The 144,179-nt window shown below is 34.6% G+C and overlaps 7 protein-coding genes across 9 annotated transcripts; 4 read left to right on the forward strand and 3 right to left on the reverse strand.

Annotated features, from left to right (window-relative positions):
* Nucleotides 1-454: 454 nt before the first annotated feature.
* LOC129001407 (diacylglycerol O-acyltransferase 1-like) lies at nucleotides 455-20,088 on the forward strand. The gene is made up of 12 exons (XM_054428663.1): nucleotides 455-766; nucleotides 7,055-7,183; nucleotides 8,018-8,112; nucleotides 8,490-8,542; nucleotides 9,311-9,419; nucleotides 10,192-10,341; nucleotides 11,329-11,485; nucleotides 11,965-12,073; nucleotides 13,524-13,568; nucleotides 14,748-14,926; nucleotides 15,650-15,800; nucleotides 17,063-20,088. The coding sequence occupies exons 1-12, from the start codon at nucleotides 654-656 to the stop codon at nucleotides 17,237-17,239; spliced, it is 1,467 nt and encodes a 488-aa protein (XP_054284638.1). The 5' UTR covers nucleotides 455-653; the 3' UTR covers nucleotides 17,240-20,088.
* A 1,860-nt stretch (nucleotides 20,089-21,948) lies between these two features.
* Nucleotides 21,949-30,893, forward strand: LOC128999928 (vanin-like protein 1). The gene is made up of 7 exons (XM_054426714.1): nucleotides 21,949-22,048; nucleotides 23,738-23,884; nucleotides 24,699-24,821; nucleotides 25,786-25,934; nucleotides 27,421-27,635; nucleotides 28,074-28,265; nucleotides 29,223-30,893. Exons 1-7 carry the CDS (start codon nucleotides 21,995-21,997, stop codon nucleotides 30,074-30,076), a joined length of 1,734 nt encoding a protein of 577 aa, XP_054282689.1. The 5' UTR covers nucleotides 21,949-21,994; the 3' UTR covers nucleotides 30,077-30,893.
* A 3,296-nt stretch (nucleotides 30,894-34,189) lies between these two features.
* LOC129001331 (endoplasmic reticulum-Golgi intermediate compartment protein 2-like) lies at nucleotides 34,190-50,316 on the reverse strand. The gene is made up of 8 exons (XM_054428598.1): nucleotides 50,259-50,316; nucleotides 48,940-49,065; nucleotides 47,902-48,057; nucleotides 47,029-47,245; nucleotides 44,355-44,605; nucleotides 43,760-43,882; nucleotides 42,533-42,670; nucleotides 34,190-34,625 (listed from the first exon to the last, which is right to left on the reverse strand). The coding sequence occupies exons 2-8, from the start codon at nucleotides 49,043-49,045 to the stop codon at nucleotides 34,435-34,437; spliced, it is 1,182 nt and encodes a 393-aa protein (XP_054284573.1). The 5' UTR covers nucleotides 49,046-49,065; nucleotides 50,259-50,316; the 3' UTR covers nucleotides 34,190-34,434.
* Nucleotides 50,317-52,259: 1,943 nt separating this feature from the next.
* LOC128999901 (glycerol kinase-like) lies at nucleotides 52,260-66,654 on the forward strand. The gene is made up of 11 exons (XM_054426659.1): nucleotides 52,260-52,508; nucleotides 54,009-54,388; nucleotides 54,747-54,964; nucleotides 55,704-55,813; nucleotides 59,926-60,028; nucleotides 60,756-60,866; nucleotides 61,554-61,810; nucleotides 62,487-62,692; nucleotides 63,484-63,621; nucleotides 64,050-64,148; nucleotides 66,042-66,654. Exons 2-11 carry the CDS (start codon nucleotides 54,058-54,060, stop codon nucleotides 66,134-66,136), a joined length of 1,668 nt encoding a protein of 555 aa, XP_054282634.1. The 5' UTR covers nucleotides 52,260-52,508; nucleotides 54,009-54,057; the 3' UTR covers nucleotides 66,137-66,654.
* A 1,019-nt stretch (nucleotides 66,655-67,673) lies between these two features.
* On the reverse strand, nucleotides 67,674-74,179 carry LOC129000675 (uncharacterized). Its single transcript, XM_054427637.1, has 5 exons — nucleotides 73,857-74,179; nucleotides 72,688-72,834; nucleotides 70,692-70,938; nucleotides 69,444-69,716; nucleotides 67,674-67,736 (listed from the first exon to the last, which is right to left on the reverse strand). The coding sequence occupies exons 1-5, from the start codon at nucleotides 74,129-74,131 to the stop codon at nucleotides 67,674-67,676; spliced, it is 1,005 nt and encodes a 334-aa protein (XP_054283612.1). The 5' UTR covers nucleotides 74,132-74,179.
* Nucleotides 74,180-78,385: 4,206 nt separating this feature from the next.
* Nucleotides 78,386-80,908, forward strand: LOC129001545 (uncharacterized). Its single transcript, XM_054428873.1, has 4 exons — nucleotides 78,386-78,538; nucleotides 79,250-79,311; nucleotides 79,629-79,739; nucleotides 80,052-80,908. Exons 1-4 carry the CDS (start codon nucleotides 78,424-78,426, stop codon nucleotides 80,751-80,753), a joined length of 990 nt encoding a protein of 329 aa, XP_054284848.1. The 5' UTR covers nucleotides 78,386-78,423; the 3' UTR covers nucleotides 80,754-80,908.
* A 1,000-nt stretch (nucleotides 80,909-81,908) lies between these two features.
* Nucleotides 81,909-105,994, reverse strand: LOC129001569 (zinc finger CCCH domain-containing protein 13-like). Of its 3 annotated transcripts, none has more exons than XM_054428906.1 (20): nucleotides 105,888-105,994; nucleotides 97,917-98,178; nucleotides 97,517-97,586; nucleotides 96,893-96,997; nucleotides 96,158-96,268; nucleotides 95,111-95,301; nucleotides 94,719-94,921; nucleotides 93,916-94,120; nucleotides 92,181-92,269; nucleotides 90,964-91,848; nucleotides 90,231-90,366; nucleotides 89,800-89,916; nucleotides 89,161-89,343; nucleotides 88,284-88,363; nucleotides 87,999-88,165; nucleotides 86,743-86,828; nucleotides 86,477-86,583; nucleotides 84,377-84,574; nucleotides 82,980-83,130; nucleotides 81,909-82,230 (listed from the first exon to the last, which is right to left on the reverse strand). In XM_054428906.1, exons 2-20 carry the CDS (start codon nucleotides 98,156-98,158, stop codon nucleotides 82,155-82,157), a joined length of 3,402 nt encoding a protein of 1,133 aa, XP_054284881.1. In that variant the 5' UTR covers nucleotides 98,159-98,178; nucleotides 105,888-105,994; the 3' UTR covers nucleotides 81,909-82,154. The 3 variants fall into 3 exon arrangements, with proteins under 3 accessions (XP_054284881.1, XP_054284880.1, XP_054284884.1); XM_054428905.1 differs by having other exon boundaries at nucleotides 81,911-82,230; nucleotides 88,284-88,366; XM_054428909.1 differs by having other exon boundaries at nucleotides 81,917-82,230; nucleotides 88,284-88,366; nucleotides 90,231-90,354.
* Between the last annotated feature and the right edge of the window lie 38,185 nt (nucleotides 105,995-144,179).

The following is a 144,179-nucleotide window of genomic DNA, read 5'->3' on the forward strand; positions in this document are numbered from 1 at the left end:
TATAACCTACTTAAACTATAAATAAAAACAATCCATCAAACAATCTAAAAACAATATAAAAATAATCAATCTTCTCTGTGGTGATACAATGTAAAAACAATCAATAATAGCGATCTTTAATAACAATCTATAAAAATAATCTATAAAACAATCTACCTTAGTTGTGAGGAGGAAATGCAAATCAAAGAGTGTTCTAAAACCTTTATTTATAGGACAGCACCATGAGTCAATCTGAGTCAATGCTGTACATACTGACACTGTACTATCTATATATTTTCAAGGCTGAAGAATGGATTTAGCCGCGATGAGTATTTGTCATCAATGTTTTTTATACATTCAATGTAGTATGCCTTATATACCAGTGGGATATTTCATAACCTGGTCATTTTGGTTTGGCTAAAAATTCAAATTGTGACACTGGCAGCCTGGTGATAAGTGTCAAAAGACCAAAGGTCTAATGATAAACAGAAGTCAAGCATGTTCAAACCTATTATTATTTTACAAGGGCAAAGTGTTTCATGTTTTCTCCTTTGATTTTGATTAAAAACCCCCCTTTTAAAATTAATTCTGTGGTTCGCCTTTCCGAAGGCATCCCTTCATTACTAAAACGGCTAAACTTCTAGTTTTGAAGTACTTATCTAGGTTAGCTTAAAATGACTTCTAGTGAAACTCCAAATTATGTTAGGAGGAGGGCTAAAAGTGTAACAAGGGCAGAAGAAATCAAAAGTTTTGAAGCTAAAAAAAGGAAGTCTCAACCAGATAAACCGTAAGTACTTTATGATTACTTAACAGCAAGAATAATCGTGAGTTACCTAACCTTGTTACAGGATTAGGCCTGTCTCAATATTTTTAATTTAGCCTAGGCCTACTTAGATTTGTCTGGTCCAACAATTTTTAAGTGTGCTAATTTTAACCTTAACCTCAGGCAAATTGCACATTTTGCAAAAACATTTTCACATTTATTACTTTTGCAATCTTAAGCCTAGGATATCTACCTATTCTCACACATCAGAAAAATTTGTAATGGATTTCAACACTTTCAACTTCTTGAGTTCCCCATATAACTTACGCTCTAAGTTAAAGTTGAGCTCTGTAGACAGTATATATAAACACATAATTTTACAACTTCTAAGATAGGCCTAGGGCCTAACCTTTACTTTTAAAATATAATTTAACTTACAACCACAAAGTGGTCCTAGGCCTAACTTGTTTGTAGCCTAACTTAAATTCATTTTTTACAAATTCTCCAAGATAATCACATTTAAGGTAGGCAAGAGACTGACAAATTCCAAATGAGTTTATTCATAAACCTTTTTTTCATTGCATGGCAAATATAAGTTAGGGTGGAGTGGGGTAAGTGTGACAGCGGGGTAAGTGTCATAGCCGGCCATCTTGTTTTTGGGAATGGTTGAAAAAAATTGGTTTTGTCATAGAAATGATGTTTGACATATAAGGTATCTAGTTAGGCCTACATAGTTTTTTATCAATTTAGTAACTAAGTACTGTATGTTGATTTTATCGGTTTTTATAAGTCCGACATTTTAGGTCAAAATCGAAGTTTGTTCGGAAATTTTGTTCAATTTGTAGTTATTTTAAATTTTGACCAATTTATATCAAACTCAGATTTTTAAAGAGCCTAAAAGCTAAACTTCTAGAAAAAAAATATTTAAAACGTGTACAAATTTATCATCTATACTTATTTAATACGCAAGGAGGATTTATGTGACAATTACTCCTCCGAAACTACTGAACCGATTGTCATGTTTTTGGTGTCATTGGAAAGAGCGTAGCGTGAAGTTGTGCAGGAAACTTTCTTTTTAGGGAAATAATGAGAGAGTGAGGCCCTGGAGCCCTTTAAAGTTTCGTATTTCTCCATAAGATTAACATTGGAAACAAAAATTGTTATGAAACTCCAGCTGTTGTCAGAAATCAAAAGTGAGAAAAAGAGCATAGGTTAGGGTAATCCTAAACAGTCAATAAGTTTGCTAATATAGTATTATAACAGTTTGCTACTAATATTTACTTAGCAATTGCTCGAATTCGAGCAACAGGGACACTAGTTAAATTTAAAACCACATGTCACACTTACCCCGGAAATTTTCAATGGCTGGGGCAAGTGTGACACTGACACCCGGGGCAAGTGTGATCTGATGTAATCTGATGTTAATCTGTGTGATCTGATGCAAGTTTTTACAAATTTCCGCAGATTTGTACGTCTTTATTTCATTTGTAAATATCTCAAAAAGTAAGAATGATAGGGACTTAAATCAAAATGTTCCTGAAAGAGCACTAACTGGGTATTTATCACAATTACCCCATTTACCATTAAAAGAGATACAGGATTTTATAGAGGCCGCTATCACACTTGCCCCGACCCCATGGGGCAAGTGTGACAGTTGGCAGGCATTTTTTGTAAGTAAAAAAATAGTGAAAGCATAAGTTTATCACATTGGTTTTTTTTTACCAATAAATATATTTCCAAAGTTTAAAAGTGTTAAAAATTTCAAGTTTCTAGCTTTAGAAATAACCGAGAAAAAAATTGTAAAGATGAACTTTATGATTATTAGGTCACACTTACCCCACTTCACCCTACTAGTAAATGCCCTAGTTCCCTACCACCTCCCTGCATGCTCACCAGTGAGTCATTATGACCATTCATTGAGATGCTAACTCAGCCAATGTCGTAATCTTTTTAAATGTTGTACTTACCAGGTTGAATAATCCAACATTAGTCTTTTGACAGTAGGCCTAATGTGTAGGCTTACCTCAGTAAGTACATAAATAAGGTTAGGCTACTGACCTGTCGTCTATCAATACTTTAGTTTCCAGTGGATAGGTACTAACTTATCTATATATAATTAATACGCCAACACAAAATTTGTCATTTGAACTCCTCCGCCATTTCTTAACCGATTGTAAACTATAGAAACATAGACAATTCATATAACCCCACCAAGTAGAAGAGGTATAAGTTAAGATGATGTTTTCTTAAAAATTTATTTATCATAATTAGCCTATATAATGAAGAACACCTACAAGATGAAGATGCCTACAAACGATGAACGAGGATGTTAGCCAAAGCGCTACCATTTTCAGTCGGAAACATAGATTAACTTTAAACTTATGTGATAATTGCAGAGGAAACCCCTCTAAGGCTAAATAAAACTGGTACCACGGGTATGATAGGTAGATGTTCTATACTATAGTATAGGTACCGTAGATTATAGTAAACCAAATTTTCTCAAAACGTGTCCTCTCTTATTGCAAATGCAAAGCACGAGTATTTAAATACAATAAGCATTGTATACCAACCCCGTACGAAGTACGGGTACTCAGCTAGTGTTTTGATAAAAGTCAAGTGATTTTAGAAGAATATGATGACATCCAAGAAACTTTTACTAAAACTTACATTGAAGGATTCAAATATTATTCACAGTTATGGGGGACCATTTGAACAACATCAGGCCTTTAAACTCTGCATTTTCTCACGTTAATTTTATTACAACAACTAACCAAAATAATGCCAATTGAAGCAAATCAAATTTTGACCGACAGCTTATGCAGGAAATCAGGCAGGCTTAAATAATGTGAACAAATTTTATTGCTATTAAAAAAATGCTGAAATTTTTAAGCATACTGGTGATACTGGTGAATAATGGTGGTACAGTACCATTCAGGATACATTATCAATGATGAATATTATATTTTACGTTATGGACGAATAATGTATGTTACTAATGCGGCTATGAGTAGGACACTTTGTAGAATAGGCCTACTTAAAAAAAACAAAATCAGCTTTTGAAAAATGATAAAATATTTACAAGAAATGTTGATTATTGAACTGGTATGGAAATTGTGAGTACTTCCATTAGTTAAATAATCTTTGAGTTGACACTTTTAAACTCATCGGAAATTATGACTGTTATTTTTTTTATTAACTCCTGTAATACTTTGCAATTGCTCAAATTCAAGCAACATGTACACTAGTTTGAATGATTTCAATAGGAGCAACAGGGATCTCCATGTGGCTTAATAAATTTGATAATTCAAACAAAATGTTGTGGTTAAAACCTAGCACTTTCTTGAATAACACAAATTTAGTGGCTTGGGCTGGCACTCCAGTGCGCTACCTACTGACTACTGACCAATAGGGCCGTGTTTGTTTAGAATCTATGTGGCTCTCGGTGGCTAGGAACAGTTCTATTTTCTTTCTTGGGTGGCTGGATGTTAGTGGGCTTGGAAATAATTGTTATAACTTTAATTTCTCCTGTGAGCAGAGACATCATGAATTTATCTTTTGTGGTTGCAGAGACTTCTTTGTCGTTTCCCGCAATCGCGGCATACTTGAGTTTTGATCGAGTTACTTTAATCTTTGCAGATGTTTTCAGCAATCACGAGAATAAATACTTTTCTCAAAAATCAATTTCCTTACAGGTTATCGGCGAAATTCATTTTTTAAGAATAAAATCCTTTGAGGACCTCTCATAGGCCGAGGTCCCCCGGCAACTGCCGTCTTTGCCGTTATGGATATATGTCCCTGGACACCACTCTATCTGTTGGTGGTAAAATTAGTGGCGTCAGCTCGAATGACAAGCCATTTAACTTCTTAAATAAAAGTAGCAATTATTTGAGATTTACACATTACACCTTCCATGTTTTTCTCAATCCTGGGAGCCTCAAAGCGACACCACTTTTATTACATCTATATGGACCAGCTGTCGCTCATCTCTGTAAAAAGATCATAGTTGTGTGAGCCAGTCACAGAATGTGCCAGTATCTAAAATTCTACTTTCTACCTTATTTTTTGTTCTGACAAATTTTAAGGGGCATAGCCTAACATTTGCTATAGGCCTAGCTCTCAATAAATTGTTTCATCAATTAGACTTGGTAAAACAGTTTGTGTAGGCTTATTTGACAGAAATTCGTAAGTTAGCTCAACACAATCTGTCGGTGGCTCACACCAACTGCGACGATTTTGATTAAAAACAGGTGTAAACTTTAACACTGGGATAAAAATGTCCAGTTGTATCATTAGTAAAAAAAATGTATTTTACATTATCTTTTGTTGTCTGATGAACTATCGGAATTGATATAATTACTTTTTTATGACTGTAAATAAAATATGTAGGCTAATGAATTGATTTTCTAACTTTACCTACTTATTGTTATAGGAGGCTATTATTTAAATGACAAAGTTTTTATGATTATGGGTGATTTGTTTTTTCCATATACCTATCTCGATTCTCCTTACTTATACAGTTTACCGATTTTGTCTAGACCTACTATATTTTATTGGTGATCAAACAATAAATATCAATAATGGATACTATGTTGATATTTTACAACTAACAATAGGCTATAGAGAATTTAACGAAAATGTCATACACTAATAAATTTAACATAGGCTTCATTAGTTAATTTAATTTAATTGTACTTGATAGATCCATGGGCAAATTACGATTGGTATTAATTTTAAGTAACCAATAGGCCAACTGTACAAGTTCTAGTATTCAGATACCCTTGTAACATTACAATATAACAGTAACACCAAAAATCTATAATCAGTTCTTAAGCTTATTTAAAAATACTGGTTTAAAAAAATGTATACTTGAGTAAGCCACTTTAATAACAAGGCTAACGATTTTCTTTTGTGCACAATTTTAACCCAGTCGGTTTAATAGTTTTTGTTTACGAAACAAAAACACAAGACCGATACACACAGAAACCACCTCCTCTTTATAATATAAGATGAAGCAGTTTCTCAGTGAAGGTTGATGAAGGTAAACTCGTTAGCAAATCTAGGTCAAACCATACTTTCCCTCCCAAGGCCATCTGGTTAGTTTGGATTTCATGTATAAACTAAAGATGGTCGATCAGAGTCTAAACTATTGCTGTATACTGGGTGACAAAAACATGTGTGCCAGCAATGCGTATACTTTACAAGAACGTGTCAAAGATAAATTTTAAATTCATTTTGACAAGTTTTCAAAACATAAGTGAAAAAAAAATCACTTTGAGGAATCTAAAATTTTTTTCTTCTAAATATTATAATCTTGTTGCTCCCTGACAACAATTTTGTAATTTTGTTGTTTGGCTGGTTCCCTTGTTTAAGTAGACAATTAACTTAACTTTTTGAACTCTTGGAGTCTTGTGATATAAGGAGTCACAGGTCAGAGAGAGATAAGAAATTTCCAGCATTGATACCAGTGATAGTTGTTGTCCTCAAGGGATATTGACTATTGTTGTGTGAAGTACTGACTGTTCAAATAATACTTTTGGTAATTTTAAACACTTCATTAATGGAATAATTTCGGTCAACTTCCATCTAAAAATATAATGTTTTCTATGTTTTACTGTCCAGTAGACTAAAATGCAGTTTAATTCCAGCCATTTAAAGTGTTATTGTGTCTTTTGTTAAAAAAAATCCTGACTCAATAGTTTGAATTCTAAACACAAATAACGTAAGCCGGCAAAGAGTACCTACTTAGCTTTACTGCACTATGAGAGAAATGTGTATTTTCAACAGATTAAAAACCTGTAATCGATAAAACTGTGGAAGCGAGTGATCATTTACCCGTAACTTTTTCCATTTCCTTGACTCACTTTTAAGATGTTTGATATCACAATTAAGTTTGATATCTTACCAAAAACTCAAATTATTATTTAAATACATTCATTAGATAAATCAGTTAACAAATTTTACCACCCAAATAACATATTAAACCAAAATGGACTCAGAGCCTACGAGACTCCCTAAATTTTTGGATTTGCCGGGGATTGAACCATTCAGCCCTAGGGACACAGACCACTGGGCTAGCAACACACGTGAAACAAATCTCAAATTATGTCTATGTTTGTATGTTAGATAAAAAAAGTGCCTCTCGTTATTATTATTTAAGTTACTGCATTTTTATATATCAACCGAACAGATCATTAAAACCTCTGACATTTTCTTGTATTTCTGAATTATTTTGTGCAATCAAATTAAAATAGTAGGCTATATGACAAACAATAAATGCACTTTATATTGAATAACGTATGATGAATGTTGCAGATGTCACAAGCCGAGAGATTCGCTGTTCACCTGGTCGTCGGGGTTCAGCAACTTCACAGGGTTCGTCAACTGGGGATTCCTCCTGCTGTTTATGGGAGGAGTCCGCCTGCTGTTGGAGAATCTAATCAAGTAATTGCTTTTCAATTGTCCTTTAAGTGTATCCGATGGAACACATCTAAGAGTGTGATGTGTTTGACAACTAACATCATTTTGGATCACTTCAAGGAGAAACAAATTTAACTCAACCTAAAACATTAGGCTAAGCTCATTTCAGTTTGCTGTTATCCGTTTTATATTTTTAAGTGTGCCAATTTTTTACATCTTGCGGAAATTTGATTGTAGTGTCATATTGATCGGCAAAAAATTTGTCTGCTTAGTGGCGCTGTCTAACATAAGAGTACTATTTTCTTGAAAAATTTAATTAGTTCTATCCATATTCTTGACTATCCAAATTGCTGCAGTCCAAAATTATCCATATAGTTGGAGCTCAACTGTACTAGAATAAATCCATTGTGCGGATTTTAAGTGAAATATCTATTCTATACATCCATAATATATGTTTTTGTATACATTAAAATAGGTAATATAAATTGTCAAGTACAGTATATATGTCATAATAAATTTTTTAGTGAAATGAAGATTTTTTTGTCATTTTAAATCTATTTGACTATTTTTGGTGCAGTTTGAAAAACTCGTTTTGATGTAGCCTACCTCAAACTGTTTTGTTACATGGCGAAGCAAATAAGGCGTATTTTAATCAAATGCAGATGGGTCCTCTTCTAAACTAACTATCAAAAAGAAATTTACTTCACTCAGGATTGAACCAGCACCCTTTAGATTGTAAGGCAAGCACTGTAACCACTCAGCTACCCTGCAATTTTCAGATGTGATATATTAGTAACTGTTGGAGTAGGTAATTTACACGTCTGTCGTACAAAAATGTTTAAATATACTTGGGTTCAGGTATGGCATCAGAGTTGACCCTGAGCAATGGTTCATCGTGCTTACTGGCCGTCAGGAGGGCGGCCCCGAACACCCTTCCATCATCCTTATCATTTGTAAGTAATAATTCTCCCAGCATTTTGTTGAATTAGTTACACCAATTTAAGTTTTAAATAATTTGTCAATCTGGTGTGTTTGTCAAACTGATTTATGCTTGAATAATTTCACAATCTGGTATCGATACTATTTTATTATTAAATAAACTTCTACTGTGTAAAATGTTTGTGTTTTTACCTATTACGGATTTATTCCACAAACAAATATCTGCACCATTTTATCTCCCTTAAGGGGCATGTTAATAGATTCATGACAAATTTCCACTGTGTCAAATTTCCATACATTTTATTTTATAGTAATAGATTTTAACTACCATTAAAGTTTTACAGCTAATTTCTTACTCTTGTAGGCATAAAACACATATCTTTATTTTCAGATTCCGTTGTGCCTGTTATTCTGTGCCTTTTAATTGAAAAGGGTTTGGCATCGGTAAGTAAACTAGCCTAATAACAAAACTAGTTAAACTAGAATTTAGTTGATGAACATTTGAACTACTGATGAAGGTAATGAAACCTATTTTGTCATGAAAGAAGTGCAGAGGCTACAAAATGGATTGTTATTCAAATACCAATCCAAGAGGAAACCCGAGAAATACATGGTTTGGAAGCAAACCCTTCTTTAGTTAATTTTCATACCTAACTCTTGAGATTCTCTTATTATCAATAATTATCATTACTAATCACAGTATGTACTACAAAGTATTTTCAAGGGAGAATCTTCAATACGACTATTGCTTAGACCTTTCCTTATATGAATATATTTCTTTATTGCTTTTCTGTATTCATACAGTATTATACTACTTGTTATTTACCTGTTTTACCACCAAACAGAATTTTAATGTAAACTATATGTATGCTTATGCTACAACTTGTATTTAGCAATAAGTAGAAGCATAGACAAGAAGAATTCAATATAGACCGTCAGCTGTGCTGTGGTTACCATAGGTTCTGGAGCACATCGCTTGGAATGCCTTGTAGTTACGGCGTACACGCTACATAACTACACGGCTTTCCCAGCGGTGTGCTCCAGAACCTATGGTAACCGCAGCACGGGTGACAATCTTATTTAATTCTTTTTGTCTATGGTAGAAGCAAATGCATGTTTTGCTTTTAGACCTCTCAATTCTGGAGAAAATGTGGTTTAGACTTTGTTTGCTCTTATCAATGTGTTTGTTTACATTTTTTATTTGATGCGCAGGAGGTGATTGCCGCAACCCCAGGTCTCATCGCTCATGTCATCAACCTAGCTGCTCTGGTACTCCTGCCTATGGTGGTCATCCATGTCAATGCTGGAGGCTTCAGTTTAGGTCAGTTCTGTGTTTAGAAGTACATTTGCATCCACAGTTTTACTGTGTTTGTAATGTATAGTAAATCTGACTACAATATCAGAACCTTTAATGTTTTTTTTTGTTTTTTTTTTCATTAAAGCAATTTTCTGTGTTTGTAGGTCTAATTATCTAAGTAAATGGTTTTGTTATGCTCCACAAGAAATAATAAATATTTTAAATTTTTTTAGATTAGTAAGTAGTGTTTGGAGTGATATTTACTGTATAGTGTATATATGTATCTTTTAAGATTTTAGCATCTCAAATACGGTATCAGTGGAAGATGGAAAGGTTTGAGCCCTGGTGCGCCCACACAAGTTTGAGAGCTTTTGACTGCGTTCCCTTAAAATAATTCAAAATACTATTGGACTAGGTACAAAAAAATTATTTTGGTTTGGTAAAAAGCTAAAAATTTATAAAACTGTATACTGTAAAGAAAGTTAGTAAACCCTACACAAGTTTCTACTGGAAAAATAAAATGTTAAAGAGTTCCTGACAGCTTTAATGATACTAGACAAAACCTTCAAACCCCCTTTCCTGTAAATGGTCAAACAGCTGTTGTGAGGTTAGGTACCTGCAAGGTAGACTTTAACATTGCCACCCTCCTTTCGGATAGTCTGCGACAGGTTTAATCAGTGAAAATGTTTATTCACCTGCTTATGCCATTGGATAGCCACTACAGCAATCAAGGATTACTTTATGCGGGTGTTCAAACTGATTTACATATAGTATGTAATTCACCGTCAATTTCTAGTGGGGGCGACAACAGTGTGTTCTCTATACTCCATCTTGTTCCTGAAGCTGTGGTCGTACGTACAAGTCAACCTGTGGTGTCGTCACACACTTCACTCCTCCGGCAAGTCTCAGCTGAGGAGGCAGAGTCTCTCCGCCAGGAGTAACCTTAGTGAGTACCTAAGAATTTTGTAAATTGCTGTAAAAGGGGCGTTTGGTCGCAGAACTAATAGACTTGTCTACTCATTGTTTTCTGGTTTTGATTTAAAGGTGTACAATCTGATCTTAGTTTGCCACTTAGGACTGTTGCACAAGTATGAGTCATTGCTGTCTCAAGTCAAATAACATCCGGTTACACATGGGATAAGATAACACCATTCACACCCAGACCCTGCTTTAAGGAAAGGTGAAAGGTGCAGTTAGCACACCTTGTGGGTGATAAATACAAAAAGATTAAAAGTTTATCAATTTTACTACAATTACTGTACAATAATTTAAAAATATGAATGGGAGAGTATAAATTACATTGATATTTTTGTTGGTTATTATTGTTGGGATACTAGTTTTTTGGTAGTAAGGGGCCCCACTTTGAATGTTTGAACTGGGCCCCGCACCACCCAAGGCTAGCTCAGTTCACACCCATATTATACACCTCAGTTGTACAGTAATAGATAAATTACTGGTTATTGTCACTTTTATAGTAGCATGGTAATAAAACAGTTGACAAATCATATAACGTATTGTCAGAAAGATGTATTTGCATTGCAACATTAGGAAACTAAAATAGTATGGTAAGTAAATTCTCAAAATTATGAAGATTTTAATAAGCCTACCCCTGCCGCAGAAAATCTGCAGAATAAGCAAATTTCTATTTGCCTGATTTGATTTTCACTTAAATCTATTTAAATAAAATAAGTTTTAATGAGTTTCAAAATAGTTTAGAGAGAAATTTGGAAATTTTATGTTTTGAGGGCACAAAATGGGAAAACCTAATTTGATGCCATAAAACCTCGTTTCCATGGATCATGCTGCAACGATCATGCTGGTTTGCGAACTTGTTCAAATAAACATAGGTTTACACATATTCATGATCAATGTTCAATGTATGTATTAGTAATCAAAGTTTTATCTTATAACAGATGTTCTTTGTTCTTGACAGATGCATATAATCACAACAATGACGAAGAAGACTTGGGAAGCATAAGTTTAGTCGAGTACCCAAATAATCTCAACTTGAAGGATCTTTTCTACTTCATTGCAGCACCCACGTTGTGCTATGAACTGAATTTCCCCAGAACAGACAGGATTAGAAAAAGGTAGGCCTATATAAATTATAAAAATATTTCAAAACACAAGTTTCTGTATGCAATTAAAACAAAAAAAAGCTAAATGAGTAAAATTCTAACTCTTTCATTTTTATGTAGAAGATTACGAACGCATTAACCTTAAACAATAATAAGTAACATTTTCCGTTTTAAACGATTACTAACATTGCATGGAAAGAATCACAGAATATCACACACATTTTAAATGTATATAGCCTACACAATGCTATGAGTTAACTCATTGTTACTAGCTAAATTTACTAGACTTTTATATTCAATTTTGAAAGTGTTTGCAAACCTCTGTATAATTTAATACCAATATTTTTAGCTCCTGGACTATCCCCAACATAACTCATTGTTCTCTGTGTTTATTTGTGTAATAGCACTACGGTAGTGTTTATTGGGGTTAGCTAGTAAGTCATTTGTTAGTTTAAAATCCAAGACAGTTTCTGATGTGATATGATGTGCAGATTTCTGCTCAAGAGACTGTTTGAAGTGGTGATGTTGTGCCAAGTGATGCTGTCGCTGTTCCAGCAATGGATCGTACCTTCTGTTAAACACTCTCTCATTCCGTTTTCTGTAAGTTGATCCCTTAGTTGAATGGGTTTGTTAAATTAAATACCCAAACTATTTACTTTTTATTTCAGAGCATGGTTTTTATTCGTTTAGTTTACTCTCATTGTATGGTAAACATTATTACACATTATAACAAATTGTTACTTTTAAACTACACTTCATAGTTACCGGTACATGATTAGCATTTTATGTTTTGACGCTTTTATACAAATAGGGTGTTTTTAACAGAATGCCAGGATTTTAAATGGTCGTTGCTCAGGGACAATCCAAGGGTAATGAAATTATTTAAACGTCAAATTAAAGGGAAAAAAACAAAGTTTTTTGTTTTTTTTTCTCACTCTTTGAGACAGTTTGGAATAATTTGATAAAATTCAGATTTTCATCAATCTTGTATGAGCGTAAAACTGGCAAAGTCAATACGCTTTGGGCGATCGGCGGGTTTATCTGATGTCTTAACTGAATCTTTTAGGCACAAAGACTCTTTCTTTTACAGATGACATCATTAAGTGACCAATTTAGGTTTGTTCAACTGAAGACTTTGTTGGGCAATCAATTTTTTCGGGCTTCTGATACAGAATTGTCGGATTTCTTCGACTATGTCATCGCTTGTTTCTAGCCGGCGAGTTGAATATCTTTTCAAAAGACTACGGTGCCACAAAACTCATTTAACCAGCTTCAAGTTTCTCTATCATCAAGTAGATTTAAATTTAGTTTAATTTAGCAATGGATATAAACTTTGCGAACCACAGATTACAATCTGTGCCTTCTGTTGCGCCGTAAACGTCGTACTCGCGAGTCGCGACTGGCATCAAGCATAAGAGTCACAATAGCAACCTACCACCACGCACCTGTTTTGCACATGCCAAGGTCAAAATTTCTTCCCTTGCTACACAGGAAACAAAACTTGGTTATTTTAGCTTCAATTTTATGTAGGCCTATAAAACGTTTAATTACCTTGACTAGTACAATGCTAGTACCCAAGCAATTATCATTTAAAATCCCGGCATTCTTTTAAAAACACCCTGTATATAAAAACTAGCTGTTACCCGCGGGCCGTTTGACTTCATAAGCATTAATAAAACTATTGATTGCAATACCGGTTTGGGTGGCATTTCGAGTGGCTTTTCATGGTTACTTCAAAGAACATCATTGGACTTAAAAAGCTGTCAGGGCAGAGTCCTAGGAGAGTATTATAAAAGATCACTATCACCATTAACCTGTGGTTATATTGGTCAGTCATTCAGTGAGGGCTTTGCATTTTATAGGTATAGAGAAGATTTATAATAATGGCAATAAATTTACATGAGTGACGCTTGTCATCAGTACCAATTGGATGAACTGGTTCTTATGTTATTGCTATGTAGTCTGAGATATTTCACACAAGGTTTTTATTTAGTTATGCAATAATGTAAAATAATATCTTCAAGTTAACAATAAATTTATTTGTCCACAGAATATGGATGTTGCCAAGGCCACCGAAAGACTTCTGAAACTTGCGGTAAGACTATAGTGTGTGTCTTCTAAGCTAGAGCCATTTTTTACGATTTAAAAGGGAATGGTACAAACCTTAAAAAAAGTTAACAAATGCATATAATAAACGATTAATTTTATAAAACTGTATCCGAGGTATGGACAGTTTTTCTAATTAGAATTTTACTCTAAAAATCGGATGGATCTAAACTCTAAAGTTCTTGTACCAATACAAGGACAGTAAATCTTTGCCCAAGAGACATATCTTGGTTCTAGATTATAGATAAACTTTCAGTTTAAGAGTCCTTGTAGGCTAGCGGGCAGCCATCTTGGATAATTTCAAACAGCCGCTGAAGGGTTATTTATTGACCAAAAAATTTTTTTCAAACACCAAAGTAATCATAATTTAAATATCTAGTATACTATTAGATTAGAAATGTTCTTTGTAGTTTTGAATTGTTCTCCAAGGGAGTCCATGGAAGCTAGCGGCCATCTTGGATTTGCCCACCATAAGAGCAATGTTAATTTCAAACAGCCGCTGAAGAGTTATTTATCATCTAAAAATATTTTTTCAAACACCAGAGTGATTGTAATTTAAATATCTAGTATACTGTGGGATTAGAAATTTTCTTTGTAGTTTTAATTGTTTAACGAGTTAGAACATCTAGGCTCCAAGGACTTCTAATGTGGGTTTCAAATACCTAAAGCTGAAAGCTATGTGAATGGTGAATGGTGGGATTTAAACCTAAATCACCTGAACAAAAGGTCTGTGCTTTAGACCAGTCACTCCTAATGTGAATTGAATATCACACAACTGCAAGGTTAATTTTTGATATTGCTTTTTAAGTTTTTTTTTTTTTAGCTGGCACTAATATAATTTTGTTTTACAATAATGCAAAAAATTATCAAACAAAACTTAAGGTACTCCTATAACTTTTTCAAATCCGCCAATGTAACATCTAGAGGAGCGAGCTGGTCTAGTGGTGGTAGAGGGTCGTGGGGCTTCGGTGCCCGAGGTCCCGGGTTCAAATCCCGCCAATCACCAATGGATTTTATCCATCTGATAATGCCCCAACCCTATAGGACTAACCTAAAAAGGAAAAAAAAAAAAAAAAAAAAAAAAAAAAAACAGTTCCGGGCTAGAGCTAGCGTCCTAGGATGTAAAGGTGGGACATGAAAAAATTTAACATCTAAAAATTGTTTGCAGATACCCAACCATCTCCTGTGGCTAATATTCTTCTACCTAATGTTCCACTCATTTCTAAACCTGGTAGGCGAGGTTTTACATTTTGCCGACCGCAACTTCTACAGTGACTGGTGGAACGCTAATAACATCGATGTGTTCTGGAGAAGCTGGAACACTCCAGTTCATCTTTGGGCCGTCAGGTTTGTTATTTGGTTCAAGAAGTATGTTGTTGATTTAATAACTTGTCATTTTATCTTGAGTCTTTGTTTTAGGTTGTAAATGGCAGAAACGATAACACTAAGATAATTTTAATTTACAGCAAATTAGTGTATAGGCAATTTCAAGAGGTTGTTTTTTTCATCTACTTAAATTGTGCCATTAAGGAAAAGCAAGTCCATGTATTTGTGACAAAGTGGGCTTCCTTAATATGATTATAGCACACAAAGTAGCTAATTGATTCATTCACTTACTTTTGCTGCACTCATTTTCTTTTGCTGCACTTATTATTTTGCCACACTCCAGTATTCCAACCAAACAACACACAACAGTGTACTTTAATGGGGCATGTAATATGTGTACGGTTGAAAATAAGTTGGCAACACTTAAAAATACTACAACTATGTTCAGTTGGTGCAGTTTTTCCCATTTCGTTCAAGCTTGGATTCAAACCTAACCTAAAAATGTGTTATATAGTGTTTGAAAGATTAATTATTTATATGATTTATAGTAACTGTAGGAAAAATATAATGTGTAACACGAGCACAAAGATATACCTCAAGAAACTTTCCACACTTGCCTGCGGCACGTGCGTAAACATTTCCCTCATGTGCAGCACACTAGTTACACAAATTTGATCAATTTGCTTATTTTTATTGCTATGAATTCAGTAATTCACCACATGTTATTATATGTTACATTTGCAGACATTTGTATCTTCCTATGGTCGGCCTGGGATACAGCAAGAACATTGCCAGCATCATGGTGTTTTTTACAAGTGCTTTCTTCCATGAATACTTGGTCAGCGTACCTTTGAGGACTTTCAAAATCTGGGCCTTTCTAGGAATGATGGCACAGGTAGGATGTAATAGAGTTTAGTAGTCTACAATTAATTCTGAGTTAGAACACATTTTAAAGATGGGATGTAGGTACCAAATAATGACTGAAATGTTTAGATTTAGTTTTAGCTTGGGCAGTAAAAAAACTATTGAATACAGTACAATTCCTTGATCTAACTACTAAATTAGATTTTATAAATAAAACTATATTTGTAATTTACATTGAGACTGTGGCAGTTAAAGTATTTATGTTATCTATGTTGATTTGAAATGAAAACACAAATAAATTAAATTTTGATTCTGTGTGAATACAAATAGTAATCATACCCTAAAAAGTAAAATCAAAATCGTAGTATGAGTTTTGTCAAGAAATGAGAATCTCCTTTAAAATTAAACTCATTGAAATTAATTTAAACAAAAGAACATGGAGTGGTATCAGGAAATCTTGGTTTTACATGATCAATGGTTTTGAACCTGTTCATTATACAGTTTAATACTACTATTGGAGCTTCTTGATCACTCTATATAAAAGTTACGGTGGTAACTTAGTTAGTTATATAGGTAAAGTATTGCTTTTTGTCAACATTTTTGAGTTTGAGGGGTGGATATCCAATTTCCATCCTCCTAACCCAAAAGCGTGGTCCGATTTTTATGAAATATTGTATGTGGATACTAACCTAAGGTATCTCCATGGTAACTCCAAGAGCTTTTTTAGTTTAGATTTTTTCCACAATAAACATCAAATGAAAGGAAAATTTAATTTTTACAAAAACGGCCGGGAAAGTTTTGATTAAAATATAGTAGGCTATGTTAATCCTTTTAACTCTTAACAAAACGGTACAACTCCCATTGCAGTAAAAATTACGCCCCGAAAGCTATTGTAAATATTGTGATTTTCCCTATGAATAATATCATAGTTACTCACACCGCTTACCCATGATAAAGGTTGTTGTCAAGCTTATGGGAGAAAGTATGTGTCAGATTGCTTTTTACGTATATTTAATACTAAGACGAGACCAATCGTTCCATAGAGGTGGGAAGTGGCTAGAAACGTAGTGGATGAAGTCAAAATCACAATGTTGGTCTTCTGAGACCCTAGCTAACCCCCTACCCTAGCTAACTTAGCTGCAACTATAGCTTGACTTATGAACACCCTTTATATTTATATTTTACAAAAGTGATTCAGAGACTATAAATGGTACAACTAGTTCGCTTTACACTTTGACTTCCTGTACATCTGCAAGTTGAGCTTTGAGTTTACATTTAGATCTGCAATTTCAGATTCCACTGTCCATTATATGTCGCAAGATAGAAGTGAAGTATGGAGCCAGGTGGGGAAATATCATCGTATGGTCGTCTCTCATCGTAGGACAGCCGCTCTGCATCATGATGTACTACCACGACTATGTCATTACCCACTTCGGCAAAGCTCTCTTGGAGTCTTACGCAAAACTGTAATGTGAAACGGCTCACTTGTGTCAGCAATAAAACGGAAACCGTCTAACAGACCTGCGTTGGAAATAAGTTGTCAACACTCAAAGGTTTGAAAATGTCACGAAGGTAAGCGATAAGGGAAGAAGTGTTGGCATATTTTTTTTTTGTCTGTTGGCCGGTTTATCTTAGTTGCGATTAGATACACTATTTAGTTACCTGATTTAGTGCAATTTATGCAACGGTGTAGTTTTAATATATTAAAGTTTTGTAACGGTTTTGAAATTCCAGCCGCATCATTGGCTATCAACTCAAGACTGAAGACACATTCCAATATATATAAATATGTTTATGTATCCACAGAACGTAGTTTAGTGAGTTTTCAGCAATAAGTACGTTTTACGTGATGAAATCTTGCCATTGCTGGAAATTCAGGCTTTAAAATCTGTGATTTTCTCTTAGGATTCATGATCAAAAGTAGACATTCCTTTTGTGTACATTTTCCTCAACTCTTACATTCTATCACTTTTGTATGACATTTTTCATTTTAGAGTTTTTTTAGGTGTTAGTTTTAGATAAGGAAAGCAATTATGGAAACTGTAACTTATCATTCCAATAATGTACAAAGTTGTTGATGATTTATACTTTTATATATTTTGCACCTTTACATATTTTAGTGTACCTCATATATTGGTGTTTTTACCACATTTCTTATTTTAAATGTTAAGTGCCAAAGACCTAATGGATGTATATCAAAACGTCACTAGATCAAAAATCTCATATTTTTGTCATTTTGTAGATTGTTAATATTTTATAAAAGATATTTATATTCTTGTTAAAACATATTGTATGGTCACATATTTATATTTATTGTTAATATATTCAGACTGTAAATCAAAATAGTTGTGCTATGAATTTATTTTTTACCTAGTTGGGCAATCTCTTGCTTGGATTAGAAGAACTATATATTACCTGATCAAGCTATTTTTAAAACATATAAATTGGCTTTGATGTTTCGATCTTCAGTCGATTAATATAATAGCTTAATAAAGTTACACTACCGAGGGACCGAGCCGTGGCTCGGTTTAGTTTATTTGGATTGTAAAAGGAGTATAAAGGAAACTCACGTTTTATTTACAACTAATTTTGGCTTTTATTATTTAAGTTTCAGCGGAATTCATATTATTAAGATGGACATTTTAACCTGGCAATCCACAACACATTAATTTATTTTACAATCGGCGGTAAAAATCAATCGTTCATACTAGCCTCTACTTGCATAAACATTGTTTTAAAGTTTGTTTAAATTAAAACAGCTGACTGAAAATTGTTATTTACATTCGAATTTACGGTACATAAAATAAATGCAATATTTTAAAATATTTATTTCACTGTTAAACTAAAGTTTCCTAACAAAATTGCCTTAGTACTTGGGGTATTACGTTTTGGGAGGAAAGAGTCAAGTAAAATAATCAGTATTTGATTGGAACTATTTCCCCTATATATTGAGTAATCTTCAGTGTAATCTTTGCTCAATAGTTACAACTAATGTTTTCCCTTTGTACTGTATTTTGTTATTAGCTAGTATACTGTGGATAGCTTGTTATAAACAGATGTGACAAGTCTTATGTTTACTTTTTCCTTGTTATTTTGTTCAATCGACATAGTTACTTGGCAACCCTCAAGGCCAATGTTATATTTTTAAATTTTCAAATGAGTTGTGTAGCGAAATACAAATTTCCCCCAGGTAGTGGCTGTCACCAATAACGTTTTAGGGCCATAAGTCCCTGCTTCCAAAAATTGAGTTAAAATTCTTCTGCTGGATTTTGAGATATTACAGATAGAAAGACAGACAGACGAATATACATACCAATAAGCGTCTTCAATTATGTTCAATATTTGATCAAATAAATTCAATATTTTGTGGAGTGCTTTAATATTTATGAGATAATTATTTAAATCTATGAAAATTCAGTTTGATTGCTGTATAATTGCTCATTCAGTGTGTTCCAACCCAAATACGTATTTATTTATATTTATTAGTATAAGTTATAGATAACCTGAAAACTAATTTTTTAAATTTTTGGATTCAATTTGGTAAAAATGTGCATATCATACATTATTCTAAATATTAATTTATTTTTTTATCGTAAATATTATTATTGTCGGGACCACGTAAGTTTGCAGTTGGTGGCAGCCAATCACGAGACGAGGCTAGTGCAACATTGCCACATCGCCCAATGACAACACTAATTAATATATACAAAGCAATATTTTCAAATCAGCTGGTATTATTAGATTTGGCAACACCGCTCCGTTCTCATTGGTTCATTCAAAACCATATGGTAAATAGGCTCCTCCCTCAACTGCAAACTTATGTGGTCCCGACTCTACTGATTTACCAAATACTGAATTAATATAAAGGAAAATGATAATGGAAAAAATAAAATTATTCTAACTATTAATTTATTTTTTTATCGTACTTTTGACAAAAAAACTGAAACCTTGATGTTTTAGTGCAAGATGCTTTCATTCAGTTAAAAAACACTACAAGAAATAATAACTCAACTGTTGGGTCAAGTAAATTATATTTTGTAAATGAGAATCAAAATAGTGATATTATTTATGAAAGTAACATAGGCCAAAAACATTATTTTTTAGATTATTTCTAGAATGAAGCAATCAATCAATCCCAATAATTTCATGCCATAGTAGTAAAATGTGGCATTGAAATCCTTAACTACCTATCATTGATTAGAAATAGGTATGATTTTTGTTGTAGGTTTGATCTAAGTGCTAACTATAAGTCTGATATTTTGTACATGGATGAGGTTATACATTAAATAGTGTGTGTTTATACTTGAATAAACATAACATTGTTGATTTACAAAATATGTATTTCATTCTGCCTTTTCCCAGAATTTTATCTCTTTTCAGAACTTGGAAGATAGGAAGGTATAGAGGGTTTTACATAATATAAAAGGATCATCTTTCAATCCCATTTAAATTTCCAATAATGACACATATCCACGCACAAGCTTTGCATTTTGTGAGTAGACTTCTCATCCTATTTTATATTTTGTAATTTGTTTTGATTTGTATTTTATTACCTTTGCCACTTATTTATGTGCTAATTTACACTGCGTTATGTTTGTTATTTTATTTTAGGGTGAATATCACCAAAAACATTTTTATCTTTGGATGTATTACCAGAATATAGATACATCCAAGAATATAAGAGTAATTGTTAACAAAGACATTGTCCTATATAGACGTAACCATTGAACAGTTTTAAAGAAATACTTCATTTTGTTTGAGTTAAGCCTCCGAATCACTGATCAATACATGTACTGGTGAAATCAGGTAATTTCACCAGTACACGTAAAGAAATATTTAAAATATCAACTAATTCAAGTGTTGCCAGGTAAAAACTACCCATGTTTATTTGTTACCAAGGTATCCAATACATTAAGCTGATCCATGAAAATTATGAATCCATAAGAGAGTATCTTAAGCTCTGCTCCTGCTTCGACAGAAAGTACACAACAATCGTACTTTTTCACTGTGATATACAACAGTTTCTGAATATAATAAACTCTTCAAATTAAAAGTTAAGAAGATATATGTATGGCATTCAAAAATGTTTCTTAATTTCCTAAAAGTACCACTAAGTTTATAGTAACAGTTTGGGGAGATGATATTTTATTTTACAACAAGTTAGTGAAACTCTGAAGAGAAGCATTTGACAGAATGCCAGATGAAAAATCACCAAATTGTTTGATCTATTACTGTATCAACTAGTCTGTGAAAGCACGGATATTATTTTTGCAATTTTATTTATAATCTGTTCAGCTTATAAGCCAATTCGTTGTAAATGTTTCCTGAATCGCCCATGACCAGTTATCAGTTCAACAGTTAATTTAATTCTTTGTCTGTCTAGTCTCAAGAGGTCAGAGGCAACCTTTTTGGAAGGCCTAAACAGAGTCCTAAAAAGAGGAACGTCGACCCAGCGTTTGCGATGCTTTTCCTTGGCCCATGACACAATCGCAGAACATGCGCTGTTTCGTGAGATGCCACAGATGGGTTGGGCCTATCACAGTTGTTGCAGAGGCAGTGTTTGCCAATCTATCTGCAGCTTCATTACCTTTTATGCCTGAGTGTCCTGGCACCCAGCAAAGCGTAAGATCATTTCTCCTACCCAACTCAGATACAGAAGCAAGACAGTCCCACACGAGCCTAGAGTTGAATTCGTAAGAGTTTGACTATCAGTGTAGATATTGATTGTTTTGTCTCTGATCTTTTTGTTAAGATGTTCACGAGCACTCCACCAAGATGGCAGTGACCTCCGCTTGAAAAACAGTTGGGTACACCTCCATGGGAAGACAAATGCCAGTGCCTTCATTTATCCAATGCACACCTGCTCCAGTGTCCCCACCTGCTCCAGTGCTCCAGTGGGGGCACTGGAGCAGGTGTGCATTGGATAAATGAAGGCACCGGCATTTGTCTTCCCATGTGAGTGTACCCAACTGTTTTTCAAGCGGAGGTCACTGCCATCTTGGTTTGTGCTCATGAACATCTTAACAAAGACTACTTACGTGGTGTAGGGGTTACCGTGATCAAGTATACTATATATTAGTTTTAATAATAGAAAATGAGATATTCTCATCTGAAAAACAAGAACTTTGACCTCCTGTTGATATTTGTGGTGAAACTGTGATTTTGAGTCAAAGCTAGATAAGACTTGTAGATAACAACACAAGTCAGAAGTCCCAGTCTGTTATCATGCTGTCAAGCTACTTTACATTGTTTGGATTAGCTCTGATAACCATATTTCAGGTATGTAAAACCGCTTAAAGTTAATTTTTTATTTATTATTTTGGTAACTGTGATGAATAAGTATTTTTAAATCAATTGAACTTATGATAGATAATTGTTGCAACATTTTTTCATTTTTACACAGTGTAAGTGTATACATGTTGAAAGTGTTGTAAGACATATTTATTTTATTCCTATACAGCACCAATACATGTATCGGTGTAATGTAATGTCCAAGAAGTTATTTCATTGATTTAAAACTGTTCGTTTTCATTTTTCTTGTGGCAAACAGGAATTTTTGTTCCAAGTCATGGCTAAGAAATTGATTTAAAAAATATTATAGCCTACTATATAAAACATGAATGAATTCATATTTAGTAAATGTTTAGAGTCAATTTCAAAGATAATGTACTATTTTTGGGCTTTCAAATTAATGGTGTTGATGTTTGTACAAGTTTTCTGTAAACAATAATGAAGGTTCATTATCTCAACACTGGTAGTTCTTATTTGTGTAGGGATTAAAAGATGTCTTAGCTGTGTCCCCTCTTAGATAAGTCATTAACAAACCTTAACCATGTAATAATTATGTGTAAATAAAAATTTTTGCTTGTCACTCTTAAAATGTATTTATGTCCAAATAGTATATGTTTGAAAAACAATTAAATATCTATGCTAGTATGTTTCAAATTATGAGAAAAACATTTGTTTCACCTTTGTTCAAAAGAAAAATGCTTTCCCATTAAGCTCAAACAAATCTGAAAAGAAACTTAAGAAATTCAAATTTGTAATCCAAAAGTGCCAATAAAGTAAACAAAATGCAATGAGTTGTGTGTTAAATGATAAATGTTGTAAAACTGTGTATAACAAATTACAGTGTATTTGAATGTGTATTTGAGTTTAAAAAATACAACTTATTATCATAAACTTATTATAACTTATTGCCATAAGCTAAGAGGTTTGGGAACTAACAATTGTATTGGTATAGTTTATTATTACTTTTAAAATTATAAATTTTAGGATTTATTGGGTGCCTATCAATCATCTGCACTTAATTATAAATTTTTCAATCAGTAAATCTCAATGACAAAAGGACATATATATGACTGGTTATTTTTTATATGTAGATTTGGCTCAAAGTTAAAATATCTATTTGTGACTCCTCTTAGTATAAATATCTATCCGATTGGTGATTAAATTGGAAATTAGTCACCATTCAATATAACAACGTCTTCACCTAGGAATAAATATTCTCAAATATCTTATTGATGATTTCTTAGCACCATGGCTAGATTGGAGACAAATCCATCATTGAGTCTTATCTGTACAGCAAACCATGCATAACATTTTAATGACTGCATTTGACTTAATTACTTAATGGGATGATAGTCAACTGCCTAGTCCTATTCTTTTATTTATTTCCTGATCTCTTTTTCTATCCATCAAACAACCTTTAAGAAAAAAGGAAAATGCAGAGAAGATTGTGCACACAAAAATTTAAGCCGGTGAGCCATGGACGTAATTAATAAAAATATTAGTAAAATTGAAATTCAATCCATGAAAATGAGAAGATAATAGAAAACAGAGACAAAATCAGAAACATAACTATATGTTTATATATTGTTGAAACTACAAATAGGGAATGTCAAACAGAAACATTTTGAGAGTGTTAATTAACATTACTTTTAGTTGATGTTTATGTAATTTTTATAGGATACTTGCAGTGCAAAAGATACATACAGTGCAGTGGTTGTGGAATATTCTCCATCTCAAGACCCATCAATAGACCCAAGCACCAACATCCTCCTTAATGTTATGAACTATGGCCACATCACCAACATCGCTAATGAAAACTTCTTGGTAACACTATTTTTTAAAGTCAGGGACACAATAATGTTTAGCCTTTATGTATATTTGAAAATTATTCTTCTCATAACTTTTGATTTATCCACATGCTGCTTGTAAGTTGGTAAATGTTGTTTTAAGTCAATAAATACTACCAAAAGCCCTCTAAACTAATGAATTCAACATGTTGCAGGACACATAATCTAGGTAAATTTTCCCATTGTATCGACAATTGTTATTAAAATTATGTGTTTACTGTTGTTTGCATTAAATCCAGAAAATGTAAACATCATTAATTAATTTTCAATTGTTGATTCAAATATACAAATAAAAGATTCAATCTTGCTAAGATTAGATTTAAATTTTCACATATATTTAACTTAACTATGTAACTATGTTTTATTTTAACTATGTAACAGTAAAAATGCTTGAAAAATGAAAATATTGGTCTTCAAACAAAAATTTTTATTGTATTGCACAGGTAACTAAAGATTTTTTCTTGTAAAAAATAAAGGAAAAGGGAAACATTTTTATTGCTGTGAAAATTTGTTTGCAGGGTATGGTTTCCACATCAGTATAAACTCATTCATGTTTCGTTTCAATGTACTCTACTTTTTACAAAAGATGGACAATCAACATGGACCTATTTTCTAGGTAATTTGCCAATTTTCTGCTCAGGAGGGTGTGATTAAATATACCAAAGAAATCATCTTTTGTATATTTCATAAGATGTTGTGGTCTCAATTCCAACTCATTATTGTAGGTAATCCAAAATGCTCTAATTGATTGTTTTTTTCACCACTCAATGTGTTTATAACTTATGTTACAGCCAGATATTATTGTGTTCCCGGAGATTGGTTTAAAAGGTTATGGCAACCAAGAACAATACCTGTTTATTCCAGACCCTGATGACAAAGTGAGACCATGTGCTTACAACACTACTTATGAAGCTGTGAGTATACACTCATTTAAATAGGTACACAAAGTATTTTACAATAAATTGATGTTAAATGAATGTTTTAAACAGAATAGTTTGGAATAAAAATATTATTTTTTACAAATTGAAGAACAATGATGAGTATGCAGTTGATGTAAACAAAATTACAAAATGTTTTCATACAGGTTTTTACAGTTTTTCACAACTTTAAACAAAAAGAAATTATTATTGGTCAATTAGAAATTATTCAATTATTACATATGGTAGATTCATGATGGCTATAGTAAAGTGAAATTTAGCCTTTTTTCGGCTGGCCATCTTCAGAAGAGTAATGGATCACTACTATTCATACTAGGGTGTACCGTGTAATACTTTTTAATTTTCATAAAGAAATAGACCTTGCATTTGCCTGTCTACATGAGCCTCTGGCATATGCATGAAACTTACCAGGACAGCAAAGGGGGAGCCGGTGCATTACAATAAGTGAACTGTACTTATAGTTACATTGGCTACACCAGTGCACAAACCCACAACACTACCTTTGGATTTGTAGTTGGTCAAGCTAATACCAACTCAAAGCAGTAGTAATCTAGGAAGAGTGTTCCATTTCTGCTATAAAGATGGCAATCTGCAATGAATCTAAGCACGCCATGTTGATGATGACACGTTCTATCTTGAAGACAACGAAATGTAACATTTGTTTGAGAAAATCTCAATTATTTTACCTTGGAAGCCCAAATGCTGGGGTGTTTTCTTCCCCAAACATCACAACAAAAATTAAACTATTTCTAAATAAATAGATAAATTAAACCTATACATTACCCTGCAAGCCTGCGCAGAAACCCATCCCTCTTGCTCCAAAATCCAGGACGTTAACCACTGGGCTAACAACACACCCCACAGAGATGTTAGAGTTGTATACGTTTAAGAGCCTTGTTTTAGTAACCGAGTTAAAACAGTATTCCCCTTTGTTTTACAGCCATTAGTGCAGCTGTCTTGTATTGCTCGGGCCACGGAGACTTACCTGGTAGTCAACCTGGGAGAGAAATATTTCAACATCTCTCAGCAAAAAAACGTTTACTTCAACACTGACGTTGTGTTTGACTCGACTGGAACAATCATTGTGAGGTAAATGATATTTTATTTATTTACTCTACCCAAACTTTGAGGCAAATTAACTATGTAGCTTAACCGTTTACTCAGTGTAAATTTCTAGTTTTCTCAACTCTTTGATTGTGATATGTTCATAAGTTATTTCATTATTTGTTTTTGAGTTAAAGAGTGACTACAGATTTTGTATTATTAGTGGCAATCCTACTGCAAAGGAATTTTGAAATAACCTGAACTGCCACTCACTGTCGACTCACTATACACAGAGACCATCATTAGTCTGAGTGGCGATCAAAAGACAAGACAGAGAACTTTATGGTATAGTAGTGATTGCAGTGATGAAAATATTTTTAGCCTCAAACCTGTAATATTTGGCTCACTAGATAATAGCTATCCCAAACTCAGAGAAGCTATCACTACAATCCTGAGAAAAGTCAAAAGCTTTTTGATGGTTTGAAACTAGACACAGCTGGACTTGATCGTTATGCTTTAAATAACAGGTTGTGGCTAAAGAAACCAGGATTAGTTTGCTAAAAAAATTAGAAACAGCAGCATGGCTTGGACAGTAAAATCACCACATTGCATGCCTCATTTCATTCTACTCATATCCTCCACTCAGCAAATTCGGGCCATACAGCTCTTGAGCGGGAATGACGTACTTTGCGCTCCTGATACACAAATAGCTATAAAAGTTAATGGAATTAAATATTTATGTCAATATTATTATATTTTGCTAAGTATGTATTGCTAAGTATTGCAAGCTTATTATACTTTGGGGACACTCTGCAAATGTCTCAGATGCCCTGATTCTTAAAAAAAAATTAATTAGAACCATTTGTCAAGCCAGGCCTGGAGATCATAGTAGATGTCTTTTCAAACAATTGAAGATTCCTACAATTATTAACTTGTATATTTATCATGTATTAATATTCACAAAAACAAATCTAAATTCTTTTTTTATTAGACGTGAGGTACACAATCACAATACCAGGAATAAAAACAAACTTGAAATCCCGCAACATAGGTTAACAAAGTTTGGAAATTCTTACATGGTAAATTGTGTTAAATTTTTTAATAAGCTTCCCGATAATGCTCACACCACTCCTCTTAAAGGCTTCAAAACCAAGATGTATCAATGGCTTCTAGACAATCCATTCTTTACTATTAATGAGTTTATGGCCACCAACATAGATAATATATTTTAAGTTTTCAAATTAATGATAAGCATTAACTTTTGTTTGTTTGGATGAGGTTTACCAATTAATTTTATTAATTTAATGTTTATGAAGCTGTTGTTTGGGTACTAGGCTGGAGTTGCAACTTTGGTTTTAATTTAAATATATTTAGATATTATTGATGATTATTATCAATATTGTTGATATTATTTGATGTTATTGACTGTATATATTTATGTTGACCATGCCCATCTCATGTAAAAATGATCAACGGCAATAAATATCTTATGTCTTATGTCTTAACCAATATAAACATATTTTTGTTGTAGGTACAGAAAAATCCATTTGTATGGAGAAACAGGAAAGAGCCCTTCACCAAACAAAGAACTTGCATACTTTGATACAAATTTTGGAGTCAGGTTTGGGATATTCACTTGCTTTGACATAATATTTGAAGACCCTGGAGTTATTTTGGCCAATGAGTTCAACATTACTCATTTCATATTTCCTACGGCTTGGTTTTCTGAGATGCCTTTTCTTACAGGTATGAAATGAATTCACAATTTTTTAATTTTTAACATTTTGTTATTTCTGTTAATTGAATAAAGCTGTTTCGCCTTTTGGGTTTATTGCTGAAAACTTTTACTCATAATTACCTTTGAGCCTCCAAGGCTCATATATTGGTAAAAAAGAGTTACACAGCCAAACTTTAACTTACAACTATAACAAACTATGTAAGGAACTATGCAAAACTGTTTCAAATTGTATTTAACCTGAGAGTCAATATGAGGACTTTTAACTTCAGGCTTTTGTCGACCACAGTACTCTTAGTTCAGCTAACCACAAGCGGTCTGACTGAGTCTTCTTTGTACAAGAAACAAATAGTAAACAACAATCAGTCCTGTACATAAACCAGTTGGACCTAACCTTAAACTTTCTTCAGCTGACCCATACAGACCTATAATCTAGTTGTACCTTCCAGCCATTCAGGAGCAGTTTTACTGGTCATACTCTCAAGACGTGGTGTTACTGGCCTCTGGTTACAATGATCCGTCGGTTGGCAGCTCTGGTACCGGAATCTACCTTGGACGTCGTGGCCCAGTAGCCTACAACATGTCAGAGGCCAGACAAACATTTATGCTACAAGCCGACGTACCTAAGAAACTCCGATCAGGTCAGTTGTATTTTAATGGCTCTAATTTTTCAAACTAAAATTAATGACTAGTCTCAATTTTGACTATCCGATCTTCGGCTATCCCACTTTCTGTGTTTTCCAACCCTCTTTATGGATGATAGATTACCGTAAGATTGCACGGTATATCTGTGTGGTTATACTGTACACTGTTGAGACCACCCCTTTCACCACCTCTTACTGTATAGTAATTGGATTGGCTTAAAACACATGAACTTGATTGTAATTTTCCCTGAATATCTTGCATTACATGCCACCATGTTTCTCGTCCACCCCTCACATATTAGTATCATGCAGTTGATATTAAGGCCAAATGAACGTTAATTGCTTTATGTATTTTACTATAGCAGTAATCGTGATTGTAGTTTGTTCTAGAGGTGATAGCTGCAAAAACTTGTTCAGTTTAGTCATTGACTAAAAGTCAATGGTTTATTTTGTACTTATTACATAACATTTGCATGATTATAAACGTTTGATTAGGAACAGTTTCAATTTGAATAAATATAGTTTAAACATTTTACAGATATTTCAATTACTATCCAACCTTGACGAGGCAAGTTTAGGTAAAAAAAATTAAAACAGTACTCAATTGCACTTTCGTTCTAAAAAACTTTTTGTAAAATTCTCCTACAGTTTTTAGTAGATGATTAAAATTGGTATTAGAATAATATGTCTTTGAGTAAACTATCAACGATCTGGCCTCATTTACAGTCTTAGCATTGAAAGATATTAATTTGGTAATACTGACAATGTGTTTTAAGCGATGAGTAGGGGATGAAAGTGCAGTTGTGCAGCTTAATACATTTCTGACAAAGCAAGTTTATGTCACAGATTATGATCCTAAATTAAAAGTTTAAAGTCTAACTGTGTATATCTTTCATTTTTAGTCCATAATTCTGGAAGTACGAAAATACAAATTTATATTAAAAATGTTTTCAGGACTAGGCACTGAAGAAGGCAAGGAATTATTATCCGAAATATTAATTCTGGATGATGAAATGGAAGAAACCAAGTCAACATTTCAGGATACACCTGAAAACACTAATAAAATAAAACTAAAACTAGAAAAAGCTCTGAAAATGTATACAAACAAAAGTATAATTCCTCCTGAATCACCAATTCACATTATTGATGGGAGGAGTTTCTATGTTGACTTTACAGTTAATGAGAATATCTGCCAAAACAGCTTGTGTTGTGTATTCGACCTAGCTATCAGAGCGGTTTTTAGTAAATCCCACCAAGAAACCACAAGAGGTGATGATTATTCACAGATGTTTTATCGTCTGGCGGTGTTTGATGGGGTGCGAGACTATGATAGAGTTGATTATGGTGGGGTACAAGTTTGTGCGATCATTCCATGTGCCAACTCTGACCACTCCTCTTGTGGTTTAAGGTCAGACGATGTATCAGCCAAGCCTAATATGTTGCTTGGGTTTTACCAAACCGGTTTTGTTTTTCACTCAATTACAATCAGAGGGGATTTTTCAACCAACCACTCCTTTGTGGGCCCAAACATTCTATTGACTGGTCAAGGAGAAAACTTTGGTTCCCTCTTGCCTTCTGAAAGTTTCAAATTCTACGAAGCACATCCCTCAAGAAACGGTACACAAGTAAGATCATTTAAGACTTTGGAACCCATTTCTAATCTCGTGACCGCTAGTTTGTACGGAAGAATTTTCTCAAGGGATGGAGAAACGGATCAAACAGTTCAGTCACGTGCATTCAGTAGTTTGATTTGTTTAACTTCATCACTAATTATTTGTTTTACGTCAGTTGTACTAGTTTGTAACTGATGGCTAAGTTGGTTTTTACCGCTATTCAATTTTTTTGTAAGTTGCTAATTGAATCTAATTTTGAAATAACCGAATTAATTGTTGGATACCTACACATTTAACGAATTTATAGAGTTTTTTTAGACTAGACACTCTTTATGTGTTTATTATGATTATGTGAGAGCAGAAACTATTATATCTTTTAATGTATGTATGTAACTTTTTCTTAAGTCACTACTTTTAGATAAAAAATGTGTTAGAATATAAACACATTGAATATGCAATATATAGCACATAGTAACTAAAACTTTGAATAAACAAACTATTTTCTACGCAAATTGTCTTGTATGATTTATTTTAAAATCATTAGTTTACCTGTTGTTATTATTGGTCTAATGGTTTATTAGTACAGACAAAATAGAAGATACTTAACCTCCAAACCAACATACACATATAGTATAGTATTGAAAAAATGTGGAATTTACCAATTATATAACCTCCTACATAGTTTTAAAGATTTATAAATGTTTGGGTTAAGTTATTTAGATTGATTTTCCTTAAAAGAAATGTGTAGTGAAGTTATCAAAATCCTATATGCAGTAAAACCTCACTAACTCGACACCCGGTTACTCGACAGCTGGTAACTCGACACCCGGTAACTCGACAGTCCTTTTAACTTGACAGTCAACAGCAGACAGTGGGCATGTCTAGCTGGCTTTGCTTACTATTAGGCCTCATGTACGATATGAGCGGAAAGCGGTAACCTGAGCGGCACGTAAGCGGCGGTGGTGGACGATACAAAGCGGCACATTTATAACGCTTATCAAATTTCCCCATTTTTATGAGTCAGTTTAGTCAAAAATAGTAAATTATGCTTATCTGCAAGATTTACAACAATAGTTTGTTGCTATCTGACAATTGTTTGCCTTTAAATAAAAACTTAGTTTTTAATAAAACCTTAACCCTTACTTGGTCCCATACTTTTCTGGTGACTGAAGTGTTTGAAAACTTCTGTGCTGGTCATTCCACAAACATTCCCTGGACTGCATCTCACATATCGACCCGTACCGCATGTTTACTGCTGTTTCCCTGTCATTTTAGGTCAAACTGAAGCATGACTCACCTGAGCGGCGTTTTTGCAAAAATCGGTTTTGACTTGGAAGCTCTTGCCACTCACCGCTTGTATCGTACCCTGGGCCTTTTTGTTGTGTACAACTTTTCAAGTTTTATTTGTTGAATATTCTACATTCCTTCGATGATTGTTTAGTCAATATGTAAAAATACTCATGTTATTAATACATTTATGGGTAATAATTAGTCTGATGTTCTGTATTCATTTATTAAAACTAAAACCCATTAAAAACTTCAATCTTCTAGATAACTCGACAACCCCCAATCTCAACAATCTCTGGGTCCTCAAATTGTTGAGTTGAGGTTTTACTGTACTGACTTAATCCTCCTAATAGTGTCTTCAAAATCTATTTTAGAGGCTGGTCGAGGAATATATAAATTTACAAATAAAAAAATGCTAGGCATTAACATTTTTGCAAATTTTGATTAATTTCGGGTTTTGTGGCTTACGTATTATCATTGTCTATACAGGGTTGGGCAAATGTTTGGATACCCCTAGTTAACTTTTTAATGGGTAACACCTAACACCAGGAAAACTAAACTCCACATACCTTCATAAAAAATAAAACTGAACTTTTTGGACAGTATCCCAATTTTTCCCGGGACCCCAAAATGGGGCATTTTAGGGGTACGGTAGCTCCAAAATTTTAAATGTAAAGCCCCATCGAGTGACACCTCATTTTAAATGTCTTTATTAAAGAAGAATATCAGCGAAAACTAGAGGTCTCTATCTCAACCCAGTACGACATGGCGGTAATTTTAAATTTTCATTAGCCTGAGAGAACCCACTTACTGTAGGTGCAAAAATTATGTAGACTCGAGTTTACGATATCACACCTCCGAAACGGCTTGTTCGATTTTGACGAGATACCTATCAAATTAAAGCAAATATTGTCAAATTTTATATTCCAGCGATTTTTGACATTTTACTTTACTTTATACCGGGTGTTTCAAAATGACTCACCCGGTTTTAACGCTTTATAACTTTTATACTATTAAACTTACCGCTATAAAATACACATCAAACGAAAAAGCAACTCAAAGAGTTTATGCCTACCAAAGACACATTATTTAATAAAATCGATCCAGCAGAACTGTAGATTTAATTGTACAAAGTTAAAAAGTAATCTCCAACTTTTTTTAACACTAGAAATTTGGAGGTTACTTGACGTTTTTGCAAATAACTTTTAAATGGTGAGGAAATCGACCAAAGTGGAAGGTAATATTCCGAAAGAGAATAAAATTTCCTACAATCTACAATTATCCATTTCTTTAAAATACTTAATAAATGTAGCCTAAATTTGCCTTAAAATAAAAAAGTGTGAAATTTAATGTTTGGTAATGACATTTTCCAACTATGTCTATTGTCTACATTGAAGACAGGGATTTTCAATTTTTTTTTCATTTTTAAGCAATTTTTGGTACCTTTCTTGAGTATTTTCAAAAAATGCATAATAGTAGATTGTAGGAAATGTTATTCTCTTTCGGAATATTACCTTCCACTTTGGTCGATTTCCTCACCATTTAAAAGTTATTTGCAAAAACGTCAAGTAACCTACAAATTTCTAGTGTTAAAAAAAGTTGGAGATTACTTTTTTACTTTGTACAATTAAATCTACAGTTCTGCTGGATCGATTTTATTAATTAATGTGTCTTTGGTAGGCATAAACTCTTTGAGTTGCTTTTTCGTTTGATGCGTATTTTATAGCGGTAAGTTTAATAGTATAAAAGTTATAAAGCGTTGAAACCGGGTGAGTCATTTTGAAACACCCCGTATAATTAATATAGCGAAAAGAGTGAAAAAATTGTGGGTTTTTCACCATTGTCGATGAAATCTCAACTTCGGAAAATTATTACCAAATAACTATTTACCGTATGAGCTTCAAATTTTAATGGTAGATATTAGGGTTGTTTATAAACATTTTTGTCAAGTTTCATAATTTTAACATTATTATTATTTATGTTCTTGTAAACTTTGTAAACCCTTCTTAACTTTGTTAACTTGGGCCGAAAATTCCCGTTCAAAGAACCGTTGTAACTATTAATTGTTCGTATGAACAAAAAATATAGTGTGTAAATGATAAAAATTAACAGTGATCTATAATGAGTTTATATTTGTTACATGTTTTTATTCCCGCGCACGGGGGTTGATTTGTCTGAATTTCGCTGCGGAAGGCTCGTTTTCTCCCTGGCGAGGAATGCGGTGTAAATGTAGTAAATGTAGGCATCAATATCCCATATTAACTTTTTAGCGGGTTATACCAGGAAAACTAAACTCTGCGTACCTTCATAAGAAACAAAAATGCACTTTTTGGTCGGTATCACAATTTTGCCCACGACCCCGAAATGGGGTATTTTGGGGGCAGCTCAACAATTTTAAATGTAAAGCCCCATCGAGTGACAACTCATTTTAAAGGCCTTTATTGTAGAAGAATATTTGCGAAAACTAGAGGTCTCTATCTCAACCCAGTACGACATGGCGGTCATTTTAAATTTTCATCAGTCTGAGAGAAACTTTTAATGCGGTTAAATTGTACGATGAATTTTCAAATGACCGCCATGTCGTACTGGGTTGAGATAGAGACCTCTAGTTTTCTCTGATATTCTTCTTTAATAAAGACATTTAAAATGAGGTGTCACTCGATGGGGCTTTACATTTAAAATTTTGGAGCTACCCCCAAAATACCCCATTTTGGGGTCCCGGGGAAAATTGGGATACCGTCCAAAAAGTGCAGTTTTATTTTTTATAAAGGTATGTGGAGTTTAGTTTTCCTGGTGTCACCCATTAAAAAGTTAACTAGGGGTATCCACACATTTGCCCAACTCTGTATGTATACCTACAGTACCTGTAGGTATATATAGTCAATGATATTATCAAGAGAAAAATTATTAAATTAAAAAAAAAATTATATTACTGAAAATTTAAATTTAAAAGGGGGGCTAATAATGAATATGATATACATAATACTTTTTATTTACATAGCTATAAATAATATTCACAGCCAAAGTAGCATTTTAAATAAGTTATAGATTTTATAAAAAAATCTAAGCTGGCATAATATAAAACTGCAGTTTAAATGGTAGGCTAGCCAAAATCAATGTTTAAAAATACTCAAATTATACATACAAGGCATAGTAGATTCACACTTCTTACATATGAAAAATTCTATATACAAAATACACACTGTCTTTTCACTAAATGCATGATTAAGTCCTTAGACCCTTGTTTAAGAGTCAGGTCACGTTTCTCATAAGTCCGCAGATATAACTGTAGACGAAACTTGGTCCTGAGCAGAGGGGGAGGTAATAGGGGTGGGAACCAGTGGTGGAGGGGAGGGCGGAATGTAATTGGTTGATTTCAAACTGGTGTGTGTAGTGGTGGGATACATCATTCTGTTCCACAGTTTCACCATGTGTTGGACTATACTGTTTATGAATCCTGAAACAAAAGTACAATTTTAAAATAAATTACTTACTCCAGCTACAGCAAACCTGCAGATTAAGCGGATTTCCATTTACCTGGTTATATTTTCTCTAAATTATACTCTTAGATTGTCAGATTATATTCCTATTACAATAACATTAGGGTTTAGTGAGTATACTCATAAAAACCCCCCGTAGGTTTGCTGCTTCAGGAAAGTAATTTATTTTTTTAGTAAATTGTAATAGCTTAGTATGAAATAAATCAACTTGCCAAATTTGATTAAAATATATCCATATGCAAGCAAACTACGACAGTTTTTATCCCCCAAAAGAATAACATATGGGAATATAAGTTTACAGTTTATTGGAATTTTCTACATAACTTAAAAGCGCCGACCTATAATGACATTTAAATTTACCAAATTGCTATTTGAGGGTGAAAATGGAAAAACCAATTTTCACACCATAAAACCCTGTTTTCATACTCTGATCATGATGGTTTGCGAACTGGTTCAAGTAAACATAGGTCTACACGTCTATACCAAAATTTTATCAAAATCGTCGGATGATTTTCATTCAATTGCATTCAGTTATATTCAATTTTCATTCATGCCAACATTCAAGTTATCATGCCAACGGACATATAAATGTAAGCCTACAAATAAAGCCTAAATATGAATGGGTAGTATTATTTGCCTCTGAGGACCTCAAAATGAAAAGGTGAAACAGCCCTGAGTCTATTTGCCTATCCAAAACAAATTTTCTACAACCCCAAACAAAGGAAGTTCTTGTTCAGGACCACTAATATTTTTTTTACCACAAGAAATAATCAAACAATCAAAATTAAGTACCGGGAGAGCTCGTATTTAATTAAATACACAAAATAAACCAAACTTAACACAACTACAACTATTCTTGAAAACATTTAGTCCTAACTAACCTGTATGGTAATTTTTCTTTACTCGTCAATTCAAATGATGACTGGGCGGAAACTGGAGTTTTTCCAGCATTGTGACCAAATCCAATCGACTTCTTGTGGCCAAATAACCCATATTAAACAATAAAATAAAAAATCCTCAGACGAAAGAAAACTTTGCTTGTACACACGCTTGTTTTAGAGTATAGGATTGTTTAAACAGCTGACTTTTCAATAAATTGTACAAACATGTTATGAAAACTTGAAAGAGAAGAACTCGTTAGTATTGCAAGACAAGGGTGCATAAGTCCCACATAGCACCGAATATTTATTTGATATCAAATAGCTATCAAATTTTTGACATTTGAATATCAAATTGATATTCACGAACATTCGTTTGATATCAAATAAACGTTCAATTTAGGTTCAAACGTCACTCAATTTTACATCAAATAAATATTCAAATTGAATATAAAATAAATATCAAATTTGACATTCATAAATTTATTGGTAAAATATAATAAAGAGAATATGATTGAATTTACATTCACATTTTAAATATGATGGTGATAAATATTGATATAACATTTTTGACATTCGAATATTAAATTAATATTCGCGAACATTCATTTGATATCAAATAAATGGTCAATTTAGGTTCAACCTCACTTAATTTGACATTAAATAAATATTAAATTGAATATCAAATAAATGTCTCATACATTTATTGGTAAAATATGTTTAGAAGAATTAGGTTGCATTTTTTCACATTTCAAATTTCATGGCGATTAAAATAATATCAGTTCAGACTTCTTTACTGTTCTTACCTTGATTTGACTTATTATTCTGAAGTTATAGGTAGTTTGTTAAAGTTCTTGGGTGACCCAAAAATGTAAATATATATATATATTTCTTATTTGACAAAACATTAACAAAAGTATCACAAAACATATTTGTTTAAAACAAAATTGTATTCAAAGGAAAACATTTTAAAGAAAAAACTTTGTTTGTATGATAAAATAAGTTTAATTAAAAATTATTTAAACACAAATATAAAAAAGATATGTACAATTTACAAAAAAAATTATTCTGGTCTTCTTCATCTCCCAAATGGCCTTCTTGAGTTTTCTATTGTTCCTGTAAAAGAGGTTCAACAGAGTTATTTTCTAAGACAGCTATAGATAAAATATAATATGTTAGACAAGGGGTCTCCAACCCTTTTTCCTCGGTGAGCACTTTTTTGTCTAAAAACGCCACCGATTTAGCGACTAACGTTAATTGTTCGCTACTCTATCGAATCACAACATCATCTACTATCGATGCGATTGTAGTTGTCGTTTGTCACAAGGTAAAGGCTTTTTGTGATACGGACGAAATGAGAGCATTCTATTATAAAATTAAAATGTCGTAACCTAACCAAATTAACCAAACTTGCTGATTGTGAAAAAATTGAATTAAGGTTTACTACGGACAAAATGAGAGCATTCTATTATAAAATTAAACTGTCATAAGCTAACCTAACTTGCTGATAATATAAAAAAATATACAAGATAAAAATTGAATGAAGATTAGATTTAACAAGGTTAGGTTTGCAGCCATGGAGAAGGTAAAAAGTTTTTTTGAGCATACGTCAATAGTATAGGATAAAGTAAATAAGTTTGCCAAATTTTATCAAAATCTATCCATAAAAAAATAAACTACATAGTTTCCTTTTTTAATAATCTAAAATATAGTTCTGTTCATAAAATAAAATTATAAATGCCTCTAATTCTAACAAAAGATGTGCAATTAAGAAGTAATCACATTCTAAGCTAAATCTTTGACAAAAAGTTCAATGATTTTTTAGTGAGAATAGGCTATAAAATTTGACACTTAAAATGTCAGCTAGTTTAAGATTTCAATTTGTAGTTCTGCCAATTAGGATCAATTAAAAATATATATATTTAAATTAATCTGCCGCTACTTGACTACTACTAATATTCCCCTAGGCCTATTGAGAAAAAATTAGCAAGTGAGAGACATTTACTATGTTCCTATTTAAATACGTTAACCTGCCAACTTGGAGACAGGGTATTGTACACAAATTTTGTTGAATGGGGAAGAGACAGTTAATTGCTCTTAATTATGGTATGAGCCGCGAGGTAAATAAATATCCCATGGCTGAGCCTGCATTCATTGACAAAGTTCTCTTTTTACACCTCAAGGAAATCACGGTCAACAATGAAGGGTGTTGCTGGGATTGCAAAAGACAATCACGGCACCGTCGAGACTGCAGTATAATATGCTCGTGAGTCTTGGCGAGATCACGGGAGATGATCACGATATAGCTGAGACCACCTGACCACACGTGTACGCAATCGTGGGAGAATATAATTGGTGTTTGCTATAAAAAATAATAATTTTCAAAAACGTATGCTGGCTTTCTGCTGGCTGGAATAAAACTGCACGAGGGCCGGATGTAGCCCACAGGCTGTAGGTTGGAGATGCCCTTCTTAGGCATTTTTAAGACCTATTTTTTTACTATACCTGTACTTTATAATTAAATTAGTCGATAAGGCATTGAGTTCTTGACAATAAAGAAAAAAGAGATGGATAAAACCGCAGATTAAGTTTTGCTCATTTGCATAGCCTGTCACTGAAAATTCACAATTTGAAAAGAAAACATCACAGTAGTTAGATGTCGGCCTAATCTGTTAATTATAATAAAATTTAAGTTCTATATTAGGTAATTAGATAAGCAATCTTTTCTTTAACCTAAATTATAAATAACACAATAAATTTACCTTGCATCAATCCTAAACTTTGCTGGGCGAAGCCAATTCTTGATTATAGTAGCAACAACATATATTTCCATTACACCACGATCCTAGTGTTCCTGCGTACCGGTTCTGCCTCTGTATAAAAGAGATTAGTATTAGCACTAGAATTTGTATATATTTTAATTTTCCTGATCAACACCCAGGATAGCCTACAACTAGGTACACATATTAAATTGTTAGTGAAATCTATTTTATATTTTGATGGCATTTGCTTCTTTTGAGTAGCCTTGTTAAAGCTAAATCTAAATCTGAAAATTGAAAATTTTGACCTAGGTAGTGGTAAAAGTAATCCTCAGTCACTTGAACGGACAAATATTGGGGTGAGCACTGACTGAAATGAGTGCAACGGTCGGATGTAGTTTGGTGTGTGTATAGGCCTATGTGTGCGTTTAAAAAAATTCAACTAATACAGTTTTCTTTTACACAAGTTAGCACTGCCGGAATATTTATATAGTGTAAATCAAAGACTTCCTATATAAGTGGGTCACAAAAAAGAGAAACTCTCTTAACTGTGTGATGAACCTTAGGCTACGTTATTACCCAATAGGTACCTATCATGAATTAGGTTGTGTTTAGGTGGTAGAGCCTAACTTATCTACAGTTCCTAAGAGAACCTGCGATATATTATCGGACGGTATATATATCTGATTTGATATTAACACGTTCGCTACTGAGCGTCGCATATATGCGACGCCGCGGTCATTGCCACAGACCGAGGTATACATTTGAATCTTACACATAGACCGGCTGTCACTTGGATAACAGTACACACAGACCACGGGCGAAAACCTGTAAAACAGTGATCATTTACATTGTAATACGCTACAATCGTGTTTGTAAATAAATTATTCTTTTTTCTTTGTATTTTTTATAACCTTTTGTAATGTCGCATTTTTGCGACGCCCGGTCTACAGCGAAGACAATAGTGAAAATTATCACAGTTTTCTTAAAATAGACTAAACGTCGCATATATGCGACAGTTCATTTTTTTGTGTTTTAAGGTAAAAGTAAGTAAAAAATAAACAGATTATTCAAGAACAGTTTATAACTGAACAAATATAAAAGCTGCATAGCATAATGCAGCATACATACTGCATACATACATACAGTGATGCAGAAAAGTAAAGACCAGTTTTTCCAACTATTATATTACGTCACCAATCATCATATCCACAGACCAAGCGACGCAGTTGTGCGTCAGACATCTCTGTAGACCACTGCAGGGTATTCAGTGCCTTCAAATAGACCACTACAAAGATATAAGCATTTTAATAACATTAGAACCCCGACGCAAATATGCGTCGGCAGTCTATTTTAATGTGACTAGCCGTCGCATATATGCGACAGCAGTCTATGGGTGGAAACCGGCCGTCGCATATGTGCGTCGCTGGTCCATGTGAATGGAAAATTTCGTACTATTGCAGTAGCGAACGTGTTAATATTGCAAAACCAATTCACCAAATCTGCAAATCATAACTCAATTTGATGTTTACATAATGAAAAAACATAGGGAACGATGTATTGAATCGGATAATTATTGATATATAATGTTATTCATCCGATAATATATCGCAGGTTCTCTGCGGAACTGTACCCGTTATGGCAAAAAAGACATACACAGTCATGGCGAATCAAACAGAAAAATTGAAATAAAAACACCTAAGATTGAAACTTTATTTTAACTTACCGTATTTTAACTTTGAGAAAACCTAATTGAAATATATGTATGTCTACCTATTATTAATGTCTGATTGTAAATAAAAAAAAAAAAAACTTACGCAAGATAGCTGGCTTCAGATGCAGATTGCAAAAGAAAAATTTATTCCTCCTTCCCAGCCTACAGGCTGCTAGACAGCCACTTTGTCACTCGGGAGAATTGGTACCGTAGGCAAATTATTCACTGCTACCAAATAATAACTTCCACCAAAGCTGCAGAGTTATTAACTGAAACAATGGAGAGAAAACTACTTTTAGTTAAATTCATGCATACCTTTCTCTGGCCTAAATATGTATCAAGATTAGTTAGGCCAAAGGTAATCATTGGTTGGTAAAGGAAGCAGACAACAACTAAAATACAAAAGACTAAGAGACAATACAGGGGTAGACTTTCGTATCTGTTGTCAAAAACAACCGAATGAAAATATCGATCGTTATAGCCTATGTTCATTCAGTTGTTTTTGACAACAGATACGGAAGTGTACCCCAATTCAGTTTAAAAGGAAAATGGATTTCAAATAGGCTAGGCTATTTCTTTTATAATAACGGTAAATTGTAACCTGGTTGAGGTAGAATAGGCCTATGTTAGGCCTAGGCTAGCCTAAATTAAGTTAACTTATTCTTGATGGTGAATTAACATAAACTTAAGTTAGTGACTGACGTAAAATATAACCCACATAACTTAGTAATATTTCAAAATTAGCCTAACAAGGTGTTACAACACAGTATGGTATTCCATTTGCCTTGTAAACCAGTAAGTTAGTCCTACTTACTAGCCTATATATTGAACACTATTTTCATCCGGAAGTTGCCCTTTGAAGCTAAATAAACTACTGGTTCAGTAAGAACTAAGCAAGCCGCCTAACTTAGTAGCTTACGCCTAGGCCTAATTAGTATGCAGAAAAATACTTCCTCTAAAAGAGATTGCCTATTTTGATGTTTCAGATTTATCTATTTATACCTAAGTTAAGGCATTAGGAATGATAAGTTGGCCAATTTAATTTGTACAGTAGCTTAACTTAGGTCTAGGTAAGGCCAAGGCCTAAAATTATGTTACTAGGTATAGTGACTTATACTTACATACTCCAAGGATCAAAACGTGAAAAGATGTTCGGTGTAGGTTATGCCAATACCCAGTCACAAAAATAACAACTCTAAACTAACAGTGACACACACTAAACAAAATATCAGCACACTTAAGTTAACTGATTTGAGGTTATGTCTTGTTCTTGAATCTTGATACTCTTGTTGCTTCCATAGTTTATTTTCACTACTTGTGTAGCCTACTCAACAAGTTAGTTGTCATAGGTACATTTTACATAAATCGTGTACTTTCCCTCAAAATGGGCAATTTGTTGGTTAATAAATAAATAAATCCACACCGTGAGTAAACTGGCCACCACTGGTCGCGCGACGAATTTTGTAATTTGTTTTGTATTGTAATGTTAATGTTTTGTTTTGTTTGCTGAGTTAGGTTAGAATTAAGTTGGTGCTTTGTCTTCAGTCTTCCTCTCTTCCTTTCATACGAATGGGCCAAGTCAAGCTCAAACTAGATACTTAACATATTTTTAGAGTTATATTACACTTAAAAAAATTTAAATTTACGTTTGGTTTAATTTACTAGTAAAAATAAAATGATAAAACCAATCGTTAAGAGTTTGACTTTTTTATTAATAAACAAAACTTTTAAAAAAGCTGTGTTTCCTATTCACTCTTCTTGAAATGTGTAGTAAGCCTAGATTCAGAAAAATATCAGATGTTCCAACAACTCCCCCCCACCCCCGCGAAAAGTCAAAATCCATCATCAATTAATTAAAAATTACAGTGTTCAGTGTTCCTTCCTATTATTAATTATTTTGAGATAATTGACCTCCGACCTCCATGTTACAAGTAGGCTGGGGACTAATTCTTTACTCTAAAAAATTTAAAAAGTTAAATCTAAAAATTTTTAAAACTAGTATATTTGGAAATTTTCAAAGAGAAAATCAAATTTTTAACATTAAGAATATTTAGATAATATTCTAAATTTGATGTTAGTTGACTTTGATATTTTGGAGATACAATACATATTCAAAGTTTGACATTGTTTGACTTTGATATTTTGAACATTAAATGAATATCAAATAAATATCAAATTTTTGATTTGACATAGTTTGATATATTGAACGTTTATTTGATATCAAATAAATATTCTGTGCTATGTGGGGTAGGCCTACAAATCATATTATATTTACTTACCCCCCCCCCCCTCTCGTCTTGCAAATATCGAACTAGACTATGAAATATCGGAAAATCATTTGATTACTTTAAACTGCATAGCTTTTTGAAAAGTATTGTTCACTACTCGTTACTGAAGTCCCACTTCAGAACTCAATGGTTAATTCTGCGCTTTGCTTCGCCTTACTATCAAACTACCATCATGGCCTGAAATTGGCCACTCATGGAACTAGAAGTGAAACATATCTGACTCACCAGCCGTGATGAATATTCCTCCTACAGTAGCGCAGAGTCTTACGAGGAACTGGTCCAGAGGCTCCCTCTCCTCCGTGACTAGCACCTTGAGGGCGCTGGTGTCGTACTTGAAGAATATACCAGGAATACCATGGGACCCTGAGGAACAGTGATGTAGTTACAGTTACATAATATAGCCATGGCTTAAACATAACCTCTTAAAACATCACCCTTTTAGATCAGGTGGAGACAATTTGTATTTACGTTTTCATTGAGAAATTAGAAACCATGTTCATATTACCATACTATTGTTGGCTATAGACCATTTTTATGTTTTCATTATTTTTATCTTAAGAGTCCTTGGAGGCTAGTGGCCATCTTAGATAATTAGAAGAGATTATAAATGTTCTTTGTAGTTTTGAATTGTTCTCCAAGGGAGTCCATGGAAGCTAATGGCCATCTTGGATTTGCCCGCCATAAGAGCAATGTTAATTTTGTTAATTTCAAACCGCCACTGAAGCGTTATTTACCATCTCAAAATATTTTTCAAACTCCAGAGTGATTGTAATATAAATATATAGTAAACTGTAAGATTATATATTTTCTTTTTCTTTGTAGTTTTTTAACTGTTTTACGAGTTAGAACGTCTAGGGTCCAAGGTGACTCTTAATAGACGTTCGCTAAATCAACTCGTTTGGAACTTTGCCGTAACGTTATTGTGGAAAATGCTAAAACCATTATTGCGAGTTGCAAAATACAGCTAATTTAAGTGTGCTAATAGAGTGTCAAAAGATAAATCAATGGCTGGCAGGTTATTATTGTGCTTTCTCTTATTTTAATAGTGATATAAAATTATGAAAAAAAGATAAAAAAAATAAAACCTCCAAATTCACTCCAAAAAAGCAGAATCAGCACTCCTGATGTCTAGCGATTGCTACTGACTCTGCTGAACGGACTAATATAACTTAAAATAGTATTTAAAAAAATTAGACCCTGCTAATTTATTATTGTCCGATAAGTATTAATAAACGATGCCAAATTAATGAAAGTGCTGGACTGTCCGATGTCATATAAGCGCGCTTTTACTGTATTTATTTTCTATAATTTTAAAACTTTCCTCCAAAAAATGAAAGATTGTTATTAGGCCTATTACAAAAATATATATTTCAAAACCATCCTTAAACATAGTATGAAGTCGATTTTAATTATTTTCAAATAACCCTCTACACAAACCTAAAGGCAACGAACCTTTGTGGTGGTCTATTTGTCGCTCGTTGTCCTGCACTGAATACTGGTAAGTATAAGTTCTTGATAAGAATGTAGACACGTCTGTTGGAACGACCTCAATGAAATATTGATACAGTACCATGTCTGTAACAGAAAAATGTGATTTAAAACAATTGTCGCCAACACCATACTTTGGCATCTTATCGTCCTTATCGATATAATTCTCTATCAGTATTTTTTGTGTGTTAGTGTTGACATACTACAAATATACAACAATGTAAAAGGTACACACAGAGCCGTTTTTCCAGAGATGCCAGAGGTTTTAGTTTTGTTTGGGGCGCAAAGAAGAGAAAAATTCTTTTGTGAGGGAGGGGAGGAGGGGGTACGCTAAATTATCTCTTTGACTCTAGCACATCACATGCTGGCCTGGGTATAAAATAATATTACCTTTGTGAAACATGCTCGTAACTCTAAGACTTATTATCCAAAGGTAAACTCACTATTTGAAATGAATCAACCAGTGCAGAACTACTCAAAATAAACTGCAACAATTTTATCACATTACCAATATTGTATTATTACCTCATCTATATCACAATAGACATATCTCACTTACTGTTTGTGGTAACCTTCTCGTAGCCTTCCAACGGATGGATGATGCCGGGGCTCGCATCACCAAAGGAGAACCGATGTATGCGGTGAGTAAAGTTGTAATCCATGTCTGACATGAACGCAGAGATGTGTATGTGGCCCTGCGGTAGTGACAGAGACTTTCCCGCCGTTATGTGGAAGTTTCCCGCCACTTTGTTGAGAACCAGGGTGCCGTAAATGCGGCAAGCATCTGGTGGCGTCACTGGATTGTATTTTCTGGAAATAATTAAACTGTGTATCATTCTGAAAGGGTTGTCATGTATTGTGTATAGAGTAGAACCTCTAAAGAAATGAGAGAGTGGGGGAGGTCGCTTTTGGATAAAAGAATTTTTAGTTATTTTTGTTACAGACTGTTTTGATTGAAGGAGGTTCTAAGGAATATTTTTATATAAGAAGGTGGCAGGTCATACTTTAAAATATTTCATGACCTACCCATGATACCTGGCGATAGGTACTCCTACAAATAATATTATTGCGCAAAATATTTAAAAGGAAATATAAACATACTTAGACCCATGATACTCCTGCAAATAATATTATTCCAAAACTATTCTTTGATCAGTGGTGCAACAAACAAACCTGTGTTGGTTGAACTTCCAAATGATCATAAAATATGAAAACCCCTAAAAATTATTAAGATATAACTACAAACCAGCAATAACAATTCATATACAGCACCAGTGATACAAAAAAAGGGAATTTTAAAAGATTTTCAGGGGCCTTACTTAGATGGCAATTTATAATAAAATATTAGTGTGTTAAGTACATCAGTTCATGAGACTGCTGCAAATATGGTAATGTTTATTATTCATGCACCAGCAAAGTAAACACAACACATCTGCCAGCTCTTGTCTGATGTAAATAGCTCAAACTTTCAGTGGAAAACTGTATTGCTGAACAACATGAAAATATACCTCATGGTTGGGTCAATTCATTACTTCCATGGTAAAAAAATAAAACATAGATGAGTGCACATAATTGAGATGACACTATAAAAATATGGGTTTTAAAAGACATCTGGGACTAAACTGAAATATTTTACCATATGACATAATATTTTATCAATGTATTATATTGATATTTGGGTTAAAATATGACTTAGTTGTGTCTCCATAGGTTGTACAGGGTGGGGCAATGAGAACGCCACAATTTGTTTTAGCTGTCACATGTTAATTGTTCCAAAAACGAATGATCAGCTGTGCTTAAAACATCAATTAAACTATGCCATTTTAGTAAATATTATGCCCGAGGCTATTAACGCTGAGATTTTGATGTGCAAACCTATTTTTAAAATAGTGGTTCTTGTGCAAAAACCCAGAGATTGTTTGGACCACATTCCATCCTTGGTCAACATGGCACTGTTCCAGATTAGAAAACAATGTCGAACTGGATAAAATTATTTAGGATAAACGCTTAAACCTTAAAAATAATCGGTGGGTGCTGCAAAACTCTTTGTACACCAGCAAATGTTGAAAGAGTGCGAGTCGCAGTAACTTAAAGTCCAAAGAGATTTGCCAGGAAGCTGTTGTTGTCGAAAGCTTTACGTTGGCTCCTTTTTTTTGGAAGGGGGGGGGGGTTTCTAATAAGCTACTTGAGGTTCGAGGTTTTTCAAAGTCACCCCACAGATTTGCTTGAACCGAAGCTAAGAATTGTCCAAAAACTAAAATGATTCCTGAAGAAATGCTGGAGGAGTATTTGATGGATTTTTCAAGTGCCTAATGTCAAGTAGGACAATGACGTCACTTGCAGGATTTCGTTCTCAAGAAATGGAAAAATGACTTTGTTAAGTTAAAATGGCAAAAGATAAGCTGTGTTTTGATGTGCTATTTATATCCATAGGGTGAATATTATTGAGTTTGTACTGCTTATAAATTGGGGCGCTTTCATTGCCCCACCCTGTATTATCTACTGAAATAGGAATTCCATCTACATGGAATAACTGTAGCTTATTAGCTTTATATCTAAAAGATCTTTTAATTGGTTTTCTTCCTATTTGTCTCAAGTCATAGAAATTACCCATTTAACAAATCATAATAGAATTATCGAATGATCGTCAACTTATCGACCAATTAAATTTGGGGTGCCACAAGGTTCAATTTTGTGGCCTTTGCTTTTTTTGTGTTACCTTAAGGGCATGGAAGATACACTATTAACCTACAAGCCAAATTCTAAATTATGTCTTTATGCTGATGATTCTAATTTAATTGTGTCATTTAACTCTCCAAAAAAAAAAAAAAAAAAAAACTGACATTTTTACATATGTAGAATTAGAGAATATTGGAAACTATTTCTATGATCATAGCTCATCTCACACCATTCTACACTCATATTTGGGTTAAAATACTCACCTAGGTGGCGTCCCCATCTCAATGATTGATAACTGACAATATAGTTAAAAAGTAAATTTGCCAGAAATCAGTAATTTTCATCAACACACTGTGTCCATTTTTCAATTCAACTACTGTACGTTCATATTTACTATAAAAAAGATTAATTGTCTAGTTATCAATAAAGCTTCATTGCACGATGATATTGATATTGAGTCCCGCTTTGAACCAACAAATATGAAGTAAAATCAGCCATATTTCCAAACCATAAATTTGTTTTTTTCATACATTTATCGGAACCTAATAACCTACCTCTTGGGTAGTCTGCCATACAAGTTGGTCTCGCCAGATTTCCACAGAAGGTCTTGTATGGCGTGATACTCATCCCTCAGATACTGATTGATGTACCTCATGTTGTCAAAGTACATCCTCTGTTCTTGCGACAGCTCGAACCAGGTGTCCTCCTCCTCTAAGGTGCCGAACATGAACACATTCTGGTTTGTGGAATCCAGAATGTCTGCTCCCACACCTTAAAAAAATCAAAAAAACTAATACCTCATTTTCTTTTACAGTAGACTCCCTCTCATCCGGACACCTTTTAACCGGACATCGGCTTAACCGTTAAACTGTTATCCAGACTGGCCTCGGTCCCGAGGAGTCCGGATAAGAGGGAGTCTACTGTATGTGAAATAAAATCTACGGTAAACAGTAAACACCCGTTGGAGTACATCTAGTGTTTCAAGTTGTCAGTAGATGTATGGATTAGTTATGAACCGTCACCGATCTTTGAAATCAAGCAACTTTAAGAAACTTGTTTGAATTTTCAAATTCTATATTTTTGAAAAGAAAAACACTAAAAAATCTGTTGGAAACTTATTTTTTTGAAAATAAATTTTAATAATAATTTTATGCTACAATACGCCTATTCATTGCTAGTAAAATGAAATAGTATTAGGAGAAAAGGTGCTGTTCTCAGAACTCTAAATATAGTTTATATCTTGTTTTGTTACTTCCTAAGAAGAAAAGTCAGGGTTTATGAAAAGTTTCAAATTCACAGTCAAAATTTCAGTAAAAGTTCAATCCTTATTACCTATGTTTGTCTTTGTCGATCTAATTGATCAGATAAGAAACTGTTGCTTCAGCAAAAGTTCTAAAGCGAACATCAAAACTTTATTCAGTACTTACTGTGACAAGGCATTGCAACAGTGAGGTCTATGTTTATCTTCAGTTTGGCTTCATAGTCAGTGTCAGGGACAAACTTGAACATAAACCTGCTCTGTAGGTAGTACGATATCTCTGAGTATATCAGCCACGATATGATGCCCGCAGTTATAATTGAAACTGGAATTAATAAATTATTGTTTACAAAAATTGTGCAAAACTTACATTTTTATAAGAACCTACAGTTTAACTTTACCAAGCTGTTTTTAATCGGCCTATCTTATTAGGCCTATTGCTTACAACAAATAAAGCATCCAATTTTTCTACTGAATCTAAACTTGTTTAGGTTATTCAGTTTTAGATAGTCCTACAGTAAAACACTGTTTAACTAACTAAACCGTAGGAAACTAAAAGCCGCTTCATTATCTTTCTATGAATTACAATCCTATAGAAACACATTTAACATTTGTTAAGGTACCTACCGTAGGCCTACACATTTTTGTCAGAAAACGGGAAGGGCCTCCACGGATTGTTTATTTGTTTTATTTCATTTTATTTATTTCTATGGCAAGCAGCGATTTTACAATTTGTACAACAATGTAAGATGGTTTACACAAGTATGAATAACAAGGATTGTAATACACTTGTCTCTGCTTATCAGGAAATGAAGTAGATTTAATGTCTTGCACACTTTGTGTTCCCCACAAAGATTTTCCCGCAGATTTCTGAAGTTGTGTCATCCTCGTAATGACACATCATACTGTGACACCATCTTGGTTGTGAAGTTTTCCTAGGACAAGAATTTTTTTGGAGGGGCGATAACTTAAGAGAAGAGGCAGTAGACATTGCTGATCCCTCCCCAGTTTCACGTAATTTATTTGGTGAAGTAAAATTAAACTTTCAATTTAATTTCAAGGCCTATCAGCCTAATCAGTTGCCTATCAGTTAATAGCTCAGCAGATCAAAACATTTCCGTTAACAGAAACTTATTTTTAAAATATTAAGAAGATACCTATATTTGACTATTTATTATATTTATATCTTTTTATTATAAAGACTCACATGTTCCTCCGACCCTGGATGTTTCCACAAACGTTTCAGGTAATTTTGGAAATGAATCCAACTCCCTTACAGTATCCAAAGATATTTTCTTCCTCTGCCGAAGCATTACATCTGGTGTATAAAAACCTAAAACAGAAAGTTAAGCTAATACCAATTCAAACTACATTTGTGCATAGATGTAGCCTAGGCCTAGTAGCTTGAATACAAGTATTCAAGTAACTTTGTTTGGTTTGGGATGAAACTGTCAAAGGTTTCCACTCCCTAACATTTAACAAAAACTGATGGAGCTTAAGTCGATTCCTTTAAATGAAGTGTTGACTTAATTTTAAGGAACATTGAAGGAGTAACCACCATCAAATTCTGTTATTAAATGTTGCTAACTTATTTATTACCGATAACAACTCTGGGAAATTACGACTATGTTAAATTTATTTTAACATCCTTAAAAATTAAACACAATGGCTACAAAGGGTGAAGATGAAACACACATAAGATAGAAATAGAATATAGTAAACTCTAGTTAATGCTGATTAGGCCCAGGCTAATCATGCTTAAAGGTAAGTCAGCTAAGGGCAAATCCAGGGGGAGGGGGCTGTGAGGACTGCAGCCCCTCTTTAGAGCAATACTTAGGCCCTATAGGCCTACATAATGTTAATAAAATAGTAGGTACACTTAGAAGTAGGCATGGTTTGAGTATCATTGAATTCAACACGATGATTCGAGTTTAACACACAATGCATGTTTCCAGTTAGGCTATGTTTAAAAAGAGGTTTTATAACCTAACTCCAGCCCAGGTGCTGTTTACTTAGTTAGCACTCCATGAAATTATTTTAAAGCAGCACCCTCCCCCCTTTCAACTGGCTGGATCCATTCATGCAAACAGATTTACCCAGATGAAAAGATAGAACTTTTGCCTTGGCCATTTTTAGTAAGTTAAGGTTAAGTTTACTAAAATTAAACTTAGGCCTAACTTAATGTGTAACCCGAGTTTCACATGAGATTTATATAAATAATGGTAGTCACATCAATAACCAGCTCTACTCTAAATTAGACCTGGAAAATAAACAATAATTGATATTGGAGTACCGCTCTTAAAAAAAAGATACAGCCTAATTTGAATTCCTAAAATTATCTATATTAAGTTTAAAGGTTATGTTAGATTAAAGTAAAGAAACTAAGTAAACTCCAGTTTTCCAGGAAGGATCCAGTTTTCATCAGTAATTTGATAATATTATTTAACTTATATAATGATGATCGGTTGTGTGGATTTCTATTTAAAAGATTTGATACAACCTAAATGACACGATCAAAACACTTACACTTAACGTTGACACTCCTGCCTGAGCCTTGACTTGACAGTTGGAGTTGACAGTTTCGTTGCAGGCAGAGTGGCAGACTGCAGAGAGCAGTACTCAGTACTTGACTTGACACCGACACCCGACACCGGCGGCGAAGCCACACGAAAAAGAAAATGTAAGAAACAGTACACGGCGAAGACCTTTGTTTAAAATCAATTTGGCATTGGTTATATAAACTTAAAGTCAAAGGGTCGTGTACTTAAATATAGAAGAATGTTTTTTATATATTAAAATTTCCACATATTTTGAAATTTTTAAAAGACACTTTTAAATAGCTTAACTTGTTTCTTTTGATATTGACTATATATAGTCAATGATAAAACATACTCCTTTAGGCAATAGATTCATGATGTTCCTTCATGTCAAAACACGAGACTCAAGTTATTGAATAGGGAGGACGTGGAATACCGCCCCCTGTAAAGTAGAAATAATAATGAATTCAGTTGTACATACACTATTTCATATTTATTATTTTACATTTAAACACGTTTCACACTTTTAATATATGGAAAAACGGTAACATCACTTCGTTGCTGTTCGATCTGGCAACCTTGCAAAGGCATCAGCTGTGTTAGAGAGGGCCCAATGGCTACCAACTTAAGTGTTAATAGGAGAATTTTGACTATTTTGATTCTGAGAGAAGTTGACCGCCATTTGTACTAGGGGTAGGTTAGATTACGATGTACAGTACCTTCAATTAATTAATTATTGTACTCAGTACATTGGCAGTAGGGAAATGGAATGAAAAAAGCAATGAGCTGGTTGATTTTTCCGGTTGAGAACCAAAATACCATCATTTTACAGCGTTTCATTTTTTTTCTAGCAGAGATTCAGATTCTGTGTGTGTGTGATTGTGTACAATGTGATAGTGTGCTGCCTCCGGTAGAATTTGTATTTTTCTAGCTCAGTGGTAGGCTGGTAGAGCAAAAACGGTGGACGGCAGAGACAAATAGAGTAGAATTTCGGCCATTCCATCATCGACTTGCTTGTTTTACATTATAATATAAAAGAAATTGTGTGTACGATAATTTTGCCCCAAATACGATAATTTTGGACTGATTGTACGATAATTTACGCCGGCCAATCACTGAGCTATAATAATAACTGGAGTAACCACTCTGTGTTTTAAAAACGTACCACTGTTTTTGCTGGTTTTGTTTCAGAGTTTCGTTTTGTTAGGTTGGCCGGGTGATCGGGTTGGTGGGACTTGTCAAATTAGAGGCAAGATCAAGATGGCGTCATCCTGTTTTGTTGATACAGTAGTAAACAAAACTCTGCCAACTCAACATTATGATTGAAATATAAGTTTATTTATTTATTTTACGAGCAAGAGCAACCCATTTTAACAAGATCATAAACCGATAGACGTTATTTAATCAAATGCCATAGGGCTATTGGCCTAAACCAATATCTCCAAACGAGGAAATTTGACTAGCCTATTTTCACCACATAGCTTGAAAAGAGGTAAATAAGTTAGTATTCATTTACTATCAAACAAAAACAATATATAATGTTTCAAATAACTTTAAATACAGATGTTTTAACGTGTAATAACTTAAATAAGTTGTTGATACAAGTCCTTGAAATAACATAACCCCAAATAAATAGTATGGTTAGGTTAGAATGAATTGGAATTATTTGACAGCATCCCACCAACCGATCACACGGCCAACCTAACAACACGAAACACCAAAAACAAACCAGCCAAAACTGTGGCACGTTTTTCTCCAACTTTTAACCAGAGAGTAGTGACTCCAGTTATAATCTATATCTCAATGCGGCCAATCTGGCAACACTGAGTGTACTCCACTGCTCCTCCCTCAGTCCTCTCCTCACTCACTCCGACTCCACTCCGTTCTACCTACACTGAAACCTGAAACTGAAGGAAGACTAGACTCAGACTGACACTCTAATCAAATGGATGGACATGGACATAACCCGACCCGACATAACCTTACAAATTGAAATTGAATCATCCATCAATTCAATTCATCATCATAGATGCGGCATTAATTTTGTTTATACTGTGTAGGCATATATTGATAATATTTTAATATTCTTAAATTTGGTATCGCAGTTCTGAGAAATTTCTAGCACTTATCCAAATAGGCTATCATACAAAAACGTAACTTTTCTGGTCCAATTAAATACACGGAAACTCACCGTATTTTATGTTAACTGGCAAAATGATTGTGCTTCAATTATTTTAAGGTAAGTTCTTAAAATATTTTGTCCTAACTCGTTATGCATATGGACTGGTCGTGTCTGCTTTGGAAGTAGACCTAGTTTTAGGACTTTTAAGTAAGGTTAAAGGCTATAATTGAAGTCAGCCTTTGAAAAGAAAACTAGGTCCAATATGTACAGAGAAAACTCTGTACCTGCTTTCTATAACTTGTAGAAATTCACTTGTTGTAAGCATATTTTACTGAGATTAGACCGTGGATTATCTGCAAGGTCACATAAAAGTAATATAGGCTACTTAAGGTAATTTAAATGTAGGCGACATTGTGTTGTGTCACATAAGATTGCTTATATACCCACCTACTCTTTCCCCCCTCATACAGCTCAGTTCTACACACTTTCCTTGCAGGTGCTCCAAAGTTTCTGTTCTGAATGGTTTTATGGGGTAGGCTAAAACTTACACGTCCATATCTGTTGGCACAAACAGCCGAATGAAAATATCGATCGATATATCGATTATTCGATATATCGTAATGGTTAGTTAGGTAAGGTTAACCTAACCTAACTAACCAAACGATATATCGAATTAAACAATCGAATAGGCTAATCTAACTTATATTACTCATTTGGTTGTTTGTGCCAACAGATATGGAAGTGTACCCGTTTTATGTTTTGTTTTAGACTGTCACCGGATTTTGCTCTCGGTAGTGTGGCAGGAACTGTTTTAGGTCCGACAAAAGCCGCTGCTACCTGTGTAGCGCCCCTAATTTTGATAATTAAATCATTCAAGTTAAGTTTAAGTCTGTAGGCTACACCAAAGATGTTCTAGTGCATTTGTTTAACGGCTTCACGAACAGGTGACGGATATATCCGCCTAAGTCTTTGGCGATAAAGGATGGGTGGCGAATATATCCGCTCTCTGCCATGGCTGCGCTCTCTCCCGCGCACACCCCCCACCTCTCCTACGCTCCCCCCTCGACGTTTTGCGCTCAACACTACGTTGTCTTTATTTATTGTTTACATACCTATTTTTCTTTATTTATTGCCTAATGTTGTCATGGTCATATCTTCAAAGACGGGTGGCAGATATATCCGCTGCTTTTCCACTCATGCGCGGACGGGTAGCGGATATATCCGCATAGTTAAAAACAAGTAAAAAATTATTTTGACAGTATGAAGTGTTCCATTGTGTTTATTTTATGTAAGTTATACTTGTATAAGAAAACACAAATAAGGAAAATTTATTTGTATTGTTTTTCATGTTCTATGTCACGATTTCGCCCGTCCGGGAAGGGTTAAGATAGGCCTAACTTAAGTCAATTTTCTTGGCACCCTATTTCAGTTTATGCAGCATTCATCCAAATTGTTATTTAACCCAATATTTAGCCTACTTATGTTTTAAGACGGGTGTGCTTTACTTTTGTGTTAACTCATGACCAATTAAACATTTGCACAAGGATTGATTCTAGATTAGTCTAATCCTGATATAACTTAACTTAGGCAATTGAAAACGTGACTTTTATTTTTCAGATACTGAGTAAATTTGTATGACATAGGCTACTCCTAAAATCTAACTCAGATGGGTTCACGTGGAAGATTTGGCCCGTTAGTAGGAGCAATAGACGAAGGAACAAGCAGTGCACGCTTCCTCGTGTTTGCTGCCAACACAGCCGAAGTCCTCACATACCACCAAGAGGAGATTAAACAAATCTGTCCGCAAGAAGGATGGGTTGAGCAAGACCCGTTTGAAATATTACATCTAGTTGAAAAATGTCTTTCAGTATCAGTAAATAATTTAAAAGAACTTGATATTGACCCTGGAGACATTGTTTCTATTGGAATGACCAACCAGAGAGAAACTACGATAGTGTGGGATCCGTTTACTGGGGAACCACTGTATAATGCTATAGGTATGTAACTTATGAACTTTGCATACTTAAGAAGCATAAAGATCCACAACATTTCAAAGGAAATGGCTTCAATCTTTTGTGAGGGTTGTGGTTTTATGAAATGTAGCCTATTTCCCACCACAACATAGTATAACCTGACTTGCTTTTCAGTTTTCACATAGTTGAAAACTAAGAAGAATTTAGCAGACTTTCTCCCTCACTGGGGGAAGGTTAGTTAAGTTAATGATAATGTAAAAAAATAAAGCCAAATGTGAGTTTTTTATATTTCCTTTTTTTTACGTCATTGGAATTCAAAAATAATTTTTCATTAATTAGGCCTATAACAGTTTACTTAGATTAAATCACGTTTCTTTTGTAGTTTGGTTAGACGTAAGAACAGCGGACACAGTGGAACGTATGAAAGCCAAAGTGAAAGGGAAAACTGCAGAAACGCTCAAGGCTCTCAGTGGACTACCAATAAGCACTTATTTCAGTGCTCTCAAGCTAAGATGGCTAATGGATAACGTTCCGGAGGTAAAAGCTGCTGTGGATGAAAAACGATGCTATTTTGGTACTGTTGATACTTGGCTTATATGGGTGAGTAAAATTTTACCATTTTTTACAATAGAGAAATGTAGACAGTCTTTATAGATTTTTAGTGACAATTAAGGTTTTGCATTAGGCCTAATAAGTTTATCTCAATGAATTCTAAATAACAATGTCAGGTAGGCCTACCTAAGATTATAAAATATTTGGAAGGTAAAGTTTCACATTTAAAGGTTAAACAACAACAAAATTTAAAAAAGCAAGCATTTTAGAAATTGTCTCGTCGTTTTAAAACCAACTAGGAATATTCCAAAAATAAAAAAAAAACAATATGGGTGTAACATTAATAAACCATCTTCAAAACACTTAATGTAGCCACGAATCTGCATAAACCCCAACCTGCCTTCTCCACATGCACAGTCAAATCAGGTTTTTTTTTGGGGTTGTTTTTACTTTTTTGAGTATATTTTATTTGGTAAAATCATTGTTTCAACCAAAGTAGATCTGTACCACTCCTTGGTGTGCGATGTGCTCCGCGCCATGAGAAAGTAGTTATGTAGGCCTATATTTCCGCAATTTGCGGTGGTTTCCACGCTTTAAAAACATTTGTTTAAGTTGGTTTATTGTGTATTAGGATCGTAGGAATGGTTTAAGAAAAGTCTTGAAAGTTCAGAAATACCAAAAAATGTAGGCTAGGCCTGGCAGGCAAAAGCCCTGCGCTAGTTAAATGTAAATGAACTTTTAAGCCTTAAGGAAAAGAGCTCTCTTTAAAGAATGTTTTTTTTTTTAGAATTTAACGGGTGGTATTCACGGAGGATTACACATCACCGATGTTACGAATGCTTCAAGGACCATGCTCATGAATCTACAAACTTTACAGTGGGATCCAACACTTTGTAGGTTTGTTGAAAACTATGACAACTCTTACTGATGATACTGAGTAGTCTGAAATCTGGGTCAGCCTAGTGGTTATGGTGGTCACCTATTTTGAAGAAGGTGAATCCTGACCAAAACATGTAGCCAGTGGCAACTGTCCATACTTTAGGAAGGAGTCCTCCCATTTTCAAGACAAAAGTAAAAATTATAGTAATTGACATAAATATGATTTACATTCCTGCATTTGAATGTACATAAACGTTAGCAGGGTCAATACTTTTAGGATGGGTAATAATGGACGCAACCATTTTTTGCAGCACGTAGTACGCGAGGTTTCTGTGGAATTGAGTCCCATATAAATCGTATGGACAGGGCCGGATTTCCCAATAGGCCCGGGACCGGGCCTATGGGCGCAAGGTCCCAGAGGGCGCACGGCCAAGAGGAATTTTTTATAGGCTATCTAAAAATAAAAATAAATAGTCATAGTTTATAAAAAAAACTTCTGAAGTTCATAAGAAGAAATTATTGTTATGAAATTAAAAATATTATTCAGAATTACGCATTATTTTCGTTACAAAATTGCTACAATTCGTTACAAAATATTGGTTATACGGGAGTAGGCTGTAGGGATGTTGACGTTGACGAGCGCCCAAGGGGTACGCAACGTATTGTCATTGCACTGGGCCACTATGCTGGCTCGTTGGCTGGCTCAGGCTCGGGCTCGGCACTACTGATCAAAGTGTTAAGGGCGGAAGCGTGCTAGACATTGTTACCACCCTCACTTTACAAAACAAAAGTTATTAACTAATCTTTTGATTAGTTTACAACAATCTGCAGGATCAAAAGTTAAAATATATAATACGTTGTGTTGAATATTAAAACAACGATTAATTTACGTTTAAATTTAACGAAAAAATATCAATCTCAGTTTGCATTAGATTTTAGAAACATTCAATACCCTCCAAAGCACCATTAATGCTGTCATTTTCTCCTCAGACCTAAGGATCGGTATGGTTGGCAGGAGTATTGGCTCTGTTTTGCTTTGGAAATATAAACTGAGATGCAGTACGACCATAGATTAAATATAGCTCAAGTCGACATCTCATGACATTGTTAATTCAATATTTTTTCATGTCTAGTTCATGTTGATGATACTGGACGTTAGTTTTAACGTAATTTTGTTTTTATAATTTTAGGGTTAGTTCTATGATTTGTGTTTTAATTTCTTGTAATATAAACAGGAGACGACCTATTGTTGATGATTAGATCGTTTTATTTTGGATAAACTAGGTTTAAACATAGATAAAACGTACTCCTTAAATAACAAGAATTGTTTTCAGCTAATCCAAAATTATGACAAATCTACTAAAGGAGTAGCCTATGTTTAATCTATGGTATAACGTACTGTATGGAGTTCAGGTTTTTGGGCCTGGAATTGGAATCAATGTCCATGTTTTTTTTTCTTTTTTCAGGAATTCTCGGTGGATTGAATTGTTACTTGTTTTGTTTCAGTCCCACGGCCACAAACGTGAGCATTTATTAAAAGTATAAAATTGCTAACTGTGTTTAAGACGGCATTTTGTTAAGGCTAAACAAGTCAATAAAAAAAACTTGCAATGATTCCGACGAGGAGTGGTATTCAAGCAATTAACTTAGGCCTATGGGCATGATATAGTTTTTAATAAAGGTTTGAAGGAAAGTAACTGTGACCAGACTAGGGGGCGGAAAATGATTTGGGCCTAGGGGCGTAAAAGTGCTAAATCCGGCCCTGCGTATGGAAAAATATACCAATCACAGAGCTCCATCAGGCACTAATGTAACAGTAATAGGGCGTTTGGGACTCCGTCCGAACAGTAGTTCTAACCATACCACAATGAGGGCTGATCACAGCAATCTGTTGACTGTCAACGTCGACACAATAGAATGATCAGTCAAAGTCAATAAGTGAATGCAGTATTTAGTGATTCGTAGATACTAATACAATACTAGCCTATTGTTTCTCTAGAAATGTTTTTCAGTGATGCTAATGAATTATGGATTCTATTAAAAATATTTCTGCAAAGTATGGTATGCAAGTGGTGAGGACAATTAATTATGAATAAACAGACAACAAAGACAATTATGAATAAAACAGTTTATATACAAAGAGTGGCCTAAACTGCTGTTTGTTTAAATAACTAAAATCTTTAACTTTTAACCAAGACCCTCCTTCGGGATCATTAACCTCCCCAAAAATTTGTATATGCATCCTCCCATTACTTGTTCTACCAGTCGCCACTGTCTGTAGCTTTTTGATGGTTCAAAATTTTACCAGCTGTCCTCACTTTTTGGACTTTTAATAAATGAATTCTGGCAAAACCAGTGGTTCTTAGCAGCAGGGATTGGATTAAAAATCATTCAATTCAGCTCTCATCTTGGCTGTAAAAATGCACTCTGAGCATTAGTATAAATCATATATCTAATCTAAAATGCTCATTATCAATATGCATGTGTACTTAATGAAGTACTACACATAGAAAGTCAGTGTAGTATTATTCCTATCACCCAATATTATTCATTGTAATGAAATGAAATAAAATGAAATGATGAAATGATATTTATTCGTCCATAGACATATAAGCAGATAAGCATAGACAGGCTGAAAATACATGAAAGGCTGGTATTAAATAATCATATGTGGTTATGTCATTGGTTGTAAAGCAAAAAACTCATCAATCTTATACAGGGGGTTTCTGACAAGCCATTCATAAATTTCATTCTTAAAACTATTGTAAGGGAGTTGAATTATTCTTGGCGATAGTTTGTTCCACAACTTTCTACCCATAATAATATGGCTTCTTTTAATCTTTTTCAGTCAAGGAATGTCAAGGTTTTCTCTTTTCCTAGTGTCAAAGCAATGAAAATCATCCATTAGAGCAAAGGTTTCATGCAACTTAAAACTAGATAACAATACATTATAAATATAAAGGTTTATCACAGTCAAAGCATTAAAGTTAATAAATAATGGTTTACAATTTTCATTTTGATCTTTGTTGAATATAGTTCTAATAATCTCTTTTTGGGCAACAAGAACATCATTGATGTAGTAACTATTTCCCCAAAGGATTATCCCGTAGCATTGATAGTGATCTTCTGAAACAACTTACACTTAATCGGATTGGCTTTTATCCATGACTTTAGAAAATCCAGAAAACTGTATAGAGTAATATTTTCCAACTCAACATCATGTGTATTTGTAATCATTAAAATTTAGACTTGTTGACAATGTAGTTTAAAAACAAATTAAGTTTTGGTAGTAGATAGTGAAGATGGTAATTGCAGACCTATGTAGTAGATGTAGCCTAGATTATATTCACCCATTATTTGATATGATAGTAGATGATTGATTATAGTAGTTTTGGAAGTAAAAAGAACCAACAAAATTAAAACTTTCATGAACAACCGAAATCAACACATCCTGTAAATTGTTAGAAGTTATAAGTGTCTTATTCATTTTTACGGCCTTATTAAATTGTATTACAGCAACTGTTTTAAAGTTCAAAATCACCACAGTGTCTTTTGGTTAATTTTTCACATTTTTGATACAGTTTTAGGAAGTTTTTTACTGCTGTATTTTCACAGTTAGTTATCTGTTACAGTGTTGTAGTGTTACTTAAAAATGACTTGCCACATTGCTAGACTAACGACTGTACTAATCCCTACTTAGTGTCTAGCTGTAAAGTGTCAATTATAATGTTTCATCAAAGCCCTCATTCAGTGATAAAGTTAATCAACATTCCCTATTTAATCAAGGTCTACATTTATTTTGGAAATCTCTGGATTTATGACGTCATTTCCATGCACCTGCTAATGTTCAATAATTTTCTTTTAAAATTTACATTCAAGATACTCTAAATTAAGGTCTTTGTTTTCAAGACATTGGGTAAAATCTGTAGATGTAATATGTATTGCAAGTTGGAAAGTGGATAAACATATAATGCCTTTCAATGAAATGTAATGACATTTATTTAGTATAAATACAATTTAATTAACATACCATAAGTTACCATTCTCGGTTCTCCTAAGAAAAAATATGTTTTAAATTTCTTTGCAATGCTTAACAAAAAATCAATCTGGCCTATTTCCTTTATGTTTAGGTTTTTTGGGATCCCCATGAGTATTCTTCCGAAAGTTAGAAGTTCATCGGAAATCTACGGCTACTTGGCCGAGGGTTTATTAAGAGGAGTTCCTATCTCGGGTGTAAGTAGTTGGTTTTATCTTTATCACTATCTTTTAATTCAATATTTAATGCCAGCTCAAGAGGCAAGGATCAGCATTCAATAGTGCCTATACTACTTTTGATATTCTGATAAAGTTATTATTTAATAAAATATTGTGTATTGAGTATTTTTTTCTTATAAACGTTGCTATCCTTGCTAGAGCATGGATGAATATTTTATTCAATTTCAAGCAATAGAAATTCTTGGCTTATCAAGTGTAAGCCTAGAACAAGATCAACACCCAAACACATATTTCCGATATTCCCTTCATTTGAAACAGTACCGTTCAAAAATAAATGTGAATTAACGTAACTAGGGTCGAACAGCTGTTTGTATGCATATTAGGACATCAGTTGACCTTTCTTTTTGGTAGAGTAAGAGGTTTTTATGAAAGAGGTTCGCAGCTTCTTTCAACCTTGCATTTGTCTATACATATAAGGCTCTGGCTTGGGTGAAAAGTTGCAATCAAGACAAGAGAAGAGCTGATACAGTACAAGTATGAACTGTACTGATACTGATAAATATTAGTGGGAGCAGGATGCAAACGATTTACCTTAAACTGAGACAAGTTTCTGAGAAATTACATTTTGAGTAGGCATAGCACTGGTAGGTAATTTTAATCACTAACTTTTCTTATGGGTTGACTTGATAAACGTTCATTTTAATTTAAACCCTACACTTAGTTCACCGCTTCAATATGTTTACAGTGTCTAGGAGACCAGCAGGCAGCTTTGGTTGGACAGATGTGTTTGAAGCAAGGACAAGCCAAGAACACCTACGGAACTGGATGTTTCCTTCTTTATAACACAGGAACTGCAGTGAGTTCAGTATATCGTTATAAGATTATTTGCACCAATATAAAGGATCTAACCAATTAACAAGTGCATTGTTATATATGCTTAAGTTTAAACCCGTTATAAGGGAAGACATTTAAACACCTTCTATTGATCGTGAAAGCAAAACTAGACTGTAACTTACCGATTTGTTAAAAAAATATATCTTTGATTCAATTTAATCGGCTATATAGCTGAATGGAATAACTCAATGCAAATTTAAGTGGTAAATCATGTAAATATGGTGTTAATAAAGTTTTTTAGGTTAAGCTATCAATGTTTACAAAAAATAACAAATAACAATTTCAGTTTTAATGTAATTATATCACAAAAAGTGTCAATATATTTTATACTCGTGTACATTCCATACTTATACCTGCGTCATTGGATCCTCCCGTAACCTAGGTAGAACTAACTGCCTCACGCTTTGGTAGAGTCCCACACTTTCCCTAGTTAATCCTTGACCTCCCACCTGATTCTCCCATAATTTGATAAATGTTCTTTAGTATAAAAGAAAAAAAGTTGTACTAATTAAGAATGTCTACTAATCATATTTCACTCTTTTTCCTTTACCTTAATTTGTTATTTGTGTGCTACCTATTCTACATTAGGTTTCTTCAAACGATTTATTAACAAACCTAAATATGTTCTAATCACAACCCTCCTCGTCAGATAGTGTTATCTTCACACGGGCTGCTGACAACAGTAGCCTACAAGCTTGGTCGAAACGCGCCGGCTATCTACGCTCTGGAAGGTTCCGTAGCCGTGGCCGGCGCAGCTCTCACCTGGCTACGGGACAATCTCCACCTGTTGTCTGATGTGAAGGAGACAGCCACTGTGGCGCAGGCTGCCGGTGCTACAGGCCATATTGTGTTTGTCCCGGCGTTCTCCGGCCTATACGCTCCCTACTGGCGCAATGACGCACGTGGGTACGATGTTTTATTACTAAAGTTTAATGTTTGCGAGTTTTACTGTCTAAAGAAAAAAATCGGAGGTCCATGATCATAAACTAATAAAAGTGTTTATGTATTGTATCTTTAATATCACACAGGAATGAAGATATGACACAATGAGTCTTTGACTATTTTTGTTAGAACTTGTAATTACATTGATGTTAAAATTGGCACCAGTTTTATAATCAAGATCAATTATCAATCAATGAGATGGGGACGCAAAGTGATAGTCAGGAACTGATTTACACATTACTTTAGGCTAGTCCTAGATGGTTGCGGCATTATCACATGGATAAAATCCACTGGTGATTTGCAGGATTTGAACCCAGGACTTTGCGGATCGAAGTCTCACGCTCTACCACTAGAACAACTTGCTCCCGAGCCAAATTATTTGTTTTCATCTGTAGGCCTAAAGATTGCACGGTTAGAAATTCTCATGTCGCCTCAGTTGCAAAAGACAATAATGATTCCATGATCATCATTTCAAGTTAAGATAAATTGTAAAAACTTACTTTTGAAGATGTTATCTATTGTTTAACGCATAAGGTATAAAGGTGCACTGGAATTAAAAATTGTTAATGTCTTCCTTAAGTGTTCATAAAGAATATTATTTCTATTTGCTAATTTTTAACTAACGTAACGTCATTGGCAGGATCATCTCCGGAATCACGCAGGACACCAGGAAGGAGCACATCATACAGGCCGCTTTGGAGGCTGTGTGTTTCCAAACCAGGGATATTCTGGAGGCCATGAACCAGGATTGTGGGATTCCATTGACCAAGCTACTGGTGGACGGAGGCATGACTGTGAACGGCTACGCGATGCAGTTACAAGCTGACCTGTGCGGAATACCTGTCGGTATGTAGGCCTAGCCTGTATTATGTTATTTATAGGGGTCTGCGGTGCATCGAAAGAGTCGGTTCGGTACGGCTCTGGCTTAATTACCGTCATCGGTTTGGTACAGTACAACTTCGGTTCCGTACAGCCTATTATAATAAAAAATAACTTCAATTTAATATGTCAGGTATCAAAAGTAAATGATTAAATATTGTAGTGCACTACGATTTAAATTGTAGTTTACATATAGAGATTAAATGTATGAGACAAGCTTCAAATTATTTGTATTAATATTTTTCTCTAGTCCTGTTTAGGCCTTCCTTCCTAACACACTCTTCTGGAACTAGTGGAAAATGAGAGAATAGGAAGTAACTTATACATTTGTCAATTTACACAAGCATAGTAAAATTTGTCAATCACAAATCTACATATTTTTTTCATATCATACCCTCAAGTCACCAAAACTGCTGGCGCAATAGACATACAACCTTACATTAAAATCATAATGTAAAGTTGTGTTCCTATTTTGTCAGTTTGGATTCTTTCCCTTTTAAGTAAGACAGCTATCCCCACAAGAAGTCCTAAAACCCAAAGCCCTTGTGCTCTATGTTATATCTTTAACCTAAAACTATAAAAAAGTTTACTAATTCCAAGTCTACTTCTACGTCAAGTTTGTTTTGTGGACATTGTCCAGATAAGTCCTGCTTAGATTAGCAAAATTTGGGGTCTTTTTATTCCTTCAATTTTTGTATTTCCTAGATATAGGATAAACCTACTATGTAATGTGTTTTAAATAAAAAACCTTTTTGCAGTCCATCCTTGGATGTTCGAGGCCACTGCTCTAGGAGCTGCCATGGCTGCTGGGAGTGCCGAAGGTATTGGTGTGTGGGACCTGAACAATATGCAACCGGTACCCAGCGACACTTATCTGCCCACCATAACTGATGATGGTACGTGTGAGTGACTGTAGATACTGATAGATTACTTGCAATTGCAATGCTAAAACTCACATGTTCTTTGCTATTGTTTCATCATCACACGCAATTGCAGCAATCTGTGTTATATTACAATGCAAAACCATTGAGATTGGTACCTGAGTGGACATTTAGTGGGACGTGTTTATAAAATCTGTAATGATTCCTAGCATCAATCATCCAACTACACATTTGGTAATGTTCATAAGATATTGCAAAGAGATATGATTTGATAAATAAATGCTGGACAAAAAAATTTTAATTCTTCTATAAGTTAGTTAGCTTTTTTAGTGAGTAGTCTTATAAATTCAGGTGTTTCACATTACAGGCTGGCCACCTATGCGTGGACACATTTTTCCTCCTCTTCCCTAAAAAAGGTTGATGTAAGTTGTTTTGAATTTCAGAACGAGATTTGAGGTATGATAAGTGGAAGAAAGCAATTCAAAAAAGTTTAGGCTGGGATCTAGATGCAACCCCTCGGAAAACTAATGGAAATAATCTAGGTAAGCAAACTTATTGATTGTAAATTTAAGGTTTTTATGCCACTTTATTTTGGAGAAACCTTTTTTGTTTGGAGTTGTATAAGTGTGGAATCTAATCCACAAACATACAGGTATTACCTCATAAGCAATATAGGCTAGGCATATTAGGAATATAAGTGACAGTTAGCGGAAAGTTTAGGTACAGTCCTAATCATCACTTTTCTTTATGTTTTTTGGGTCGCTGAACACAAATATGAGGTTTGCTGACAGATATTTTGCCCGGAACATTGGTTATTTGGTGAAAAACCTTATACAGGACATTATATAGGAAACTTGTAGTAAAATTTGTCATCTTTAATTTTACAAAGCAGGATTTTCTCAAAAACCCATACTTGCCGAGATTTGCCCGAAAAACCAAAAAAAGTGCCCAAATTTTAAGGTTTTTCACCAAATAACCAATGTTCCGGGCAAAATATCTGTCAGCAAACCTCATATTCGTGTTCAGCGACCCAAAAAACATAAAGAAAAGTGATGATTAGGACTGTACCTAAACTTTCCGCTAACTTTCCTAATATGCCTAGACTAATAGGGTTATTTAAAAAAGACTTGCATTGGATGAAATATCTATTTTGATACTATAATTAATAAACATTATACAGTAGACCCTCTCTTAACTGACCAAGGATTAACTGACAATTGGATTATTCACCCTTTCTCGTAAAATATTACAGTTTGTTTTAACTGACCTTGATTTGAGAGCAGTTTGGTTTAACCGCCGCTTTCTAGGAATCTCGGTATTTCCGCTCCCACATTTGGGGATTTTTTTTTTTTTTTTTTTTGTCCTAGGACGCTAGGCACGAGCCTGGGATTGTTTTTCACATTACTTCAGGCTAGACCTAGGGGTTGCGGCATTATCACTTAGATAAAATCCATTGGTGACTTGGCGAGGATCGAACCAGGGACCTCACGGACCAAAGTCCCGCGCTCTAGCCACTACGCCAGCTCGCTCCCCACACATTTGGGGATGGGAACAATACGCTTAACTCTACAGGATGTTACAGGCTCTAGACAATAGACAATATAGGTACAACTATAAATAAACATAACCTGCTTGTCGTAACGAAATGGTTGCATGTTTCTTTAATTTGACAAAAAGTTCTGTAGGTACTGTATTTAGATTGATTTGGAAAGGATCAATAAATATTACTAAAGGTATTAAAATAAAAATTTTTATTGACTCTTGCCCACAACTAGGCCTATAATTCTTTCTTTGTATTGGACTTTACCGTGTTTTGGATTTTTTTATGATCGCCAATACTAAAAAAAAAAATCAAAGTAGCCTAAATAAGTGTTGTTTCTTGTTTATCTTGTAAATAATGCACGCACGACTTCAGAATAATAATTGCATAATTCCAAATGAATTTCACTTAATTTTTGTAAAGTTTTTAGGGATAGCCTGTTTTAACCGAACTTTTGAGTTATCTGACCTAGGTCCAGTCCCGTTAGTGTCGGTTGAGAAGAGACCTAACGTACAACACAAGTTAACAAAATAGTTGGGGAAGCTGTTATTTGGAGGTGTACAAACCCGAGATTTCCCTGCAATCTTGAATACATTATAGTCACATGCAATAGTAGCAAAGCTCAAATTCCAACCCCAAAAATCTTCAAAGACACTTTCTGCTATCGAGATAATATTTACTTAAGCTTGATTTTCTGACATGGTGCTCCATCACTCGAGCTTTTAAGCTAGGCTCGGCTCGGATACAAAATTGAGCTGCTCGCACACATCTAAGCTACTGTACAAGTAATACTTTCGTAAGGCTCCACACAAGTACTTATCCAGTCAGTAGTACAAACAAGCTTATTTGCAATTTGTAGATGATAAAACATTGACATAATTGTTTAATTTTTCAGAGAATAACATTCGTGTGCTATCCATGGTGCCTTGTGGACTATTCTTCGTATCGTCTTTTGCTCTGATGATATTTAGTAAATACCTTCAAAGCTGACACAGCTAAAACTACGACTAGTTTGAAGTAGCTTACCATCACATTGATGGAAATGAAAATTATACTATTTAGCGATAGTGTTTTGAGCTTTTATTTTTAGTATTAGAAGTGTGAAGGGAACTCAAAAATTAACTAAATATTATTTCTTTGACCTGTTTAATTTGACTCAGTGGCAATGTTTCATAAGACTAGATTATAAATTTGGCACGTAACTAAAAGTTCAATCAAGTCTCTTCATTTATTAATTATTAATTTACTGAAATACACAATCGTGCGTTAAATTAATTGATCAAATCAATCCAAGTTGAAATAATAATCAACCAACATTCCATGGTTTTCATTTGAGATAAGATTTAAGATACTCTGGAATATCTGAATAGTTTGAAAGTGATAAGTGTACCTGTAAAAGTTGCAATATATTAAATGCATGGATTAAACTAATTATATCATGACAGATGTAATACCTGGTGAATCCAGCGTATTGTTCCTTAGACTTACCATTATTTTTTACACAATTTCATGGATTAGTCGTTTTCTTTTGACTCAAGTCAAGTTTCGTTTTATAACACACTGTAAATTAAATCAATGTTGGTGCCAGAAAACATCATGTGCTTCCAGCAGCATTATAATGAATCGTGATTTTTTAATGTCATAGACACATCCTTTATTATTGGAATAAAGATTTGATCTTTCCTTGGTAGGTTTTATAAACAATAAGATGAAATGAAATGTATCACCAAGTTCACGTGCTTTTTATCCTCAATAGAAAATCAAACTAGCACTGACCGTCAATTTATAAAATAGGCATACTTACTATCAATGTGTTGTTTTCTTAAGGGTTGTAATGCTTGTGTTTTATTGTTATTGTTTGTTTTAATATTTAAGTTGTTATGTAGTATGTTGTTAAATAAGTTGTTGTATAAAATGGACTCTTTACTTGTTTCCTTTGGTTATTGAAACACTTTATTTGACGTCCTGCTAAGCTGATGGGTTCAACAAACAATGCGTTTTTATAGAAACTTTCATTGTGAATACTCCAGAATTTAAATTCTGTCTAAATGAGTACAATGCTTACAAACATGCTCTTATACTTTTAGCACTGACCTTTCGAGTGAAAAAACATGGCAGACACAACTGATAGCTTTTTCAACTCAAATTTAATTGGAGATTAATTTTAAGTTCTTAAAATAGTAGGCTATACTATATTATGATTCCCCAAGTGAACCTTTTCTTGATTTAAGTTCTATATTTAGTTTAGTACAGTGAATTCCCCTCCAGAGGTTTTAGGACCTGAGTTTCCCGGTTAATCATGTTGAAGCCTTCCGGAATTGGTAATGAATTATAACAGGTTACGTACCTTGACATCCACAATTCCTACTCTTTCTGTGAGTAGAATCGTTGACCAGTTCAGTGACGTGTGGCGGGTGGCCAGCTTTGTTAAATGTGTTGTGTTATGTATATGTGTTAAATGTGTTTTTTAAATTCAACAATATTCAATGAATGGAATATTTTAACGTTCTGTTTTGATATTGACTACTTAGTAGTCAAAACTAGTCAACGGAAGTTCGACTGAGGACTTGTGGACTTCAAGGTACGTAACCTGTTATATAAAGAAGAGGTGGCATATGGCATTTAAAGTTAATAAAAAAAAAAAAACATTCTGTATACATATTTCTTTTTTGAACTCCATATTAGGCCTAAGTAATCAGTTGAGAACATAAAGGTTTGGGTGGAAATAATCTAAAAGTGAGGTTGAAGACCTCTTGACTGAAATTTGTTGTTGTTAACCATATTATTGATTTTCTTAAGGCATTTGCGTTACACACGTGTTGTCATCTTTAGTTTTATTTTTATAGCTTACTAGTTGTTACTCAAGGGCTTGACCCCGTTTGACTTCATAAGTATTAATAAAACTATTGATTGGTTAAGTTAAGCTGAAATAAATAAAACAGAATATAGTAATAAAAACAAATAATCACACCTGATTTTATTTAATAAGGTAATAAATTGAAATAATAACAAACAAATAAGTACAGCTGAGGTATTTTAACATTAAGTATGTGGAAAGTTCCCTTTAGAAAGGAATTACGACCTTAAAGGGCAATTTATGAAATAATGGATAGTTTTGCGCAAGGTTTCTCGTCATAACAAACATTTCATTTTAAGTATATAGTTTATGGGGGTGTGACTTGTAGTTTTCTCAAAAGTACATGGGTACTTTGGGATTTATATTACGGATTATGATAACTTTTTTTAGACTCTACGATCATGTTCAAGACTCGCCAAATACCTTTTTTTTATAGTTTAAGTTCAGAGAACTTCAAATGCTTTTGTGCCAATATATTGTGTATGTATGATAGTATATTAGTTGTAAGTTAGCTTTAGTTGTTTTTAGATGTTTGTTTATTATTTAAAACCCCATTAAAGGTTCATTTGTTGTGAAAGTAGGGATTTAATACCCAAAAACCCTTTTTTTAAATGATTATTTTGCTTGATCTCAATTGTCAACACAATTATGTAGCTCTAAAACCTCCTTATAAAGTAGAAATTTGTTGGTGAACTAATATAGTTAAATGCAATAATATTACTGTAGCAAAATCTATATACATAATTTTAGAGTTGAAGAAATAGATTTAGTCTTATTCTCAGGAATAATGTTGGGATTTATTATTTAGAAGTAATTAAAACTATACAGATTTAAATTGGGATATTATTAAGATTCCCAAGTGTTTGGACGGTGCAAATTAGTCTCTATTTTATACATAATATTTTTTCCTTTTTCTGCTAACTTATTAATTTTAGGGAGTGTCGTTTGTTATGTCCGCTTAATTTAAAATAATTTTTGACTTTGTTATGAAAAGACTGTTGTTTTGTTAATAAATTGTTTTGTGTTTTCAATTGGTTTTGTGTTTTTATCACCTTAACTTGGATAAAAATAATATTTATTGATTGAAACGTTTAGTTTAACTATACAGTTGTGTTATAAACTCTACAGTACTACTAATGATACCACAGACACAAAATCATTTCTTATAATATATTTATTAAATCTCAAAGCAAAAAGTAAAAAGATAAACAATCACACTTTAACGATATTCAGCTCCTCATTTTGGCCCAAAATATTAATCCTCTTAAGTGATGCTTCATCAATAACCAATTCTTTTAACTCCCGAAAGTCCTGAATATTCACATTTGACACATTGCCCAAGAAAGCAATATTTAAATGTTTTAACTTTTTAGCCTTTGTTAACGTTTGTGCAATACCCTGAAGACTCACACCCTTACATCCTTGTAAACTAAAAACCACCAAGTTCGGACAAGATTGGACCACGTCGCAACACTCTTTGTCTCTTAAGGAATCACATTTTTCAAGCCTCAAACTCTCAATTTTCATTCCAAACTCATTGTTTATGAAAAGAGAAACATGAAAATCATCTTTGTTCAGGCCATGAGTTGGACCTTCAATACTTAAATGCTTTAACTTCCTCAACTGGTGAGGAATTTGATTCAAAACCGATTTACTTAGATTCAATGCATTGTTGAGTTTAAGATCAACCAGTTTGATGCAGCTGAGGATTTCCTGAAAATTAATTTAAACAATTAGAACCATACACATACATAAAATCTCATTTTATAGACTACAAGAATTATATCTATTTAATCAATCAAATGTTAACATTTAACCTTCAATAATACAGCTATTATCATGAATTCAAAATTTGTCAATGGAGCTGTCAAGTTTAACCTAGTATTTCAGTAAATTTCACCTGGGGCGAGTTCAAACAAACCATAACTTTGATATAAACTTGATTTTTCCAAAAGCAGAGGGTTTCAGTGTCAAAGAGTGATTTGGTGACTGGTGAGACCATAATTAGTTTTGGTAAATACCTGCATTTATGCGATCCTGTTTCGTTTGTAGCTGAGTTGCTACCGGTTTCAACTCACATATATGAGTCATCTTCAGGCTATTAAAGATGTCTTCTCGCTTCATTCAGAGGTCGTCAATTGATAATAAATAAATAAACAAAACACAAACACGTGAAATAGGAACATTTAGGATTAAAAAATACTAAAACGGTAGGCCTGTAGGACACAACGTGGGCGAGAGTTATGTCTAGACTGTCGGTTAGGATCAACAACGTGGTCAGTGATGATGTTGTGCCTGTATTTCCCAATCAACTGATAGTTTCATTCACAACTGTACCTAGCTCCAGTATCTTAATTGCATGTCGTATGTAATTAGTTAGGAACAAAATCTTGTCGTTGATGATGTTTTGGCTGTCTAATTTAACAGCCATATGGCTTCCGAATTCTGTGTTTCTATTTAATCGGTTGTTTGATAGGTGCAGGATTTTTATATTACTATATTCGATATTATTGCAGTGTGGTTGAGAGAAACCAGATGTTCAACCTTTTTTTTTTTAATTAGTCAAGAATGTTTTATTTAAGATAATTTTAAGAGTTCCCTTTCAAAATAAATCCTCATATATTGTTTTCAAAATCTGAATTTCTTATAAACTTCCTATTGAATATCTGAAACGCAACTAAACCTTACATTGTAAACCTTGCCCCCTACTCCTCCCATATCTAAATGCAGAAGGACAAGTCGTGGACTCATCATTCTTATGAGGTGAACAAACTCCTCATCTGTTATCTTGGGCCTCTCACATCTCCTGGAGAGTTTGAACTCTGTTATATGACTGTTGTGGACCAACCTCATCAGGTCTTCCATGGTTATAAACTCATTGAGGCTCAGATCAATGCTGGTAATGTTCGGAAGTGTTGCTAGCAGTTCAAAAAGCCTGTAAAAGTTGATTTTGTAAATGCGCGGTTAATGCAATTTTTGTTTATGTAAAAATTGAGAGGTATTAAAATGTAACTCAATCAGGCATGACTACATTTTATTCATATTATATTGAACACAATTTATTTTGAATTAAAATTATTCCATCCCTCAATACGTTTCTGTACTTACATAAAACTTGGAAACATAAGGTACATCACATTCCATAAGAAAAACATGGGCTAGTTTATTTTATAGGAATGTGCAAATAAACATCAGCATTAATTGATACCTCATCTTAAAAGATATTAGGGGAAGGTCGGGTAGTATCGGACACTTAAGCTTTTTTTCCATTTTCTAATTAGTGATAAGAGAAATCATTATTTACTATGCATTACATTAAAGTTTGGAATGCTATTTATATACACAATCAATACAATATTTCTTGTAGGAATGCATATATCAATTTTCCACGCTTTTTCCAACCCTTACATTTGGGCCCCTCTGATTTTTGGAGGGTAATATTGGACAGGGTTAAGTACAACTACTTTTAGGTAAAATACAAAAACTTGCAGCCTGAATACTAACTTTTATCGTTACAAATTATTTCAACACTATAAAAAGCTTAACTTTAAGTATAAAAAATGAGTTTTACAATAAAAGTTTTTTTACAATAAAAATGGTCTCCTTGATCTTTGCTAAAACCAGACGCTCGTTGCAGGCTGGTTGATTCTGCCATCCTTATCCTCAAGTCTGTATGCCTCCTCATAAACAAATCTTTACCTGGTTTTGTTTTTCTTCTAGTCTTAATCTTTAAAGCTTTAGCGTACAGGTAAACAAGATTTAAAAATCCGTCATTACCCTAAGGCATTAGCTGGCTATCTAGAGACCTAAAATGATCGTACAAAATCTGTTCTTGGTCGTCAGTAAATGTCCTTTTCAAGTGTAAGCTACCAAATTCTTGTTTAATTTGTATCTCCTGTCTTTGTGATGGTGACTTAATTCTGTCCCCCAAAGAGCTCTTTGGAACAGCAAACCTTGTCTTATTGTTAATTTATTCAATAAAACTTGGTCGATTGCTTGTTTCACATTAGACTCATCCCATTTATGCCGTATTTTTCCCATTTTCCAACACCTAAAAATATTTAACGGGAGGTTATTATCGATCACGTTAAGTTGTTTTAACATTATTTCAATAATTTATAACCTAATCATTCTGTCCGATACTACCCGACGCGAGCTTGTCCGATACTACCCGACCAACATGGTCCGCCATTTTGACCACCACTTCTGTACTAACCAAACTAAACTAACCATTCGCCTACAAAACAAAGTACAACCCCTTTACTATCAAATAATGATGTTTAAACATAAAATTACTTTCTCAGTTTAGCACACTGATGTCCTAAACATAAGTACGGGCACAGAAATTATAACAAAAAACTAAAAAATTGTCACAGCACCGACGTTTACTGAGGCATGAAACTCGTAATGGCGCTCACGTAGTCTTTCTCCTTGTTGCTTCTGCTGATGTCCTATTCAGTGCTGCCTCTAGCGGAAAAAGCTCGAAACAGCGTTTGTCCGATACTACCCGCTGTCCGATACTACACGACTTTCCCCTATTGATTTCCTGACTTTATTAGGCTCCTTTAACCAACTAACCTTTTTCATTTCCAAAAAGGATCTATGGATATGGGCTCATTTTTTGTTAACATTTTGTCTGCACTAATATATCACTTATATTACAAATACAATGTAGTACACTCACAGGTGTGACCTGAACTTAGTGTTGAACAATTCTATGGTGTTCAACTGCGGTAGCGACCACAGAATGTTGATGAGAACGTCTTCAGGAATTATATCACCATTCGATGAACATTCTTTTAAAATAAGTTTTTCAATGTTTCTGTTGCACCTGCAAACCCCAAACAAGCTTTAAATAACTGTGGCATGTTTCATCCACTATAAAATGTTTTGGGAAATAAACAAGGATACTGTCATAACAGTGGAATCAACATAAGACCTTTAAATAGTGTTTTCTTTTAGATTTAGTTGGTTAAGTTCTCTCACCAAAACACAACTTAGAGAAAAATTACATTCCTATGTACTTTTTTTGTAAGCTGTACCAAAATTTCTTGGGTTTCATACACATCTGAATGTTTCTGTCATACAAGAGGCAACACAAAACTCATTCTTCATGACTAGCTTAATAATATGTTTGTTTACCTATCAGGACTAAACAACTTTATTTTCTGATCTAACACAACATTAATTAGGTGGTATGTAAATTGCATCTTCAGCCTTCAGTGGACTTTCTTAAAAATGCTAACTACACCCCCTATTTCTTGTACTCATTGTACCAAGTGTGACAAAAATGAAGCCTCAAAATATCAAAATATATGTAATCATACTTGCACATATATAGAACAAAAAAATGTTATTTTTAGCATTTTTCCTCTTTCTAAAAGGAACAAGTAACCGTTGTCTTTAGCAAGCTAGACGCTTTGTTTTTCTGTCTCGTAAAACATGTTTGCCTTTGTTATTAGTTCCTGAATGTTTGACACATTTAGTTAGCACTAGTTTTTTCACTGATATCAAATCAAATCAATCAATCTTTATTCCAAGACAAAAAATCATACAATGCTGTATAGGCTATTTGGTCTTTTAACTGACAATTTAAGTAAAAATACAAATATCCTGAATCAGTCTAGGTGATTGTGTAACAATAGGTTATTGTGAACAATTTCCCTTTAAACCTCTTCTTCTGATTCAACAACAAAGATGAAGCCATGCCAACTTGCATTGGTTAATCTTTAGATTATTTTTGTTATCCCATTTTTAGAATTAAATTTCAATGAATTGACACTGAACATAGCCATAGATTAATGACATAATGGTTGGTAACTAGCACTATTTGCTAAATAAGTAAATTCTTACCTGCTAATTTGCCTTAATATCGGAACAGAGTTGTGACAGGAAACCAAAGTAACTGAATCTAACAAGGGAGAGTTGGAAAGCACAAAACATATATCTTTAGCGGACACAGATTCTCCTTCAAAGTAGGCATTCTTCACATGCAGCGAGTGAGAAGAAGCCAATTTCCACTTTTCACACACAAACGGAACGTTATTGCACAAGTCTTTCTCATCTACGTATGAAAATATTCTACTCAATAATGGGGAAGGAAAGTTTTGAATGTGTTTCTTATTCATGGTGAGTATGTAGATAAGTTACTGTTGTAATTTTATGTTTACACTATTATTTTTACAGTTTGACAAACAGCTGGGTCAGTACACCTATCCATTTGACTATATTGATAGCATAGACAAACAGAATTAAATATTGATATTAAAGTTGTCAGGGTTTTAACATAGACTAACCAACGTTTTAATCAAAGTCGCTGTGGTTTACATGATCCACCAACAGATTGTGCTGATGTAAATTACTGATTTCTGTAGAATACACACTTTTTCACCAAGTCAAACTGATGGAACCACTTATTGTGATCTATATCAAATTATCACCCATCAAATATTTCAGCAAAAAAAAAAAATAGTAATATTAAGTAGTATCTTTTATTACTAGTGCATTCTATGACTGGCTCACACAACTATTTTTTTTATAAGAAATTGGAAACATCTGATTCATAGATGAGATGTCTACTTTATTATCCAATATTCAATCTCTATACTCTTTGGTTTTTCATGTAGTCTTAACTCCAAAAGTATCGCTACTTAAAAGTACTAACAAATACTGATAGAATGTGAAAATCTATAGCTGAGTGAAAGTTTAAAAACGTACGTTTTCAGGAAAAGCACTTTGCAAATTCTTTTCCCCTTTTTTCAAAACTTTTATTATTATTTCTATTTCATTAACATTTGAAGTTTCATAAAATGTCCATGGTAACGCAATATCTTTGGTAGTTTCTTTTTAAAAGAGCATCTTTAGTGGAAAAACACAAAATCCTGTCACGACCATAACGGATGTTTAAATGAATATTAAAAATAGTTAATATTATTTTTATAACTATGTTTTGCTATAAACCTATTTACTTTTATGACCATTATACAATAAAAAGGTCACTGAGCTTTTGGTATATTTGGTTTTTCTGGGGAAAAAAAAAAACTCAAAAAATTGAAAAAAAGCCAATAAAATCTTTTTAAGTTTGTATAACTCCGAAAAAACTTACCTGAGACCCGAAAAATCGTTATGTTTGTATAGAGGTGTGCTTCTTTTGTGTATAAAACATTGAAATATGACGATATTTTAATTTTTGAATTTTTTATGATAGAAATCATAAACGTGATGGTCAGGGACAAGCGGTACGGTCGTGAATTGTCTGGAATAATCTATATCTTTCTAAACAATCCTTCAATTATCCTGTTAGTTATAATAAAAATATGTGTTTCAATTGAACTAAACTGTTCAATTTACAATTATATTAATGTCACGACCAAACACACTATAATCCATAAGGCTGGATTGGTCGTGAAAAAACCCGCGATGGTCGTGAAACTTTGGTCGTGAAATTACGTGTTATTTGACTCTGTTCTGGTGGTAACCCTGCACCTCATGTTCGAGGATACAAAGTGGACTTCTAGGTTAATCTAGAAATTGAAATATCTTATAAACAAAAATTAACACCATGTCTACTTCATCGAATGACTACATACGGTCATGGACACACCAAAATTACATAAAACACAATCTTTCCTTTATTAATCTTGTAATTCCTCCTTTCAACTCGAAACGACCGGCACTACAATCCTGACATACACCCCGAACTAGTCTCTAAAACCAACTGACTTTATCGACGCCAGGCTTGCCACTGTCGTGCTCCAAAGTTGAAAATTTTTCCCAAATGGTCGTGCCGCCAAATCGAGGGACAGACTTATTTTGTCATGGTAGTCGGTTTTTAATGACAATAAAATTATAATATGCTCCTTTTTTGTAAGTTTAATAACCATTGATGACATAAAAATATGGCTTTATATATTTCGGCATGAATAATTAGTCTAAAAACAGCATGAAAGTTGGAAAATGCACCCTAGGGACACGTCATGGTCGTGAATTTCAAGACTTTAAAAATACAAAAAAAATACCTAGAACCTATTTAAAAACCAAATAAATGTGTGTAACATGTTGCCCCCGTCCTAAAAAATATTATTATTATTATTACTTGGTACAGTACATATACAATGAATTTATATAATACAAAACTGCATAAGCCTTAAAAAAGGCTTGTCCGCAGCGTTTCTTATAATACTATTGTCTTTTCCATCTTTATCTTGATCCTGAGTCAGTGTGAACTATTACTGTACAGAAACTTTAGAAAAATAAATTAAATTCAAAAATAAGAACAAGTGTAAATGCAAGGAATATTCTTAAAATTATTTAACATGAGTATATACTTTCAGATAACAAACATTCAACAAACAAATAAATATCTAACAAGGAATAATAACACCTGAAACGAACTTTATAACATACAATAAAACAGGAACAGGAACTATAACACATTAATTATAAACTATTAAAACACATAATAATAAACTACAAATCCAGTATCTAAAATATATATTTATATATATTTAGGCCAGGGACATGAAAACATACGTTTTTAAATTTTCACTCAGCTACAACTTGCTTGGTATACTAAGAATAGTCATGCTTATTTTAAATGGGTCATCTTCATCTTCTTATAGACAGATGAACACCCTATTAATTTAAACTTACAAAACCTTGAAAAAACCAACCTTATAAACAAGACCTTGAAGTAACCCTTTAAACCCTTAACCCCTTAAACCCCTTAAAGTAAAAGGCCAGGGACATGAAAACATACGTTTTTAAATTTTCACTCAGCTACAACTTGCTTGGTATACTAAGAATAGTCATGCTTATTTTAAATGGGTCATCTTCATCTTCTTATAGACAGATGAACACCCTATTAATTTAAACTTACAAAACCTTGAAAAAACCAACCTTATAAACAAGACCTTGAAGTAACCCTTTAAGTCTTATGTTAAAGTCATACCCAGCATTAGAACTAAAAAGAAAAAAATCAGTTTACAACAAAGTGTGCTCCTATAAAAAAATCTTTCTCATCAACTTTAATCATGCCATAAAAAAATAGAGTAACTTGTTGTAAAATTAAGTATATTTTATGTCGCTGTACATGATTACGTGGAAAGTTAACTGTAAGAATAATTTAATAGCACACAAGGAGTGGCTCATTCAAATGTTCTTGGAGTAGAAAAAACCCAGCTGGTCAATAAAGATAGATGTTTATTTCACAATCTAAAATCAATCGTAATCCAGATATTGAAGAATTTCTTGCTTCACAAGACCCACATGGTTTTCAAACAATGTGTTTGTATATGTACATAAATAAAAACAAATCATAAGCATGAAATATTTTAGTATTGGTTAGTTAAGCATTTAAGATTATTTGGTTATTTTATAAAAATGTTGAAGGTTTTGTCAGTTATTTCTGTGATGATTATGGGTTTTCTTTGTGTGTTCTATTACATGTATCCAAGTGTTTTCAAGAAATATAACAAAAAACTGGTTAATACAGGAAGTAAGAATATGTTATCTATCTATCTATTAATAGGCAAGCACAGTGCTCGATTTGTAAAAAATGAGGTTTTGGAACTGTAACCTATTTAATTTTATTTGTAACTATTTATGCCAATATTTTTATCTTTCTGAAACAGAGGTACTGAAACTCCGTTCGGTCGCATTCCCAGATTCTTTATTCACAGAGATAACTAGTAACACGTGTGTTGTTTTCCAATCAACTGTTCGTTTTGGGAATAGCAAATATTTGTTTTCTTTGATGTGTGCAAAAATACTGACAACGAAGGGGAAAACACAAATACGAATGTTTCTGCTTGCCAAATAGACAAACAACTATCCACTACTCGCGATTCGGCCAGTCGCTGCTCGGTGCTTTGCTTGGCGAATGGCGCATGTCTAGAGCCACCTTCAGATATTTTTAGTTGAGTTTTCGACCACTGGACGACCTGTTGTATTCATTAATCTTAGCTTTCTTTTAAGATTTTGTACACCTTACACATTTTCTGCTAACTTGTTTTCAGTCAAGATGGTTTGAAGGACTCATTTAATACAGTGAAACGGTTTTTCTCTCAAAGGAATTAATGTTTTGTGGTATTTATAATTACCATCATCCATAATATTAAAAGTATACTTGGATTTGATAGTGGTAATCTCAAAACTATTTGATACAAAACTGCATATTATTCTAATTTATTGGAAGGTAGATTACTTGCTCAAAGTAGCCTTTTAAATGTTGTTGTTTGGAGAATGACCAGGTCGAGTTGTTGATCAGTTTGCTTTTAAAATATACAGTACTAACAAATACAGCTCAAATAATAAAATTAAACTCTTGTTTTAGCCTATGACAAATTATTAACAAACTATTAATTTTTATCTTCCAGTTTGGGGAACAATTGAAATTGTTCAAGAAAAACCAATTGGCAATATGAAAAACATCTTTCATTCCCAAATCTTGTGGCAAATTCTGGAAAACCTCTGCGGTTTCGTTACTGGAGTTCTCTTCTGTGGTCTGATTGGACGATCATTTAGCAATACACATTGTGAGTTCTTACTTTTGTTTGGAGTAATTTACAATTTTAAACATACTTGGCTTCTGGATCACATCTTTTGCAAATAAAAAGGTTAAAATGCTTGTGCACTGTCAGTGATCCTTTTTTAAATCTTCGACCAAGGTTTCAAACCAAGTGGTTGGAAAAATCCTCTTCATCCTTGGGGAAGAAGAGAAATAGGCCCTGGTAGAAGTGGAAGAGTCGTCAAATATATTTAACACTTAGAAAAACACATTTAACAAAAATGTGGCCAAATTGTAATAGGTACTGAAAATCAATCACATGGTGTAGCTTGTAGGCAGGTTGAAAATGAACCTTTAGGTTTGAAACCTTGGTCACAGACTATAAAACGGATCATTGACAATAAACCAGGCACTTTATCTTTTAATTTACTATTTGAACAGAAATCATAAAAAGAAATGTTAACTCTCTGAATCCATGGCTATAGAGATGAATAATCTTTACTTGCAGTAGTTGACTTTATTCACTTATTATTGTTGATTGGCCTATTAGAAGAATAAATTCAGCATACATTCCATTCGCACAGTACTAAATGGTCTAGCTATACAAAAGAAAATTGAATTTACTAAAATAATAACAGGAAGAAAAAAACAATCCCTTTGTAATCTTTGACATGAAGAATTGTAATTAGCTTCCAATAAAGTAAGAACTAAAAACAATAAATTGTGTTTCTTGTTTCAGTGACATCAATGGAAAATTCATTGAAAGAAAGTACTAAACGGCTTCATGAGCTTCAACAGCAGGTGAGTGAATATACAACACAAGAATAATACTGTAGTTTATAATTATAATAAGTAGAGAACTTAAACAAGAATATGTTTTAGCTTTCAGCGTTATTAAATCCAAATCATAACAGATAAATCATTCCTTTAGAGTAGGCCTACGTATTTTTTTAAATTTTTGATACCTTTGTAAAATGAAATACCAATACTCTTTATTATAAAAAAGTTCTTGGATAATTGTTTATCTTAAGTACAAATAGGCATTTCACATAAAGTAATTTAATTTTCAGGGATAGTGTGTTTCCCAGCTACTTTTCATCAATTGTTCTGCCTTTCAGGTAGCCAACCTTAGAGAAAAGTTACTTACACAAGAAAGCCTGGATACTGCGATTTTAGCTGAGGAAAGCCAACTTCTATTGACACATGAGGAAGTTACACACATGAGTCAGGTAATGTTTTTAAACTTCCAGTAATGTAAGTCAATTTTCTTTTTTGGATAGTATCAGTCAGTGAAAACAGGCTGAATAATTAATAGTAGCATGATAGTAGTAATCTAAAAAAGTGCCAAGGAAAATGAAAATATTGGACAACACTTTTTTACTTTAATGTAATACATTAGTGAACATTCATACCACCCCTTGGACTACAGGACTTGAGTAGGAGTCAGAACTTGTAGGAATGATTGTAATGCACCATCAAAATATTAGGTTTAACAACCCTATTCAATGAAATGAAATGGCTTACTTATTTATTATTTACAGCCCAGTGATGCATACTGCCAACAAGATAAATATCAAAGATTGGTGAATCGAGTAGTAGAAGAAATCATTAAACTTGACATTGATGGATCCAAATTTGAAAGATTGTTGGAAAAACTTATTAAATTATTAGAAATATTGTCAGAGACAAAAATGACTAAGGAAAATCTGAACTTTTTTCTTAGTTTGTTACCGACACAGAAAAGTGAAGAAATAAATAATCAGATGGAGTGGGGAAAGGATGATATTAGAACTGAAAATAAAACAAATACTATGGAAAATGAAAATACATCTTTGGATAATGAGGTAAAGTCAGTAACTTGTAGTCCTGAAGACACAGAAGTAATTCATTCACAATGTGAAAAAAGCAGAAGCATTTCTTACGAATTACATCCAAGCGAGTCGACGGACAATTCCTCCAGTCTGATTTCTTTGACGGCCGGCGCAGGCGAGTGCGAGGAAACATATCATGCTCGGATTGTACCGATCAGCCAAATACCAAAGTTCCATGAACTTCGGAAAGGACAAAAACCAAGAGCACAGACTCCGACGGCTTACGATGAAAAAAATCCTGTTTCTTCAAAAAATACTAACCAAATTAGTGACAGAACATTGGGGACTCAACAAACTACTCCGAGGGTAATATCTTCTCCGATTGAGTTGCGAACGGCTGGCAGGGGTGGTAGAAGAATACAAAGAAGTTGAAACAATCCATTCTGATATTGTTATTGTCTTTACCAACATTTTTAACACAATTTAAATAACTGAGTAAATTTTGAAATATTTTGGTAAATAACCTCAATATAATTGAGAAATTTGTTGATTAAAATTTTGATTATTAATTAAATTTTTTATTATAATTAGCTGTTTACTTATTTCAAGGTCAAAAACCTTTCAAATTCATAGATTGGCTTCTACGGCAATGTCAACTTGTCAAATGTTGATCTTGGGATATTCTGGATATTCCTGCACAGTCAAACTGGTGAAATTAAATTATGTAGGCCTACTGACGTTTTTGATGACAGCAATTCATCTTTGGGTCAAACTATTATTCAACTGTTGAATTGTATACACTGGACATTTAACAATGAGATCATCTCCCAAACTCTATAAAGGTTTAAATAGAACCAAGGGTATTTGTTGCTGTATGACATACAATATGGCCTATTAATAGTTAAGAATACTATTAAAAAATAAATGAAAAACCACAAAGGCCCAATGTTATAAGTTGAAAAGTAGAACATCGCAAATAGCTTCATAATTTTTTTATCGGCAAAATGCTGAGTGAGTTAATGATTTTATTTAATCCTTTCACATTATTAGTTATTTAGCGTAAACATACTTAAAGAATACTAGATAAGAAACTCACACCTGTGTTTCTTTTCTGATTCAACTAAAGGGTGAAAAGAATGAGAAGTCTACTTACTTTATCTTAAGTCTATGTATTAGCGACACTAGGATAAATAATAACTGTGCAAGAAAAGGATAAGTGATTTAATTTACTTTTTTGATTTTACAAACACTTTCCAATCATAATGTTACGTAATATGATACTTATAATTTATCTTATTTTGATAAATGACAAATCGTGTTGTTTTAAAATATTAAAAAAACATTATTATTACTAAATATATATGATCATACCGTCATCCAAATATTCAGTTTAAAATGATACATTTTTCAGTAATACACCGAGAAAAAAGATAAAAAATATCCTGATTCATACAATTTAATGATTAATTACATACTAAATATATATGTATTTACAAGTCATTTAAATAAAAAAATCTATTTCAGAACACAAAGAGTAACAACCATCAACAATCTATATACAATCACTACCAAACATTGATTAAAGTTATAGTTATTTTAGTAAAAGAATAAAGTTCAGCTAATTTACCTGATATAACCTTTGTCCAGGTCCAAAGCATAAAGGATACTATATTAAGGGAATAATATTTTTGTTACTGTGCACTTGTTTTATTTGCCTCTTTGTTTTTCTGGAACTTTATCTCTTTTCTAAAAGTCCTTCAATCAGCCTTATGATCCTTGAAATCTGATATTGAAATCTAATTGTTGGGTGATTTGTTAGTCTCAAAGTAAAACTTAGACGACCCATTGACAAAAGCCAGTAGACTGTTGCATTTCCAAGCTGGCGACTGGGAGATTACAAAGCTGTCGTCTGCAATATAAAAATTACAGCCAATAAGTATGATAAGTATAAAATAGACGAGTAAAAAATCAAAGTATTATTTGTATTTGTTATTGTATGTGGTAGTGTGTACAAGCATGGCCTACTCTAACACAAGGCCGAGCAGTTGGTGTGTGGCAGCATCACACTGGCATGCCTATTGTCATAGTAATAACAGGAATAAAAAACTTGTTAACATAAGATATTGCGCATACTCCATTATAAATGAGTCTAACAGCTGTTGCATGCTGGGTCTGCGGCTTCGCCACTTTTGTCACGTCCTGCCTTGTATTAGAGGCTACTGCTGATGTGGTCCGATTTTGATTAACATTTAGCATTTCATGTTATGGTTCTTTAACTATAACCAAAACCGCTTACCCTTGATGATTGCTGTTGAAAAGCTAATGGGAGAAGGTGTGTCAATTTTCCAATACCGTTTATTTTCCTTAAAAATTCTAAATGTGTTTCTTCAGGGGCCTTCATTCAATCATAATTTAATTCAAGTTAAATAGTTACACAATAAAACTAACTACTTATTGAGTACTGTAGCTTTAAAATATAACATTTGATTAAAATATTAATCAGACAAAAATATTGGTTCAATCCTAAATAAAGCTTAATGATTCAAAACAAGACCCTTGTGATAGCCTAGCTGTGGAAGTTTGATCGAGTCACCCTTGATTGCCAAAACATTTGCCTTGGTGACTCAGATAGAGGTATTTAAATGTGTCTTTGCTCACCTAATGGCGATATCAGTGCGAGCGGAGAGTGCTCGCTTGAAGGTGTCAGTGCCGGTGAACAAACACTTGCGCCTCGCCTGTCTCTCCCTCAGTGCGACATGTAGGGAGGCTACAGGGTGAAGCAGTCCTGGGCCTTCTGTGTCCTTGCCTTCTGTAATACACATTTTATCATTGCTTATAACTAAGCCATTGAAATTTGTTATTTGTAAGGAAACCGGCCAAAAACTCTGGTACAGTAGACTCCCTCTTATCCGGACACCTGTTAACCGGACATCGGTTTAACCGGTCTTCACTCGGCGTAAATGACATCTCTTTAACCGGACAATTTTTATCAGCACATCGGAATAACCGGACTAGATCGGCAGGAAGTGGGTGGTACTGAAACGACTGTTCTCGTGGGAAAGATTTGAAACCAGTGATCACGTGTGTAAATACAATGCTCTACTAAATTTAAGCCAAATACTGTATACAGTATGAATCTAAATGGTCCGTTTTAACGAGTTTTTGGGGACGTTGGTTTTACCGGACAAACCGTTATCCGGACTGGCCTCGGTCCCGAGGAGTCCGGATAGGAGGGAGTCTACTGTATTGTTTGATACTACCTATGACAACTTTTTGTTGGATAGCACCATTAATTGACGGGTGACCTTTAGATTAATATTTCTTGAATGATCATTTTATATGAGATAGTTGAGTGATAACTAAGTCAGTTCTTTGCCCTCTGTAAGTGATTTTGATACTTTTCAAAATTCTTACTTCTATGACATTGATAACCTATAAATTTATCATTCTAAAGACATTGACGACCATCCCTGCTTTGAAAAATTATTAATGAACAAGTATTGAAATCAACTTTTTACAGATGGTAAAAATGTAATGAACCCTGAACTCGACCATGAAGGACACCATAATCAGCTTTGGCTGCACTTCTAATTGATCCAAGGACAATAAATGATTAACAACTCTAAACATCTTTACTGTGTATGGAAACCAATTATTCCAAACTTGAGCGTTTTCAGTGTACACAAAACTATAGACAGATTCAAAGATTTACGGAGAAGTCCCAATGTGTTTATTACTTTATTGATATTATTTAACAAAATTTTATCAAAATTTTCCTGCTAAAAATGTATTAAAAAAAAGTAAGGTACAGAGGAAGCACACTTGTGGAACAACTGTACGCTTTAGCTCTAGTGTGTTGTGCCACAAATAGCTTGTGATGAACAAGGAAGAACTTGATCGGCAAACACTGGGGAAATTCCTATTGCACATGGTCTTCCTCCACCGTGAGCACTGTAGTACATGAGGACGAGGGGCTGGTGTTGGACTTTGCACTAGACACCACTTAAATTTCCTCTGTTACCTTACTTCTCTGGGCTGCTAGCAACCACACTGACCTTCTGGCTTGAGTGACTTTTGTATCTCGTCAAACACCTCCTGGCCGGCGTACTGCAGACTGACACCTATACGCGCCAGTACAGCTGTAGGCTGCCATCTGCGTCTAGCTGCGCCGGGCTCAGTGTCGGTGGCAGGGCGAGGCGGACGACTCTCACACACTAGACTGGCCCAGTCTACACCCAGGGCATCTCCTAGACCTGACACACCACATCGGTACTCAGCAAAAGTAAATAAAACAAGCAAGTTTATAATAATTTATCATTCGAGCCAGCAGTTTTAGCGAATTTCCCATATAGGGAATAAGCTATTACCGTAGTACTCATGGTAAGACCTGGACTCGGGACCGATTTTTTTTTTCGTTTTGAGGTCCCTAGAGGCCAAAAACACCATCCGTTAAAATTCATATATATATATATATTTATATATTTATATGTTTATATATTTATATATTTATATATATATATATATATATGTCCGTTAGCACGATAACTCGAGCAAAAATGATCCGATTTTGATGAAATTTGGTACAAACGTGTAAACCTACGTTTATTCGAACGAGTTCGCGATCCAGCTTGATCGGACCAGGGGAACGGGGGTTTACGGGGCGTTTTATGGGGTAAAAATAGGTTTTTCCCATTTTTGACCCAAAAAACATAAAATTTAGCAATTTCTTTCCAAACCATTTTGTAGAGCTTAAAAAAACAAATAATTTAGTATATTGAAGCGTTATTATGCGCCTAATGGTTACGGAGAAAATTCCAAAAAATTGTAAATTTAAAATTCCTATGTTATTCTTATGGAGGATAAGTAAACTGTTGTAGTTTGCTTTTGTTTATGAACCTATTTTTATCAAATTTGGAAAATGTTTTTATTTCTTACTAACTATTAACATTTTACAAAAAAAAAAAAAAAAACAGTTTTACCCTCCCTGATGCAGCAAACCTAAGTGCTTGTTAAACTAATTCTATTTAAATAGGTAATTAATGTTATATTTTTTAGTAGACATTTCAGTGTAAATCCAATCAGTCAAATGGAAATTCGCTTAGTCTGCAGGTTTGCTGCGGCGGGGGTATTTAGCTTTTTACCTGCAATTTGCAAACTAATTTTTAAGTTTCAAAAATAATTATCAGAAGTAGATAGAATGCAAAATCATATGCAAATGTAGCATGTCAAATCCCTCTTTCCGACAAAATAAAAATAAATAAATATATGTAAAATATTTATGATGCTGGGCTCTCTCTGCAAAACCTTACACATTTACTGTGTTTACAGTTTGCACGATTATATATAAACTTAAAGGAAGTGAAGACTACAATACAAAAATAAGAAAAAACGCCGTTAAGGCAGTGAAACATAATTTTAAACAAAAAAAATTACAAACTATTTCCCTTGTAAAATAGCTACAGATATTTACCATTTCACCTCAAATGTGGCAAATATTGTACACTTTATAAACTAATTTTAGTTTGACAATTAACATTTTCATAATTATTATGTTACCAGGGGCCCATTTCATAATAAGCTACAAGTTACAAGTTACAACTTGTAACTTGTAATTTCCATTAGATTTGCATTGGGCGATCAGCTGATTTACTAATAATATTTGTTTGTACTTTATTATGAAATGGGCCCCAGGTAGCCCAATTTTGGCCTGAGGCCTGTAGGTTAATAGTTTGGACCAAAAACAAAGAACAAATTCTGGACCGCAGATACCTAGTATTAAAATTGCTCTGATCTGGCTTGGATAAATTAAGTGCTACCTGTATTTTATGTTTGACAAAACAACTCGAGGTGTACAGACTAATAATTAAAAAACATATTTAATTTAAGGTTTCCATCCTACATTTTCAAAAATTTTAGGCCGTTTTAGGGGAAGAAATATATTCCCTCCACTTGATCCTACCTTCAAAACAATAACTTTACAGCTGAGGTTTGTCAAAATGTCAACCAATCAGTTGCAACATAAAGCATAAAAAGTGACGGGGGAACTTCCCCACAAACCACCTAAATTTTGAGAACAGACAAAAGTAAATCTTTTCAAAACTACCTCTGAAAAAAAAAAAAAAAAAAAAAAAACTAACTAAAGGCAAAACCCTTACCTCTATTCTTATTAGCTCTAGCTTCTTCCTCTAACTCTTCATCTGAGATCTCTTCAAAGCCTAAATTGTCAATATTTTCTTCTTCACTAGGGCGATCTTCTAATAACCTAGAAAACGAAATACATTGTGATGCAATGCGTGTGACAATAATTAGTATACAATAATTTTTTTCCAAACATGTATTCCTAGAACTTTTGTTTTATAGAAAGAAACAGATAGACTTATCAAGTAAACCTTTTTTAGTTAAGGAAACAAAAAACGCTTACCTTTGATCTAATTCATGAGCAGCTGCTACAGAAGTTGCAGAGCGAACATCTTCCTCCAAAAGTCCTTCTTCAGGTGCTGGAACATCCTGAAAACATAGTTACATTTTTTAATCCATTGCTAATCTTGCACAAATTAATTTACTGCATCCATTCCTTTCCCAGTCACTACTTTTTCCAAATTATGTTAAAAAAGACTATATTGTAACTTTATCTAATTTAGCATTGGACTTTTAAAAGTCGAGAGCCAGTGAGTATTGGATTTTGAAAGATAAATTACCATTGTGACTACTAATCTGCAAAGAATAGCCTGGATAATTTTTATGATTATAATTATAATATCCTTCTTTTCAAAGCTTATCCAATGTCTGAAAGTATTTTTTTCTTCTAGTAGACTCTTTTGGGTCTTTTCTTATCCCCAAAACCTTAAATGTCTGCCACTAAGACTTTCTCTCCCTATGCTTATGCCTTTATAGAGAAAGTAGTATAACTGAACCGGCACCACTGAGCTAACGTCTTCGGTAAAGTGTGTTGAAATCTGGAAATCTGCTATGATAGTTGATGGGACATAACAAAATCTAGTCTACAGTTTAGGCCCGGTTCACACAAACGACAAACCTAGCAGACCAGGCTTGGACTAGGTAAGCAATAAGTAAGCACGACTGGGTAGCGGACCAAAGGATCAAATGGAGCCGTTCACACGAGCCTAGGACGCCGACTAGTCGTGTTCGAGCTTGATGTCCCAAAACCTAGTCGGGCCCCGCTTCCCTGTCCGTCAAGCCAACTACCCAGTCTCCCAGTCGAACTGCGTAGCAGTACATGTAGCCTTATGGGAGCGTTCACACGAGCGATCGAGTAGTCGAGCTGCAGCTCGCATTCTAACCTTTGTTCTCATTGTGCATCAGTGATGGAACCGAGTGGTTTTGATATCGATATTTTCACCTAGTCCATGGACATGTCGCTCGTGTGAACCGGTATGATCCTGTGGTCCGCTACCCAGTTGTGCTTACCTAGTCCAAGCCTAGTCTGCTAGGTATGTCGTTCGTGTGAACCGGGCCTTACAAGTTGATCTTTTAGTATGGCTTGGTTAAAAAGTTGATGTACATCAAAAGTCACTGATCGACATCAGCACTCTGTTGGATGAATTAAACTACCTTTCATTCTAAAAGCTAAAAATTTTAACAAGCAAATGGTAGTAAAAGCAGGTGGTATGTATAGTTCTACTAATGAGGTAATACTATCAAGGTCAGCTGACTCACCAAGTCTTCGCGGTTGAGTATCTCGTCAGGATCATCACTGATGTCACTGAGAGCTTCCTCCAATGGGGCGGAGATCAGTGGTTCCTCTAGACGGGGCTTCTTGGCATCAGGCGGGGCTTCTCCCTCTTCACGCTCTCTGCCCCGCTTGACCCCCACCCCTTCTCCACCTGCACCCGACATTAACCAATCAGTATTAGGGCCTACAGATGGCTCTAATCAAACACTGTTTTTATTAAGTGTTCCTTTACAACCAAAAAGTAGCGTAAATATTGGGTGAAAACCAACCTGTGTCTATAATTTCCTTCTTGAAATCCCCACCAGCAAGAGGATCTTTCTCGGAGGGATTCTGCGCTTGAGGACGGCGGCTACTGTTAAACAAAAACAAGATCAAAACATAACCAATTCATATTACTTAATCTTAAGAAAATAAGGACGTAATAAAAAAAATAAATATATACTGGAACCTTTTAGCTGTTCATTTTGTTGAAATACTATTTGACTAAAGAAAATAAAAAAGCAGTAGACATTTTCTTTAAACTTACAAATTAGCGAACTTGACCAGTCTGTAAATAAACCAAGAACAAGAAATTAATAAATAGAGCTTTTAACAATTTACCAAAAACATTAGTTTTATAAAAAAAAACACAAAAAAACACTTGATCTAATTTGGCTGTAACGTAACACAGTCAGAAGACCCATTGCCAGCTTAACAACTTAACAACTACAAGACTAGTCCTTAATCACTAGTAAATACAGCTGAGCTAAATACAAGCTTAAAACGTTGTTGTTGTTTATAAGACTGATAATAGGTACCTTTGTCCGTCTTTAGTCATAAACAGTAGTCTGGGTAACCTCCAGACAACTGTTTATAAGACTGAGGACAATCAAAGATATGTAGCCTATTATTATATATTCATCACCTGATGTTTGATGTTTCAAGGTAAATCACTCCAGCTATTAAAGCTCTCCTTAAAACACTTTTACCAAAACCCCGGTCTGACAGGCCCACGGGAATTTTCACAAACGCATGTTGGCAACACTGTTTACTTGGGGGATTACATTCCCCCAATACCTTCCCCTATTTTAAAGCGGGGTCTCACAAGCCCAGGGTTTCGGTATTAGTGTTAACATGATACTGAGTCCAGCATATTCTGTCACTCACCCGGGCTCCTCTACATTGGCGTCTCTCACTACGATGTGATTGCTGGACACCACAGTCTGGTCCTCCCGTTGGTTGTGTCGTGGCCGGGCAGGCCACTCCTCCCTCCACTCTCCCCCGGCCCACTCACCTCCGCCGTAGCGACCCCAGTCTTCACCCTCAACTCCAGTCTCCCATTCTCCGTGTCTGTAAAAATTCCAGGTATCTACACTCTACAGGTATAATACATTAAAACCATTTTGGAATTTAATGTACAACTCAGGTGTTCTGACTATACCTTTTTTGAAAGAATTTGCAGCTTTTCAAATTGTGGATCACTCTGTAATATTTCAGTTTTAGGTCTATTTACTTAAAATGTAATTTTGTTTTAGATTTCAATGTACACGCTGAAACATACTTTTAAATTTGACATTTGATCTGCAAGATAAATGTTTGCTTTTCCAATACACTGTATGTCTTTGGAAACTGAGTGACGTGAATGATCGGCTGCGATGACTTTCATCAGTAGGGTATAATGCATCATAATTTTTCACATGGTAAATTTAGACATGCCATAAAAGGAAATATACATAAACTATATTTATAAATAATCTTAGTGCGGTTAGAATAAAAACGTTCAACATATGACATTACAACTCTTACCTGTTTCTGGTGTCCCAGTCCCGTCGGGATTCTGGATAATCCCAGTCCCGGGACTTGCCAGGTCCCGGATCCTCATAGCCTCCTCGGGATTCCCATCCTCCTCCTCTCTGTCCTCCCCTGAGATACAGGAACATATTATGTTTAAATAATAATAATATTATTATTACTGTGATTTATTTCATTCTTATTTTTCTCCATATTACCAAACCCTTTAAATGCTAATGGCACTATGTGCTAAATTACTGAAACAATTACTACCGGTACCAGGGAACTAATCATACAGAAGGTTTAAAATTAATTGAAAAAAATCAAAACATGTTGACAAGTTTTCAATGGCGGTTAGTTTCTACTATTTACTTACATCACACTTTTAAAAGTAGGACTGTATTCATTATGTAATAATCTTGTTTACATAGTCAAGTCTTACAAACCTTCTCCTCTCTTCACCAAATCCTTGGTTATGCCTCAATCCACGCGTATCTTCTCGTGTTGATGGACTTAAATCCTTGAACATTCCTGCTCTCTCGGAACCATCTTGGGCATACCTCTGACGATCTGAAGACAAAACTTTTAATTGTATTTACTTACATACAGTATAAGAAATTTCCATTAGCATAATGAGATTATGACTAAAATATTTCCTTTAAAATGTAAGATTTGTTCCCTAGGCCTATTCAAATAGTCTAAGGTTTAACGAGTACCTAGGTTTTCTGCTATAGGGAAGGTGGAAAAATTTATTTATAGTTAAATAAATTAGCCCTACTGGGTTAATAAGAAAAAAAAATTGCCAAATTTAATCCAATTTTTTTTAACAAGCAAACTACAACAGTTTACGAACAAAATGGGAAATTAAAATATACTTTCAAATCAGTTTAAAATAAAATTGTGAAACTTCATTCAAGTTATATTTATGAGTAAAAAAGAGAGAACCCAATTTCCACCTCATAATCCTCCTTCCTCTAAAACCCTGTTACTATAATTCAAAAATTCTACTTCTCAAACTCGTTGAAATAAACCCAGGTTTACATGTATTAACCAAATTTCATCGAGATCAGATCATGTTTACATGGGTTATCAAGCTTAGGTACACACGCAGACATCCTACCCTGTATCAAATTTTACAAATTACTACAAATTACACATCTATAGGTGGTTTTTACTAACCTCTGCGAGTGTCGTAAGGACTCTCATATCCCTTATCCTCGGCTGCCAGGCCTCGTCTGTCAAATCGCCCCTCTCTCTCAAACCGTTCTCTACCTCTCTCCACATTTCGTTCTCCGTCACCTGGCCTTCCTCGTTCCAGGCTGTTCCTCTCCCTTATATCCATGACTCTGTCCAGAGCCCTATCTCTAGGCATTCCTCGATCTTTCTCCAAAGACGTTCTATCAGCTTTCTCAAAGCTTCGTCTATTATCTCCACCAGCTCTTTCGTAGTTTCTTTCTTTGTCTCTTTCAAAATCCCTGTCTCTATTTCTATCAAGGTTTTTGGTGGGTCTATCCTTTTCTCTGTCAAAACCTCTTTCACTTGGTTCATTGGCACCTCTGTCAAAATTTCTGTCTCTCTCAAAACTTCTGTCCCGATCAGCTTTATCTCTTACTCTTTCATTTATAATTTCTCTTTCTCGAGGCCTATCTTTATCTCTTTCACGGTCGGATAGTTTATCCACCAACCTTTCTTTTTCTAACGGTCTGCCTCTTTCGGGTTTTTCAAGTCCCCTATCGTAGATTCTATCTCGTTCCCTATCTCTTTCTTTCTCTTTATCTTTATCTCTATCTTTCCTATCTTTATTCCCTCTTTCTCGATCTCTGTCCGTCAATTTGCGTTCAGGTTGGTGGGTTGAGAGGGACATCAATGGAGGAACTGGCCTGTCGTAATCTCGTTTCTTGGGATCTCTTTCCTTTTCATCCTTTGTCTTTGTTCGTTCTTTTTCTTTTGCAAGCAGTTCTCTTTCTCTCTGCCTCTCTCTACATCTCTCTAGAGCTTCTTCCCTTTCCTTTTCTCGAGCTGCTTCTCTGGCTTTCTCCCTTGCGCGAATATCATCATGGTCTCCTGAAAAAAGGTTCACAAGATTAAGATTTGAAGCTGCTACATAATCACAGTTGATCCCTGTACAGCATTGCATGTTAAAAATAAAACAGGCAAGAAGTAAATTGTCAATGCTGTTGGATACAACTTGATGTTAGCAAATATTTTAAATCTTCAACGGAAGCCAAGAATCACGTTCACGCACATTTTCCTCATGAAAAAAATAATGCATCTAGTCATGTTCTTGCATTTAAAAATAATGAAGTGCAGGTTGTTGTTCAATAAAACATTAGCTCCATCTTAAATACTAATAATTGTACTAAATTAGTCAAGTTACAAATATGATCTTGGCTTACTCTTATCTCGATCAGGAATTGCCTTCCGATCTTGACGACGATCATCCTTATTTCTGGACCGATCATCATCTTTTTTTCTATCATCCAGCCTGAAATAAAAATAATAATTTAACTGATTATTTAGCAATTCTGTTAAAATACATGTCTTATCAGATGAATTTCAAACTCTGCCAAATATATATTACAAAGTGTACGTTATGTTTTTAGATCACATAATGCAGCAGTTTTGTTTAAGAACATGGGAAAATACATCACTATCCTCCTTGAAACAAGAAAATAGGTTTTAAAGTTGCTTTCAACAACTTTTCAATTCTAAAAAAATGACTCTAAAGGGATTCTTTCTGTCTGACCAAAAAACACAAAAGTTAAGTTATATATCTATTTGAATTAGTTTTAAACCACTCTTTTGTGCAAATCAACACTAGAGACACCATATTGCAATTTAAATATTATTATTATTACAATTTTTTTTACTATTAATTTTAATGGTAGGTAACCAAAGACCTATAAGAATGTACTGTTTCTCCACTAAGCTGATTTTAATGCTGATAAACTATTTTAAACTTAGGCTAGGATTATACTAGGACGCTGGCGTCCGAGAGGCCAGCGTCCGGGACGCTAGCGAGGCATTAAATCAAATGGGGGCGATTATACTATGGATGCTAGCGTCGGATGCTAAAAAAGCCACCGAAAGCTCAAAATTATTACCGTAGGTGGCATGGTAAAACCTAGGCCCGGGACCGATTTACTTTTTCATTTTGATGTCCCCAGAGGCCAAAAACACCATCCGTTCGTATAGATTTAAATATTATATATATATATCTCTCTGTAAACGCGATAACTGGAGTAACTTTTGTTCTATTTTGATGAAATTTGGTTGTAAGGTGAAGGGTGGGATAAATTTGAATGAGTTCGCAAACCAGCATGAACATACCTTGTGAACGGGGTTTATGTGCTAAAAAAGGGGGTTTGTCATTTTTGACCCATAAAACTAAAAAATTCACAATTTCTCTCTAGATAATTTTAACGAGCTTAAAAACAAATAATTTAGTACATATATTTAAGTGTTTTTGTGTACTGTTATTAGTTATGGAGAAAATTAAAAAAAGAGTATATTAAAAATTGCCATGTTATTCTTATAGAAAATGTTGATTTGTTAATTATTATGTCTTTTATTGCTGACAATATTCCCGTGGCGGAGCACGGGCGGTTAACTAGTATTTCGATTAAACTTGACCAATTTGTTTTATACTAAGCTAATAATATAGTATTTTACTAAATACACACTTTATTAGCCCCCTTAAAGCATAAAACCTTTGTACTCGTTAAACCTAATGTTATTTAATGTTACAAAAAGTGACTAAATATTGAAATAAAATGGCAGTCCGAGAGGCTAGCATCCCAACACAAATCACGTCATTTTTCGGCTCGAGGTGGGACGCTAGCCTCTCGGATGCCAGCATCCCAGACGCCAGCGTCCTAGTATAATCCTAGCCTTAGTGCAAATATTTCCTTTTTAGGTATTAAGCTGACAGGCTGGTATGGTGTGACCCAATAGATAGCAACAATTCCTCTTTAGTAACCAGTCTGGAAAAAAATATGACTGAATGCAAATTTTTGAATACTTAAAGAATTTTGAGATTCTTACATTAACGGACAAAATTGAAAGAACCTTGTTTTTGGATGTGAGGGACCTCAAAACAAAATAATGGTCCTGCACCTCGGTCTAACTGACCTGGAGTGGCTGGCATTGCGGACTCTGTCTGCTGGAGAGTCTTTACGTCTCCTGGCAGGGTCCTGGCGTGGGGGTCGAGGTGAACGCTCCTTAGCGCCAGGTTTGGCTCTACGAGGTGACTGACTGCGCCGGTGTTTGTCCTTGCGCTCAACTGAGGTGCTGCGTTTGCTGGGTGGCCGAGGCGACTGGTTATGTCTTGATGCTCCTGATAAAAGCGGAGGGTGGATTGGTGTAGAATTAGAAGTTTAAAAGGGGGGTTTGTAATCTTATGAGTGCCACCGATTGGTTTTCCTTGGAGGATTAGCTGACACTAGTTTGGCAGTTCTTTAAATATCTAAACCAATTTGGATTTAGCTACGCACTCCCTGTACCCCAATCACAGCTAACCTGCACACCTTTATAGTCAAAATGGGTAGTTAAGTTTTTAAGATAGCAAAATACTGAATTTGAAATTTTTATGTTGGGTAGGTGTATCTGATTTAAGTTTGGTATGTTGATAAATTTTTCTGGTTAACATTTTTCACTAGGTAAAGGGTTATTTTACGTTGTCATCATCATAACTCCAGAGACCAATAACATTCTGTAAACCAGCATATCGTAAGCATCCTATTTTTATGAATGTAAAAATAGTGAGAAAGCTACCTTAAGTAGATTTTCTGTGAGCAAAAAACTGGAATTTTCATCTCTGTGGTGATCAAGAGCTAGGTGTAGAAGTTTAAGTTTTCATGCTATAGGCATTTAATCCACAGATGTAGCATTATTGTGAGTAACATGACTTTAACATGTGTAGAAAATCAACTCACCAGAAGTTTTGGAGGTGGATGGTTTGTTTTTCCCCGGAGGTGGAGAGTTATGTCTCCGATGTGAGGGAGAGAGGGATTTCTTGCGAGCCATTTTTGAACTGGGAGCTGACTTTCTTGGTGGAGTGAAAGCCCTTTTGTCCCTACTACTGTTGGACTTCTTGCTTATGTTTGAGGGGCTCCTGTCTTTATGCATTGATTTGTCTCTGTGGAAAAGACAAAGAAAATTGAAAAACAAGACAATTAAAACTAACTTAAAGTTGATTTAAATGAATACTTCACACTGTTCAGATGTCTTAAACATATTAAAAACTATTTTTTGCTGATCAATTTGTGTAGTAGCTAACATAACTTAAGACAGGGGTAAAATTGATATGTTAACTTTTACCACATACCTAATTTTCTTCCGTTCGCTATCAGACAACGAGGATGTAGAAGCTCGCTTTGTCTTCTTGGCTTTGCCACGTCTCCGCTTGGCGTCCGCTACACCACTGGTCGAGCTAGAGTCTGAAGAGCTATCGTCACTACTAGAGCTAGAATCTGACGTGGTCGAGCTCACTGAGGTTGACGAGGAACTGCTTAGTGTCTGCAAGGGAAATCAACACTTTACTTTAATAAACTTTCAGTTTATTTTCCATGAATAAAAACATAAAATATGTAAAAAAGTATGTAAACATTTGCAAAGTTTTACTTAAATTAGAGTGTAGATGTTCTTAATCCTGCGGTTTTCATGCAAATCGCTATGGACCCGAGAGATAATTGCACACCCCCTCCATTCTTCACTGCTGGGGAATTTAGAATAGTTCATAGGCTATATTACTACCAACAAAATAAACTTACAGAAGGCCTTCTCTCAACCGGCCTAATCAATCCTCGCTCCGATTAACTGCCATACTCAGGCATAAATAGAGGTTTGTTTATAATCCTAAATTTATGACTTTTATGTTCAACACTGGAGGAAGAATAGAGAATTGAGAGATGTGTATCACCATCCAGATGTAGTAGCAAGGATAAAAAGCAGGGGATTGAGATGGGCTGGACATGTGTGGAGGAGAGAGAACTCATCATTAATTAAAGCTGTGGACCAGAACAAACCAGAAGGCAGAAGACCACTCAGCAGACCGAGACTGCGATGGAGGTGCTGAAGGATGTGGCTGTATTAGGCACTACTCCTGAGGCAGCGGAGGATAGAGAAGAGTGGCGAGGCCAAAAACCTTCTGAGGTTTCAATGGCCAAGGAGGTAAGGTAAGGTATGTTCAACCCTTAGAGGCAAAATTAAGGTAGAAAATGAATCTTAGATTGTAACACCTCCCCTGCAAGTAGATCATTCAACTATTATCTTTGTAAATAATAAACCGGCTTTAGCCGGTCCATGTAGGAGAGTCTAGCCTACTCTAGTACCGTATCTATAAAAAGTCAATGTTACTAAAGTGGTGTCGTACCTTTTTCTGAGAGCTAGTGTTTGATCTGTGTCTGTGATGCTCGTCCGTCTCCTCCCGCCTCATCTGAAGTTCCAATTCCCGCTGCAGAAGTTGTCTGCGTTTCTCCAGGACCTGACAAACAACACATGTTAGAAAACAAATGGGGTTCATGCCGTCTCGAGGTAGATACACAGATTGTAGCATTGTAGGGATAAATAAGCATGCCTTTAACATTTATTTTTTAATTTGGTTTTAAGTGCTTCACATGAACTTTTGATGAGAGCATTTTTCAACCCTTGGAAAAAGATACTGGTTGGCCACTCCAGGAGAAAATTCCAATTTAACTTACTTTAGGACTACTACAATTTCACAGCAGAATTATATCAAGTGATCTACAAATAAAAATTTATCACAAGTGGAACAGTTCTAACATTACTTTTGGCCAAATAGTGTTGAATTGTCATTTGTGAACAAGCAAAAAAAACAGAAAAAATCACATTTGAGAAAAACACATTTCTTCCAATGGTCAGATCATGCTTATTCCAAATTTCTAAGAAACTGTGGGATTCTTGCTCAAGTATTGTGCTTATGTTGACACTTAACAAATGCATGTACGGTAGGGCTCTAGCTAAGTTATTGTGTTTACACGTTCACATACAGTTGAATGCATGTTATTAAACAATGCCTCAACAAAAAGAAGCAAGTTAAAATAAACATATTTATGTTTTGTCCAAGACTTGTATTTGTTAAGATTACCTTTTCGTCTTCGTATTCCAAAGAATTTTGGTCCCAAGAATCCCAGTTGACTTCAGGGCTCCCGCGCTTCACTACGGTAGAGTGAAGACGCTTCAACCCTTCTAACTGCAAATCATCAAAATGATAAGCACCAGTTCAATGTTGTCAACACAATGGATTGATATTAATAAGTCTACACTATAAACATTATATTTACAGTCATGAAAGGTAACATGTTTTGAACTGCACTCATTGGCGGGTGCTGGCAAGCCATTTCATTTAGTTGCAGTATGGTTAGGTTTGATAAAGACAATAACACTCTGACCTCGATATCTACTTGAATTTTGCATTAACTAGAAACAATCCTAGAAAGATGACTCATGACCTTTAAATAAGTACAAAAGTAAAGTACTTTTGCTAGCTACAGAGTGGCCTATTATGTACCAAAAGTAAATACCATTAAGTTAACCATGTGTTTACATCTTTAAATCACAATGTAAACAGAAAGCTTAGGGTCTCACTACTCAACATAATGATTAAGACCCGTGGTTCTGGATGACATAGGCCAGTTGGCTTACAACAAAACAATTAAGAATAGTAGGCTGTATATTCTGATTAGCCTATTAATGATAATTCAGTTCTCACCTGTTTTGGGTCTAAGTCTTTCTTCTGGGCTCGCTTTGAGGGACTGATTAGTGTATGAGTATTGGCAAAACTGAAAAATAACATTAATACATAATACACAATTATTACAGTACTAAAATAACACTGTTTAAAACTAGAATAGCTTAGGAATTTGACTAAATTTCTTAAATTTTGTTGAAAGCTTTTTCATCAAATATTGTTATAATATTTAGGACTATTAATTTAAAAACTATTTTGTTTAATTTTAAGGTATCATTTTGCTGAAATTGTAGAATATTTTGTACCCACAAAAAATTATGGTTAAAATTAAGGAGGCCACTTTAGAATATAAAGAAATAAAGACATAAATTGAAATGAAATCTTGAAGTGCTTAAGTAAAATATGTCCTAGGCCAACTTACAGACAAGTTTTCCCATAGGGACAAGTGCCATTTTGGTTCCAATGCCTACAAAAGTTTTCAATTGTAGCTTGGTTCTGCCCCAACGGAGCTGTATTCACAGATATGGGTGTGCTGGTTTTGGTGCCAAGGCGCTCAAAAACACTTTGCCGTCGCTGCGACTCTTTATTTGCTGATATGTTGCTATTGTTGAGTTTGCTTCCTGGACTTTCAACTGTGATCTTGCGTTTAGTCAATTTTGACATCTTGTGATTCCGCCAGCCCACTGAAAAATAATCAACTTATATTCAGTAATAGGCCTATCTGATATAGTAGGCTTGAATAAAATATGAAGCGATACATTTGGTTACACATCTAGTAGCAAAAGATGCTGTAAGTATCTAAACGACGGCTATCTTGAAGGTTGTATAATCCTATATGGTTTCCTTTTTTAGCAAAGTAAGCTAACTTGTAACCACTCTATTCTACCTTTATTGTTCACAGTACATAACCCATGTAGCTTTATTAGAAATCACAGCCTCAGCAAAGATTAATAGCCTAAGTGAAATTTACTTTAGACTAGTAATACCTTCATTGGTGGTTATCATTGTAGATTAGGCTATAGTAGACTATTTCTTATCCAGACACCTTTTAACCGGACTATACTCAGCAGAAGTGGCATCTCTTTAACCGGAGAGTTTTTATCAACACATTGTTTTAACCTGGGATTAGATCGGCAGGAAGAGGGCAATACTGAAACAGCTTGTGGGGAAGATTTGAGACCATTGATATTGTGTCAAAATACAATGCCATCCCAAATTTAAGTAAAATATTTGGGTTACCGGTACCCTGTAATCTTTGAATGATTGTGCGGATATCGGTTTTACCGGAAAAAACCGTTATCCAGACTGGCCTCAGTCCCATGAGTCCCGTAAGATGGAGTCTACTGTAAGTTATTTGAAAATACATTTTCAGTGAAGTTGTTTTTATCGATAAAAAAGTACAGTTATAAAAGTACACTGACATATTTTATCCATCAATGTTTAAAGTTTTCAAGCAATAGGGGTACGGACTAGTTTATCTATAAGTATAAAAGAGGATGTTTGTATATATGTACTAGCAGAGTACCCGTCCTTCGTACGGGGTTGGAATATAAGTATAAAATGCTTATTGCAGTTATACTCAAGCTTTGTGTTTGCAATAAGGGAGGACACAGTTTGATAAAATTTGCTTTTTTAAATTTACAGTATTCTATAGTATTACACATCTACCATAGCCATAATGTTCTACCACTTCACCTAAACAATAGAGAAAAATAAATTATCAACAATTCGCAAAATATCACAAATTATTCATGAAATGAAAAACATAAACATAACTGTAAGCAATCCTACTTTGACAGTTCTCATTGCGAATCACAGTTTTTTGTTGCTGCTTTGTTCAAATTAGCTGTTTTCATAAATGCAAAATAATATATAGTGCTGCACCCTGTTGGTAAATCTTATTGAGCGGAGCGAGCGAAGCGAGCGAAGCTCTTATACGTCGACTCTTATGCATTTCGTAATACGCAAACTCCTCCTACACGGCTGAATCAATCGTTTTCAAATTTTGCATGGTGATAAAGACCGGAAGATCGGTGAGTGCCAACATCTATATGGCGTTAAAAAAGTCTCTCAGGAATCCGCCCCACTGGGTCTCAAAGTTTCAATGTAATCCTTATGGAAGCAGTATTTGACACATAAACAAAGACATATGATCAGCTGTTGACTTTTGAATGCAGTAGATAAACAAATAGCTGATAGTATTATTCCACAGATATTAGAAAAAAAACGGTAGGATCATAAATATAATCAAATGACGACAATAGCTTGAGGTCCGTGACGTAGGAAGTGGTGAAGGAAGTAGTAAAGATGAGCAGTCTGGAGTGTGGAAACTGTTTGTGACGATTAGATTTAGGCATCTGAATTCCTAAAATTCTATGGGAAGGTAGGGAAACGGGTCCGCAATGTAGGAAGTGGTGAAGGAAGTAGTCAAGGCGAGCTATACGGAGTGCGGGAACTGTTTTTGACGATTAGATTAAGGTATCTGCAATCCTAAAATGCAATTGGAATGGAAGGAAACAAGTCTGCGACATAGGAAGTGGTGAAGGAAGTAGTCAAGGCAAGCTATACGGAGTGCGGGAACTGTTTTTGACGATTAGATTAAGGTATCTGCAATCCTAAAATGCTATTGGAATGGAAGGAAACAAGTCTGCGACATAGGAAGTGGTGAAGGAAGTAGTAAAGGCAAGCAGTCCGGACTGTGGGAACTGTTTGTGACGATTAGATTAAGGTAGGTTATCTGCAATCCTAAAATGCTATGGGAAGGAAGGAAAGCAGGCCCGCGACGTAGGAAGTGGTGAAGGAAGTTGACAAGGCGAGCTGTCCGGAGTGTGGAAACTGTTTATGACAATGAGATTAAGGCATCTGAAATCCTAAAATTCTACGGGAAGGGAGGAAAACAGGTCCCTTGACGTAGGAAGTGGTGAAGGAAGCAGTCAGGACTGTGTTCGTGACGATTAGATTAAGGTATTTGCAATCCTTAAATGCTATGGGAAGGGAGGAAAACAGGGCCGTGACGTAGGAAGTGGTGAAGGAAATTGTCAAGGCGAGCTGTCAGAGTGTGGAAACTGTTTATGACGATTAGATTGAGGTATCTACAATCCTAAAATTCTACAGGAAGGGAGGAAAGCAGGTCTGCGATGTAGGAAGTGGCGAAGGAAGTAGTCAAGGCGAGCTGTCCGGAGTGTATAAACTGTTTATGATGATTAGATTTAGGTATTTGCAATCCTATGATGCTATGGGAAGGGAGGTAAACAGGCCCGTTACGTAGGAACTGGTGAAGGAAGTAGTAAAGGTGAGTTGTCCGCAGTGTGGGATCTGTTTATGACCATTAGATTAAGGTATTTGCAATCCTATGATGCTATAGGAAGGGAGGGAAACAGGTCCGTGACGTAGGAAGTGGTGAAGGAAGTAGTAAAGGCAAGCAGTCCGGACTGTGGGAACTGTTTTTGACGATTAGATTAAAGTATCTGCAATCCTAAAACGATGTGGAAAGGGAGGGAACAGGTCCGTGACGTAGGAAGTGGTAAAGGGATTGGTAAAGGCGAGCAGTCCGGAGTGTGGGAACTATTCATGACGATTAGATTAAGGTATCTGCAACCCTAAAATGCAATGGGAAGGGAGGGAAACAGGTCCGAGACGTAGGAAATGGTGAAGGAAGTAGTCAAGGCGAGCTGTCCAGAGTTTGGGAACTGTTTATGATGATTAGATTAAGGTATCTACAATCTTAAAATTCTACGGGAAGAGAGGGAAACAGGTTCGTGACGTAAGAAGAGGTGAAGGAAGTAGTAAAGGCTAGCAGTGCAGAGTGTGGGGAATGTTTGTGGCAATTAGATTAACGTATCTAAAATACTAAAATGCTATGGAAAGTGGTGAAAACAGGTCCACGATGTAGGAAGTGGCTTAGGAAGCAGTAAAGTATGAGCATACTGAGTGTGAGAACCGTCTGTGGAAGTTAAATTAATGTATCTTCAATCCTAAAATGCTATGAGAAGGGAAGGAAACAGGCCCCACGACGTATGAAGTGGTAAAGGAAGTAGTAAGCCTGGCAGTGCAGAAGTGTGGGGAACTGTATTTGGCAATTACATTAATGTATTTGCAATCCTAAAATGCTATGGGAAGAGAGGGAAACAGGTCCACGACGTAGGGGGTGGTAAAGGAAGTAGTAAAGGTGAACAGTGTTGAGTGTGGGAATGGATTAATGTATCTGCAATGCCAAAATGCTATGGGAAGAGACTGTAGACTGTAGGTTAAAATGATTACGAAGTACGAATTGATAGGTACATATTTTGATACATGCAATCGTTTACAATTGAAATTTACAACTGAGTTGACAACGGCTGATTTTTACTCCATAGAGGCTAAAAACGATTTTTACTCCCTAAAGAGTAAAAATGTTACTTTAGACCCGCAACGCATGCATTAAAAACTATTGTTTTTACTGCTGTATGACAAAAACAATATAATATGAACCTTGATGACTCCGCTCAATTTTGTGGATGCCTCTGCAAACGCCACCTAGTAGCTTTTTAATGCTTTTCCATATCATAGAACCAACTTTTTTAGTTGAAACAGCTGACTAAATTCTTTAATACCCTTTAACTATGAATACTCATAAGGTTAACATGGGGAATTACAGAGCCACTGGGGCGGAGCCCGAAAGGATTTTTGAGATAAGAATATGCCTATATGTTAATCGGGAATGTAAGCTATATCATCATGCCAAATTTCAGCCCAATCCGTCCAGTGGTTTATGCGTGATTGAACTTCAAACAAACAAACAAACAAACAAACACACAAACTTTCACATTTATAATATTAGTAAGATATATATATATATATATTTGTTTGGCAGTGATAAACTCAGACACAGCTGAACCGATTGCCACGAAACTTGGTACATACGTGTAGAATTTCATGGAATAGGTTTATACACCATCAATTTCGTGATCCGTCCAATCGGCTCCGCCCCAGTGGCTCTGGAGTTTCCCATGTTAACCTTATGAGAAATGGAATTAATGAATCTTAACAGCTGTTTAAATTAAACAAGTTGGTTCTGTTCTATGATGTTCAATAGCATTAAAGTTACAAGGATTACCAACAGGGTGCAGCACTATTATTTCTTTTACATTTATGACAACAGCTAATTTGCAACCAAAAGGTGAGTGAGCATAGCGAACGAACTTCAATTTGGAGGCGAGTTAGCGTAGTGAACGAGCTAACCTGAAGGTTAGTGAGCATAGCGAACGAGCTAACCTGAAGGCAAGTGAGCGCAGCGAACGAGCTCCAACCTAAAGGTGAGTGAGCGTAGCGAACGAGCTCTAACCTAAAGGTGAGTGAGCGTAGCGAACAAACTTCAACCAGGACGTGATTGAGCCATACGAACGAGATCATCTTGAAAATTAAGAAGTTAAACAGGGCAAAGCCCGCGGGTTACAGCTAGTCCTATATAAAAACAGTTTACAAAATCTAAGGTGAACCGTAACCAAAAGTATCCTATGCTACCTTTGTATTTTCCAATGTTTCTATACATCCTGACTCCAAATTAAAATTTATACTGACAATTTTCTCAACATAGCCAACAAGTAACAGAGGACTATTCCACTAACACACTCCACAGTGGATCAATGGATTACTCTCTCAGCCATAACTAAGTAATGCAATCATGTTAAGTAACTAGAACCATAGTAATATTTTATGAGGCCCAGGATAATTTTCAAATGGTATGGTGAAGGCATAATTCAGTGAAGAGTGGAGACTAACGAGTGTTTATTTGCGTTTAGCAAGCAGGTGAAGTAGAGTTTTGTTAGCTGCCCTCCAATCACTAACTCTTTTCTATAAGTTTAGACTAGTTTAACTACAATTTTTATGCCAACTGTTGGAAGTATTTGAAAGATGTTTTGTTGAAAATATAATCCATGTTATACTGTCTTTTTGATCTGTTACAGAATTGTTCTTTGCAGAGGGCCTTAGTGAATTGGTATTCCAAACAAAATATTAGTTTTTGGAATAGCTTGCTTTAAGTCTATTGTGAGTAAACAAATTCATATTCCTATCTAAGTATTTTAGATAGGAAATATAGTGTATTTCTACTCTATCGTCAAATGATCTTTAAATTAATTGCTAACTAACCAAACGATATATCGATCAATATTTTCATTTGAATGAGTGTAGGACCTAAAGTGTAGCCTCAATGGCATTAAACGATATATCGAATGAAACAATCGAATAACCCTCCGAGTGTCCATAGTTAAGGCCTTAATGTCCGCCTATTTTTGGCGCATTTGCAAGGTTTTATTAAAACGGATCTGAGAAGCTTAAAACAATGTTAATTCTACTGTTCTATATACCATTTTGTTTGGAAAATCATGGGCTTCAATATTATACATAAAACATAAGGAACATTTGTTTCAACAAAATTTTTTAGGTAAAAAAAAATATTTTGGAAAATAATAAAAAAAAAAATAAGTTCGCGCTCAATGAAATTGTATAAATTATAGGCCTATAAATATTTGAAAATAGCCACTTTGTTCTAAATTTTATGAGGATTACAAATATATAATAATATAAGGAAGTAGATTTGCAAATAAATAAGTTATGGGCAAAAAAACAGATTTCAGTACATAGCGTTTAGCTAAGAATGCATAGCCTCTTCACTACTTTTGATTTTTAACACTAAAACAATGATAAACGTAATAAAACACATCAGTCATCGGTCCGAGGGTAACCTAGCTGCTTACAAATACGCACGTCAGCTGTCTGCTACAATTATGATCGGCTCGGAGAACATAAAGCGCTTAGAGACAGACCTCTGGACGAACGCCTCTGGAGAAAGCGTAGAATATAACGAAAAGAACGATACCTATCTCGATCCAGTTCAATACGATTCAGTCAGTCATAGAGCCTTCGCCGTAAACGATGTTCGTGCGTCGAAAAATCGACGCGTGACACTACACAAAGTGTGTTGCGCGTCGATTTTTTGACGAGTGACGCTCGGAGGGATAGGGGAGAGTGGGGTACATTTGAACACTTTTTAAACTTTAATTTTTTAATAGATGAATTTATGTGTTTTTAATCAAAACATTTTTACATTTAGTTGTATCATAATGTTAGCTTTAATTTAGTTATTTTTTAAACCCTCCAAGTTAACATTTTAGTGTGCAATATCTGTTTTTACAAAGGTATGCAAATCGTTCAAAAGTACCCCACTGGTGGGGTACTTTTGAACCAGAAGTGGGGTACAATTGAACACATTAATTAAATAAAATGAAAACTTTTATTTTACAGAAATTGTTATGCATGTGAGTTGATAAAAGCAGTTCTTATTTCTATTGGAACTAATTCTTCATTTAATGTTTTAGATTCACATTATTTGTAGCCAAATGTTGCAAAGTTAATAGCAAAATAATATTCGTTCGCTGCAAGTGCAGTTCTCACACTCATTGTTGGTTGAGGAAGCTTATAGTCTTAAATTATTATTATTCATTACTGTCTTGTATAGGAAATAAATATAATCAGTTGGGGTACATTTGAACAACATGCTTACCAGAGGAAAACATGGTGTTCAAATGTACCCCTCAGACTCCTGTTCAAATCTACCCCACTAGGCACCATCTTACAAAAAGTTAAATTATGTTTTCTTGAATTGTAATTTATCAATGTAAAATGCATAATTGTATCTAAATATGTATAAGCCATAAGGTAAATGGATCAAATTTATCTGTGATTTAGTTTTTCTGTGGAAAATTTACAAATCCCTACTGCTAAAAAAGTTTTCTTGTGGCGCTCTAAAACTTCTTTTCCCAACAACAAACTAAGAACTGATCAGAAATGGAGGGAGATGAATGCAACCTGTTGTCCTACTTTAGGGCTACATTTTACAGCTCGTCTAATGGTCTGCAAGTATAAAAATGACGGCAAATTTAAACCGTTCAAATGTGCCCCATGTTCAAATGTGCCCCACTCTCCCCTAATCGATATTTTCATTCGGTTGTTTGTGTAGGACCTGAAGTAAAGTGCAGCCTTGATTGAAACTATCAAATTGAAAATATTGATTAAAAATCGATATTTTTAAATAGGCCTATATCTATTATAAAATAAAACTATCATAACCTAACCTAACCAACCAAACTTGCTGATGGTTAAAAAATCGCATGAAGGTTTACTAATGGAATCGATATTAGCAGCATAGCCCAGTTAAGAAACTGTACCCACTTATTGGACGAACTGTAGCCTGTAGTTTAGGTTTGTTTGACAGAAGAATCCGGTAGGCTAAGATAAATCAGTAGAGTGAGTAGACCTACTAGGCCTACCTCTAAGCTACCTCACAAATAGAAAATGAGTTTTAACAACTTAATTATTTTTAAACATATTTTAATGGATAATATTAACTTACCATGTTAAAAAGTAACCAATTGCTTCCACTTCCAACAAACAAAATAGTTTGTTCAGGGTTAACTATCATACACAAATGAAAACGAAAACATAAGAAAACAAACTAGTAGGCCTAGTTTAATAGTTTTAGGTTACTGACTGACTGAGGAGACTGAACTGAATGAAGAGAAGAAGAAGACCGAAGAGTGAATTGAAGAAAAAGAAGAACATAATAACACAGTAGTTTTAAAAAATGCTCCCGTGACGTCAGCAAATGACAGGAATAGCACACCTATGTATTTTGCTTCCACCATGGCTGCCATACATGGCTGCCAACGGCAGCATGCTGTAACACCTCACAAATCGTGACATAACAGAGTGTGCTACCCATTGAGATAAATAATAGATAGATTATAACTGGAGTCACTACTCTCTGGTTGAACATTAGAGAAAACGTGCCACTGTTTTTGCTGGTTTGTTTTCAGTGTTTCGTGTTGTTAGGTTGGCCTTACAACATGGGTCACAGCCTGGGTCACTTCCTGGTCACAGTGACCTAGTGTGAAGGTGGCCTAAGGAAGCAACGCACTGGGCGGCGTCATTACTTTTCCAGTACCCAGTGCGTTGCTCATTATGAACGTTACGTTGGTGGGGCCGTCTTTGCCCTTACCCACTTGCGTACCGTTCCGTACTCATAATGTTATCGCCATACACTTCACTAATCTGTCAATGAATTTCAATGGCTCTCACACCTTTAGCACTTAAAAATCTAATTACATCACGCACTTCACAGTCTGAATTGGTGGCACCATTTTGAATGCTTGAATCCGGATGTAAACAGGGCCGATTGTTGCCAAATTTCCGGCACAGGCTTGCCAATAGATGCATGTACACAGCGCAAATGTCCTAAATGCCATACGCAGCGCTGAAATGAAGAAATTTAAAAACGGCACTTACTTAAAAACATGCCTCATATTATGTTAATTACCTATTGGTCTGCTTAAATGTGACCTAATGGTACGATAAAATTATAAAATAACCAATTTTCATCAAATAGAGTTTGTTAGATGTCTAATCCAAGGTTTTAAAATGACGTTTCTTACGTTTTCCAATAGGCAAAAGAAAATTATGATATTTGAGCGCATCCTTGCGTCAGTTTGAAACATCGTAGAAATTTATGTAAATCGTAGGAGATTTAGTGTACTTAAATTTGGTATCAACAGTTATTACAAAAAATTACTCCGTTCGTGAGTTATAACATAGACAAATTCTGTTTGTCTATGGTTATAAGCAAAAAAAGTAAAACAAGTGCAGTAATTTCTTTGTTTTAGCGAGTTTCCCATATAGGGAATAAGCTATTACTGTAGTACTCACTCGGTAAGACCATAGATAAAACATGGTAAGACCTAGACCCGGGACCGATTTCCTTTTTTGTTTTGAGGTCCATCCCAGACAGCACACTTTATCCCAGGGACATCCCATAGTAGTCCCATATGTCCTGAAAATGTCTCGGGATATGTGCGCTATCCTCAGGATATCCCGCAAAATCCCGGGACGAGTACGAAATCCACAGGATATCCTACAATATACCGTAATGTCCCGGGATTTGTAAGTTAACCTCAGGATATCCTGTAAAGTCCCGGGATATGTACGAATGCCATAGGATATCCCAGAATGTCCCATGACATCCCGGGACATGTACAAAATCCACTGGATATCCTGTAATGTCCCGTAATGTGTAAAAAAAAAATACTACCACTGATGAAATGTACAGTATATCTAAATTTAAATGTTCAACAAGGCCAATATATAATAATTTGTTTTTTTTTCACTAGTGCTTTCAGAAACTTGGTTTCCATCTTCAGGCTGTGTTTACACTAGTACAAAAAGTAAATATTTACTTAATAAATTAATTTTAAACAAAGTTAAAACAGATGATTTAAAGGATATTGGAAAAATAAAAAATAATATTAGAAAAATTAATCTTTTGAATTTTGGATATGTTACAGTGTTGTTCTTGATGTAATTATTTTCAGTAATTCCGAATTTATAATTGGGCCGTCTTCATTATTTAACAAATAATTTTGGTCTGTTTTTTTTTTCTAAAAATAAGATTCCCACGCATTAAGATGTTGAAGTTTTATAATTTATTTTAAAAGTTTAAGGTTTCCCAGATTGAAAATATGTCTTGTTAATACTATGGCTAGCAAGGGTTGACTTTACTTTACTGACATATTACTACCACTGAGTTCAGGAAAACTAGAGTTCTATCATAGTTGTGTGAAATGTGAATTTAATTCTAACTTTAAATTAATAAAACAACAAAAAACTAATTTTAATCATATAACAATCAATTATTACAGTGCTAATCTAATGGTGATTAAATAATCTATATTCAAATACCAGTATCCTCTCCAACTACCAGAAAAACAATTCAACTACTTGAGGTCTAAACGGATTAACAGAATCATATAGCCTATACTGTAGTATCAAAAATATTTTAAGTATTGCGACCATTGCAACTGTCGGCTACTCTTTAACCACTTGAAAACACCCATAATCAACAAGCGCAGATAGCTCAGAAGGTAAGGTAAGAGGCTCACAAGGCGAAGGTACCAGGTTCGAAACCCGTCTGGGCCATAAACTTTTTTCTCGTTTTTTTCTTCAAAATTTGTGTTTATTAACTATTTAATCAATTTACTAAACTTATAATTAAGCTTTTCATACTAAATCTATATTATTTTGTGTTTTTTATGTTCAGGCCCAGACCACACTTTATCCCAGGGACATCCCATAGTAGTCCCATATGTCCTGAGAATGTCCTGAGGACTACCCTGGGATGACCTCGGATGTCCCACGGATATGCGTGTAAGCTTATCCGTAGGACATCCCCGGGCGGGGACATTAGGCATTCCTGTGGATATCCTGTGATATCCCAAGTTGACCATAGGACCACTATGGGATATCTTGCATATCCTGTCGCAATATCCGTGGGATGTCCTGAGGAGAAAGTGTGCTGTCTGGGATAGAGGGCAAAAACACCATCCGTTCAAATATATATATATATATAATGTCCGTTAGCACGATCACTCGAGCAAAAACGATCCGATTTTGATGAAATTTGGTGCAAACCTGTAAACCTACATTTATACGAACGAGTTCGCGAACCAGCATGATCTGACTATGGGAACGGGGGTTTTATGGGGTAAAAATAGGTTTATCCCATTTTGACCCTAAAAACACAAAATTTCACAATTTCTTTCCAAACCATTTTGTAGAGCTAAAAAAAAAAAAACAAATAATGTAGTATATTGAAGTGCTATTATGCGCCTAATGGTTATGGCCTTATTCTTATGGAGAATAAGTCAACTGTTGTAGTTTGCTTGTTTATGAACATATTTTGGACAAATTTGGAAAATACATTCATTTATTACTGAAATACAGTATTAACATTTTACAACAAAAACACTTTTTTACCCTCCCTGTTGCAACAAACCTAAGTACTCGTTAATTGCCCCCCGTTGAGTTGTTTTCCCCGCTTTGCAAGCAACGTGGAGTGTGTGAAATGCAATTATGAATGAGGAGATAAATGCAACTATGGATGAGGAGATGGATTTTCTCAGAAACTTTTAGAGGGAGAGACGGAAAATTTCTGCAGCAACAAAGTGAGCCGATTGAAGTCAAAAATACTTACTTAATTTTACTTAAATAGGGAATAAATGTGATATGTTTAAGGAGACATTTTAGTGTAAATCCAATCAGGCAAATGGAAACTCGCTAAGTCAACAGTCCTGCAGGTTTGCTGCGGCGGGGGTATTTTGCAATCTCTGCAGTTAGCTCACCTCTGGTGAGGTGGCAAAGTTTATAATCAGATTCAGCGTCAAAAAATACATATAAACCCACCGAGAAAAAAACTTGTGGAATTTTTTCCTGAAAACAGAGAAATCTTTTTTTTTATTATGGTTGGACTATAATAATAATTACTTGGTGGTGTTCTATAACTTTCTTGTTTCCATAGTTTGAAAATCGGCTCTATAAATGATTGCTCAAGAAATGCAGCACAGTGTTAATTCAGTTTTATTTTTGGTATGTCAAATTGTCCAGGTTTTTTCGTTTTTTTCATTATAATACTAGCTGGCCCGACAGACGTCGTACTGTCCTAATGTGGTTTTATGACAAATGCTCGTTCATTTTCAAGATGAGCACGTTCACATTGCTCAATAGTTCGTTTGCTACGCTTACTCCCCTGTAGGTTGGAGCTCGTTCGCTACGCTAACTCGCCACCAGGTTGAAGTTCGTTCGCTACGCTCACTCACCTTTTGGTTGCAAATTAGCTGTTGTCATAAATTAAAAATATATAATAGTGCTGCACCCTGTTGGTAAACCTTTTAACTTTTTAATGCTATTGAACACCACAGAATCAAATTGTTTAGTTGAACCAGCTGTTAAGATTCTTTAATTCCATTTAATTATAAGTACTCACAAGGTTAACATGGGAAAATCCAGAGCCACTGGGGCGGAGCCCTTTTGACGGATCTGCACCAAACTTCACACAAACCATCCTTGAATAATGCTTAATAATGCCTGAAGGTTTCATTACAATCTGTCAAGCGGTTTCGGAGTCCATAACGTCCAAATATATATATATATATATATATATATATATATATATACAAACTTCCTCTTTTATAAATATAGATTTACGCCAAGCCAAATTCAAATAGTTAATATTTCATTTCAACCAAGTCATTAAATGTTTGTATTACATCCAACTCAAATATTAACAGCAATTAAATTATACAGCTGATCATAATGTAAACGAATATGTTCTTCATAAGGATAACATGGGGACTTTAAATGCCACTGGGGCAGAGCTCAAGGGACTTTTTTGTAATGTAAGGTCTCGCAAATCTACACAACTAGACAAACATTTTGGTATAATATATCTGGGGTGAAATCTTAAATATAAAAGTCGTATTGTTTACAAGGTTTCATGTAGCGTATCATTAAGTTCTTCATGAGGATAACATGGGAACTTTAAAAGCCATTGGGGCAGAGCCCAAGGGGCTCTTTCCAAAATCTATGGTCTTGCAAATCTACACACCTAGAGGAACATTTGGGTATAATAATATGTGGGGTTAAACCTTAAAACAAAAAAGCCTTATTGTTTACATAGTTTCATTTAGCGTATTATTAATATAGATTTTTGGTAATAGCATTGACTATTAGTCAAAGGTAATAAATAGGTAACTGTACTGTATTTTATTAAAACCATACTGAATACAGAACACGAATTCTGTACAGAGATGAGTTTGGGCCTTATTTCAAACAGCTTTAAATTACTAAGTGTGTCGGAAGCGTCTGTTTTTGTCTATTGAGTGTGGGTCGTCCTGTTTTCAAATTATTTACTTTTAGAGAATGATTAATTATCATGGCTTCTAAGACGAATTGGCGTAAGTACATAGATTTCATTATGCACTTATTCCTAAACTCTTTGTATTGCACGTGTATATATGTTGCAAACTCCACTCACCTACTTTTCGGCTGTTATCTATCTTGGACTCGTCGCGTTTATTCCAGAAAAGTCCAGGATATAAAACAGCCTAGAAGAAGATGAGTGATTCCCACATAATATTTCCCGACGTATTCATTAATTGATTTTGTTTGCTTCCAGAATTGCTGAGTGATCAAGTAACTATTCCGTCCAATCAATTTCTTTATTAGTACATAAGATAAAACATATGTTTAGGCTCAAACTTCAAATTCGGCCAATGTCAGAAATTTTTACCCGCTTTGCAAGCAACGTGGAGTGTGTGAAATGCAATTATGGATGAGGAGATAAATGCAACTATGGATGAGGAGATGGATTTTCTCAGAAACTTTTAGAGGGAGAGTCTGAAAATTTCTGCAGCAACAAAGTGAGCCAATTGAAGTCAAATTGGGACACGTAACATGGACAAAAAGGCCTGACATAAGAAATGATCGCCATTTCATTGAAAAGTATTACAATTTAACAACTATATTATTAAAAGAATTTTTAGAATTTTTGTGTGCATCAAATCGATTCCAAAATATTAATTTTTTAGGCATATTGGGTATAAATTTAAAGGTCTTATCCTCTAGATGTGCCTTTTGTGGATTTTGATGATATCACATATGCTCTAATTTTATTTAAATTAATAAATATAATAATTCCAGTAGTGTAACCAGGCCAGGGCTTAATTTCTAAATTGAGAAGTACCGGAGCCATGACCTACCGGGGGGTCCGGGGAAGATTTTGGTAAAAACTGCACTTGAATTGGTGCATTTTAAACACATTTGAGCATGGTTAAGAATGCACATATACAACATTATATTATATACAAAATAGCAATATAACAGGTGTAAAAATTAAAGAAGTTTGCCAGCAACTTTGTTTTAATTAACTAAATTAAATAATTGTAGGAAAAAACCTTCACACGAAGTTACTTTACAGCTTTATGAAAAACACTGCCATAAAATATAATTGTCTTTTTCATGCTCTTTGGGGCATCTTTCCTTCGATTTTGTTGTCCATTGCTGAATGTCTCCCTCTTGACAACCAGGATTTTACATGACGTTCAGGCTTATATTCAACGATAGGGGTCCAACCAGTTTGATGAAAAGGAGGTCATTCACTGTTTTTACATGTAGGGAGCATCATTATTAAATTCATTGCTGAAAATCCTGAAATAAACAATTGGATCTAACTTCTATATTTCTTAGACCCTTAGGCATAACCATAATATGCCATAATACCATACTGAATAAACATGCCATAATGCTTCTCAGGCATGACGTCTTCGTAGGCGACGGCAATGATGTAATGTTATTTTTTAGCTACCTATACTTTTGTTTTCCAATAAAAGATTAAAACAAACAGCTAATCACAAAAGACAAATATTACGTCTTTGCAGTCGCCTATGATGACGTCATACCAGTAGAGCATTACGGCCGCATAACTCATGAGCAATTATTATAACTTTATTTAACCCTTAACGTGTTTTTAACTTCATTTAAAAACCTAACTTACAAAGTTGCAAATATATTTTCTTTATGAAAACGATAATATATTGTAATTTTTAGATTGCCAAATTCCAACGGCAACTAATATAATTAGCATAGGCCTAGTTACGTTTGCTATAAGAAATGATTTAGTTTTAGTCATATATAAAACTGTTAGTTCTATTCAAATCCTGTAAAACTAAGCTTTTAGGTTTATCAGAAGCAAGCTACGTGTTTGGCAGGCCTAAAAATGTATAAATGGCTTTGGAGATTAAAAAAGAATATTATAAGTTATTTTTAAGTTATTATGAAATGCAGTCCTGAGTTGTTATGGAATGAAGTTTCGAGTAATTTTATCGAATGAATTTTTTTTTCAAGTCAGTAAAAATACATTTGTTACAATAATAATGACAAATCAAAAATATATAATTAAAACCTTACCTCTTTCGCATTCTGCACTTGATACGGCAACTGTATTTATTGCCGAAATTAGTTTCTTAACCTTAGGCGGCTCCTCTAAAACATTTGGTTTGCCTCCGGTAAATGTGGGCATCATGCCTTGCTTAAACTCTCTAAAATCACGTATAACCTCTCGTGGGTTAGCCACTTTAAACTTCTCACATAGCCTCTCAATTGACTGTTCTCCATAGGTGATATCCATTTCAGCAGGCCAATAACGAGGATAAACCACTTTAACGTCACTCATACCAAAACACCTAAAAGTAAAATATGCTCTATTGGAGTGATGCTAAGCCTAGGGTAGTTCAAGGGAAGATCCTAGATGTTTTGAAGGATGCAGTTCACCTAGAAGACGGCCGCATTCCACAACAAATATATGCTTCACAGAGTTATAATGAACTCGCTGTGACGATAGCTCACTTTGCCGATTTACATATATGGACATAATTTTGTCTCAAAAATCCTTTCGGGCTCCGCCCCAGTGGCTCTAGAGCTCCCCATAATCTTATGAGTATTCTTATTTTTATGTCTATGGTAGATGTGCTATACTACAGTATACCATAAATTATAGTAAACCAAAATTTCTTAAAACGTGTCCTCTCCCATTGTAAACGCAAAGCACGAATAAAACTGAAATACTCATTTTATACTTATACGCCAACCCAAAGGACGGGTACTCTGCTAGTGTTTAATAAATCTCTTAACAATGCATTGTTAAGATGGGATAAACTACACATTTTTTAGAGAAGAGGTAGGATTTAAACAGTAAATATAAAACGACTGCACAATTGATATAAATCCCAGAAAGCACCGTTTTCGGACTTCACCTATAAATGTTACAGGACCCTTGAGGACAGAAGCAATCTTCTCCATACAATCTATATTCCACTAGCTGGATAACTTAATCCTTGGGGGATTGCAACAAAACTCAGGTACAACGGGGCCTCGATTGGTTTAAAAAAGTTGTTTGGTTAAATTTAAAATAGTTTTCTTCTTTTGGAAGTATTTGGATCAGATACTTCAGTGGGAACTCACTGAACTGCCTCCTCGCATGGGTCCATACCTATTCTCAGATTAACCTTAAAAGTGAATAAGTGAAAAAGTGAATAAGCCATTACCGTCATGGTAAGATCTAGACCCGGGACTGATGTTCAAGCTTTCCCAATAAATTTAAATTACTATAAAAGAGCTCCATCTGACATTACAGTAACGACACATTTGAATTGGGAAAATTATTTGGAGCAACTTTTCAGTTTGATATATTCTGCTCATTGGCTCTATCGAAGGTTCGATCCCCGCACACCCACATAACATATGGGTATGGACCAAGTTCCCAAAATCGTTAGAGTATCTCAGATTCCTCCTCCTTTGAAAAGGCGTAGAAATTAATAATAATGAAAGAGATATACAAAAACATACCCCCATCGGAGCAAATCTGTAGACTAAGCGGCTTTCAATTACCCAATTGGTTTTTTTACTAAAATATTTCCTTAAAACTTTCAGATTTTTTCACTGTTTAACATTGAGTTTTATGAGTACTTTTGCTGCTTCAGGGAAGGTAATGCAGTGTTTTTTATGTAAATGTTTAAAAGCTTACCAAGAAAATTAATGTGTTTGCCAAATTTGATCAAAATAAAAATGTTAAAAGCCTCCGTCGCAGAAGGCCTGCAGACCAAGTAAATTTCCTTTTGCTACACATTGCTAAGGGTATGCCTATATTTTAAGGTCTTATATATTATTGACAAATATTTTAACATTTGCCAACATTTAAAATTAAACATCTTAAACAAGAATTTATACACACAAAAAAACTAAGTTTTCGTTTCTTAATTTTAGGTGTCATTATTTCGTAATGTGACTTAAAACAGGTACCTACAAGACAATGCCAACCTCATATCAATGTTTTAAAACAATATAGACTTGATAATTTTAAAACGCTAAAATATTAATTATAATTTAACTTTTAGAGAAAATATCAGTTTCAAACCGGTTAAGGATAAGAAACAAATGATAATTTACTTTCCCTAATCATAAGGAGAGTTCAGACATATATTTTTAAAACTAAGGATATAAAAATAATTTAATCCTTTATGGACGATCGTTAAGGGTGTTTGAGAACTATTAATAGCCAGTAGCAAGCGGTCTATTGGATCATTACAATGAGTTATCGTGTTCCTTCGGATAATTGCGATCGCGATAAATATTAATACTGAACGTTACTCGCTGGCGTCCGTTGCAGAAAGTATATTTATTATTTTCAGTTCATTGTTGTAAAATATATATTTTTTTATTGAGGAGGAAGTACCGGTACTCCATAAAGAAAGTTCATATCTATCTAGTTGATACGTCATATCTTAGTAATATTACTACTAAAATCATAACAGCGTACTACATTACCACTTGTATAATTGTTATAATTTGGTTCGTGTTAATTATTTAAAAATGCTTAACATATCAATAATACTTGAGAGTATTGACGAATTTCTTTGAACTCATTATAAACAAATACCTAAGTGCCCTCCTGAAATAAATTCTTTGATAAATAGTAATATCCATATATAAAGCCCAAAGTACCCATGAACTTATGGGAAAACTACAAGTCTCACCCCCATAACCATATACTTAAAATGTTTGTCATGACGGGAAAACTATCCATTATTTCCTAAATTGCCCTACAAGGTCGTAATTCCTCTCCAAAGGGAACTTTCTATATACCTAATGTTAAAAATACCTCAGCTGTATTTATATGTATGTTACTAGCTGTAACCCGCGGGCTTTGCCCCGTTTAACTTCTAAATTTTCAAGATGATCTCGTTCGCATGGCTCAATCACGTCCTAGTTGAAGTTCGTTCGCTACGCTCACTCACCTTCAGGTAGGAGCTCGTTCGCTACGCTCACTCACCTTTAGGTTGGAGCTCCCACTCACGTCTGTTCCAAATGGCGCCATATTACGTTCCTAATCCAGTTACTTTTATAACTGTTTAGGAACAGGTTGAACACAAAGAAAACCTAGTATTAGGAACAGTACCTCTAAACCTCATTAGCCGAAATTACTGTACAGTTGGAATTGTTTTTTGTTAAGGAGAAGGTATTTATGTTGCCAACCAAACAGACGGTCAACATTGACCATTGTTTAATAAGTGTTAGATTTTTATTTTAGCAGTACCTATGTATTATATTTTACTAGTGTCCCTGCAATTGCTAAGTATTACAGGCGTTATTTTAAAACGAATGACAGTCGTAATTTTTGATGACTTTAAAAGATTCGACTTAAAGATTATGGAATACTCAAGATGTGCATAACAAATCAATATAATCCAAATTTCTTGTAAATATCTGATCATTTTTGAAAAGCTGATCTAGTTTTTTAGCGTTTTCTACAAATAGCCTTACTCATAGCGGCATTAGGTTGTCCATAATGGAAGGTAGACTATTATGTAATTTGTACAATAAAGCACTTTTTTCATTCATTCATTCATTAGCCGAAATGGATGGAATAAACTTCACGTTTTCTGCCCGCAACTTAAATACTGATTATGAAATGATACTGTTCTAAACTTCATATTGATGGTCCGTATATCCATGACGTAATAGTTAATTATAAAATTAAGATAAATTATAAAATTAATTTTATAATTATACAATTAAACTGTAATAACCTAACCAAACTTGCTGATAATGAAAAAATCGAAAATTTCCTCAAACGGGCTAACAATGAACCCCTTCATGTGCATCGGACGAATTACAATTTGGTAATTACAAAACTGGGGTTCCATCTGTCTGTTTTTGTTTACAGTTATCACTGACACCATAGATTGGTGATGCACCACTTGGAACAGGAATGGTGTTTTGTCGCCATTTCCTCTTACTTATCATGTTTAACAGGGACACATAAGATACACCAACAACTAATTACTAACCCAATTTTCCCTTACAGAAATGTGATACCAGACAGTGAAGATATTTTCGGGGATGGCCTGGGTTCCTTAACCCAAGGGATATCCAGTGCATTCCAGTAGGTACTCCCAACCACCATATTCAACCTAACCTATTCTAGGCTAGTCTAACACACAGTAGTAATTTGCATGACACAGTTGCCTCCAAGAGAAGAACACCCGGACTCACACTAGATGAAAACAAAACCTAAATACAAATCCGGGGCCGGTGACAACAATGTTTTTGGAGGTGGATACAGTCTCACCCGGGCACATACAAACTAGGCAAATGACTGACAGAGAACCTGTTTCAACCGGGTAATGGATTTACCCGGGCCGCCCGGGTTGCGACGCGAAATGGGGAAGGTGACAACATCGATCCAATGCCAAACGTACTCTTCTGGCACAACCGAGACACTTAAACTATATCAGTAACCCAAAATTAGTATCCCACATCTACACCCGATTCACACACGAACTCCAATAACGACCACCAATCGTCTTACTTTGTAGACTAGAGTCATATTTCACTTCATAACCTGTTAATGGTGGAGCTAATATCGAAACCGCCACAACGCCAAGAGCAAAAACCCCAACACCACCAATTTCTCCGGTGCACATGTAAAAGTCCGAACGAAAACTTTAACCATGAACAAAACAAACAATTCATAAATGTTCACTTAAGGTAGATAACAGCTTGATTGTTATGTTACAGAAAATCGAAGACCAGAACAGTGAAAAGGACCAACACGACACTAAAGAAGGCCCAGAGAAAACAGAAGAAAATCACCGACCCAGCCACTCGCCCATCCACCCACCCAGCCACCGGCCCAGCCACCGGCCCAGCCACCCACCCAGCCACCGACCCAGCCACCGACCCAGCCACACACCGACCCAACGACCCAGTGACGACTCGAAACAAGGACCAGTGAGTCTCCAGAGCCTGTTTACTATGGGATTTGTTTAGATCGCTGTATACTTCGGATTTGCTGAGAGATGCCCTGAGAGATGAAGAGCCAGGCCAAACTCGTCTACCAGAAAATGACCCTACTGGGCATTGGGATGTCCACACTGGGCAAGAGGAGAATGCTGACGAGCCCGAACCTGAGGAACCTGCTCAAGTAAGTGAAGCTCATCAGACTACAACTACATCCTCGACTACAAATACTACTCCAGGAAGCATTAAGGCTCCGCACCCTGGATTAAAAAGAAAGCAAAGCCAAAAAGAAGCGCTAAATTTAGAAAGAAGAAAAGTGCAGTTGCTGGAATCTCGTTTTACAGCCCCACAACCGACCAGCTTAGCCGAAGAGGATGATGATTTATCTTTCTTCAAAAGATTATAGTAGATTATAGTTAATTCCTTCGCTCAAAGAACTGCCACTTCTGAGACGAATGATCTTAAGATCCAAAATTATGAATTGTGTTATCGCAGAGCTTAAATCAGGACAACCCAGCAACAGACCATGGCCATCCCCACCGATCGTTTCAAATGAGCCTCCACGACACTACACACCATATCACTCCAATCTACAACATGTATCCAATTTTACAGAAACATCATGCCCCAGATCCACCCCATCCCCATACCAATCCCAAACACAAAATAACGAATTATTTGACCCTCGAAATTTCTCTAATAACTTTTAAGCCTTAAAAATTGTTTGAAACTTAATCATTCCAATTAATGAGAGTGTTTTTTATTTGTCGACAATGGCCATAACTGTTATTATTATTTTCTTTAAAAACTATTAACTTTTTGCCACTTTTACTATGACAATGTTTTTGGTACTTTACATTTCAATGTATTGTAATAAAGTTGTTCTTTCTAAGTTTTCATTAAAATAATTTACCTCAACAAAATCGATAGTTTTTCTGCTGGCTCTATACACGTCCTGAAATTAATCCACTTCCGAATATCCCCTTCTATGTGTGACAATATGTAGCCAAAGGTTTCAGTTGTCATTCTGTGATATTTTTTTAATTTGTCTGGATGATTACGCATTGGAATGCACGTTGTTTACTATTAATTTCTACTATAATACTATTAAAAATCTAAAGAAATACAAATCGCTTGAAATGTATTCAGTAATTTGTAGTTTTAAAATACAAACTTAGCACACAACATCTACAGAAGGAAGTAAAACGTTAGGAAGCAATACATAATTTTTGAGACTTTGAAGTTGGACGACAAAGAAATCAATTTGGTAAATTTTATGCGTAATAACGTAATATATTTGATTAATAATATCAATAAGGTCGTAATATTATGTGTTGGGCATCATCCTACACTAGATCCAAACATCTACAGAATCTAGGAAGAAAACAAAACAAGGATAGATATATTAGACGATAAGTTATTCCTAGATATTGGATACTTAAGTCCCTCCATTATGATTATGTTGATTAAATTAAATCAAATATTTTGTTATTCAATTTGTAAACTAAAATCTCTCTGGATTTTGAAATTTGGATCACTTTACCACGTCGTATTGTCATCAGATTTCATGTTAAATATTATCTTTTTTTTATTGAGAGAAAATTTCCGGTTAAACGTTTGCATTAAAAAAATTATTTATGTTAGTTCTAAGTTGTCAAAGGATTGTCAAAGGATATCTCATTGAGACATAAGAGGTCGACTAATGTGTGTGATATGTTTACTTCCGAATCTTTCATATTACCTTCAGTTGTAATATGTTACGAGTTGGGGAAATTATGCTTTATGAATGTAAACTGTGACTTCTAAAGGAAATATTGTTGAAAAAGATTACAAAATTTAATTGCTAAAATAAACGTCAGAAATTAAAATAAACGATGATTTGTCTCAGATTTAACGCAGGAATGGGATTGGACTAGAGACTGGAGGAGACAGTACACACGTACGGTATTATATTATGTTATTTCCTCTAAATTATCATTATGAATTTTAAGCAACTCCTCGACCTGGGCGAGTCGAGTCACAGCTTGGCAGAGATACTTTTGATACCAAGATACCCCCAATGGTTACACCAATGTTATCCATACTCTCATATGGATGTATTAATTCACTTACATCCCTGCGAGAGGCAAATGCAATTAGTTACATTTTATGTATTTTAGTAAAAAAAACTTCTTATGAGTTTAATAAATATAATAGTAAAAAGCTAAGTAGCTTTTAAAATTTATATAAACGATAGCAGAAGTTTGTTTAAATTGTATAACTTGTATAAAAAAGAGCTCTCACAATGCAAAATATTGCTTTGTTTACATTGGGCCTGCAATAGTTCAGGAGTTTACCACCCGATGGCATTGGGGTATATCTCTGGCGGCTAGTTTAGGAATTAGCTACCCTTACAAATTACCATCTAAAGATTGATGTGGTCAATAAGGATTCAATTAATATTCATTAGCTTAAAACTGACAGAAACGAAGATATATATTTATAGAAATATGAAATGAAACATTTTCTCAATTTGAGTAAACCCTAATACACTTTTGTTATTTAATGTTTGTGTAATGTGGTGAGAGTTGCTAAAAATATTCACACCAAAACTGCAGCATCGATGGAAGTGTTGAAAACTTGACTAATGATGTAAATTTGAGAGCAACACATTTTTGAACTGAACCTTAGGTGAGTTACATTAACTTTAATCCTCAATTTTATTACAGATAATACTGATATAATTATTGCGTTAAATTAATTAACATTCACACATCTTTCAGAAGTCAAATTTTACCTCCTTCCATAACCATTCATGCGTAGCCTAAAAATACAATGTTGAATGTTATCAAAGCCAATAGACCATTGGACTATGCCATAATAGTCTGTGATGTTTTATATATTTATAGCATTTATATTTAGTTTACATTAGACCTGCATTTCAGCAGTTAAAATTGTAACAATTGTGTTTCGTATTTTAATAATGTTATTTTCAATAGCCTTCCAGTAAGCATGTTAATAACACTTGAGTTGCTTTTCTATGGTTAATTTAAACTTTACAACAAATATTTAACACGACAAATGCAACAAAATGTTTAATAGTGGTGGTACGATTGGCATATCATGAAGAAACAGAACAGGCAAACAATCACAAATTTTACAATTAGAACTACTGACAGGTTCTGTAAATCTATATAAGTTTAATTCTTAATTTCAAAGCGCAGTAGCATTGAAATTATATTGTCCTACATAAAGTGTGTCCCCAGTGAAAACTGTGTTAATTTAGAAGATTTAACAGTAGATAGCTACTTGTTTGGGTACTGCTAACTTCTTACTGTGTAAATGATTTTACCAAGATGGTTTCGTAATCAAACATTGCAGTTCTATTGAATGATCCTCAATTTCAACGGAAACACCTAAATGAACCAGAGAAGAAATATTTCTTGAGCCATCACAGTCGCTAGGTGGGTCGACAATTGGGCCTACATACAACGGATTGTTGGGAATGAAATGAGAGGTTTGCCAAACTATACATGGTGTTTATAGCGTCTAAAGAAAGCTTCTTTCAAGAACTTTGAAAATCCTAGAACCTTATGAAAAATTCAAGTTGAACCTTAATTTGTGTTCGAAAAATGAAATATATGCGTTTCAATATAGTATCGAGGTATTGTTTTAGTCGAGCACAAAACAAGTAGCATACTCTTGGAATAAAATTCGCATTATCAAAATAAATTGAATCAAATCGACAACTAATATCAGCTTGAGAGTGCTGTCCATAATTTGATCTGTGTAATTTTTAACTACATTACTTTTTAACCTAGCCAATTCAGGAAAACATGTTGGAACTATAACTTCTTGTCAATGTCATCACCATAGTATAGAAAACTCTATACTACGGTTCTTATCTCTATAAGAACTCTATAGAGACAATAATATAATTTGTACTGTGCTCTCTGAATTTTTGTATTCGTTTCGGTATATAAAAAGTAATTATTCCAATGAAAACTTCACATTTGTTTTCTAATTGACAATTCAAAACCAGCAACGTAAGTATTTCCATCTATTATTTTGTAATACAATAAGTATATTACAACATCATATTGATTTAATCAGAAGATGTGTTTAAAACTAAATATATTGTCGTCATGACGTTAAGGCCTATTTTATGTAAAGAGATGAATACAAATATGAATTAAGGAGGTGGATTTGGAATAAATTGAGAGGCAAAATACACACACCTACGAGGTACCATGATTACTGCACATTTGTGAACAAATACAGTATAGAAGAAGTTAAATATTCTTTACTGGTGAGAACCTAGTGCTTAAGAGACTACGGAGTGTATATGAGGGTTCTCCTATCTTGCCTGTATTTAAAATGTAATTATTATTAGTAGACTTTCGGTCAATTGTGTCTTGTTTACGCCAGTGGCATTTTTATGCAATAAACTAAAATAATGCGTAGAAGGGAAAGTGGTTCAATCCTCTTAAGGTTTGTTGTGACATTAGTCAAATTTTACCTTTTCTTTAAATTTTGAAGTTGAGTAGGACTAGTTGAGTACTAGGCCAGTTGCTGGTAAATTTTCGAAAAATCTGATCCATCAGACCAAAAAGCTGGATAAAATTAAGCTATTTATCGACGGAAAAAATTATTTCCCTATTGATTTGTTTAATTCGCTCTTTAGGTGAGGGATGATATCGTGGCAAAGCGTGGGGCTTTAGTCCGCAAGGTCCCAGGTTCAAATCCTTCCAATAACCGATCGGATTTTGCTATGTAATAGAGCTACGACCATCATGGCCTAGCATAAATTGATAGGTGGAACTTTTCGGGTTCCAAAAGAAATCTAAGTTGCCTAACAGCATTGAGGAAACTAAATGAATGTGTTACAAACCTCAAATCCCAACCCTACAATTTCTTTTTTGGCTCTGAAAAATCAACCTCGAATCAAGCTCGAATCCAACAAATCAGAAATCATTAAAATCGACCCAGCCGGTCTCGAGTTACAAACTGTTGAACTAAAACGACTTTGTTTTATATATATAATATTAGTAAGATATATAAAATATATTAGGATATATACTAGTTTAGTTATATAATATTATTAGGATAAGTCACAGAGTGTTTATAACACTGAATTAACTCTCAGACTCATTAATAGGACAATTTCTCTCAGAACTATTATTACAAAGAAAAAGCCGCTATGGCGCAGTACAGGTCTGATTTTGCGTGGTAGATTTAAGTGCTGGCGCAGTACGGGCCTGCTACCTGGACCCTCTGGCGCAATACGGGCGCCCCGACCACAATTGCCCAGGCTACTTCAACAACACTTGACTGACGGGCAACCCCGACCTTCTGGCTGCGACAGGCCAGCGATATGGCCCGGGCACTGTACCAAAGCCCGGTTGGCCCAGGAATGCTAAATCGCCCGGGCAAATGTCTGTAGCCTGGTGGCGACGGGCTGTCATCATAGCCCGGGTAGGCCAAATCACCAAGGCCAAAGTCTGTAGCCCGGGCAATTGTGGTGGCCCGGTGGGGAAGGGTTGTGTAAGTAGCCCATGCCAATTATGAAAACGAAATGAAAAATAAAAAAAAATGAATAAGTGCTTTATTTACAGCATATTGTTATAAAGATTCACAGGTCAAAAATTACACTTTATACGGCATAATGAACATAACCCTGGACTTTAAATTTTAAATTCATTAGGCCTATGTAGGTTTGCCATGGAAATTTTTCAAATGTTGATTGAAAAATATAATAGTTTCAATATTACTGAGGTCTGTAGCATAATTAAGGGAGTATGCTTAATCCATGTATTTATTCTGTATTTTCTGTATTTTTACGTCGTGATGAAACTCTCTCTACTTCTCACACACTCGGCTTTGCCTCGCACGTAACATTTGGGTTTCCAGTGGGCGTTGCCTCTCACATGAAACTCGATCGCACGTCGGAAAATGCCACTTCATATCCCACTTATGAAATATACCATCAATAACCCAAACAATTTGCAACGAATTTGCTTATTTTTTAGAATTTATAAAAATTAAAATATTAAACAGGTAATTAAAGCCACCTTTTAATCACACGGTACCTAAATAAGCTGTAATTAGTGAACTTGAAATGTTTTGGCATAGTTTCCACCACACCAAAGAGCCTTCGAGGATCAATAGGGTTGACACAAATCTTGTCGAAAAGATTAAAGGTAGAATCGTCTTCCAATCAAGGGGAGAGCTGAATCCCACTCTCGTGTAATTGGTTGGATTGGTCGTGCAGGTTTATCTTGACCAAATATAAGATTTTATATCGACGGAATCCTTTCAGAGTCCAATCAGCAGAGTGGTTGATCTCTTCAACTTTGGGACGTTTTTCAGAGTGTGAAATTATACCAGTTTGTGTTAGTTGAAATGATCGTGGAGTGGCATTAAATCGTTGAAAGAAGTGATTTATTTACTGGCGGTTTGATTTTTTTGATGGGTTTGGCGAAATTTACGGTTTAAAACTTTCAATGTTTTTAAGTTTTTGCTTTTTAATCCTGCAATAGAGGGATATCAGAGCTACGAATGGATGGGAGCCAGATGAAGACAGCAAACTTCATTTAGGGTTTCACAATTCAAACGGTAATGCATTTGTTTACTTATTATTCTACTCTTTATATATTAAAAATCCTCATAATCTAAACTTCAACATTCCCTTGAGAGGGGTTTTCTTTTAACAGAATTATACGGCTTCTAAACTTGGTAGTTTAGCATAGTTCATGAAGGAATAAATGATATGAATCAGACGTGGATCGTGAATCCATTTATCAAAGTTTAAATCAGACAATTATCGCTTTATTTCTTTTTTTAATAGTTTCCTAGAACCAAATTAGTATATTACGTTACTAGCCCGGTAAGTGGTGTTTTACCAGTCGAGTCCGGGATTTTCGTCTGAGTACGTTAAAGTTTACCAGGCGAGTAACCTACGATACTTCATAATCCACAGAATAATTAGTACATTTTAAACGCATAACGCAATAATTTATAATGGACATAACTTAAATTATAATATTTTATATTACAGAAAATAAAATAGGCCGTTGCTGTTTATTTCACGGGCTGACTAAGTGCACGGTAAAAAGTTTTTACCGTGCAGTGCCCGGTATAAGTATATAATGTTACTTTTCGTGTTTACGCGCGTTAAAGGGCAACTTTCCAGCCTATCAAAGCGGATGGAAAAAGTACATGTTTCTGTGTACCATGCTGTAAAAACTATTAACACATGTGCAAGTGCCTAATTTTCAGAATAGAAAATTAACTTCGTTAAGAAAAAATTAAATTTTTCTCGCATCAGCAGGCCTGTTGATTACTTTAATTCATCATCGTAATTGTGTAGTACTCCATTATGCTCGTGATCAGATATTTCATCATCGAAGAACCGATCCAAATTTCTTTTTCAATTATGTTGTTATGCATAATGGAAAGATTTTTGGGAGTAGGATTACGCTTATATCTTTCTATTGTTGTAGATCTCACGAATTGACATTTTACACGGTTTTTAAATTCAATAACTTAAATAATATGAATCAAAACATGTGATATCAATACTAAATACCCCCGCCGCAGCAAACCTGCAGAATAAGCGAATTTCCATTTGACTGATTGGATTTACACTGAAATGTCTACTTAAAAATATAACATTTATTCCCGATTTAAATAGAATTAGTTTAACAAGTACTTAGGTTTGCTGCATCAGGGAGGGTAAAACTGTTTTTTTTTTGTAAAATGTTAATAGTTAGTAAGAAATAAAAACATTTTCCAAATTTGATCAAAATATGTTCATAAACAATAAAACTACAACAGTTTACTCATTCTCCATAAGAATAACATGGGAATTTTAAATTTACAATTTTTTGGAATTTTCTCCGTAACCATTAGGCGCATAATAACGCTTCAATATACTAAATTATTTGTTTTTTGAAGCTCTACAAAATGGTTTGGAAATTAATTGCTAAATTTTATGTTTTTTGGGTCAAAATTGGGAAAAACCTATTTTTACCCCATAAAACCCCCCGTAAACACCCATTCCCATGGTCCGATCATGCTGGATCGCGAACTCGTTCGAATAGACGTAGGTTTACACGTTTGTACCAAAATTTCATCAAAATCGGATCATTTTTGCTCGAGTTATCGTGCTGACGGACACATATATATATATATATATACAAATATATATATATATATATATGAATTTGAACGGATGGTGTTTTTGGCCTCTAGGGACCTCAAAACGAAAAAAAAAATCGGTCCCGCGTCCAGGTCTTACCATGAGTACTACGGTAATAGCTTATTCCCTATATGGGAAATTCGCTAAAACCAAAGGTTTAATTGCTAGTAATAGAAGGGAATGGAAAAGTCAATCTATCCACAGTCGTCAATGTCAACCAAGAAAATGAACGTCAACCTGTCTCCACTGAGTGACACTTTGAAAACTACGGTCTTGCAATAAGTAATGGAATAATAAAGTAAGAGAACCCACTCGTAGAGAATATAAATTTAATTGTTATATTTCTATTAGCATTGACATATTATCCGCAATTGAAGTAGGCCTATATGTAAATTAATGTATTCAAAATTTAAACAAATCGAATTTTTCTTCCATAGCCAGTAGCCACAAAGGTCAGCAAACTAAAAAAAATCATATGTTTGATTCTACTTATAACATGATAGTCTGAATTTTTAGTATCGATTTAGATATTGTTGTGATAAAGATGGTGGGTTAGAGGTTGTGGTGTCAAGTAAATTCTGTGCAAATCTGTATCTGTCTGCAGGATATATGTCGTAAAGGACACATAAAGGAGGTGTAGTATACCGGAGTTTCTTCTTATAGGAACCCCTATAAGAACCACAAACACATAAAATGTATAATTCATTACAATTGTATTTTGAATCCCTATGGATGAATTCTGTCATAAAATAACCAATAACATATACAACTAATAAAAATACTGTCAAAGTCAAGTGGATTCTAGTACAAAACTTGCTTGGTAATGTACTAATGTACATTGTGTCTCCTTACCTGACTGCACTAAAGGAGGATGGCCACAGTCTCTTTGCTATCCATGATAACTACAAAAGCGTACTCATGAATACCGTAAAATAAAATGCACCATAAATTGGTAAGTTCATCCTTGGTGTAACCGATTTAAACTTACTATTCAATACACTTACTGTTGTTTCCATCGTGGTGTAGTCGATTTAAACTTACTGTTCAATACACTTACTGTTGTTTCCATCTTGGTGTAGTTGGTTTAAACTTACTGTTCAATACACTTACTGTTGTTTCCATCTTGGTGTAGTCGATTTAAACTTACTGTTCAATACACTTACTGTTGTTTCCATCTTGGTGTAGTCGATTTACACTTACTGTTCAATACGCTTACTTTTGTTTACATCTTGGTGTAGTCGATTTAAACTTACTGTTCAATACACTTACTTTTGTTTACATCTTGGTGTAGTCGGTTTAAACTTACTGTTCAATACACTTACTGTTGTTTCCATCTTGGTGTAGTCGATTTAAACTTACTGTTCAATACACTTACTGTTGTTTCCATCTTGGTGTAGTCGATTTAAACTTACTGTTCAATACACTTACTGTTGTTTCCATCTTGGTGTAGTCGATTTAAACTTACTGTTCAATACACTTACTGTTGTTTCCATCTTGGTGTAGTCGGTTTAAACTTACTGTTCAATACACTTACTGTTGTTTCCATCTTGGTGTAGTCGGTTTAAACTTACTGTTCAATACACTTACTGTTGTTTCCATCTTGGTGTAGTCGATTTAAACTTACTGTTCAATACACTTACTGTTGTTTCCATCTTGGTGTAGTCGATTTAAACTTACTGTTCAATACACTTACTGTTGTTTCCATCTTGGTGTAGTCGATTTAAACTTACTGTTCAATACACTTACTGTTGTTTCTATCTTGGTGTAGTCGATTTAAACTTACTGTTCAATACACTTACTGTTGTTTCCATCTTGGTGTAGTCGATTTAAACTTACTGTTCAATACACTTACTGTTGTTTCCATCTTGGTGTAGTCGATTTAAACTTACTGTTCAACACACTTACTGTTGTTTCCATCTTGGTGTAGTCGATTTAAACTTACTGTTCAATACACTTACTGTTGTTTCCATCTTGGTGTAGTCGATTTAAACTTACTGTTCAATACACTTACTGTTTTTTCCATCTTGGTGTAGTCGATTTAAACTTACTGTTCAACACACTTACTGTTGTTTCCATCTTGGTGTAATCGATTTAAACTTACTGTTCAATACACTTACTGTTGTTTCCATCTTGGTGTAGTCGGTTTAAACTTACTGTTCAACACACTTACTGTTGTTTCCATCTTGGTGTAGTCGATTTAAACTTACTGTTCAATACACTTACTGTTGTTTCCATCTTGGTGTAGTCGATTTAAACTTACTGTTCAATACACTTACTGTTGTTTCCATCTTGGTGTAGTCGATTTAAACTTACTGTTCAATACACTTACTGTTGCTTCCATCTTGGTGTAGTCGATTTAAACTTACTGTTCAATACACTTACTGTTGCTTCCATCTTGGTGTAGTCGATTTAAACTTACTGTTCAATACACTTACTGTTGCTTCCATCTTGGTGTAGTCGATTTAAACTTACTGTTCAATACACTTACTGTTGCTTCCATCTTGGTGTAGTCGATTTAAACTTACTGTTCAATACACTTACTGTTGCTTCCATCTTGGTGTAGTCGATTTAAACTTACTGTTCAATACACTTACTGTTGCTTCCATCTTGGTGTAGTCGATTTAAACTTACTGTTCAATACACTTACTGTTGCTTCCATCTTGGTGTAGTCGATTTAAACTTACTGTTCAATACACTTACTGTTGCTTCCATCTTGGTGTAGTCGATTTAAACTTACTGTTCAATACACTTACTGTTGCTTCCATCTTGGTGTAGTCGATTTAAACTTACTGTTCAATACACTTACTGTTGCTTCCATCTTGGTGTAGTCGATTTAAACTTACTGTTCAATACACTTACTGTTGCTTCCATCTTGGTGTAGTCGATTTAAACTTACTGTTCAACACACTTACTGTTGTTTCCATCTTGGTGTAGTCGATTTAAACTTACTGTTCAATACACTTACTGTTGCTTCCATCTTGGTGTAGTCGATTTAAACTTACTGTTCAATACACTTACTGTTGCTTCCATCTTGGTGTAGTCGATTTAAACTTACTGTTCAATACACTTACTGTTGCTTCCATCTTGGTGTAGTCGATTTAAACTTACTGTTCAATACACTTACTGTTGCTTCCATCTTGGTGTAGTCGATTTAAACTTACTGTTCAATACACTTACTGTTGCTTCCATCTTGGTGTAGTCGATTTAAACTTACTGTTCAATACACTTACTGTTGCTTCCATCTTGGTGTAGTCGATTTAAACTTACTGTTCAATACACTTACTGTTGCTTCCATCTTGGTGTAGTCGATTTAAACTTACTGTTCAATACACTTACTGTTGCTTCCATCTTGGTGTAGTCGATTTAAACTTACTGTTCAATACACTTACTGTTGCTTCCATCTTGGTGTAGTCGATTTAAACTTACTGTTCAACACACTTACTGTTGTTTCCATCTTGGTGTAGTCGATTTAAACTTACTGTTCAATACACTTACTGTTGCTTCCATCTTGGTGTAGTCGATTTAAACTTACTGTTCAATACACTTACTGTTGCTTCCATCTTGGTGTAGTCGATTTAAACTTACTGTTCAATACACTTACTGTTGCTTCCATCTTGGTGTAGTCGATTTAAACTTACTGTTCAATACACTTACTGTTGTTTCCACGACATGGCATCAGTAAAAAGGAACCTTATTTAGTACCTGAACCTTTAATTAATTAGAACCTTTCATGTTGTACCTTAATTAGAACCTTTCCTGCAGTACCTTAACTAGGAATCAGTCGACTCATTGTGATGTTGTTCTACTTTATTTGTATCTACAAAGGCCAACCCATTTAATTTGTACTCACCCTGCTTTCATATTGTGCTTAAATGCTTACATAAATGTAGGCTGCTGTTTAGTGTTTATAAGCAATCATTAACATTTGTATACTTCATTTGGCTGGATCAGTAATATGATTATAGTTTTGTCCATTGACCCAGTAACACCCCTAAAGTGACACCATATTAAACATCATACTACTCTAAAACTTGGTAATATGTAGGCCTTGTATTTTACAAGGACACTCTATAACTTGGAAAATTGACAAGTAAAACGGCCTCTAGGCTTACCTAATGCCCTTTAATGGCCTCGTTTGTCATGGTAAGCCCAACAATGATACTTCTTAACATGTTCTCGAGTGAGGCCACCTTGGCAAAATGTACAGGAACCTTAATAACATAATGCCTATATTATCAATCAATCAATAAAAAAGATAGATGCATGCGTATGATTTAATCTCTTTAATTAAGTATATTAAGTATTATAAAGTATATGGTTTATGAAGGTTTGACTTGTAGTTTTCTCAAAAGTTCATGGGTACTTTTGGCTTTATATATAGATTACAACTTTTTATTTCTACATTAAATGTACTTCAATGATACGTACTGCAGACAATATTGAACGGAGACTTCATAATTTTCAACGTTTCTACTGTCTTGATTTTCTAATCGATGCACTCTAACTGTAATGTGTCGAATGAAATAAAATTTCAATTTAACCTGTGAGTGAATCTGTCCATGGTAAAATTTCTATAAGGACCTAAACTATGGTGTGTGATGTCATTTATGTCTTTTCCTGATGGATTCCCCACAACACAGAGTATGAACAAAGCAAAATTAAAATTACCTAGTGCTTAATAAATTTGGTGAAATGTTAATTTGCTTGTCGTTTTATTTTGTTCTTATCTTCTGGTAACTTAACACAAGTGTCCTGGTTGAACATCTATACTTATTTAATACGCAAGCAAGTTTTTTGTGACAATTACTCCTCCGAAACTACTGAACCGATTGACATGTTTTAGTGTCATTGGAAAAAGCGTAACGTGAAGTTGTGCAGGAAACTTTCTTTTTAGGGAAATAATTAAAGAGTGAGGCCCTGGGGCCCTTTACAGTTTCGTATTTCTCCTTAAGATTAACATGGAAAACAAACATTGTTGTGTTGTCAGAAATTAAAAGTGAGAAGAAGAGAATATGTTAATTGTAAACAGTCAATAAGTTTGCTAATTTAACAGTTTGCTACAAACATTTACTTACTTGGTTAAATTGAAATATTTACTATTTGAATTTGGGTTGACGTATATTACAATTGAAAAAAGCGAGAGAGCGTGGATAAATTGATATACCTAAAAGAAAACTGAATTAACACAGTGCTGCATTTAGTAGTAATCATTGAAAGAACCGATTTGCAAACTATGGAAACATAGGAAAGTCATAGAACACCACCAAGGAGAAGAAATTGAAATAATGTTCTTTTTATATATTTATAATCGTTATTATGGACAACCTAATGGGGCTATGAGTACGGTAAGGCTATTTGTAGAAAACACTAAAAAACAAGATCAGCTTTTGAAAAATGATAAGATATTTTACAAGAAATCTTTATTATATCGATCTGTCTTGTACATCTTGAGTATTTTCATAATCTTTGAGTCGAATCTTTTACAGTCATCAGATGACTGTCATTCGTTTTATAATAATGCCTGTAAGTAGTGGATACATAGGGCTGCTGAGGAGTGACGTCACAAGAGCCATGTGGTGCTTAATTGACGGTTAAGCATCTGGTGGTAATGGTGCGTGACCTAGCACGTGGTGTGGTGGGTTACGGTATGGTGACGTCATGATGACGACATGCTGAGGTGTGAAAGTTAGGTGGATCGATATTTTCAAGGTTATTGTTGTGGTTTAAAAAAAACAGCATATCGGTAAAGGGATAAGTACCGATATGCTGATTTTTAAATTCTTTATTGAAAAATCAAAATTGACATACGAGGAATATAATTGTTTTCAAACTTAAACCTAATACAGATCTAAGCTAAACTAAACATTTGGATCATAGAGTTAGGTCTACTACAGTAACAACAGTTGTCAAATTGTCATCCACACATGTCGCAAGCGAAACAGTGTTTGCATTGGTAAGAAGAGTAAATTACGATTTTTTTGTCCATGCATATTATACACTCAAAGTTTGCTTCTTTTATTGGAAACATAGTAGGAATTTTGTTAAATTTGAGAAATTAGCTATATATACGACATAAAACTGTTGGAGATAACTATTTGTACATGTTACCTTTGCAATGTTTGCGATATAATTTGTTGTTAATGAGATGTTGTCTTTAGCTAGTTCCACTACAGACTAATGAGAGACCCATCATACACATTCTTTTATGCTGTTTATGATTGCTATCTGGTATACAGCAAACATTCGCAATTGAAATATTTCCACTTTTGTCTTTGCATTTTATAAGATCGTCAAGTGAAAAGTTTGTTATTATGTACATATTACAAAAAGTGTTTGGATTTTTGGTTTGCAATGTTTCTGTGAGAAAACTTATTAAAAACCACTATTTTATTATGTCACCATTATAAACATAAATCCAGAACTAAACTAAAATATCACTTTAATCCTGCAAGGTGTATCAGCTATTTAACTGGTATGGAAAAGTGATGTACAGAGTTTCTACTTCGTGAACAGTTGGCGGTACATGCGGGCAGAGCATTGTTCCACTAATTACAACCATATGCCACATTTGCAACATAGTACCTTATATTTCTAAGACTTGTTTATTCATCCAAATCGTTATGTTTTTGAATGATTTTTAAAATAACAAACATTTGGTATATTGTACATTGCTTAATGTTAGACGTACAAACGATCAAGCTATATAAAAACAAATTTCCCACTCTTTACCCTATAATTTACTATTTATTTAAAGCAAATGTTAACTCTCATTACTCTTGGTTGTATTGTAATCCAACGTATTTCTGTTTATCGTTTGTCCTTTTGTGAAACTGTTTGAATGTTTTTTTATTGCTAGTTGTAGTACAGAAAACTATTCAATTTAACTAATTCCACTGTTAAATATGTTCAAATGTTAGGTAAGGCTTCTTTCACCGTCAACCAGTCTTTCTAATATATCCATCACTTCCTTGCTAAATATGGATCCTTTTTACACTGGATGATATTATATAAGCATCGGTGCATGACCTAGCACGTGACCTAGGACATGGTGTAGTGGGTTACGTCATGGTGACGTGTCAGAGCTAGGGTGGATCGATATTTTCAAGGTCGTTGTTTGGGTTTAAAAAAAATCAGCATATCGGTAGTGGGATGAATACCGATATGCTGATTTTTTTTTTAAATTCTTTATTGAAAATTTAAAATACACACAATTGTAATTTGTAAACCCTTCACACCAATCGATACAATGGAAGTATCTCGTAATTTATTTATTGGTTCTTTCGTTTTGCTGTTGAGATTATTAAATGCGAATGGAGGTTCAAATAGAAATGGAAAGACAATTCCTGTATTTAAATCTAGGAATACTAGTTCCTTTATGATATATTCATTTTTGTTTCCTCGAAAAGCTTGAAATTCTACTACACAAGGTTTTTCTTGAATCTCTTCAACTCTGTCAGCGAAGGAAATCTTCCTCTCCATATCGTTTTAAGATAACAACTGGTTTCCACACCACGGTAGATCCCTTTTTTATAGATCAGGCCGTACAGTTGTCAGCGCGTTGGTGTATATTTAACGTGGGCACCTTCCCCCAGTAGGCCTACCCCACGTGATGTTCACATATTTGCTGTCCTGTTTACATCAGCCATCAGCTACAACTTATCTGTTGTTTCTTTTTTATTCCTTCTATTTTTCTCCGTCTTGTAAATTCATTACACCTTGAACATCACTCGTCTGTTCTGCTTCTGTTGAAATTGTTTCGTGGTTTTCCTTTGTCACTTGTTCCTCCGTTACACTGACAGAACTAGAACCATCTATCTTTTCTTCGTCAATGTTTTCCTTCTGTTCCAATGCGTTAACTTGTCTCCACATTTCCACCTCCTCAGGTATCCGGTTGAAAATCGATGTATCTACAGGTCCATGCAATATCTGAACGTCTGGTTGTTTTTCCATCGTTTCTACTAAGTAATCTTTTACGACAGGGGAAGAAAAAACTAGCTGCCTCATGTATCTAGTTATCGATGATGTAGCACAACTCAATAAATAAAATTCAGAATTGGTAAGTAAAATTTTTTCATCATGTTTGGTTAGCTCTCTAAATCTAACTTGCTGCTCGCCTCGTTGTTTAACAACATCTATCTCTATGTCGCAGTCTGAGAGCCTGATTGCAGTTTTTCTTCCAAACAGATTATTCTCCAAATAACATTCTATCAAATGCAAATGTCTAATAAACGATTCCCAAGCATTTTCTGAAAACAACAAAGTTTTATTTCCATGATTTAATAGGACAGTAGGAGAATAATCCAACGGTTTGTACATACCGATGGATATAATTTTTGTCATACATCTTGAAACTGGATATGATATACGAAGAAATACTTCTATCAACTTGTGTAGTGGCATTTCCTCTTCTTGTTTCCTCTTCCTTTTTCCGATTACCTTAGTTACGATGTTGGTGTTTTCATCATTTTCTGTACGTGATTCTTCTTCGTTAAAAGATAAAAATTCAGATACTGCTTCTTTACATTGGTTTTTGTTTTCTTTATCTTTTAATAACATTGCTGTTGTTGTTTCCGTTGCACACTGCGATGATCCCATCTGGGAAAGCGATGTTTCCTAGACTGAGAGTATGGATAAACTGAAGTTGTCCGTTTACTCTGAGTTCTATTTATACCCTCCCACAACGAGTGTTTACATCTACAACACTACTTTTACAATTCCTGTCAGAGGGGTGTATGTTACAATCTTATCATGCAGAATCAAACAATAAGCGGATGTTCCTTCGGGTATATTTTCATCAAATTCCAATTCCAACTTTATATCCACGCTTGAAGATTTTACAGATTCATTTTGTTTAGAACAATCTATAACCACAATTGGAGCTTTCGAGGCGAATTGTTCCGGTGATATTAGAGGAGTGTTTATTTTTCCATAATATGATTTTTGAAATCGAGCATACATATCATAAAGTACGCTGTATCTTTTCATACCAAACGAAATATTCAAATTATCGTAAGGGAAAAACTGGGAGTTTAAAAATAATTTGCAATTTGTTAGTTTACAATGATCAAATGTGGCGGCGTTTCCAGTTATCACGTTTCTTTTTTTAGTCTGCAACCCGAATATTACGTACCTTGGTTTTTCTAAATGAGTTGAAGTCTTTACAGTCCAGGTGTGTCGATTTGTAACAGGAAACTCTGGATATTCATGTAGTTCCCAGCTTCTAAATGGTATGACTATGTCTCGATCAGATTTCAATTGTTTTAACAATGTTATTCTATGTTGATCGGCCAACCTTAAATGCGGTACTCTCCAAACAATCTTGTTTAAAGTCAACCGCCAATCTAAATTTGCTTCAGTCGTTCCGGCAGCAGCTTTAATGACATCTTTGTCAGTTGAAGATCGTAACAACACCAATTCTTGTTTTACATTGATTATGATTCTTCTATAATCTTCGGCGAATCCTAAAAACATTTTTAAAGGTATGTAAAAGTCAAAATTTCCCTTTGAGTCAGGCGTTATCGTATCACTTTCGGGTGCGACCCATCCAGCAGTTAGTAGAATATTCTTCTCGTTTGGAGTAAAAGACACTAACCCCTTCATTGTAGTAGCGATTCCCAGTTTTTTTGTAGAGTCCACTGTAACACCTGAAATTTCATATCTTATTTCCTCAAAGAGAAATGCTATTGCATTATTGATAAAAGGTACTGTCGTTCCTTCGGATCCATCCTTTTTTGTAACCTTTCCTTCTATATACAAATAGCTTTCGTTCGGCAGCGTGTAAACATCTTGCTGTTGTATAGGAATCCGGATTTCATCATTATTATTTAATTTCGATGAAGCGTAAGGGTTGTGAGTGTGATATTCCTTTTCCCATAAGGTCTCGTCGAATGTCGGACCGTGAGTTATATCCAGTATGTCCATGGTTGACAACTTTAAATCCAAGCTTCTGCAGAAAGCGTAGATTATCACTTGTTAACTCTTCTACTGCTCTTGAACTACTGATGTGTTCCTGGCGATGCGGATTCTTTTTAAAAGACAACCCCATTTTTAAGATGTAGATCTTATGTGTAACCTTACAGTTATAGGTTCCCCTCTAAAGTCTACGATATTTCCGTCTTGATCCAATATGTTCAGAACGATGTCTGATATATAACTGGTGTTTAACGGTAGGTACACCAGATTATTAGGCCTTTCAATTAACTTGAACCCTGGAGGAACAGACGGGTAGAACGTATGTAATATATGACTATTTTCTCCGTTTCTGTATGATCCCTGTATAATATTACAAGTAATATCTATTGTGGTCACTTTTAAGATATTTACAGTTGAATCTCCAGTATGTGGCTTGTTAGCTTCTAATATACCTCTTGATTTAGTAAACCCTAATAATTCACCTATTGTCTGCTCCTTACTGAAATCTAAAAAATATTTTGAAGTAATGTCCGTTTTCATTGTGTTGTTGTTTCCTAATATCGCAATATTATCTTTCCCCAAATTCTTCTGTATTAAGTCGTTTATATCATCGATTTCGTAGGATCCTGTAGGGAGGGAATACTCTTCAAGGTCGTAATATTCATTTTTACTGTCCTTCGTTTTGTAGTAATGCAATTTGTTGTTTATCCCCTCAACAATGTTAGGAATAGAGTTATACGTAGTAAGATCTAACAAAGCCGCTTCCCATATTTTATCCTTCTGCAATCGTAACGCAGGAAAAAGTATACTACGCATTATAGATGAGTTACTCGTTATCGAGACGGTATAGGACGACATCTTAAGTGTTACTAACACTTTTTGCTAAAAACTCCAAACATAAATGCCCACAAATCGATGTATCATCAGGTTGTTCTCTTTCATAATTGTAAAATACATTCGTTGCTGTTCGAAAATATCGCTGCAATTCATTTGGTGGAGGTAAATTTCCAAAACTATCGAAATAATAGACGGATTTATTGAGTTTCTTGTAACAAACCCAATGTGTACCGGGTCCATCGCTATTATCCAAATTTACTATTCCGGTTTCATTTTTCCACATTTTATTAGGTAGCCCGTCCTTCATAAAAACTCCTCTGAAGAAAGGAATCTTTAAACAAGATGCATATTGAAATAAGTCTTTATTAGTCAACGCTTTATTAGGAATGATTAATTGGTTCTTTTTATTTAATACGCACGATACGGTCTTAGATACAGTCCTTGACCTTTTTTTAACATTGACCATAGTGATTGCTTAGATTTTCTCTTGCCAGTGTTAGATCTTCGCTTCCTTCTTATATTACCTCCACGTTTTTTTGTAGATGTTTTTCTTCTTCTTCTTCTTCTTCCACCTCCTATTGCTGTTTTTCCCCTCATTGCTGCTGCGACCGCTAACGCTGTTGCTCTTTCACCAACACTGGCGTCACTCGATTTTACTCTTTGCCAAGCTTTTTCAGCAAGTACTCTATCAGCTATCGATCTGTTTGTGGAATCCGTAAACTTCGAATACGATATATCGTGCTGTTTACACGCTTGATCTAACTTGTTTATTCCAGGATCACCTCTTGCCAAGCGTTTCTTCAGTTTAGTACCCGGGCCGCAATATTGATAACCAGGAATGTGCAATTCAACAGGCAGTAAATCAATTGATTTATTAACTATTGATCCGAAAGGGATATGTCGTAAAGGCTTCGTCAGTAGAGATAGTGCTGAAGACACAACTCCTCCTCCTTCCTTATATAGCTCTGGATGATGACTGGTACGAGTAACCTCTATCATCGGTATTTATAGCACAATAGCGATATATCAAGTACAGTGTACTATACGGGTTCTTTGTAAGGAATGTTTAACTCTTGGTGATCTCTGGTTGTTTTATATTTTAAAGAGAGGTTCGGAATTTCATCGTTTTATGATCAATAAAGTACTTTTGCACAATATACGTGTTGATCCACTCTTCTTTTTTGTTTTTTTCAATCTTCGGTTTGTTTACTACCAAAAGGTTATAAAAATCAAAGAATATTTCACTTAAAACTCTTACAATATAGTTTACGTTAACAGCGTCATCAAAATGTTCCGGAGGACCGACTTCTGTTAATTTTCTACTTCCACAGTTGTAATCCTTACCATCGTTAAGTTTAAGACTGTTTGAGGTTTCCAGTAGTAATGTTTGTAGATTGACAGCATCTTTACTCTCAATAGGGTCGTTTACAAATTGTAAACGTTTATTACCGATATCGTAGTCACCATTCGGTGTTACAGGTAACCTGTCTCCTTTAGCATTAGACCTCGATCTAATGCCTTGATCGGAATATCGTCCAAACTTATCCACACTCATAATTAAACTGCTAATTATTTGCTTGACCAAATGTGTTTATACATTCCTTCTATACTATTATTTGTCTGTTTCGTAGTTCATCAATTAAAGCCACCCATTCGTTTTCTAGACCCGTGTGGCCTGCTTCTATTGCTTCATGTATTAATCTCATACGATCTACTAATTTATTTGCATCATTGTAATAGATTATGTTTGTGCTGTAAGTGTTTTTTAACAGTCCTTCGCCTGAAGGTGTTGGACTATTCACTTTTATTTTCTTGTGTTGTATGTTTATTTCAGCTGAAGAAATAGCTCTTCTTTTTAATGGATTTTTTTTAGACGGAAACAGGTCAGATATTACGTTTCTATACTTTTCCGATCGATTTCTATATATCGGGTTGTCTGGTAAATATCCTTTTCTATGAGTGTTTGTATCGTGACAAATAGTTTTGAAATGTTTCAAGTCTCTTGCACTGTATCTACTCGGTTTGCTTCTAAATATTAATTCAAACAATCCCAGAGTACCTTTATACTTCTTATCACCAATTAAAATGTTATCATCCTCATCCACATCGAGTAGACTGTTACCGATCATCATTCCTTTTCTTTCTAGCCTCGCTCCGTAAACATGATAATTCCTGTTAGCTGGTGTTGAGTGTAACATTTTCAATACATACTTCCTTCCAAGTTCACCTTTGGATGCTATTTCTGTGCCCAACTTGCTTATGTTTGATGGATTGGTTATTTCCTCCTCTTTTCTTTCGACCTCTGAGACTTCTTCGTCCTCTTCCGTTATGTCTTTATCCCTAACATCTTCCATCGGTTCAGATGCGTCGGACTCTTCGGATAATTCAGTATCCTCATAACGATCTATTTCATGTTGTTCCTCTTCATATTTAGATAACGGAAGAATAATTTCTCCTTCTGTAGAAGGTCCAAGTTTTCTCAGCTTTTGCGTCATCTCTTTTATGGGTTCGATAACAGGTTTAAATGTTGATTCTAAAAATGCATCCCTTTCATTTATACCCAACCTCAATGCTCTATTTTTTCGCCTAATAGCATCACTGAGAGATTTAATCTCTTTTAACAAATTTTCTTGCTTAACCATGTTCGCACCTTGAACACAGGTATAATAATGTCCATCTCAATTTTTTTCAGTGTATTAAAACAAATTTATCAAATCCGATTCGATATCGACCGTTTTTCACAGGTTCGTCTTTGTCAATAACTAAAAACCCATATTTATCTGCCCAAGCCTTCCCACAAAGCTCTTTGAATTGTTCAAACCTCATATCTGCACCAACATGATCGTTATAAATGTGTTTTAGGTTTGTATCATCTTGCTTGAATATAACTATAAAGTTAGCGTTATCTCTGATCAATTGCTTTGGAATTTTACTATACGTCTGACCTATATATATACAGTCTATATTATTATGTCTACCCATAGCAAAGTAATTTCTAACTGCGTCCTGATTTTCGCAGGATACGTCATCAAATATAAAGATAGAGTATGGTTTAGCTTCGTTCGGGTGCATTATATTCTCGCTTGCATTAAATTTGAAAAATTTGACATCTGGTACTTCGGATAGGATTTTATCTAAAAGTTGATACTTTGGTTGTTGTAAAGACTTTGAAAATATATATATGTTATTGAACCTTAATCCTTTTGGATTGGTAATCATGTTAAACACCACATTTGTTTTTCCACAGTTTGATGGACCTGTCACAATGCAACGAACCGTATTAGGAAACAACAGACCATGTCTACCCTCGTTGTTATTAACATTATCAACAGTCAATCGGTCTACATTGTCTATGTCGAAATGCTCCTTATGATGTATTATCTCCATGTTCCTCTTTGATGGTTCAAGATTGACTGGTTGATTGGTCTAGATCAAGTCCTTTTTGGGTATCCATGAGTCTTCACTTTCTTTAAAACCCAACCAACGCACTAAGACTCTGTCTTTACTTCGTTTTAACACCTTCTCAACGAGATAAACATCCCCGACTGTGGACTTTAACATTTCATGACCGTAGAACCCACCTTGCAGTAATTGTCCTCTATTATCTTTCAAAATATATGTTTCGGGTAGAGTTGGCTGCACTTTATAGACAGTAAATACTTCATTCGTCCAATTCGGTAAGTATTTTTTGCTAAACACTCCTTTGTATTTACTTATTCTGACTTTGTCACCGACATAAAACTTTGCAGGCTTTCTTTTTTCTATCTTCGGTCTAGTATTGTGAGTAATGTTTTGTAAAACGAGTTTTTCATTGTCCTCGTTTACCTCATTCGGTGTCATACCAATCGTTCTGTGGTAGTTGTTATTATAATCATTTATTAGCTTTGTTAAAACATCATACCAAATATGCGAACCTCTGTTTGAAAACATCTTGTACATCGCTCCTTTAAGGGTTCTATTAAATCTTTCAATAATTGCCGATTTTTTCTCAGACTTTGTAGAGTAGTGGTTTATGTTATGTTTTTTCATTATTTGTTGAAAGTGTTTATTGAAGTACTCTTTACCATCGTCAGTTTGTAGATGCTTTATTGTGTTTTTATCTCTTTGAATGATAGTTTCCATGGCTTTGGCAACTGTTGAGCCCGATTTGTCTTTTAGCGGAAAGGCATCGGCTTTCTTGCTAAAACAGTTTATAACTGTCAATATATAATTGAATCCTTTATTTATTTTGCTATACGGTCTAACTTCGATTAAATCTGCTTGATACAAATCATTTATTCCCTTAACCACAGTATTTCTTCTTGGAAAGTTTATTCTTGCGGGTTTATGCAGCTCATTTACAATCTTGCTTTTTAGATCCATGTTCTATGTTTACTCCCTTAGGTCCAAAGTGCAACTGAAGATTACCTGTCGTCAAACTATTTATGTCATGCCTGTTTGATATTAATCATTAGGAAAACATTATCTGGTAATAGGCATAAGGGAATAGTGACCATATGGTAAAGTGTGAATACCGTCAGCGAGAATCACTCTTTTGTCGTCATTTGCAGACAATGCTCTCTTCACTTCTGTGACACTGTACAGATTATGGTTTAAGCTTCTGATGGTGTTGAAGGTTGCAGTGACGCTTTTATTTTCAAACAAACATTTCTTGTACTGTTCAAAGCTCAATTTCTTCTTTAAATAAAGCTTATTGATTCCCTTTGCTTTCTTGACAATCCTATCGTCCTCAACAATGTTAGGATTAAATAGTTTAAATGCGTATAATTTTGACATGAGAGAAACATGTTCTTCCATAGGTATACCATTCGTTTCATCCTTAAACTTGCCTAATACTTTCTTATTTTTCTCGTCGTAGTTGGAATGATTCTTTGGGTAATCGGAAAAATCAAAGTCATTCTTGTGTGGAAAGGTTCTTAAATCTTCATACATATCCAGGGTTTTTATCCAATAGTTGAATGCGTCGGTATCCATGTATGTAATACCAATGTTGCCCCTTCCGTAGTAAGCAACCATTTTGTTGTAATGGAAGTCATACATATGCGTTTTAGAAATGTCAAGTATAGACATACCTACATACAGAGGACGATCCATCTTTACAGTTGTTTTATTCATACACACCGCAACAAGGCTTTCGTTTATAATAATTGACGTTTTAAAATTAGGTTGTTGAACTAGTTTTTGTAATTTCCGTGCATTTGTAACTAGTTTTACATTTTTATGTTTTCTTTTGTTTTCCAAGGTTTTGCCAAAAATTGCATTATTCATTAGTTTAAAAAAATCCTTTTGAAAGGTCGACGTGGCTGCTGTTCTTCGTGTTGTATTGGAATCAATATATGGTTTTAACCAACAGGATTGAGAAAACTGAATGGCTCGATGGACTTTTGTAAGATGAAGACCGAGTTCGATAGCTTGTTGAACCACCCAGAAGTGAGCAACATAACGTTGTTTGTTAAAAAGTGTCATCATTAATTTAGGAAATTTTCCATTTGAAGGTACCTCGGTCCTTGCTAGGAGCGGAAGGTCGTAATGAAGATCGTGCAGGACTTCTGGATATTCAAAGTCACAGTCCAAAATATATCCGGTATCGCCATACTTTGAAATGAGGGATATATCGCCGATGGAGTCTGGATCAACCCACTTGAAATCGCCATATGGTAACGGTTTGGACATAGCCCATCCATAAAGATTATTCGCGTCAAAGTACCCTAAGTATACTGAGTCTTTTTTTTCATCATAGTTAGGAAGATGTTTGTTGTTAGCTTTAACGTGTCTGGTTACGCTTTGAGTTAAACCACCTCTAACGCCGGATTCAATCATTAACAACATGTCAATGTCTGTAAGCAGTTCTAGATTGCATTGTGTCTCTTTTAACATGGCTTGCCAAGCTAAACCTGGAGACGTGTAAGAATGGAGTGGGTCTAACCCATATGCATTCAAACAAGTGTTTCGAAATTCTTCCATTACGTCGCATAGAAGGGTTACATCTAGTTTTACGTAGAAATCAGAGTACTCTCCAAGGGTCCTCATATTCAGTTCGTTCCATACCCTACAAGCGTGCTCATAATCCTCCGATGTAACTTCACATTCGTTGAGCTTATTGTAGAAATGATGACGAGCAGGAAGTGAAGTCTCATTGAATCTATGTAACCCATCAACATAATCGTACGGGAACACTCCTTTACGCAGCACTAAATTAATCTTCTCAGGAGGAACAATCTTAAGTGTTTCTACTAGATTATCTCTTTTTAGGTTTTCCGATAATTTCATAAGACTTGATGGCATAAACCTGAAAGAATCAATAAATCGAAGTTTCATTTTTCCAATCTTTTTAGAGAAACTAATGAATTTTTCCGTGCTGGTAGCTAAAACATCGATAGGCCCATCATCTCTTCCTAGTTCTGGAACTATGAAATGTGCATCGTACCCACTAAGATTGTGTAAAACTACAGGGATGAACCGTGGTATCTTATAGTTTAGATTGCAACTATTGCAAGCAGGTCCTCTATAATCGCCACTGAGATGATCGTGGTCATGGACTCTCACATTATCCTCAGTAAATTCTTTCTTACAAAGGTAACATAATGCTGCTGATTCGTGTTGTACGAGCTGTTCTTCTTCAAGTACCTTCATTGGTATTATACCATTATACAACTTTTCGACTTTTTTAGCGATATCGTAGAGGGTATCCATAAACAACTTAGCGGCGTCTTCACCTCGATACAATTGCGGCTGCGATGTCAAACCAAAGCGTTGTAGATGTTCTTCATTCAATGTTGATTTTATAAGTAAGCAAAAACTATTTGGTTTATGTGCTTGGTACTTGGTTCGTCTATTAGCTTCGCAATCTGAAAGCTCGATGGGAATCAATGTCGATTCAAAATCTGCGTAGATTACTAAAGGTATGCGATATTGTTGAACAGTATTGTTAAAGACAATGTTTGATTTACTAGGATCTGGTAATTTGATTTTTACAGTATCTTTTTGAGTGCATAGAAGTTGATGTTCCAATAGCCATCGTGAACCTCCTCTTTC

The sequence above is a fragment of the Macrosteles quadrilineatus genome, unplaced genomic scaffold, assembly GCF_028750875.1.
Source record: "Macrosteles quadrilineatus isolate MER2022 unplaced genomic scaffold, UCM_ALF_1.0 Scaffold_8__2_contigs__length_117827958, whole genome shotgun sequence".
NCBI classification, from domain to species: Eukaryota; Metazoa; Arthropoda; class Insecta; order Hemiptera; family Cicadellidae; genus Macrosteles; species Macrosteles quadrilineatus.

Excerpts from the sequence above, each read along its gene's own strand:
- LOC128999901 (XM_054426659.1), top strand. The coding sequence starts at position 54,058 with ATGGGTTCACGTGGAAGATTTGGCCCGTTAGTAGGAGCAATAGACGAA. Across the intron at positions 54,965-55,703 it reads TTGATACTTGGCTTATATGG|AATTTAACGGGTGGTATTCA; the intron begins GTGAGTAAAATT and ends TTTTTTTTTTAG. Across the intron at positions 63,622-64,049 it reads GCCCACCATAACTGATGATG|AACGAGATTTGAGGTATGAT; the intron begins GTACGTGTGAGT and ends TTTGAATTTCAG.
- LOC128999928 (XM_054426714.1), top strand. The coding sequence starts at position 21,995 with ATGCTGTCAAGCTACTTTACATTGTTTGGATTAGCTCTGATAACCATA. Across the intron at positions 23,885-24,698 it reads TCGCTAATGAAAACTTCTTG|CCAGATATTATTGTGTTCCC; the intron begins GTAACACTATTT and ends CTTATGTTACAG. Across the intron at positions 24,822-25,785 it reads ACAACACTACTTATGAAGCT|CCATTAGTGCAGCTGTCTTG; the intron begins GTGAGTATACAC and ends TTTGTTTTACAG.
- LOC129001331 (XM_054428598.1), bottom strand. The coding sequence starts at position 49,045 with ATGCTTCGGCAGAGGAAGAAAATATCTTTGGATACTGTAAGGGAGTTG. Across the intron at positions 47,246-47,901 it reads TGTTGCAATGCCTTGTCACA|GTGTGGGAGCAGACATTCTG; the intron begins GTAAGTACTGAA and ends GATTTTTTTAAG. Across the intron at positions 34,626-42,532 it reads AGGAATATTCATCACGGCTG|GATTCATAAACAGTATAGTC; the intron begins GTGAGTCAGATA and ends CTTTTGTTTCAG.
- LOC129000675 (XM_054427637.1), bottom strand. The coding sequence starts at position 74,131 with ATGAATAAGAAACACATTCAAAACTTTCCTTCCCCATTATTGAGTAGA. Across the intron at positions 72,835-73,856 it reads ATATTAAGGCAAATTAGCAG|GTGCAACAGAAACATTGAAA; the intron begins GTAAGAATTTAC and ends TGGGGTTTGCAG. Across the intron at positions 69,717-70,691 it reads TAGGGGGCAAGGTTTACAAT|GAAATCCTCAGCTGCATCAA; the intron begins GTAAGGTTTAGT and ends ATTAATTTTCAG.
- LOC129001545 (XM_054428873.1), top strand. The coding sequence starts at position 78,424 with ATGAAAAACATCTTTCATTCCCAAATCTTGTGGCAAATTCTGGAAAAC. Across the intron at positions 79,312-79,628 it reads TTCATGAGCTTCAACAGCAG|GTAGCCAACCTTAGAGAAAA; the intron begins GTGAGTGAATAT and ends TCTGCCTTTCAG. Across the intron at positions 79,740-80,051 it reads AAGTTACACACATGAGTCAG|CCCAGTGATGCATACTGCCA; the intron begins GTAATGTTTTTA and ends TATTATTTACAG.
- LOC129001407 (XM_054428663.1), top strand. The coding sequence starts at position 654 with ATGACTTCTAGTGAAACTCCAAATTATGTTAGGAGGAGGGCTAAAAGT. Across the intron at positions 767-7,054 it reads AAGTCTCAACCAGATAAACC|ATGTCACAAGCCGAGAGATT; the intron begins GTAAGTACTTTA and ends TGAATGTTGCAG. Across the intron at positions 10,342-11,328 it reads CTCCGCCAGGAGTAACCTTA|ATGCATATAATCACAACAAT; the intron begins GTGAGTACCTAA and ends TGTTCTTGACAG.
- LOC129001569 (XM_054428905.1), bottom strand. The coding sequence starts at position 98,158 with ATGTCAAAATTGACTAAACGCAAGATCACAGTTGAAAGTCCAGGAAGC. Across the intron at positions 94,121-94,718 it reads ATCCACCTCCAAAACTTCTG|GAGCATCAAGACATAACCAG; the intron begins GTGAGTTGATTT and ends CGCTTTTATCAG. Across the intron at positions 86,829-87,998 it reads TACTCAACCGCGAAGACTTG|GATGTTCCAGCACCTGAAGA; the intron begins GTGAGTCAGCTG and ends CTATGTTTTCAG.